Source organism: Tachyglossus aculeatus, assembly GCF_015852505.1.
Source record: "Tachyglossus aculeatus isolate mTacAcu1 chromosome 12 unlocalized genomic scaffold, mTacAcu1.pri SUPER_6_unloc_1, whole genome shotgun sequence".
NCBI classification, from domain to species: Eukaryota; Metazoa; Chordata; class Mammalia; order Monotremata; family Tachyglossidae; genus Tachyglossus; species Tachyglossus aculeatus.
In genome coordinates, this window is record NW_024044828.1 from 5,820,621 (window position 1) to 5,964,799 (window position 144,179).

General features: G+C 41.2%; 1 protein-coding gene across 1 annotated transcript; it reads left to right on the forward strand.

Annotated features, from left to right (window-relative positions):
• The first annotated feature begins 24,788 nt into the window (after window positions 1-24,788).
• Window positions 24,789-91,370, forward strand: GNAI1 (G protein subunit alpha i1). The gene is made up of 9 exons (XM_038741038.1): window positions 24,789-24,917; window positions 69,986-70,028; window positions 70,134-70,275; window positions 74,891-75,048; window positions 76,957-77,085; window positions 84,250-84,379; window positions 85,688-85,841; window positions 89,500-89,700; window positions 89,838-91,370. The coding sequence occupies exons 1-8, from the start codon at window positions 24,800-24,802 to the stop codon at window positions 89,688-89,690; spliced, it is 1,065 nt and encodes a 354-aa protein (XP_038596966.1). The 5' UTR covers window positions 24,789-24,799; the 3' UTR covers window positions 89,691-89,700; window positions 89,838-91,370.
• Window positions 91,371-144,179: the final 52,809 nt, after the last annotated feature.

Consider the following 144,179-nt stretch of genomic DNA (forward strand, 5'->3'; position numbering starts at 1 on the left):
AGCTCCTTAACCAGAGGCCTGCAAGATGACGTAATTGTTCATACAAATATTGACGTGAATATTCAAATCTGAGACTAAAGAGGAAACAATATACGGCCTTGCAGATGTGAGACTTGGGTCTTTGCCTTAGTCTCTCCTTTTGTGTGATCCTGGCTGATCCCATCTCTATCTCTGAATCCCAGAGGCATCTCAGAGTGCAGACCTCCCTCCCATTCCCACCTCCCCCTCCCCCAGAAGAACAGTTAGCCCACTTGTAGGATGAATTCACCAGAATCTGGTAACTGGGGGCTACAACGTGTTGGGGTGGTTGCTTGTTTATCTGCCAGAGTAAGGAAAACACAAGCTGCATTCATCTTCCTGTTTATTTTTCGCATACTTCATTGCCCTGCCAAGTAACTTATTTCTGGATGGCTGTTAAGTTTTGTAGATGATGTTATAGAGCTGAGCTCCAGGCGGCTACCAGAAAATGCAAAGCAGATGGCATATGCTGATGGAGGATCTTGCCAGATTCATGCATTAAGTTGCTCAGACAGATGAAAATCCCTTAATTAAAAATCAGATGGAACCATCAAGGATGAATTGCTGGAGGACAACTAGGAGTTCAATAAAGTGCTTAAAGAAAATGAGTAGGGCCATGCTAGAAATTTTTATTACACCCATTTCCACTTTTACTGCAGGGTGGGCGATAAGGGGGTGTAAATGTACTGAAGTGGCCTGCGAACTTACCACAGCAAATGTATCTTTTATATATGTAATTATCTTTTCAATAGAGTGTTTGTGCTAGATAGCTAAACAAGTCAAGCTCGTTATTCTTAAACAGAAGGAACAGTGTTCCTTTTCTGAATTCTTCAAACTTGTGCTTTTAAAAGTGAATTTCCTTCTGAATGCACTAATCAAGAAGGACTTTTGAACGTGCATTTTAAAAACGTCTCCCCAAAATGCTTCATTACAGTATTTCCAAAACAGCTGAAATGGTCTCACAATCCTCCAAACACTGCACCATTTGGACTATCGTTTTATAATATGTGACAGACTTTCCTGCAGAAAAGGTATGCATGACTCAGTATGTGGACTGGCTTATACATTGGCACTTGGCTGATGTAAGTTAAGCCTGGAGTCCAACATCATGCTTCAGGGTACAAATGCATCCCCTACTCATTAATGTTGCTATATCAAGGTGTGCCGAATTATTGAGCAATACATGAAATGATGAACTCCCAGACTTATTTTGAATTTAATTAAACACAGATTTAAAAAGAGCTGGTGCAGGATCCTGATAATGTGCTGATTTGACTTCGACCATTCTGTGCTAGTGAATTCTGAAGATAATGAGCCTTATCCTCCAGCCCAGACTTCTGAGGTGGTTAGAGATGCCGTGAGGCTCTTTGGAGGGCAAAATCCTTCCACCAACCCTCCTCTGTTCTGCATTTGAAGCTTATTTCAATTTGACTCCATTGGAGTAGTACCTCCAAGCAGCTCCATCACCACCAGCTCAGCAGAGCATCTAGAGGAAACACACTCTCTCTCTCTCTCTCTCTCTCTCTCTCTCTCTCTCTCTCTCTCTCTCTCCCCCCCCCCCCCCCCCCCCCAATCAGAAATAGTTAGCTGGAAATTTCAAGTAAAAGTAAATGAAAATGTAGGTGAGGTTCAGTAACAAAGATGGAAATAGATAGGAATGCAGTGTGTAGCTCAAGGCAATGAAGAAGTTTCAGAAGTAGTTTAAAGAAGACTTTCAGGAAAATAAGTTTGAGATTCAGCTCAGAATAACCTTCTAAAGAACTGAGGTAAGTCCAACCTTTGAGCAATTTAACACTGGTCTTATCTTACACCGTCAAGTCACCTCTGACCCGTAGAGATGCCATGGACACATCTCTCCCAGAATGCCCCACCTCCATCTGCAATCGTTCTGGTAGTTTATCCATTGAGTTTTCTTGGTAAAAATGTGGAAGTGGTTTGCCATTGTCTTCTTCTGAGCAGTAAACTAAAGTCCTCGCACTTGACTCTCTCCCATGCCGCTGCTGCCCAGCACAGGTGAGTTTGTAGCAGACTGCCTTCCACTAGATAGCCACTGGCCAAGGAAGGAATGGAATGGATAAGCCTCTACTTAACTCTCTCTCCTATAGTTCAGACTGGTAGAGTACTGGAAACTCTCCAGGTGCAACCCTGAGAGAGGAATTTAACGTAAGACTCAGTAAAACATTGGTAAGTATAATACTTGCAGAGACTTAGTAATGTGCTGCAACTGCCTATCTACATCTGGCAGGGATGAGACAGTCAATCATATTATCAAGTGCTTATTGTGTGGAGAGCACTGTACTAAGCGCTTGGGAGATTGTAATAACAATCAGACACATTCCTGTGGCACTGCACAAGCTACTTAGTACAAGAATTACAATAATGATGGTATTCGTTAAATGTTTACGAAGTGTCAAGCACTGTTCTAAGTGCTGGGGTAGATACAAGTTAATCAGGTTGGACAGAGTCCCTGTCCACCATGGGGCTCACAGTCTAAAATGGGGATTAAGACTGTGAACCCCAAGTGGGACAACCTGATCACCTTCTATCCCCCCCAGCGCTTAGAACAGTGCTTTGCACATAGTAAGTGCCTAACAAATACCACTATTATTATTATTATTAGGGAGAAGGGAGAAAAACTTTGTGCAGATTCTTGGTCCCTGAGTCTTCATGACTGTAAACAAAGCTTGTCTGGCATTTACTGGTGACATGACCAGTGTCATTTGCCATGTTTTCTTCAAAGCATCACAATGGTGCACTTGTCTTTGTTTGGAGCTGTAATGAGAATGGTGGTGGTGTCAAAACATTTTTTATACTCATATTACTTTACATTACGTATTGAGAATTAATTTGTAAAAACTAGAGAAAACTCCATTGCTATCAATTTTTCTGGGAGACAGATGAATCAATGAAGAACACACTAAATAGGAACCTTCCAGCAAAGACCTTAAAGAAAAAAAAAGATAACTTACAATTCCATTATCCATTAAACATAATGCATTATTCAAGCAAACAACCAGAATATTGGTATTCAATGCCCTATGGAAATTAAAAATTAATAATTTTGGATTCCTCCTGCTTTTTGGTAATATTGGTGGAAAAACTGGGTAACCATTAAGAAATACTGTCTGTGTATTGAGTATAGAGCATAGTATCCTTATGGAGTATGATTTGTCTGCTATTGCTTAATTTTCTTTTCACTTTTTAAAGGGACGAAGACTGAACAGTTAAACAGGGCAAAACAAAACTGACACTCTGTTATTTTAGGTGGTTAGTCATGTTTCATATTTAAGAACCCACTCACCAGCCTCATTACTATTATCAGTGTTTGCTGCACTGTGTTTTCAAACTGCTTCTTGTATCAACCTTTTCAATTATTACCCCATTACAGCTCATCAGGAAGCAGCTGTTTGGGAATTCTGCTGTCATCAGTTCTCCTTATATGAACAGACCCAGCAAGGGAGTGGATAGGACCAGCATTGCTTTGGTGCTGATAGACAAGACAGAGGAGATCAAACTGGTTCAGGATGCTCCATGATTGACAGCTCTTGGGTTGGCAACCCTACCTGGTCTCCTGCACAAGGATGCCTAAACTTTGGGGGTTGCCCTGAAACAGCCTGATGTCAGAGGGGTTGGCTAAGAAGGCCTACATATCTCCATCAATCAGGGCAACATGGATGAATCTCAGGTTTGGGAACTTGCTACTAGCCTGACTCAATTCCTTGCTGCGGTGGGAGAATATATGTTATATAGTTTACACTTGCTCTTTCATTTCCCTTTTGCTGCCTGAAGGATTTCCCAGACACTTTGAAAAAAGATGTGTGTCTCCCCATTGAGCCTTATCCTAGTTAATTTTGTATTTGTAATTAATCTTTACATGCTATAGGAAAAGATCAAGCTTTTCTGTTGGCACTGGTAAAACTCAAGTGGTTGCCCATTAACTTGAACAGCTGGAAAAAAAGTTTTTGTCTATCTGATCCTTTTGCTTTTTCTCTGGGTAAGTATTCTCATGAAAAATTATTTTAAAGGACTTTAGATTTTATGGAACAGGGGAGTCACTGCTTTCCAAATGAGCAAAATCAAATGTAATTCCCAGGCTTCCTAGTAAATAGTTAAATATTCACCCAAAAGTTACCCCCAAAACCTTGACAGTAGTCTTTTAATAGCCATTGGATGAACTGAACACAAAATTACATTTGGAGAGTTGGAAGAATGACTTCTTTAATCCACAAACAAGGTAATTTTCTAACTCTCTTATTTCATACTGTTTCTAAAAATGACCCTCTAAGAGTTCCTTCACCACACAGTAAATCATCACCAAGGCAACGGTCTGCTACTAGGGAAGAGAGCTTTGAAAATACTTGAAAATCCATTAACACCTCATTGATTAAGCTCTATAAACACTGATAAACTATTACCTAAAATTGAGGTATTTCTAGTACTTACCAAGCAGTGGAAAATGAAGCAGATGATGACACTTTGGATTTTCATTTTAGTGCCAGCTTACAATTTTCACGGACATCTGTTTATGGAATAGCATTCATCATGAGGAAATATAGAATTTCCCACGAGGTATACAGGATGTGAATCTGTCCCCATGCTTCTAAATAAGACAACATAAGTTTTAGTAAGATTGTTGTGCTTCACCAAATTTTCCTTCCGTAACTGAAAAGGGATACAAATACCGTGACATACTTTCTTGGAGAAGAAACTGCTTCCTTAGAAAAGCAGCATGACCTAAAGGAAAGAGCATAGGAATTGGGCATCAGGACACTTGAGTTCTAATTCTGGGACCTAGGGCAAGTCATTTAACCTATATGGGCTTCAGTATCCTCATCTTGTACTTCCCAAGTGCTTAGTACAGTGCTCTGCATGCAGTAAGTGCTCAATAAATATGACTGAATGAATGAATCTATAAAAAGAGAATTAAATACTTATTCTCTAATCCCCACCATATACTGTGAGCTCCATGTGAAGAAGGACTGTGTCTGAGTGGATTGTACTGTAGGTACGCCAGTGCTTAACAAAATAGCAGTATTATGGTACTAAAGGGTTAGGATTATTCCCCAATTATCAGAGAAATACAAGAAGTTCTTCTAGGGCATTATACTGCTAGGGACATTTTTATCAGGTTGCAAGTATTTGAAGGCCACAGGCATACAATTTCTTTAGTCTGCATTGAAAAATATTGTATGCTATCAATCAATCAATGGTATTTATTGAGTGCTAACTATTTGAAGAGCACTGAACTAAGCACTTTAGAGAGCACAGTACAATCACCTCCCAGTGCTCCCTTGAACTACACTGAAGCCTGGAACATTTAGTGTTGGGTAAGGAGGGGTAATTGCTGGCATTTTTCCAGTCTAAAACCCAAAGCAATCATGGGTCAAATGATAAGACATACCTCAGTCAGGAAGATCGTGATTTCTGGGAGACAGCGCACTACCCAGAAGGCCCGGGAGGCATCTTCTCTCCTCTTCATCTCCTCTCCTCTCCTCTCTCCATCTCCATCTTCTTTCCTCTATTCTCCATCTCCTCTCCTCTCTTTTTCTCTTTCCCTCTCTTTCCCTATCTTCCTCTTTTCTTCTCTCCATCTCGATTTCCTTTCCTCTCCATCTCTTCTATCTCATCTCCATCTCGATCTCCTCTCCATTTCCTTTCCATCTCCATCTCCTCTCCATCTGCTCTCCCCTCCTTCCCCATCTATTCTCCATCTCCTCTCTTCTGTCTGCTTTTTCTTTTTCTCCACTCTTTCTTCACCTTCCTCCTTTCTTCCTCTCCTGTGTCCCTCTCCCCTCTCTCCCTACTCTCTTTCCTCCCATCTTACTCTCTTTCTCTTTCTGCCCTATCTTTACCCTGATGCCTAAAGATCTAATCCTTCCCCTATCCCAAATTTACACTTGCCTTAAACATAAAGTTGATTAATGGAATGCCAGGTATAATTTATGGGGAAACAAGTGGGCAAGGGAGGGTTTTAAGTGGTGTGGTAGTCCTGGGAGAGGGAGGAGAAAAAAAAGAACACCTTGGGTTACTGAATCTGGGTGTGTGGAAGTGAATTATCCGAAGCCAATTCTAACTTCCTTATCCTTTTTCTCCTCCAATTCTCCTTCCCAGTCTCTAATCCACCACTACCCTCCCACTGGGGCCCTGAATCCAAACAACAAAGGTTTTCTGGAAGACTTTAATTTATTGGGAGAGTTTTAGGTTGGTTGGTAAGCCATAGACTTATGGTGTATCCCTCCCTTCTCTTTTCCAGGCCCTGGCTTGTATCTTCGCTAGAAGAGGGCAGTTTAGTTTGGATAATGGAGCCCAAGAAGTGGAAGATTTTGAAAGGAAAACTGGGATCAGTGGAGTGCAAGTCCCTGCCTAAGTATGGTAAAGAATGTGATACTGAGGAAATTAGGTCTAAGTAGCTGGCAATCAACAGCCCTGCTAGCTACCCCAGAAGCTGGTTTGTGTTTTATAGCCCCAAAATAAACTAAATTCAAATCAAGTTCTTTTGTGGGTTATGTTGGCTGAATTCCTTGTATCTGTAGCTTTCTGGATGTCATCTTGAAGGTTGCCTTCACTGAGATAATATATTAGTGGTTTCCAAATTGGGATTGTAGATATTTTAGTGAAGCATGGAGGAGCATTTAGCAAAGCATGACTTTTTTCCCCAAATGTTACAGTCCTGAAGCTTAAAGTTGTCATAATAACAGCATTAAATTAAAAATGCAAAGTCCCTCTGGTAGTAAAAATAAACTCCACTTACTAAAAAAAAAATAAATTGCAAACTGAAGTCCTTGCAGCTGTGCTTGCACAGAGTTTATGGAAAAACAATTAAGTAACTCTGGGAAATTTTGGCCGGAGAAAAATGTCCACTTTGCATACTGTTCTCATTTCAGTCATTTCCAAGGACTCATCAGTGTGTATAATGTTCTCTCCCTGTTTCAGAAAGGCACAAGGAAAGTCTGTCAAAGGATTTGGATTAATTTATGCACTTGTCACCTTCCACCTCTGCCACAGTCATCTTGGAATGCCACCATAATCTCCTTCAAGAAAGATTAAAAAATTCCATGTTATGTTATTTGCCTGAAATACCCTAAACCCTTTGATCCAGAAATTCTGGACTGCATTACCATTTTTTTTTCTACAATTTTGGGGTCTAGTTATCCCATGAATGATCCCAAATGCTCCTTCTATTTATCCTGCATTAGAATCTACCCAATTAACTTATTTCCTTTGGGGTAAATAGTTCCCAGTTGTTTTAACAGACAAACTTATTTTACTGAATATCACCATTGATCTATAAAATTATGAATTAGAATTCTCGAGTCTGCTTTATATTTCTTGGTGGTGACATTAATCATTTATGGGGCTGTAACTTACTAATTTAACCCCAGGAATTTCCAGTACGAAAATGGTTTCTTTCAATGTGCATTATCTAATTTTACTTCACTTATGGTTCAGAATGCTCACCTTTAATGATAGAACGTTAAAGACATAACACTGCACATTAGGTGAAAAGCTAATGATTTTAAGCACCTGTCCACTTCAAAGAAAGAAAAATCCATTCTGGGGAGGTTATTTGCACAGATATTTAAAGTCCAATCAAGGTCATAAGAACGGAAGAAGAAATACGCCCGAGTTGCAGATGTTTATATTAAACAGCTGGAAGAACTTTTTGGATTTCTGGATTGCTAACTTCTCCAGTGAGTTAAAAAAGAGATTGGGCAAATTAAGTCCAGAATATTCACACATCTGTATGGAATAGTCACCCACCTATAGGACTGAAGGCAAAGACATTCATTCATTCGCAAGCCTAACAAGAAAATAAAAGACTATCCTCGTCCTCCCTAAATAAGGTTGGCATTATGCCACTTTACTAAAGGGCCTTGAGCAGAGTAGCAACTGGTATCGTGGGAGGAGCTACAGTACTCAAGTCCTTATGGCAAAGTGTCATAATGCCAGCCTTAGGGAGGACCAGGGTAATTTAAATTTTTTTTTCTCTCTGGGTCACTTTGATCTAAAGAGATTGTTTGCTGTTCATGTTTACTGTGCCCTTTAAAGCATTCTTTAATTTTCCATTCTGGGCCTATGAGCTGATGTCCCTGTTGGAATGGGATGGGGGCAAGAATGAAATGAATATTTGCGTAATCTATACTTGCCTAATTTATTTGAAAACATTTATCTTTTTGATCATCTGTACAGACTTTTTTGTTGTCCTCAAGGTGATTACAGTCTACTAGGTTATGTAAATCATAGTTTGATAACGTGTAGTCATAGTAAATATTTAATATTTTGAACTCCCTTTTTCTGAGGGTCTGAATAACCTCTCCTTGCCACATTATTAAACTACGTCCTTCCTCTCTGCCCAAAACCCCCCTCTTCATGAGAAGAAGCATGGCCTAGTGGAAAGAACACAGGTCTCTGACCTGGGTTCTAATCCTATCTTTACCCCTTGCTTGCTGTGGAACTCTGGGCAAGCCACTTATTTTTGCTTCAGTTTCCTCATCCGTAAAATGGGGATTAAATATCTGTTCTCCCTCCCCAATCGACTGTGAGCCCCATGAGGGACAAAGACTGTATCTGATCTGCATATATTGTACTTAGTGCAGTGCGTAGCACTAGTAAATGCTTAACAAATACCATTCTTATCATGATGGTGATGAAGACTTTTTCTGATGACAGCATTTCCCATAATATCCATAATAAGGTGGGTGGGGGTCTTCCCTCTTATTTTCTCCCTGATACCAGTGGTCATGAAAAACACAGCTCTCATATATGTTTCTTAGCAACACAAACGTGTGCCATCAGTGGGGACAGAGAGTAGTTGTTAGCCCATTCACAAATGGAATGGTACCATGATCCTCTACTCTGAAAACTCCTTGTGGGCAGAGACATTGTCTTCCAACTCTGTTATACTGTACTTTCCCAAGCACTTTGTAAAGTGTTCTGCATACTGTAAGAGGTCAATAATTGCCACTGATTGATTGATTGAAATCTGACTGGACCATGCTCTGGGATTTATGCTATTGAACAGAGATACAACAGAGCATAAAACAGGGAAGGATTTTTTTATGGTGTTTGTTAAGTGCTTACTATGTCGCAGGCATTGTACTAAGCATGGGGGTAGGTACAAGCTAATCAAGTTGGACAAAGTCCATGTTCCACATGGTTTTCACAGTTTTAATCCCCATTTTACAGATGAGGTAACCAAGGCCCAGAGAAGAGAAGTGACTTGCCAAGGTCACACAGCAGGTAAGTGGGGGAGCCAGGATTAGAACCTAGGTCCTTCTGATTCCCAGGCTTATGCTCTAGCCACTAGGCAATACTGCCTAAACAGGTTCAAAAACAGCCCTCCACAATACCCAACTAGAGAATCAGATGTTTAAGTTTAATTTTCCCACCCCTTCTACCATTTCACTCTAGGCATGTGGTTTAAGAGTGAGCAGTGCATAGTTACCATCTGTTACATTGAGATGATATTTTACAATTAGAGTTTTTTGTGGGTAAGTTGGACAAAAGGACCAGTTCGCTATTCATAACTCACCTTTCTAACTGTCACATGATGAAAAGGAATTCTGGAAGCAGTAAAAATTTCCAAAAAACCCCTCCAAAACCATAAGAGATTTCTGCAAGCCTGCAGGGTTGAATTTGTAATGACAGTGGTGCTTGGGACTGTAGTGATTATGTGATTTCATATTTAAAGTTTGTACCAGCAGGTCCTGGTAACACTGTCATTGCTACCAATAACAACAATATAACTGGTACTGTGAACCGGAAAAGTTTTTTATGCCAGGGCAGAGCCCGGTATTCTCAGACAAGATCACTGGGAGCAGGGAGAAGCTAGAAAAAGGAGCTCAATTTAAAAAAAAAACCCAAAACTACTTCTATATTGGATGAAAGAACCCCAAATTCAGAATACTAATTCCCCAAGACTTGGTGCTAATGCAAACATCAGTATGATATAAGGTATTCCAGAAATGTTACATTGGCATGAAGAAAATAAGAGAGCTCTGTACTCTGAAATAATTTAAGGATACCAGTCCTCTTTTTGCCACTTTCACTGTGTGTAGTTCAGTGTTTTAAGAGAACAGTTCATCCATCCACTAGTCAATCAATGGTTTTTACTGAGTGTTTCCTGTGTGCCCAAAACTGTACTAGGCACTTGGGCAAGAATGTTAGTGTAGAGTTGGCAAACACAGTATCTGCCCACAAGGAGCTCACAGTTTAGAGGAGGCAGCTGAATTAAGTGGGTTTTTTTTTGGTCTCTTAGGAATAAGTCTGGATCAGTGAATAAAATTTTGTTAAGAACAATTCTGAAACATTAGCTTTGAAATGAACTTCATTAGAAGCATTAGTTCAGTTCCTAGGCTAGGGAGGTATCTCTCCATCCTCAAAAATCTCCAGTGGCTACCAATCAATCAATCTGCACATCAGGCAGAAACTCCTCACCCTGGGCTTCAAGGCTGTCCATCACCTCTCCCCCTCCTACCTCACCTCCCTTCTCTCCTTCTACAGCCCACCCCGCACCCTCCGCTCCTCTGCTGCTAATCTCCTCACCGTACTTCGTTCTCGCCTGTCCCGCCATCGACCCCTGGCCCACGTCATCCCCCGGGCCTGGAATGCCCTCCCTCTGCCCATCCGCCAAGCTAGCACTCTTCCTACCTTCAAAGCCCTACTGAGAGCTCACCTCCTTCAGGAGGCCTTCCCAGACTGAGCTCCTTCCTTCCTTTCCCCCTCGTCCCCCTCTCCATCCCCCCATCTTACCTCCTTCCCTTCCCCACAGCACCTGCATATATGTATATATGTTTGTACATATTTATTACTCTATTTATTTATTTATTTATTTTACTTGTACGTATCTATTCTATTTATTTTATTTTGTTAGTATGTTTGGTTTTGTTTTCTGTCTCCCCCTTTTAGACTGTGAGCCCACTATTGGGTAGGGATTGTCTCTGTATGTTGCCAACTTGTACTTCCCAAGAGCTTAGTACAGTGCTCTGCACACAGTAAGCGCTCAATAAATATGATTGATGATGATGATGATGATGATGATGAGGTACTCAGGGGACTATTTTTTTTATGGTATGTGTAAATCCCTTACTATGTGCCAGGCCCTGTTCTAAGAACTGGGGAATATACAAGTTGATTAGGTTGTATACAGTCCATGTCTCACATGGGGATCATAGTCTTAATCCCCATTTTACAGATGAGGTAGCTGAGGCAAAGAGAAGTGAAGTGACTTGCCCAAGGGCACACAGCAGAGAAGTGGCAGGGCCGGGATTAGAACCCAGGTCCTTCTGATTCCCAGGCCCAAGGTTTATCCATTAGGCCATGCTGTTTCAAAAAAGAATGTAAGACATAATCTCTTTTCTCAAAAATCTTATTAGGGGATTGCCATCCGATTCAATCTTAGACTGCGAACCTCCATGACCAGGGCCTGCCTTCTACTTCTATTTGTATGCTACCAAACACTCAATAAAAAATGGTGATGATAACTATTACACCTTCTGTAAATAATAATGATGATGTGATTTTTTTTTTCTCTTTTCGTCTACTTTTAGTAAATTTTCAATGTCATCTCTCCGGCTGAAGGAATAACATAAATTTATCTTGTACTTCAAAAGCATTTAAGATTGTGGATTAAAAATGCATCTCAAATTCTGCAAAACCGCTTCAGGAAAGTATAAAAATGCATACCAAATTAAAATATATAAAATGGAAATTGTGGTGCATATTAAAACAGCAGTCAACCCCTGGTGAATTGGACAGTGCAATAAAGCTAGGTTTTGGAACTCATACAGAAATATTGAAAATCTACTAATCTACTTTTGCTGGGCTCATCTACATTAGGAAAATAGATGTTTTAATTATAACTATGTAGAACTCTCTATTTGGCAATCATCTAGATGGCCCTGTTTCTTGAAAAGAAAAAGTTGCATTTCACCCCAACTCTGAAACAAAATGAAAATACCAAGTATGTGGAAATACACCTCAATTAAGCAGCCACAGAATTTTTAACTTTCTCTTCAGTGTATTAAGAAGTCTTTTTGAAGGACCTCAACTCCATTTCACCTTCCTGCAATTCCTAGAACAATGAATGAACAATCAAACAAAAAAGATTTTTTAATCAGGGAACAAATCATTTAACACCACACTGAAAAATGGCTTCTTAACAAACTGTAGGCAAAATTTGGGCCAAGTGGATCATTTTAATAGTTTAAAAAATACTACATATCAGCTGGAGAGGGAGGAAAAGATAGAAATGAGTGACATGAGCTCCTCTTTCCATATCCTCCTGTTTCTCACCTTCTCAACTTTCTCTCACCCCATGCCAAACTTCTTGCAATTTTCCAACTCCGTGCCAATAGGAATAGACTCAAGGCAGTAGTGAAGGGGAGGGGAGAGAATTGAGGCCTTTTAATAGTCATGAAAAGTCTTAAACTGGGCCTATCTGATGTCCATCAACACCCCAGTCCAACTCCTAGACTAGGAGATTATATTTTAATGGTATTTTTTAGTGTTTAGTATGTGCCAGGCACTGTACTATAAGCTAGTTAGGTTGGACACAGGCCTTGTACCACCTGGGGCTCACGGTCTTAGTCCCCCTTTTACAGATGAGGTAACTGAGGCACAGAGAAGTGAAGTGACTTGCCCAAGGTCACACAGCAGACGTGGTGGAGCCGGGTTGTTTTACTAGGAGAGGAGATCCTTGCCATTTCATCGTTCCTTTGGGATTCCAAGTAGCCTTGGCAATGATCAGAAATCAGTACAAAGTGAAAGTTAGAGGGTATCAATTTCAGTGCCTTTTCTGATTGTCCACCCACTTTGCATCTGCATGCTGTTGAAATGGAGAGCTTGGAAATGGGGTGATTGAGTGTGGTCATGTCCAAACTGTGCATGCAAACAGCCAAATTTATCTGCAAACTGAACCACTTTCTCAAATTATCTCATAATTAGCTCCAGCATCTCGTTGCCCAAAATGTTCTCCTCCTGGGAGACTATGGCTAATATCCGTAATGATTCCTAATGATTCTTAGAAATAATGTGGTCATTGTCTTCAAGATTCCCTCTGGCTTGATCCCCCATTCTGCCTTCAGCACTTCTTCGGGGACTTGGATGTTGCTGGTCTCAGAGCTGATGAACATGTCAGTATTACAGCATTACTAAGTGAACCACAATAGCAGGGGGAGGAACAGAAGCTTGGCCCGCGGGGAGCAGAAATAGAGGGGGAAGTGACCATTTCTTGGATTTGAGCCAGTTAGATGATTTTTCCGCAGCTGCTGTGCTGACCAAGAACTCCTTGGCTGTCCTATATTTCCGGCAGGTGAGCAGAAGTGATTATCAGGCCTGCTGTCAAAATCATGACATTTTGGCCCAGGCAGAAATGTTCTTTCCCCTTCGCAGGCAGTGTGAAAAAATGAATATTCATGAAGTCATCAGGAGGCATGTATTTGTGTTTCCCCTACCAATTTTTTATTTTAATGTCTGCCTTCCCCACTGAGCTCCTTGTATTATCCTAAGCACTAAGTACAATGCTGTGCACACTGTAAGCACTCAATAAATATGATTAATTGATTGATTGAGAAGGGCAAAATTTGTAGAAACATACATAGCTAGGGTAATCCATTGGTATGTTAACAAGTTATAGAGATAGTTGTGTGTCTTCAGTGGGAAGTGGTATGGCCTAGTGGATAAAGTACAGCCCTAGGAGCCAGAGGACCTGGGTTCTAATCCCACATCTGCCATTTACCTACTATGTGATCTCGGGTAAGTCACTTAACTTTTCTATGCCTCAGTTTCCTCAACTGTAAAATGGAAATTCATTACCTATTTTCCCTGCTACTTGCCTGTGAGCCCCATATGGGACAGGGACCATGTCCTACCTGATTAATTTGTATCTAGGCCAGTGGTTAGAACAGTGCTTGACACATAGTAAGCACTTTATAAATATCATAAAAGAACAAGAAACAAATAACTAAGTTATTGTTTTATAAAGAATTTATTTGTAGGATTTTACTATCAACAAGAGAACCTATTTTCAGCTGCTTCTGCTGACTCTATGCCTTCTTGCCTGTTTTTTGCTACATTTCCTCTCTTAAAGGTTCATTTCTCAGCAGAAGATAAAATAAGAATAAAAGACTATGAACCAAAGCAAAACGTGCATTGGGATGGGTCTTGGATGCAAATACAGAAAGTTGGTGGATTTGAAAGAGGTGAAGTTTATACAAAAGAAAAGGGGGTCTCAGTGTGGATGAAGACAAATTTATCCAGATAGGTCATTAAAAATCTGCTTTCCCTCTACGTTCCCTTATCCTCCCTCCTGTCCAAATCTCTGAAGCATATTCAGATTCCAGCATCACTTTCAGCAACCTTAGTATAATATTTCATTAGAGCAACTAAGGAACAGCATGGCCTCATGGAAAGAGCATGGGCTTAGTAGGCAGAAGATTGATTCAATCGTATTTATTGAGGGCTTACTGTGTGCAGAGCACTGTACTAAGTGCTTAATCTGAGCTCTAATCCTGGCTCTGTCACTAAAGTCACTTAACTTCTTTCTACCTCAGTTTCTTCATCTGAAAAATGGGGATTCAATACCTGTCCTTCCTCTCATATGACTGTGAATCCCATTTGAGACAAGGACTGGGTCCAATCTGCTTATAGTGTATCTACTCCAGCACTTAGAACAGTGCTTCTTAATACATAGTAAGGGCTTCATTCATTCATTCATTCATTCAATCATATTTATTGAGTGCTTACTATATAGAAAGCATTGTGCTCAACAAATGCCATAATAATACCAGAGAGTAGCATGGCCTAGTGGATAGCAGCATGGCCTGATGGATAAAGCACAGGCCTGGGAATCAGAAGGATCTGGGTTCTATTTCCAGCTCCACCACTTGTCTGCTGTATGGTTAGTTGCTTCACTACTCTGTGCCTCAGTTACCTTGTTTGTAAAATGTGAGTTAAGACCGTGAGCCCCGTGCCAGGCGGGGACTTTGTCCAACCTGTCAACCTTGTATCTACCCCGGTGCTTAGTATAGTTCCTGGTATGTAATAATAATAATGATGATGATGACGGCATTTATTAAGCGCTTACTATGTGCAAAGCACTGTTAAAGCTCTTAGTAAATACCATAAAAAATGACAATAGAGGACCCAGAAGACAGAAAACAGCCTACTGGTTCAGACCGAAGGTATTTCAGCTCTGGCACTTGGGTGGCAGGCCTAGGGGGAAGAGGTGTCCAGTCTTTATCCATAGGAAAGGCTGCCAAACTCTCAACTTGGCCATTCCCCCTCCCCTCCCTGCACCCAGCCTATTCATCCATTCAGTTGTATTTACTGAGCACCTACTGTTTGCAAAGCACTGTACTAAGTGCTTGGGAGAGCACACTATGACAATAGACATATTCCCTGCTCTCAAGTATAGTCTAGAGGGGGAGACATACATTGATATGAATAAATAAATAAATTGCAGATTACGAATACGTACATATGTACCTACTGTCTTAATCATTGCCTTCAAGTGTATGTATAATAATGAAACTGGTGCCAGCAGATCTCTATCTTCCACAAGATAGAAAAAATAGGAAATGGGCTTCGTTGCTTTTCAGGAGGCACCAGTTTGCCAAACTCTTTGTATGTTCATTTACTTAGAGCTGTCGCTACCTCCTTCTCCCCTCCCCTGCATCATCTCCGTACTTGGCTGGGTAACCTTTAAACACTTTGATATTCACCCTAGACTTACAGTGCTAAGTCAGCCAATCATATTTATTGAGCATTTACTGCAGAGTACTGTTTTAAGTGCTGGGGAGGGTGCAATATAATAATAAACAGATATATTCCCTGCCCACGGCAAGCTAACAGTCTAAAGGGGGAGAAAGACATTAATTTGAATAAAGGTCATCTATAACATATAATTTAAAGGTAAGTGCACTATGTACATAATCTTCTACTCTACTATTTCCTCTGTCTGTAATTTATTTTAATGTCTGTCTTCCCCTGTAGACTCTAAGCTCCTTGTTGGCAAGGATCACCTCTACAAACTCTGTTATATGTACTTTCCCAAGAGCCTAGTACAGTGCTGTACATGCAGTAAGTACTCAATGAATGCCATTAATTCATTGCTTGAGTCCAAAAGACCCACATTCTTTGAGGAAGAAATATCTCTGATGGGAAATGCTTGGGAAATTTTTTTTTTGTTTTATATCACTGGAAATGATTTGAATTATGTTATCAGCTTTCTTGATGTTAATTCCTCCACATGTAGTTAGAAAAATGTCCAGTGCATCTTTCCTACAAAAATAAGCCTCCAAGGCATTGACTTCTGGTTCTGACCAGTATGACCTAGTGGAAAGAAAACGGGCCTGGGGTCAGAAGGACCTGCGTTCTAATCCAAGCTCCACCATGTTTGCTGTGTGACCTTGGGAAAATCACTTCACTTCTCTGAAGTGAAGCAGCATGGCTCAGTGTAAAGAGCATGGGCTTTGGAGTCAGAGGTCATGGGTTCAAATCCCGGCTCTGCTAATTATCAGCTGTGTGACTTTGGGCAAGTCACTTAACTTCTCTGGGCCTCAGTTACCTCATCTGTAAAATGGGGATTAAGACTGTGAGCCCCCCTCCATGGGACAACTGGATCACCTTGTAACCTCCCCAGCGCTTAGAACAGTGCTTTGCACATAGTAAGCACTTAATAAATGCCATTATTATTATTATTATTATTATTATTATTATTCTCTGGGCCTCAGTTACCTCATCTGTAAAATGGGGATGAAGACTGTGAGCTCTATGTGGGACCGGGGCTGTGTCTGACCCAATTATCTTATATCTACTCCAGCGCTTAGAACAGTGCCTGACACATAGTAAGTACTTAACAAATAGCATCATCATTATTACTATTATTCTGATGTCCATGTGACTTTGTAAATGACATGTTAGTATCTTAAAATAATTGGTCCCCTAGTTGAAAACTTGCTGTGGGGAGGGAGGGTGGTTCTGAACAGTGTTTGGTGTTGAGAGGGGAATGATGACTCCCTTTAGCTTTTTAAGCCCAAGAGTTGGCCCTCCTACACTGGACCGCTTTTTGAGTGCCTTGTGCATACTTATCTTCTTCATCATTCCTGCAGAAAAATAAAAGCTTTGACAGAAGGATAGAACTGGTTGAGGGCAAAATTTCCAATATCTTAGAAATGTGGAAAGATGGGCAACTAGTCAACAATATTTATTAAAAGCCACCTGAGGACAGGGACTGTATTGGTACTTGGCCCCTGAAACTTTCAGGGAGGGTTACCAATTATTGGCTTTGTTTGAACTACAGTTTAGCATTTGTAACTAAAGTTGCCTCCTTGTGTCAATATTGTCAGAGACTTTTCCTGGCTTGTAGGTAAGCATGGTGTGATAAGAATTTACTAGCTATCACCGCATTTATACCAAAACAGATGGTGTTGACTTGTCTTTGGAGAGAATTCCCGCAAGTCCTTTGTGTTAGTATGACCTCAGTAGCTTTACCATTGAATAGAACCGTGGAAACTTCCGACAGGGAATTTTTCCCAAATCTTCTCTAGTCCCTTTTGTAGTACAAAGGCTAGTTGCAAGGCAGAGAGGAGAGCAAGACCAGAGATAGAAAAATGAACAGGGAGAATGAGGAGGGAAGGTCAAAAGGGGTCAGAAGGACTGGAGCACTCCAAGAAAGCGTGGGAGTCTAGGGGATTGGACAGAGGCAGAAGCAGAAGATAGAGAAAGGAGAAATAGATGCTGCTAGGACATCTGAGGCTAGCTGAGATTCCTGTGGTCAGCTGAGATTTGTATATGATCCTGGGGTAAGCTTGAAGTGACCATGCTTAACAAAAATCCTGGTATTTGTTAAGCGCTTACTGTGTGCTGGCCACTGTACTAAGCACTGGGGTGGTTACAAGCAAATGGCATTGGACACAATCCCTATCCTATATGGGGCTCACAATCTTTATCCCCATTTTATAGATGAGGAAACTCAATCACAGAGAAGTGAAGTGACTTGCCCAAGGTCTCACAGCAGACAAGCGGCAGAGGCGGAATTAGAACCCACGGCTTTCTGACTCTCAGGCCTGTGCTAGAGATCCACTACTCCAGGCTTAAATCCATACGACCTTGGAATAAGGACCTTTGAATAAGCAGTCTTGATGATTTTAGCTCCCTGCTGCACTGAACTCCAGGTGGGAGGTGGACTAATTGTTCAGTCTAGACCTGCAGGGGAGCGGGAGTGGTCAGACTGTATCTAATTTGTAAACTCCTTGCGGGCAAGGAATGTGTCGATTGTTATATTGTACTCCCCCAAGCACTGAGTACAGTGCTCTGCACACAGTAAGCACTAAATAAATGATTGAATGAATGAATTGAATGAACCAGGGTAAGTTCAAGGATTTCTTCTTGGTGCATTACATTTCTTAATGAATATATTTCCTTGATCACTTGTGCTCTTCTGTATGCGTACAACTTTCTTAGGCATCCTTTTTTGAGAAAAAAAGATAAGCGATTCAGGATCTCTCCTCTTGAGGTGGAAAAGCACCTGCAGTTAGAAGCGGAGAGTCACGCTCTAACAGTTCTTGATGGGATTTGGTCTGAGAAGTAGCATTGTATACCTTTTTCTTCCAGAAAGCCTGCTGTGGTCTCAGTCTTCATCAGTATTTTGTCCTCCTCATCAAAAAGTCAGAGTGTACTGTTTGGGTGATTTGAAACGTGTGCAAATATGAAGTTGGCAGCAAGAGAACCCTTCTTTTAACGGAAACTGCAAAACAGGAACTACTCAAATTGCAGGCGAGAGTGAGAGCTGGTAAGGTTCTATTCACTTTTCACTAAACTACTTCCCCTGCGTCCAACTGCATATGCAACAAACTGAATATGTCCACACAGGATGATATTACCTTAGCGCTTAGAACAGTGCTTTGCGGATAGTAAGCGCTTAATAAATGCTATCATTATTATTATTATATTACCAGCACAGATACTACCCCTAGAAGGTTTCGAGATAAATTCGAGATAAATTCGAGATAATAGGTTTCGGCCTGGAATGCCCTCCCTCTGCCCATCCGCCAAGCTAGCTCTCTTCCTCCCTTCAAGGCCCTATTGAGAGCTCACCTCCTCCAGGAGGCCTTCCCAGACTGAGCCCCTTCCTTCCTCTCCCCCTCATCCCCCTCTCCATCCCCCCTTCTTACCTCCTTCCCTTCCCCACAGCACCTGTATATATGTATATATGTTTGTACATATTTATTACTCTATTTATTTATTTATTTATTTATTTTACTTGTACATATCTATTCTATTTATTTTATTTTGTTAGTATGTTTGGTTTTGTTCTCTGTCTTCCCCTTTTAGACTGTGAGCCCACTGTTGGGTAGGGACTGTCTCTATATGTTGCCAATTTGTACTTCCTAAGCGCTTAGTACAGTGCTCTGCACATAGTAAGCGCTCAATAAATACGATTGATGATGACGATGATGATGATGATAAATTCATTGAATTCATGAGAAACAGTATGGTCTAGTGGAAAGAACACAGACCTGGGACTCAGAGGATGTGGGTTCTAATTGCAGCTCTGCCGCTTGTCTCCTGTGTGCCCTTGGTCAAGTCACTTCACTTCTCTGTGCCTCAGTTTCCTTAACTGCAAAATGGGGTTTCAATACCTGTTCTCGCTCCTACTTAGACTGTGATCTCCAGGTGGGGCAGGGACTGTGTCTGACCTGATTAACTTGCATCTACCCCAGCGCTTAGAACAGTGCTTGACACATAGTAAGTACATAGCAAGGACTGTAATCAGTAATTAATGATTGATGAGCAATCCATAATGGGTTTCTGGAAGGAAAGTGAGTGATGTTGAGGGAAAAGTTGGGGTTGGTAGATGGCCCATACCAAAGCATGAGAGTGGATATTTAAAAGGGCAACCATAATAAAATTCCTCCAGAATCCTGGGTTGGATGAATCATTATTCCGGCCCAATAATGGTAGTTTCATTTATCTAGCTCTGCCATGGGGGCAAGTTACTGTTTGGGGATCAGTTAATGGACACAGAGGTGTTAACTCAGAGCATTGAGGGGCATTTAGACACTAGCAGGATGAATTTTTATTATTACTATTATTATTAGTAGTAGTAGTAGTAGTAATAGTATCATTGTACTAAGCACTATGTGTCCAGTGCTGTTCTAAACCCTGGGGTAGATACAAGTTGATAAGTTTGAACACAGTTTCTGTCCTGCACGGGGCTTGCAATCTAAGTAGGAGGAAGAACAGGTATAGGAACCCCATCTTCCAGTTGAGGAAACTGAGGCACAGAGAAAGTCACAAAGCAAGCAATTAGCAGAGAAGCAGCATGGCTCAGTGGAAAGAGCACGGGCTTTGGAGTCAGGGTCGTGGGTTCGAATCCCGGCTCCACCATATGTCTGCTGTGTGATCTTGGGCAAGTCACTTAACTTCTCGGAGCCTCAGTTACCTCATCTGTAAAATGGGGATGATGACTGAGCCCCACGCGGGACAACCTGATCACCTTGTATCCGCCCAGTGCTTAGAACAGTGCTTTGCACATAGTAAGCGCTTAACAAATGCCATTATTGTTATTTATTATTATTAATGGGACAAAGTTTAGCATAATTGAAGTCTGCCCAGGGGCATCAGAGGAAACCCCAAAATAAAAATTCAGAGAAGCAAGGTGCTTAGGGAATGGAGCACAGGCCTGGGAGTCAGAAAGTCATGGGTTCTAATGCCGGCTCTTCCACATATTTGCTGTGTGTCCTTGGGCAAGTCACTTCACTTCTCTGGGCCTCAGTTACCTCATCTGGAAAATGGGGATTAAGAGTGTGAGCCCTATGTGGGACAGGAACTGTGTCCATCCTGACTAACTTGAACCTACCCCACTGCTTAGAGTAGTGCTTGGCACATAGTAAGCACTTAACAAGTACCATCATTATTATTATTCCATCTTCACCTCCTTGGATGCTTACTGCCCCCTCAACACCGCATGGTTTCTACTGCAATGCTCCAAATTGAAGAGCTGGGCTGGGCAGGCTGAAGCGGGAAGGAAAAAGGAAGCAGTGTGGTGTAGCAGATAGAGCACGGGTCTGGGAAGCAGAAGGACCTGGGTTCTAATCCCAGCTCCACCACTTGTCTGCAGTGTGACCTTGGGCAAGTCACTGTATCCCAGTTCCCTCATCTGTAAGCACGCAGTACAGTGCTCTGCACACAGTAAGCACTCAATAAATACGATTAAATGAATGAATGAATGAATAAATGAATGATGGAGACTGTGTCCAACCTGATTAGCTTAGTACGGCCCATGGCTTATAGTTAAGAACTTAACAAATATCACACACATACACAAAAAAGGTGGATACCAGAACTGAAGAGAAGCAGCGTGGCTAAGTGGAAAGAGCACGGGCTTGGGAGCCAGAGGTCATGGGTTCTAATCCTTGCAATGCTACTTGTCAGCTGTGTGACTTTGGGCAAGTCACTTAAATTCTCTGTGCCTCAGTTCCCTCATCTGTAAAATGGGGATTAAGACTGTGAGCCCCCTCTGGGACAATCTGATCACCCTGTAACCTCCCCAGTGCTTAGAACAGTGCTTTGCACATAGTAAGCGCTTAATAAATGCCATCATTATTATATGGAGCATTGCAGCTGCACTCAGAGGCCAGTGTTGCATAGGTATACCCATGACCCGAGGACAGCAAGAGGGGGGCAGAATTTTGTGCCATCCCCAGAGGCCTTCTCTGTCCCAGGCCGTGCCAGCTTCCTCCTGAAAACCTTATAGGATGTAAGAGAAGCAGTATAGCCTAATGGATAGAGCGTGGACCCAGGAGTCAAATTGTCATTGTTTATTGTTGTATTGTTCTTTCCCAACAGCTTAGTACATTGCTCTACACACAATAAGCACTTAATAAATGCGATTGAATGAACTGAATGAATTGAAGGACCTGGGTTCTAATCCTGATCTGCCATACGTCTGCTGTGTGATCTTAGGCAGGTCACTTCACTTCTCTGTGCCTCAGTTCTCTCATTTGCAAAATGTGGGATTGAGACTGGGAGCCCTATGGGGGCCAGGGACTGTGTCCAATCCAATCATCTCATCACTACGCCAGTGCTTAGTACAGAGCCGGGCACACAGGAAGAATTTAACAAAGACTCCAATTATTATTTGCTATTTGTTGGTCAGGGACAAGGCTTGTCGGAATTAGGGCCGGTGTAATGGTAGCCCTTTCGTCCTGTCCTCTGGGGAAGCGGCATGGTGCAGTGGCTGGAGCCCAGGCCTGGAAGTGAGAATAATAATAATAATAATAATAGCATTTATTAAGTGCTTACTCTGTGCAAAGCACTGTTCTAAGTGCTGGGGAGGTTACAAGGTGATTAGATTGTCCCACAGAGGCTCACAGTCTTAATCCCCATTTTACAGATGAAGGAACTGAGGCACAGAGAACTTGAGTGACTTGCCCAAAATCACACAGCTGATGAGTGGCAGAGCCAGGATTTGAACCCATGACCTCTGACTCCAGAGCCCAGGCTCTTTCCACTGAGCCACGCTGCTTCTCGGTCCTGAGTTCCAATCCCAGCTCCGCCACTTGTCTGCTGTGTGGCCTTGGGCAAGTCACTTCACTTCCCTGGGCCTCAGTTTCCCCATCTGTACAGTGGGGATTAAAACTGTGAGCCCCAGGGGGGACAGGGACTGGATCCAACCCGGTTTGCCTGGATCCACCCCAGCGCTTAGTACAGCGCTGAGAAGCAGCGTGGCTCAGTGGAAAGAGCACGGGCTTGGGAGTCAGAGGTCATGGGTTCAAATCCTGACTCTGCTAACTGTCAGCTGTGTGACTTTGGGCAAGTCACTTGACTTCTCTGTGCCTCAGTTCCCTCATCTGTAAAATGGGGATGAAGACTGTGAGCCCCAAGTGGGGCAACCTGATAATAATAATAATCATAATGGCATTTATTAAGCGCTTACTATGTGCAAAGCACTGTTCCAAGCGCTGGGGAGGTTACAAAGTGATCAGGTTGTCCCACGTGGGGCTCACAGTCCTAAGCAGCAGCGTGGCTCAGTGGAAAGAGCACGGGCTTTGGAGTCAGTGGTCATGGGTTCAAATCCCCGCCCCGCCAATTGTCAGCTGTGTGACTTTGGGCAAGTCATTTAATCTCCTCCAGGAGGCCTTCCCAGACTGAGCCCCTTCCTTCCTCTCCCCCTCGTCCCCCTCTCCATCCCCCCCATCTTACCCCCTTCCCTTCCCCACAGCACCTGTATGTCATCATCAATCGTATTTATTGAGCGCTTACTATGTGCAGAGCACTGTACTAAGCGCTTGGGAAGTACAAATTTGCAACATATAGAGACAGTCCCTACCCAACAGTGGGCTCACAGTCTAAAAGGGGGAGACAGAGAACAAAACCAAACATACTAACAAAATAAAATAAATAGAATAGATATGTACAAATAAAATAGAGTAAAAAATATGTACAAACATATATACATATATATATATTTATTTTACTTGTACCTATCTATTCTATTTATTTTATTTTGTTAGTATGTTTGGTTTTGTTCTCTTTCTCCCCCTTCTAGACTGTGAGCCCAGTGGGTAGGGACTGTCTCTATATGTTGCCAGCTTGTACTTCCCATGCGTTTAGTACAGTGCTCTGCACACAGTAAGCGCTCAATAAATACGATTGATGATGATGATGTATATATGTTTGTACATATTTATTACTCTGTTTATTTATTTTACTTGTACCTATCCATTCTATTTATTTTATTTTGTTGGTATGTTTGGTTCTGTTCTCTGTCTCCCCCTTTTAGACTGTGAGCCCACTGTTGGGTAGGGACTGTCTCTATACGTTGCCAACCTGTACTTCCCAAGCGCTTAGTACAGTGCTCTGCACACAGTAAGCGCTCAATAAATATGATTGATTGATTGATTGCCCAAAGTCACACAGCTGATCGCCTTGTATCCTCCCCAGCGCTTAGAACAGTGCTTCGCACATAGTAAGCGCTTAACAAATGCCATCATTATTATTATTATTACTACTGCAGTGTCTGGCCCAGAGTGAGCGCTGAAGAAATACAATTATTGCTATTATTATCATCTCCGTTGCTCGCTCTGGGCGCGCGCCTCGGCCACAGAGAGCGCGCGCACGCGCTCGCGGAGCCTGCGCGTGCGTGTGTGGGGGGGGGGGCCGCGAGCGAGGAGCGGAGCCTGCGCACTGCGGTCAGGGCGCGCGGCCCGGCAGGGGGCGTGGTCGCGGGCACGCGCGGGTCGGGGGGCGTGGCCTTGAAGGGGGTGGTAGCCGGGAGTGAGCGAGGCCCGGCGCCTGCGCACTGCCCCGGGGGCGAGGAGCGGAGCCTGCGCTCTGCGGTCAGGGCGCGCGGCCCGGCAGGGGGCGGGGTCGCGGGCACGCGCGCGCCTGGGGGCGTGGCCTCGGAGGGGGTGGGAGCCGGGAGCGAGCGAGGCCCTGCGCCTGCGCACTACAGCGGGGCGGGGGCGAGGAGCGGAGCCGGCGCGCTGCCCGGCAGGGGGCGGGGTCGCGGGTACGCGCGGGTCGGGGGGGCGTGGCCTTGAAGGGGGTGGGAGCGGGAGCGAGCGAGGCCCGGCCGAGGGGGCGTGGCCTCCGGGTCCGCGCGCGCGCGCGCGCGCGCCCGGGCGGCGGGGGCCGGAGCAGTCGTCCGAGCGGCGGCGGCGCGCGCGTGGGGTCCCCGCCGCTGCGGTGTGCGGAGCCCGACGGCCGGGCGGGTCCGTGTGTGCGGGTGGTGGAGGGGGTGGGGGGGGTCCTGCGGGGGTCCGCGCGGCCCAGGATGGGGTGCACGCTCAGCGCCGAGGACAAGGCGGCCGTGGAGCGCAGCAAGATGATCGACCGCAACCTGCGGGAGGACGGGGAGAAGGCCGCCAGGGAGGTCAAGCTGCTGCTGCTCGGTGAGGACCGGATCGGACCGGATCGGGGGGCCCCCGTTCGTTCGTTCGTTCATTCATTCATTCATGCGTTCGATCGCATTTATCGAGCGCCTCCTGTGTGCGGACCACCGGACGATGCGCTGGGAAAGGGCCGTTCATTCATTCAGTCGTACTTATTGAGCGCTCACTCATCATCATCATCAATCGTATTTATTGAGCGCTTACTATGTGCAGGGCACTGTACTAAGCGCTTGGGAAGTCCAAGTTGGCAACATATAGAGACGGTCCCTACCCAACAGTGGGCTCACAGTCTAAAAGGGGGAGACAGAGAACAGAACCGAACATACTAACAAAATAAAATAAATAGAATAGAGATGTACAAGTAAAATACAGTAATAAATATGTACAAACATACAGGTGACAGGGAGTCACAAGGTTTGCTGCCATTTGTCTGCCGCATGGGGATAGGGCACGGGCCTGGGAGTCACAATCAATCAATCAATCGTATTTATTGAGCGCTTACTGTGTGCAGAGCACTGTACTAAGCGCTTGGGAAGTCCAAGTTGGCAATATATAGAGACGGCCCCTACCCAACAGTGGGCTCACAGTCTAAAAGGGGGAGACAGAGAGCAAAACCAAACATACTAACAAAATAAAATAAATAGAATAGAGAGGTACAAGTAAAATAAGTAAATAAATAGAGTAATAAATATGTACAAACATATACAGGTGACAGGGAGTCACAAGGTTTGCTGCCATTTGTCTGCCGCATGGGGATAGGGCACGGGTCTGGGAGTCACAATCAATCGTATTTATTGAGCGCTTACTGTGTGCAGAGCACTGTACTAAGCGCTTGGGAAGTCCAAGTTGGCAACATATAGAGACAGTCCCTACCCAACAGTGGGCTCACAGTCTAAAAGGGGGAGACAGAGAACAGAACCAAACATACTAACAAAATAAAATAAATAGAATAGATAGGTACAAGTAAAATAAATAAATAGAGTAATAAATATGTACAAACATATGTATGTACGTAATATGTCCTGTGCGCGGAGCACAGCCCCGGACTACGAGCTTGGGGAGGACCGTCCGTTCATTTATTCAATCGTATTTACTGAGCGCTTTCTGTGTGCGGAGCACTGGACGAAGCGCTTGGAAAGGACAGTTCATTCATTCATTCAGTCGTACTTATTGAACGCTTACTATGTGCGGTGTACTGGACTGAGCGCTTGGGAAGGACCGTCCGTTCATTTATTCAGTCGTACTTAATTGAGCGCTTACTGTGTGCGGAGCACCGGACTACGAGCTTGGGAAGGACCGTCCGTTCATTTATTCAGTCGCATGTACTGAGCGCTTCCTGTGTGCGGAGCACTGGGCTAAGCGCTTGGGAAGGACAGTCCGTTCATTTATTCAGTTGTATTGAGCGCTTGCTGTGTGCGGAGCACTGGACTAAGCGCTTGGAAAGGACAGTTCATTTATTCAGTCGTACTTATTGAACGCTTACTATGTGTGGAGCACTGGACTGAGCGCTTGGGAGGGACCGTCTGTTCATTTATTCAGTCGTACTTATTGAGCGCCCACTGTGTGTGGAGCACTGGACTGAGCGCTTGGGAAGGACCGTCCGTTCATTTATTCAATCGTATTTATTGAGCGCTTACTGTGTGCGGAGCACTGGACGAAGCGCTTGGAAAGAACACTTCATTCATTTATTCAATCGTACTTATTGAACGCTTACTATGTGCGGAGTACTGGACTAAGCGCTTCGGAAGGACCGTCCAGTCATTTATTCAGTCGTATTTATTGATCGCTTACTGTGTGCGGAGCACTGGATGAAGCGCTTGGAAAGGACCGTTCATTCATTCAGTCGTACTTATTGAGCGCTTACTGTGTGCGGAGCATAGCACCGGACTAAGCGCTTGGGAAGGACCGTCCCTTCATTTATTCAATCGTATTTACTGAGCGCTTACTGTGTGCGAAGCACTGGGCTAAGCGCTTGGGAAGGCCCGTCCGTTCATTTATTCAATCGTATTTATTGAGCGTTTACTGTGTGCGGAGCAGTGGACGAAGCGCTTTGGAAGGGCCGTCCATTCATTTATTCAATCGTATTTATTGAGCCCTTACTGTGTGCGGAGCACTGGACTAAGCGCTTGGGAAGGACCGTCCGTTCATTTATTCAATCATATTTATTGAGCGCTTACTGTGTGCGGAGCACAGCACTGGACTAAGCGCTTGGGAAGGACAGTTCATTCATTTATTCAGTAGTACTTATTGAGCGCTTACTGTGTGCGAAGCACTGGACTAAGCTCTTGGAAAGGACCGTTCATTCATTTATTCAATCGTATTTATTGAGCGCTTACTGTGCGCAGAGCCCTGGATTAACAGCTTGGAAAGGACCATTCATTCATTCAGTCGTACTTATTGAGCGCTTACTGTGTGCAGAGCACTGGACTAAGCGCTTGGAAAGTATCATTCATTCACCCAGTCGTATTTATTGAGCGCTTACTGTGTGCAGAGCACTGGACTAAGCGCTTGGGAAGTACAGCTCAGCAACAGAGACGATCCCTACCCCAGCCCCACACTCCCAGGCTGTCCGGGGCGGATTTCCAAACCGAAAAGTCTCCATCACCGGCGAGAAAACGTTTTCCCCCACGACTTGTTTGGACCCTCCCACTCATTCCAGTGTTTTGCACATAGTAAGCGCTTAATAAATACCATCATTATTATTATTATTCCCAGGCAACCCCCCCCCCATCTAAATCACTAATAATAATATTGATGGTATTGACTAAGCGCTGGCTGTACTAATCAGTCGATCATAGTGGTTGAACAGCATGGCTCAGTGACAAGAGCCTGGGCTTGGGAGTCACAGGGCGTGGGTTCTAATTCTGCCCCTGCCGCTTGTTAACAGGGTGACTTTGGGCAAGGCTCTTCACTTCTCCGGGCCTCAGTTGCCTCGTCCATAAAAATGGGGATGAAGACTGGGAGCCCCACGTGGGACAACCTGTTGACCTTATATCTCCCCCAGTGCTTAGAATAGTGCTTGGTGCACAGTAAGCGCTTAACAAATACCATTATATTATTATTATTATTATCATCAGAGTCCAGTGCTAAGCACCTGCCCCTAACGTGGTTTACAGGCCCTCCCCTCTCCCCCCACTTGGGTCAGCGCTTAGTACAGTGCCCGGCACATAGTAAGCGCTTAACAAATGCCCTCGTTATTATTATCATGATCTCTCCCCCCCCCCCCCCCGCCCCATCTCTCATTCATTCAATCGTATTTTTAGAGCGCTTACTGCGTGCAGAGCACCGTACTAAACGCCTGGGAGAGGACGGTACAGCAATAACGAGCTCGTTGTGGGAAGGGAACGTGTTTGATGTTATATTGTATTCTCCCAGGTGCTTAGTACAGTGCTTTGAAGTTCAGAGGTACTTGACTCAGCGGTAGCATTTCCTGGGTGGAGTTGTAGAACCTGCTGTTTTTAATTTGCTGACAATATTCAAGATGAAAGGATTCAACAAAAACAGAAACCCCCCAAACGAAGGCTTTATCAGTAGTGTAGGTTCCTCTTTTTGAGACCGTTAGAGCCAGATACAGGGACCGGCTCCTCCCTTGCATGCCCGCTGTGCAGATTCCTTTCTAATTGTTTGGTACTGCAATTGCTAAGCTTCAAAATAAATGTCTTATTGTACCTCCCTCTGCTGCAGATGTCTAGTGTCTGTTGGATTTTTTTCTTTTTTAATAAGGGAGACCTAGGTTGATTCCAGATACGTCAACTTTTGTGAAAGCCAGATGGAAAAATAAGGAAGATTTGGAAATGTCACATTGAAATGCAGAATATTATTCTTTATTAACCCTCTAAAACTGATTTTTAAGTGAGATTCCCTCCCACCTCTTCCTTGGGTTTTATTTTCTCTCTGGACAGTCAAATACTACCAGTTACTTATACAAATTTGCTTCCAGTCATTTAGTGGGGGAAAGACCACACCTATGAGTCAGGGGGTGTTAACTGGAAAAGGTACTGATTGTTTTGTCGTGGTATGTGTCTTCATGGTTTTTCCCTGAATGGGAACTACTGTAAAATGGGTGAGAGTAAATGCATTTCTCAGAATTTTCATCTTTGAAATCTGGAGATTAGCCTATTTCTGGAGAAGTGTCTTCACTCTGAGTACACAGCTAATGCTGCAGTGTAGAATGAGAATTGTCCATAAATATAATTCTTTAAAAGGTTAAGTTTACCCGTTTGCCCTTGGTTTCCTGGCCACAGCAATACACTTTTCTTCAGTAGGTTTGTAGAGGAAGCAAACTTGACGTGCCTAAAGGTAATGGTATCTGAGTCATTTAACCAGCAAGCTGTGAAATAACTTTGTGTTTCAAAGACATGGACACCCTTCTCTGCTTTCTCAGGCATGCTTATTCTGCAGGAGTGTACACAGCACGAAGTCGAGATGTAAAGATCGCTGACTAAATTATGCTTCATCGTTTGCTCAAAGGAGAAAAGTTTTCCACAGTAGGACTGCCTCCTGAGTATATTTCCTTTCCGAGTTAGTTTAAGGCTCTTGAGAACAGATGTGAAACTAGCCAAGGGATTTTCAGTTTCCTCCCCTGCACTTTCTCAGCTCATTTGTTCATTCCCTTGCAGGCCTTTGCCAACAGTTGGTATAAGCCAGTACTCTCATGGTAACTCATCCAAGATACTTCAACGCCTGCAGACTTTCGACCAATTTAGATGGCACTAAAGAAACTCTAGAAAAACTAAGCAACTGGTCCCTCTTATTCCATTGAGAACTTTCAAGTTTTCATTGATTTAAGGGAGAAGCTAAATTTGAGTTCTTTGACATTACAGCTGCTTCCTCGAAATCAGGTTTTTTGAGAAATGTAATAATAATGGTGGCATCCATTAAGCACTAACTATGTGACAAGTATTGTACTAAGCATAGGTTAATCAGGTCAGAGTCCCTGTTCACATGGGGCTGTTCTGGTGAACTGGAGGGCATTAGAAGTATGTTTGCTTTTCTCTTTGTTCAATTTAAATAGTATGTAAAGAGGAGCAACTAGTTAGATGACCTCCAAGCCAGCCTTATTAAAATCACATCTCCCCAAGAGGCCTTCCGTGGCTAAGCCCGTATTTCCCCTACTCCTTCTCCCTTGTGTGTCACCCTTGCACTTGGATTTGTACCCTTTATTTGCCCCAGCTCCATAGCACTTGTGTACATAGTCATAATTTACTTTTGTGTTGTCTGCCCCACTAGACTGTAAGCTCCTTGAGGACAATGAACATGTCTGATATATTGTACTCTCCTAATTGCTGTGCTCTGCACACATTATGTGTTGAATAAATATAATTGATGGGTTTGGGAATCAGAGGACCTGGGTTCTAATCCCAGTTCTGCCACTTGCCTGCTGTGGGACCTTGTGCAAATCATTTAACTTCTCTGTGCCTGTTTCTTAATCTCTAAAAATAGAGATGTATGAAACCTGTTCTCCTTCCTGATTCTGAATATGAGGCCCATATGATTATCATCATCATTATCATTATTATTACCTTTATCAAGTGCTATGTGCCAAGCACTGATTCATTCATTCATTCAATTGTATTTATTGAGTGCTTACCATAATGCAGAACATTGTGCAAAGCGCTTGGAAAGTGCACTTCAGCAAAAAATCCAAACAGTAGGGTAGATACAAATCAATCAGGCTAGACACAGTACCTGTGTAACTTGGGGCTCACTAAGTAGGAAGGAGAACAGTTATTAAATCCCCATTTTACAGATGAGGGAACTGAGGCACAGAGAAGTTAAGTGACTTGCCCAAGGTCACACAGCAGACAAGTGGCAGAGCTGGGATTAGAACACAGGTCTTTTGACTTGCAGGCCCATGCTCCTTCCATTAGACCATACTGCTCCGTAAGGTAGAATCTGTCTGACCCGATTATCTTGCATCTATCATGGCACTCAGAACAGTGCTTGGCATATAATAAGCACTTAACCCATGTCACTGTTGTTCTTATTCAAGATTCTGCTCAGGCAAATGATATGGAGGGAGAAGCTTTGGTGCAGGCTCAATCAATCATCTATTGAGTTTTTATTATGTGCTGAGCACTGTACTAAGCGCTTGGAAAGTACAGTTCAGCAACAGAGGCAATCTCTGCCCACAACGGGCTCACAGTCTAGAAGGGGAGAGACAGACATCAAAACAAGTAAACAGACATCAGCTGCATCAAAATAAATAAATAGAATTATAGATACATACACTTCAAAACAAGTAAACAGGCATTAATATGAATCAATAGAATTATAGCTACTTACATATATACACAAGTGCTATGGGGAGGAGAGGCAGGGTAGAGCAAAGGGAGCGAGTCAGGGCGATTGGTAGGGGGAGCTGAGGAAAAAGAGGGCTTAGTGTGGGAGTTGTTAGCTTCCCTGCCCACAACTGAGCTGATGCCTATTATTTCCCCTCCCCGCTACTTGCTTTCCGGAAATCCATCAGTTGCCATCAGTGGCCATCAGTTGTAATGATTGAGTGCAGTGTGTTGAGCACTGGGCTGAACACTTGAGAGGATACCATAGAGTTAGGAGGCATGATCCCTACCCCTGAAGAGTTTACAACCTCCTGGGAGAGGAGACTCTAAAATACTTTGCTTGAGCAGGTGGTTGTTTAGGTGAGGCTGTGTTAAGTAATGTGCACAAACATGCTTTATTGGTTGCATGTACATAAATGTCTGCAAGTTGGGATAAAACGGGACTGAATAAATTAACTGAGGACTCTAAAGACATGGAGAATTGTAGTCTGATGGATTTTAAATGGGGACGGGACTCCCCTGCCATGTGACCTTGGGCAAGTCACTTAACTATTCTGAGTTTTCTTGTCTGTAAAATGGGAATTCAACATCTGTTCTCCCTTTTACTTAGACTGGGAGCCCCACAGAGGACAGAGACTGTGTCCAACTTGATTAACTGGTATCTACTCCAATGCTTGATACGTAGTAAGCTCCTAACATACCACAATTGGAAAGAAGGACGAATGTGAGCAAGGAACATGAGAGAGGGGCACAGTGAGTAGGTTGACATCTTCACTGGATTTCGGGAGACAGTTTTAGGGAAGAATTTGTACTGAAATATCCTTATAAAATACCAGCATACTTAAAAATTTCTTCCCCATAGTAATTCTACCAGCCAAAGTAAATGTAAGTAAAGTGATCAAGGATTGACCGATGAACTGGGGGGCTGGGGGAGCAAAGGGAGTGTAAGTAATTCTAATTGTTCTTAATTATCAGATTAGGAATGCTCAGAGGCATGTTAGTTAAGGATTTTTATTGTGAGAAAGGGAAGTTCACCCATTCTTTTTCCTGTGCTTTGTCCTTATGTCCTTTCCATTCTTCTTCTTTTTTTTCTTTAATGGTATTTGCTAAGCACTTTGTGCCAGGCACTGTACTAAACCCTGGGGTAGATGCAACATAATCAGGCTGGACACAGTCCATGTCCCACATGAGACTCACACTCTTAATCCCATTTTACAGATGAAGTAGCTGAGGCACAGAAAAGTGACTTGCCCAGGGTCACACAGAAGACAAGTGGCAGAGCTGGGATTAGAACACAGGCCCTTCTGACTCCTAGGCCTGTGCTCTATCCATTAGACCACACTGCTTCTCTATTCTGCACTCTATGCTGTGTTCTGCTTTCTCTGCAGTATAATGTTCCTTTCCCTCTTGATTACCTTTTGCCCAGAGTTCCTGTCCCATTTTGCTAACGAGGGAGAGGGCTGGCTGTATTTCATAACTTTGAAACTTTCTTTTTTTCTGTGACTTTAGGGCAATGAAGCCTGCCCTCTGTTCCTTTCTCTTACATATGTAGAAGCATATGTGTAGACAGTTCAAATATAATGAACTGCCATCGACCCCCGGCCCACGTCATCCCCCAGGCCTGGAATGCCCTCCCTCTGCCCATCCGCCAAGCTAGCTCTCTTCCTCCCTTCAAGGCCCTGCTGAGAGCTCACCTCCTCCAGGAGGCCTTCCCAGACTGAGCCCCTTCCTTCCTCTCCCCCTCGTCCCCCTCTCCATCCCCCCATCTTACCTCCTTCCCTTCCCCACAGCACCTATATATATGTATATATGTTTGTACATATTTATTACTCTATTTATTTATTTATTTATTTTATTTGTGCATATCTATTCTATTTATTTTATTTTGTTAGTATGTTTGGTTTTGTTCTCTGTCTCCCCCTTTTAGACTGTGAGCCCACTGTTGGGTAGGGACTGCCTCTATATGTTGCCAATTTGTACTTCCCAAGCGCTTAGTACAGTGCTCTGCACATAGTAAGCGCTCAATAAGTACGATTGATGATGATGATGATGAAGTATCTCAGCTGGAAATACAAAGCGGCTTCTAAGAAACACATGTAGTCTGCCAATTCTGGTCAACTTCAAGGACACAGTCAAAATTCATTTAATATGAATATGGAATATTCTCATTTTAAGGGACTTGCATGGTAGTAAAGCTTATAGAAAAAGTACATCAACTCTTTTTCTGATTCTTTCCTTAATAATGGAGAATTTTGTTGAGAGGAAATGTGGAATCTTTTTCTTGTTTTGCAGTTTTAGTCTTTTGTTTATCTGTAAGTCTTGGCCATTTGTCAGATTTTACAGATGTGAACACAGTGAACTCCTGAGAAGTTTAAACTTAATTTCACTTAATGACTTATCACTCACACTGATTAAGATGAGTAACAAACACTGACCCAGTCATTTACGTAGAAGAAGCTAAGATTGCTAAATAGTGGCTTGGGCCTTTTTTTTTTTTTTTTTGGCCTAGATCTGTCATTTCAAATTAGGAAACTTTCTTTTGTTTAGCAATGGAAGAACACTGGGAATGATGTCTGAAAGGGTTCGGTGTTAACTTGGAAGTGTTTTGGGTCATATTATTTCCATCTTTGAAAAATAAGTCTCTTATTGTTATTTTCTGAAGGTTATTGCTGTTTTTTTTTAATGGTATTTAAGTGCTTAAAATGTGCCAGTCACTGTTCTATGCTGGGGTAGATGCAAGGTAATCAGGTTGGAAACAGTCCATGTCCCACATGGGGCTCACAGTCTTAGTCTCCCTTTTACAGAAGATGAAATTGAAGCACAGAGAAGTGAGGTGACTTTCCCAAGCTCACACAGCAAGCAAGAGGCAGAGCTGGGATTAGAACCTGGGCACATGCTTTACCCATTAGGCCATGCTGCGTCTCCATTGTTTCTCAATTGCTCTTCAATTGTTTTTTTTGTTCATACAACAAAAAAATACCATTTGAAATGCCATAATTTGTGATGGCTTATTTTACCTAGAAAATCATAAAAGTCCAGGCTAGTAGAATTCTGAAAATAGTATTCTGGATAAGAAATGGACTTCTAATACCGGGGTCTATGATAGTTTCTGGTGAGTGGCACTATGTCAATTATTTCCCCTTTAAAAATAAATGAATGGCTAGGTAGACTTTTGTCATGTGCTTTGCAGAATTTCCTTAACTAAACATACCAAAAATAACTTCATGCAAATAACTTTGCATATTTAAAATATTTATTTGATAAGAACAGGTGTCATCACTGAACAGTTCTCATCACTGTGTGATAAGGAACCAGAGATGGAGTCTTATTTCTTGATCACTTTCTGTTGTAATGCTCATTCAGTAGTACTTTTGAACTCTGAATGTGCTGAGAACTGTACCACTCATTTGGGTGAGTGCAGTAGAGCTAAAAGCCAAGGTTCCCTACTCTGAATGATCGTACAGTCTAATGAGGAAGATGTACAGTTATAAATATTTTGCTATTAGTGGGAGGAGGAGGCAAGATACAGATACAACTGGCATAACTAGACAGTAAGCTCTGTGAAGGTTAAGCCTCATATCTACTAAACTGTATTGTATTCTTCCAAGCACTTAGTAGAATGTTCTGCTCAGTAAATATTATTAGATTGGTAACAAGAGTAATTGTTATTTTAATAATATGATAAGCAGAGTGATTCAATTTGAAGCCAAATGAACAAGTTGCTATAAGCCGATGGTATCTAACAAAGAAAAAGCATGCAGTCTTAGTCAATTTTTCTACAATCCGCAGTGTACTGTATAATTTTATAATATAGACTGAGGGCTCTAATTATGATGTTGGGATAAGCATAATCTTTATTTCATTTTGTAAAATTTTCTTTATAATATGTTCAAATTGTTAGTAATTTAGTTTATTCACCATGTATTGAGGTGAATGGGATACTGAACTAATAGTGATACTAGAATTTCTGAAAAGAGATAAATCTGTTGCATATAAGCCTAAAATAGGATTTTTTTTGTTAACCAGATGACATCCTTTAATTTGATAATAGAAATGAAGTTTGGGACTATCCAGGTTATTAAGCCCCAAAGTATTCTTTCTGTTTTTCCTCCCCGTGTCCCCCTGCCCCCTTACCTCAGGTAAAATTTATCTTTTACACTCAAGAAGCCCCAAATCCAGTTAAAATTTTGCAGTCATGGCAACAAAACAGAACAGTTTCTGTATGGTGATCTGTTCAGTCACATACTTCTTTGAGATGGAAATTTGGATAGTAATCCCTCAGATGATGAGGGAGTAACCCTGTCTCTGCCTGGGGCTCTCTCCTTGTGTCTTCAACTGGAGGATTAATCATTACCCATTTCTGCCTTTTCCCATCCCTGATCCCGTGATTTGATTCCTGAAGATGCAGTAATGCAAGCAAGACTTGGCTTGACTGTGTACCTTACTCTCAGATAGAGAGTGAGATAACAGTGGAGTTGAAGCAGCAGTCAGTGGGATGGCCAGAGAATGCAGCTCAAGCCTTGGATTCTTCTCGTCAATTCCATCTGTAGTTTACAGGGTTCAGTATTTTCTATTAATAATAATAATAATAATTGTGGTATTCGTTAAGCACTTAAGCACTGTTCTAAGCACTGGGGAAGATACAAGATCATCAGGTCAGACTCATTTCTTGTCCCACACCTGGCTCTCAACCTTGAGATCTTGTTAAGTCCCAAACGAATGTCTTTTTGAAAGGAAACAGAAGGATTGCAGCCTTCCTGAGACCAGAATGTGATCAGTTTATGTTCTGAGGCATATAATTGATTTTTCACTCAGTTTACATAACTAATAGATGGATCATAAAGTCTGGAACCACTCCGTGGCATCGAGTGACAGAGATACTGCAGGAAACATCCTCTGAAGTCATAGCTCTCTTTATTTTTCCAGACTTTATTGGATATTAATTCATGGAGAGTTCTCCATTTTGGGGGGGGGGTGGTAGTTGAAAAGAATCCATCTGTTATCTTGGAACCTTATCTTGAGGGAATAATCCAATCACTATCTATTTTTAGGATGCCTTAGTTCAAGCATCTGAGAGCAGTAATAGAGAGCATGCAGACCACATTCTTTGATTTTCGGAGTTTCTTGGTTGATAGTTGTTGACCCGGCCCACCTTTGCCATTGTTGAACCACAGAGAGTCAGGCTACCTGTTGATCACAGAAAGGATGAGGTGTGACTGGAGGGTGTTGGGTCTTCTTGGGAAGTTGGATTTCTATGGCCCACAGTAGGCCTGGCCTTGGAAAAGGGACCTGGTCACAGGGTTTCCCCTACTCTCTGTTCCAAGTCAGAGCACCCTGACATTCCTGGCAAATTCTCTGTCTGTGTGGGAATTGTGTATGCTCAGAGATTCCTGTCATCATCCTCTGTAAGCAAGGAGAATCCCGGACTTTACAAGTCAAGGGCCACTCCAGCATATGCACTGCCCCTCTTTTTCTTTTTTAAACCGCCTTTGTGGTGAGTCCAGCTCATTTAAATGTTGACCAACCATCTCATTTCCTGAGGCCCAGCTTGATTCACACCACATACAGCAGCATGTGTGAGCCATTTGACTTCCCTCCCAAAGTTTCTTCGAAATTGAATTTCCCAGCACTAGAAAACTAGATCCTAGGGTCTTCATTGGCACCATGGGAACGAAGTTTATCACAGGATTCTGTTACCGAGGCAGCACACCACCCATCAGTGCAGCGATATACAAGGGATGTAGAAGATTGGATCGAGAAGGTCAAGTGTTAACAGAAAATCAAACCGATCTGAAGGTTCATAGAACTGTTTACTGGCCAGAGGGGTTTAAGGCCTGAAGCTACCACAGGCATTACATCAGCTAAAGCCTTACTCCACATCAAGGAAACAGAATCACAAACAAGTAAATCCTGGAACAAACTCAGTCTGATAGCATTGAGATCCAACACCACTCCACCTGGGAGAAGAATGGATAGAATGTAGTGTTCCCAAAACAGCTTCTCTAGACTGTAAACTCACTGAACTCACTGTGGGCAGGGAATGTGTCTGTTTATTGTTATATTGTACTCTCCCAAGCGTTCGGTACACTGCTGTGCACATACTAAGCACTCATTAAATATGATTGAGTGCTCTGTGATGAATTCAAGGGTGACCGCTGGAAGCCAAGGAGTCAGAGTAATGCTCAGCAAAAATACCTTCAGAAAACTTGGCATTACAGGAAATGGGTGGGGAGGGCAATTGGGAAAGAAAGAGTGCACATTGCAGTTGGGGGAGTGACTTTTGACAAGAAGAAGCTTCAAAAGGAGCGTAAAGAAGTGGCAAAAATGAAAGCAGCGGCAAGCCCTGCAAAAAGCCCACACACACCTCTACACAAGGGATTGTGCATGGTTTTATCAGGATTGTCTCATGCATTTGCCCGCTAAGTAACACTTAGAGCTGAAGGTAAGAATCCACTTGTGGTGTCCTCATTATCAGGTTTAACAAAAGTGTTCATTTTCACTGTCAGCTGTACTTACTGAGTACTGGGCAGAGTACTCAGCATTGTCCGGTTTTAGGAGTTTACAATTCACGTAGAAGGCAACTGAATGAAAGCACTCTACTAGACCACCTGAAGAATAATTCTATACAAGTTAAATTTAATTTCCTGTTTAAAGGAAGTCATAATACTTGATGATGAGTTTACACTTAGGCAAATGTTTTGCATTCTTTCATTAATTATCCTGTTAGGAGTTTCTCCAGAATTGCTCAGTGGTTTCCTGACAAACTTTCAGAATAGCCTTCAGTTCTTTGCCTATCACAAAGGTCATTTCTTTTTTAGATTAGGATTATCATGTCAAAATTTCCACTATGCATTTTCATTGAGAACCTAAACTTAAGTAGTATCCTGATGTGGTTGTATAGTTTCCACAAATGTTTTTCACTGCTGGGTTAGAAATTTTCCAAATCATACGAAGTCATTTTTTAAGTTGTACATTTTAGTTTAGGGAATGTGGTGGTAAGATTATGAAGGGAAATTAAGAGAAATTCACTGAAGCACTGCTGGAAGGTGTGACAAGAGACCCTCTTATCCAAAATCTTTAGACTGTAAACTCCCTGGGTACAGGGATCATGTTTACCAACCTTACTATATTGTACTCTTCAAAGAACCTAGTACATTACTCTGAGCTCAGTAAACACAAATTATTTTGAATTTTTTTCTTGTTCTCTTTTTTTTTCCTTATTTGCTAAGTGTTTACTATATGCCAGGCACAGTACTAAGCTAATTGATTCAGGCAGACCTGGCTGGGCCTAACCTCTCCATATAATGAACCCTTCTTACTTCAGATACAAGATTACCTATTTTTGAGGGAAAGCTTTCTGTAAAACAGTTTATCCATTCTTATTCTACCAAATTGGAAATGGATAGTAATTGCTCACCACCAAATGTTCCACTGACTTACACGTTACCTCCGCCTTCAACTCCTTTCTTAGCCAAAATACTTTTTTTCCAACCTTTCAGTCTTCGAGTTATGCCTTCTGTTTCCTTTAAGTGAAGCTTTGCATTTTTCGCTTAAGTTGAGGACTGAGCCTGGACAATTACTATATTATTATTACTACTAATAAAAATAATTACAATGCAGTTGCCATGGTACTGGCCCTTTTATTTCTCAAGGTTCATTTCTCAAGGTTCCATGAGGTATTCAGTTTGTTCTCACATCAACCATGAAGAGTAGAAAAGGGGAAGTGGTAATTCTCCAAGTCACCGATTAAAAAAAAACCTGAAGCTCAGCTAGGGTGAAGTGTCTTTCATGAAGCAATTTTGCAGGATAGCGGCAGAGTCGGGGATAGGCGCTGTATTTTCCCCCCATGTTGCCTCCTACATTATTATAGAATTTGGACAAATACAGACTGCCTTAGGAGGATTTCCTCATTGGTCCTATCTAGCGTATTGTATTCTTGGTTAGATGCCAGTGCTTCATTGCTTGTTGACGATGGTGATGGCCTCTCCCGTTGTCAGCGACGGATGAGCCCCAATTTAGTAGTGAAAACTTTGGCACCAAGAACTTGCACAAAGAAACTGACTAGAGTTTGTGCACATTCTCACACTGTTCTTCCTTGTAGTCAGATTCCTACTGGGGCAACGATGGAACACATAGATAGCTGGGGAGGGCTACAGCTTATTGCAAATGTGCAGTAATTTTACATCCGCAACCTACTTAAGACCAAAGAGACTGCAGTGTGTTGATACTATCCTGCCATGCTGTAGACCAGATGGTGAATGCCAGGATTACCACTTTGTTTGCCACTGTGATGTTCACCATCCTCGTTAGCTGGCCATTTTCAGAACTCTTGCTGAGTCTGTCCACTGGGCAAGATGCCTGAGATGGTCTTTGGGCCAGGAACCTTCCTCATCATTGTAAGAGTCTCTGACGGCACACCTTTACTTCTGGGCATTGTTTGACTTCCCCCTCTGTCTCTCCTATCCCCATCTGTTGTAAGGTTAGTCGGGCCTGGGTAGGGGTTATTTAAACACTATTCAAAACAGATTTGTTACAGTGTTGAGTCCATGTTTACATCTATTCCAACTAGAGCTGTTAGTTCATTGTGATTGTCGGGATCTTCCCAACAGACATAGCTGGTTTCAGTCATTCTTTCTGATGTCAGTCGTATATACTGAGTGGTTGGGAGAGTACAGTGTAACAGAATTGGTAGATATGTTCCCTGCCCACAATGAGATAGTAGTCTAGATGTTTCCAGAGTGTTACAGACTAGAGTGTCCTCAAGCAATGAGCGAGGTTGAGAAAGGGTTCTGCTTGGGTATTGGGAAGGAGGGATAAAAAGTGAGCCTCTCCCTCCTCATCCCTTCCTGTTGATCCTCTGGTTTCCCCTCATCCCCTCCCATTCTGTGGTCCTGAAGAACCGGTAAACCAAAGGGCTCTAGGCCTCACGTTGCTGAGGCTGGGGCTGCATTCCAGATTACTGCCCCAGGCATGGTCCTGGGTTACTGGCTCTACAGTCCTTTTCTCCCACCCCTTAGAATTCCCATACTGTGCCTTAGGGGAAAATGAGGTTGGCAACCCAGTCAGCTGTCATTGATGCTCTGCAAAAGATAACAGCAGATCCAGGGTCACACCTAGCAGCAGTAAATCCGAACCAGTAGCTAACGCTTTCTGTAGTCACACAAGTCCTTCTGATGAAGGGTAGTTGTGTGACTAGAATGCTAACAGGACCGTGAAAAGGTTGGGTGTGAGGTGCCGAACATTTTGCTTGTGATTTTCTAGGGTCTCTGGACAATTTTGCAACTGCCTAAAGATGATTGTCTTTTCTTGGTAATCCTTGTTTCATTTTGAAATTGGTACTATAATTAATTTTTTTGCTCATTCTTGAGAACATCTTCCTCCAAATTGAAATAAATCTGTGAACAGCAGTGAGCACTTGAATTTGCAAGTGTTGTTTCAGATAATGATGGTATTTGTTAAGCACTAACTATGTGCCCAGCACTGTTCTAAGCGCTGGGGTAGATACAAGGTAATCAGGTTGTCTCACGTGGGTCTCACAGTCTTAATCCCCATTTTCCAGATGAGATCACTGAGGCACAGAGAAGTCAAGTGACTTGCCCAAAGTCACACAGCTGATAAGTGGCGGAGCGGAGCTGGGATTAGAACCTACGACCTCTGACTCCCAAACCTGTTCTCTTTCCACTATGCCACACTGCTTTTCTACGAAAATATTTGTCTTTTGGGACCTTATTTTACCTTCTCATAGATGAAAAAATCTGGTTAATTCCACATATTCTTAAATCTTCAGAATTGCTCTCAATTCACAATTTTGAGTCATTTGGAGAAGTTGAACGTTTGACCCCAATGAGATCTTGCTTATGGCATCACCAGGATAATTCATTCAGGGACAATTTATTAAGTGCTGTTATAGGTTGAGATAACTAAAAGGATTTCAGTTCATTGATTGGGTCTATATTTAGCTTCTGGACTTCAGAATAACTTCATCAGCGGTATTTATTAAGAGTTTATTGGGTACAGCGGACTGTACTACCCACTTAAGCAGTGTGGAGTGGTGGAAAGAGCACAGGCCTGGGAGTCAGAGGAACTGGGTTCTAATTCTCACTCTTCCAGTTATCTGCTTTGTGATTTTGGGCAAGTCACTTTACTTCTCTATGTTTCAGTTTCCTTGACTGTAAAATGGGAATTCAATACCTGTTCTCCTTTCTTTTTAGATTGTGAGTCCCATGTGGGACAGAGACGGGATCCAACCTGATAAAACCTAGCTCTAAGAACAGTGGTTGACACACAGCAAGCACTTAACAACCTTCATAATAAATAACTAAAGGCAGTAGAGTTGGTAGACACAATCCCTGACCTTTAAGAGTTTACTATGTACTGAACTGAAACAATCTAGTGGTTAGGGTTTTTTTTTTTTTAAATAACAGCCTTCTCCTTTACTTTCTGGAGCCACTTTAAGAAATGTGCTCACCTAACTTGAAAATATGAAATGCAGTTAAATAAAGCAAACCAAAAAGAAAATATAAAATGCCATTATTACTCAAAGAGTAAGAGTGTGGATGTTCACAGACATCGAACAGAGGTCCACAGAGCGTAGTCCTCTTTTTTTTTTTAATTGTGAGTCTGGATCCAGGAAAAAGTCACATTTGACTCCATGAATAGTCTTGTCACTGTCACCTACAAATCTGCTCAGCACCAAGGGACAAGGCAGGAGCAAAAATAACACCATCAAGAACCAAGTCAGTCTGCCAGTGTTGAACCTGTCTTCACTTCAACACTTACGTAAGTGGAGAATTGATGATAATAGGTCACCAAACTCCTACTGATTTGAGGTGCCAGGGTGCATCAGATAGACCTTTTGGGAATCTCCAGATGTAGACCTTCCTTAACTGGTACTCCTAGTGGAAAGAGTATGGGCTTGGGAGTCAGAGAACTTGGGTCCTAATCATAGCTCCACCACGAACCTGCAGTGTGACACTGAGCAAGTCATTTCATGTTTTTCACTTTCCTCACCTATCAAATGGGGATTAAGACCATGAGTCCCAACGTGGAAATGGACTGTGCCCAACCTGATGATCTTATATCTACCCCAGTGCTTAGTTCACTGCCTGGCACATAGTAAGCACTTAACAATTACTATCAAAAAAAAAGACAAAAAAGCAGGCAGCTCCTGCCTGCATAGCAGAAGACTACCAGTCCCTGTGGCCTGTTGCCACTCCATTGTTTGTGGTTACTAATAATATACAATAGGAATAATTGTAGTATTTGTTAAGCTCTTACTTCTGCCAAGCACTATGCTAAGTGCTGGGTAGGTACAAGATAGGTTGGACACAGTCCTTGTCAGTTACAGTGTTGAGGGAGGGAGAAGAGGTATTTCATCCCAGTGTTACAGATGAGGAAACTGAAAAGAGAGAAGTTTAAGTGGCATGCTTAAGGTCATACTGTGGACAAGTAATTGGAGTGGGATTAGAACCCAACTCTTCTGACTCTCAAACTGGTGATCTTTCCGTTAGGCCCATCTTAATTTTGGCTGCAGTTGTGTGGTGGGAGACTTTTGGATCAATCAGTCAATCAATAATGTTTATTGAGCGCTTACTGTGTGCAGGACACTGTACTAAGCACTTGGAGGCATCAAACCATGACGACCTCTTTCAGGCCTGTGCATGCCCTGCTCACTTTCCCACTGTACAGCTTTTTCCTTCCCTCCCATCTCACCTGGCCGGTCTGGTAACTGAAAGTAATTGTCAATTTTGTCTTACAAGTTTTTTTGCTTATAATGTATCACATTTTCTTTTTCCTCTATGGAAAGTCTCTTTGAATCTCATGATCAGTTGCTTTATAAAGTGTGTGAAGGCCCTTTCTCTAATAACATATGCCAGCAGTCTTCTTTATAAGGTCTCCTCCACTACATATCTTTCCTTTTTTTCTTTGGCAGTTAGCTCTGTGGGACGGGACATGATATTTTAACTAGAGCACCTTACACCCTTGATTGTCTGAATAATTATAACAAATGAGTTTCCTACTTGAATTTCATGGTGGGTGAAAGCCCCTCAAATTCAAATTATTTATGAAGATGACTTTTTAGGTACCATATGCGAAACAAAAGGCCTCGGTTAAAATCTTATTATTTTATTCTTATACTTTTGGGGCAACTTGAAGATTATTACGTGTTTAATGATGGGCGTGTTTGAAAGCTGTCTTTCCATGATTAAATGAGTAACTTTATTGTTGAGGGAAAGTAGTGTATTTAATCATACTTAAATGACTTGGAGTGCTTTGGTATGGGGAGAGGACAAGTGAAAAATTATTTGGCCTTAACTTGGATTCAAATAGGCAAACTTTCACCTGAAGAGAGGGCCAGACTTCTGAGTATATTGGGACAAGACCCCTCCCTAGATGTTCCTTCAGTTTGAGTCCCTGAATTACACTCATTTCCAGTCCCATCATGTGCTGACCACCTTCCTAAAACCCATTTTGATCTCTGTCTCCCACTAAGTACAATAAATTGCAAGTGCTTAGAACAGTGCTCTGCACACAGTCAGCGCTCAATAAATTTAATTGAATGAATTGTTGATTATTATTTCAATAAAATAGCTTTCTAAGGAATGTTCCTTTAACTCTTACAGTGCTTCTTCTTTGCCTTTTCCTCCCACCTCCTACCCACCCTCCTTACATTGGCTTGGATGACATTTTGTTCAGCTGTTCCTGGGTTTGACTCTAGTTTTGGAATTTGAAAACTTGACTCCAGTTTGTGGATAAATCATAGCATTTCATCTGAATGCCCTCCTCCTTTTCTTTTTCCCCCTCAGTGAATGGAGTCTATGTGTTTAAAGTATTAATATTGCTACTATTCATATTCAGTCTAATGTCTTTGTCTTCAGGGCAAAACAGGGAAGTAGCATTACCTAGTGGTTAGACCATGGGCCTGGCGGTCAGAAGGACCTGGGTTCTAATTCCACTTTTGCCACTTATCTGCTGTGTGACCTTATCAGTCATATTTATTGATCGCTTACTACGTGCGGAGCTCTCTACTAAGCACTTGGGAAAGTACAATTCAGCAGAATCAGCAGACGCATTACCTGCCCATGAGCCTAGAGGGGGAGACAGACATTAATATGAGTAAATTGTACATATTGTACATATTTACTATTTTATTTATTTTATGTTGTTAATATGTTTTGTTTTGTTGTCTGTCTCCCCCTCCTAGACTGTGAGCCCGTTGTTGGGTAGGGACCGTCTCTATATGTTGCCAACTTGTACTTCCTAAGCGCTTAGTACAGTGCTCTGCACACAATAAGCGCTCAATAAATACGATTGAATGAATGAATGAATAAAGGATTCAGAGTGTGAGCCCCATGTGGGACATGAACTGTGTCCAACCTGATTATCTTGTATCTACCCCAGTGCATAGTATAGCGCTTGGCACATAGTAAATACTTAAGAAATGCCATTCAGAAAAAAACGCAAACGAAAAAAAACAGGAGAAGGGAACTTCGTTCAGTCGTGTTTATTGAATGCCTACTGTGAGTAGCGCACAGTACTAAGTAACTAGTACAATAACTAACAATATTTATTGTAACTAACAATAAATAGACACATTCCCTGCCCACAGTAAGCTTACAGCCTAGAGGGGGAGATGGACATTAATATATATTTAAATAAATTACAGGTATGTACATAAGTGCTGAGGGCCTGGGACCTGAGTCTTGTGAGTATGATATGACTGCTCATGAAAAAAGATGTGGCAGACAAAAGTTTAACAGTTGAAGTTTGCAAAATAAAAATACTAAGTATATCAAAACCATAACTGAACAAAGTAAAGGTATAAGAAAAAGCTTGTTTTTGAAATATGATTTTTGGACATTCATTTGCTGAAGTTTTGAATTCCTCCAGGCATAGTAGTTCTCCACCCATTGGGTCTCAGGCGGGTGAGCAGCAAGAAATAGAAGCCCTCATGTAGACCATGCTTTGTTTTATTGAACTATATCATTGTGTACATCATTGCTAATGTTGGCTCAGTAGCAGCCCTCACTCTGAGTTCAGTTTACCTCTGGCCTGGAATGCCCTCCCTCCTCACATCCACCCAACTAGCTCCGTTCCTCCCTTCAAAGCCCTACTGAAAGCTCACCTCCTCCAGGAGGCCTTCCCAGACTGAGCCCCCCCTTTTCCTCTGCTCCTCCTCCCCTCCCCATTGCCCCGACTCCTTCCCTCTGCTCTACCCACCTCCCTGCCCCACAGCACTTGTGTATATGTGTACATATTTATTATTCTATTAATTTTATTAATGCTGTGTATATATATATCTATAATTCTATTTATATTGGTGCTGTTGAGACCTGTCTACTTGCTTTGTTTTGTTGTCTGTGTCCCCCTTTCTAGACTGTGAGCCCATTTTTGGTAGGGATTGTTTTTATTTGTTGCCAAATTGTATTTTCCAAGGGTTTAGTACAGTGCTCTGCGCACAGTGAGTGCTCAATAAGTACGATTGAATGAATAAGAAAAACAGTTTCTGAAACCTGATCCAGCTGGTGGTAATTAATGAAAAACGTGGACCCAAACACTTTTTTTTTAATGAGTCTCCATGAAAAATTCAACATGTTCTCTGTGTCAGGAGTGAATAACTTAGGACACTGGCTCTAGTATTGACAGACTGTTGTTTTTGTAGTCCTAGAAACAATATATTGGTTTTTTTCAGTGGCTGGTAACCGTCGATTGATCAAAATTGCTTGATTTCTGATGGAATTGATGCTATTTAAATTTCCAAATTTTTTTTTCTACTTTTTCAACTTTCCCCTCCCCATATCATCTCCTTATCCTCATGCCCATATCTGGGAAGCATCATTGCATTTGTCTATGCCAGTGTGCAAATAATGTAGTTTTGATGTAGTCTTTGAAGTAGTTTCCAAAATCTCTGCACAAGTTGGACAGTGAGCACCAGAAGATATGTTTTATTCCTTTTCAGATAAGAAAAAAAATATTTTCTAATCTATTTTGGATGTGGTGGCATGTTCATTTAATTTTGTAGGATGTTTTGGGGGGCGTTCTGTCATGGGAATATTTTCAGGAATGTTCTAATAGAATTTGGAGATTCCAAGTTTAAAACTATGTGCAAGGCTGGTGGTACCAATTCTGCATTTTTGAAAGCTTATCATGAAGTCTTGTAGTAAACTGTGAAAATTGTCACCCATTCTTTGTCAATATACACATTCCTTAAGTTGTTAGATTTTAATTTTTAGAAGAAATAATGTGGTCTAATGGAAAGAGCATTGGCCTGCAAGTCAGAGGACCTGGGTTCTAATCTTGGCTCTGCCACTTGCTTTTTGCATGACCTTGGGCAAGTTATTTCACTTCTGTCCTTCACTTACCTCACTGGTACACTGGGGATTAAGACAGTTTGCCGTATATTGTTCAGGAATTGTGTCCAACCCATTTATCTTGTATCTACCCCAGTTCCTGGCAGTGTTGTTTATATTGGTCATTTTACACATCATAACTCTTGAGATGTGTAGCAATTTACAAAATTAAGTCAATTGATTTGCATTTATTAAGTGAGGAGGGTAAATAATATGAGCGATCTTTGGCTTCTGGGAGATTTAAATAGGAATGAAAGTGGTTTAAGCACCATTAAAATTGTTGTATTTAATAACCATATAAGTTCGTGATAAAGAATTATAATAAATAATAATAATGATGGCATTTGTTAAACACTTCCTATATGTGAAGCACTGTTCTAAGTGTGGGGGGGACACAAGGTGATCAGGTTGTCCCCTGTGGGGCTCACAGTCCTAATCCCCATTTTACAGATGAGGTAACTGAGGCTGAGAGAAGTTAAGTGACTTGCCCAAAGTCACACAGCTGACAAATGGCAGAGCCGGGATTAGAATCCATGACCTCTGACACCAAGCCCGGGCTCTTTCGACTGAGCCACGCAGCTCTCTCTCTCTTCTCTCTCTCTCTCTTCTCTCTTCTCTCTCTCTCTCTTCCTCTTCTCTCTTCTCTCTCTCTCTTTCTTCCTCTTCTCTCTTCTCTCTCTCTCTCTTCCTCTCTCCCCCTCCCTCCTTCCCTCCCTCCCTCCATCCCTCCATGCTCCTCAAGTGAAGCAGCTTGGCTTAGTGTAAAGAGCATGGGTTTGGGAGTCAGAGGATGTGGGTTCTCTTCCTGGCCCCGACACTTGTCTGCTGTGTGACCTTGGGCAAGCTACTTAATTTATCTGTGCCTCAGTTCCCTCATCTGTAAAATAGGGATTAAGACTGTGAGCCCCATGTGGGGCAACCTGATTACCTTGAATCTCCCCCAGTGCTTAGAACAGTGCTTGACACATAGTAAGTGCTTAACAAATACCATTATTATTAAGTGAAAGTTGGCCTGATGAAAATGAAAAATTTCAGTTTTTGTATGTACATAGATACCATCAATTTAAACCCACTGAGTACTTCTAAACTTGCCAGTCCACCAGAATATTCACTGTTTATTGTACTTTCCCAAGCACTTAGTACAGTGCTCTGCACACAGTAAGCACTCAGTAAATACAGTTGAATGAGTGAATATTCTCTGATGGAGCAAGTTAATGGCAGGGATGGGTGGAGTTTGGCCTCACAGGCTAGAGGTTTCAGTGCTGAGTAGAAGCTTTATGATGAGTCATTAGGCTAAAATAGAGGGAAACTTGTTCGGGTGTGTGGGAGTGGGATTGAGGCAAAAGAGGTATTTTGGAGCACAGAAAGTTATGGGAATGGGGATGGAAGGGGTGTTTGGAGAAGAAAACATTTGAGCCTATTGCAAAAGCAGCCAAGTTTATATACCAAGATAATTGTGCAATTATATGTGCCAAGAACTGTACTAAATCCTGTAGATACACGATAATTTGGTCCCACATTGGATCCACAGTCGAAGTAGGAGGAAGAACAATAGGTTTTGAATCTCCATTTTGAAGATGAGAGAACTAAGGCACAGAAGTTAAGTGACTTGTCCAAGGCCACACAGCAGGTACAGGGCAGAGTTGGGATTAGAATCCAGGTACCCTGACTCCCAGCTCCATGATCTTTCCAGGTAGGCCATGCTAGGGAGAGTGCCTCTCAAGTCAACAGCCAAGAACTTCAGTGACCATTTTGAGTCAGCCATTCAGTATCCAACAGTTGGTTGATGACCAGGTTGCCGAAACGTGTGTGTGAGCGTGCACACACGAGAGGATATTCGGATCTTTAGAAACCACCTCAGGAATTAATACAGAACTTGTACTTAAAATGTTCCCTGAAAACCCTGCCTGCATGTGGGAAACCCTTGACATAAAGATGTTCACTGGGAGGCCAGAAACTTAATCTAGATTCTTGAGTTTTATCAGCGTCACTTAAACTCCACACACTGTCTAATGGCAAGACAGGTTCAGTGATATTACTAATCTACGACAATGTCAATAAACCAGCCGTGTTGTCTGCCATAACGTTTCTCTGGGTGAGGTATCTGGGCAGACCAGAAAACAGCAGAACGCCTTAGCAGCTGCTCTACGGTGACTGAAAGGGGCATCCACAAGCAGGAAAGGCAGAACATACGTTTTTAAAGATATAGCGAAACACAACCCCAACAGTATGGTTAAGCTGCAGGCTGTTAGCTGTATTAGGCAGGCCAGCCTGAGTCATTGCAGTCAATCGATCAATCATTAATGGTATTTATTCAGCTGCTTATTTTGTGCAGAGTGCTGGACTAAATGTTTGGGAAAGTACAGTACAACAGAATTAGCAGACACACTCCCTGCCCACAACAGGCTTACAGCAAGCAGGAGAAGGGCTTTCTCTCTTAATCGGAAGCTGCAAGAAGATTGGGAAGCTGACGCAGATCCTACATAGAAGATAGGATGTCGGTGGCAAAGGAAACTCTATTCACGTACACCGTGTGGTATAAAATGCTGGTCTCCCCTCTTGTGCCTTTCCAGCTATAACCCACATATGCAAGTAGGATGTCCCTGTTGGCTGTCGTCTTCAAAAAATCCAATGCTCTGCCTGAAGCTGTCCGACTGTATATGTACCGTAATCCAGATGTAGAGTTTGCTGTTGGATTTCTTTTTTAGTTCTCTCAGGTATTTGTTTAATTGCACAAGTTAATCATATTTATTGAGTGCTTACTGTGTTTAGAACACTAAGTACCTGCCCATAAGATCATGGATTTTTGTCATAAAATTTTGATTTCTTTGCTTCATAGTTGGTGGGCTTTCCATTTCAAAGACATAATCTTCTTGAGGACAGTAGAATATTCCAAACAGAGACACTCATTAAATACTATGTTGACTTGACTGCCTTTCCAGTTTTCATCCTCCAAATCAACAACAAAAAAATACCCTGAAGTGAATTATGGTTCTTGAGTCAATTAATTTTCTTTTAATATGTTTGGATCCCCAGTCATATCTGTAATATAGTCATCAAGAATACTGATTTTTTGCTTTTGTTTTAAGAGTACTTTGTACATGCACATCAACAAAGATTTAGTTTTGTTCTCAAAATCTTGCAGTTGTTTCAAGGTAAACATAATTGAAAAAAGTGAATTCAGATGCTGCTCATAGAAATGTACTAAAGAATATGTAAAGATTTTCCAAGGTTACTTTCCTAGTTCTCATGTCTGCTGTGTGATCTTGGGCAAGTCTTATAACTTCTCTGAGCCTGTTACCTCATCTGTAAAATGGGGATTAAGACTGTGAGCCCCACGTGGGACAACCTGATCACCTTGTATCCCCCTCAGCACTTAGAACAGTGCTTTGCACATAGTAAGCACTTAACAAATGCCATTATTATTATTATTATGTAATAAATTTCATAGTCAAAACTATAGAATACTTCAATTGAATTTAATATTTGACTTTTCTGATCATGGGAACTTTTTGTCCTAATTTGTTTTGGTTCAGTGATGGCATTTTGGGCCATAGTCCAGAACTATTTGGAAAGAACATGGAACAGAATTCTTAAATAGAATTGCAACATTTTGCTATCTTTTACATTAGAGATACAAAGCAGTAGAGGATGGCATCATAGAATCTCTTGTTCATAAAGGGAAAAGTTGTAAAACAAACAGGTTTCAATTCAAATGAACAGCTACTTTAAAGATTCTCACAATTCATTCTCTTAACTGCTTTAATTGGGCATTTTTTTTTATCAGAATGAGCATATGATGCACTTATTTGTAGAAAAATCTAAATTAGGATCACTTTCCGTGTTTTTTGGGGCGGATAATAAATGTTTATTGCTTGTGGCTAACTGCAGTTTCTAGACTATTAGGGTTCTTTGTAAATGAAATTCCTGTAACTCTTAATTTTTGAGTAAAAGAAACATGATCAGTGTATTGTTATTGGTCACCGATTGAAAGAACAAAGAACTCGTGTTTCCGTAACTCGTTTCAGTGATTCCAAACACTGTACTTGTATTTGTTAGAAAATAATTTAATAAGAAATAAATAATAATTTAATTTAATAAGAAATTACTTTGGAGGGTATTGATCTTTGATCCTGAGATGTTAATTTCAACCTAACATTCCTAGTGTAACGTTCCCTATCTTTCTCTATGAGAAGGTACCTGAAAAATAGTGGATCCCCCTCTGTGGCAATCTGACCTAGAAAAAGTAGCTTATTAAATATTTAGCATTTCCTGACAGTAACTCAGCAACAGAAAAACAGAGGAGTAAAGCTTTAGCTTTCAGGACTAAGTGGACTACCTTTCCAGGACCACATTCTATGCTTCAGTGGAAAACAGCCTTCAAACTGCTTGAAAGGATGGACTACTTTTAGATAAAAATGATGAGAAGCATTTTAGTTTGTTTAGAGAAATTGGCTTTTGAGCAAATATTTTGACTGAACTGGGTGATTCTCAGGTGAACATAGGCCTCTCTGCTCCAGGTTGAATCCACTGCTGACTGGGATCTTACATTGAAATCATCCTAGTGGAGGTTCTTGGATATTCATTCATTCATTCAATCGTATTTATTGAGCACTCACTGTGTGCAGAGCACTGTACTAAGCGCTTGGGAAGTACAAGTCGGCAACATATAGGATATGTGCTATGGCTTCCAAGTTGAGATAGCTGATTGCCCCTGCTGTTTGTACTATGTACACCAGCCTCATCCCCACAGCAGTTATGTGCATGTCCACAAATTATTTATATTAATATGCCCCTCCTCACTGTGGGCAGGGAACATACCTACCAACTCTTTTATATTGTACTCCCAAGCGCTTAGCACAATGCTGTACACACAGTAAGTGCTCAATAAATACCACTGATTGATGGAATGAGTATAGTCAGAATTGTGTTGTTTTAATTTTAGAAATGCACAAAAGTTAGCTTTTTTACAGTTTGATTTAAGAAGGCAATTTTGTTTAGATTCCAGCTGAATCTGGTAATAATTGTGGTGTTAAGAGTTTACTGTGTGCCAAGCACTGTACTCAGTGCTGGGGTAGATACATGATAATCAGGTCCCACATGAGGCTCACAGTCTAAATAGGGGGGAATTGAAGCCCCATTTTGCAGATGAGAGACCTGAGGCACAGAGAAGTTAAGTAACTTGGCCAAAGTCACATAGCAGGCAAGTGTCAGAACTGGGATTAGAACCCAGGTCCTCTGACTCCCATTTCCCCCAGGCCAAGACACTGTTCTGTGTGAGGGCTGAGAACATTGTCATCTAAACCTAGCTCTGGGTACAGGAGGTTTACGTCAGAGATAGTGAGAAACGCCTTGTAAAAGTTCACATGTGATTATTCCAACCATAACAATAATACATTTTAATTCCAAAGTAACCCATTTAACCTTGGGCAAATATTTGTAATATGTAGGTAAAGTGGGTGCAAATATGCAGTAATCCCCCGTTCTTTTTTTAATGAGTGGCTTGATATTTTATCATTCCTCAAGAAACATGATAAGGCTTGATATTTGTGGCATTGGGCAAACCCTAGTAGATCCTTAAAGTGGTTTTCTAAGATACCAAGCTCCATGCAAAATCTGGAGCTTGATTGTTATGGATTGTGCCCCAAAGAGTTTGATTGAGTTCTTCTCTTTAACCCTCATTTAATTTTGATGTTCTGGGTATGTGTAATGCCCAAATGTTTCTGGAACAAGCACACATTTGTGAAAGTATTAGAACAAAATAGCATTAAAAATAGGAAATTATAAAATGTCCAATTAGGGAAAAGACTATTGATTTTTTTTTCTAAATAGCTATTTAAATTTAATCCAGTTAGTCAGTGGATTTCAGTAACTTCATTTAATTTTTCCTTGAAGCACATCAGCTCTGTAGAGATTCCTCTCCCGATGGCAGATCATGAAACAGAATTGATTTTCCCAAGGATTACGTCTTGTCCTGTCATGAATTGTTTCAACTTGGGAATTTAGTAAGACTTATTTTGTGGTTTTTACTTTTAGTTTACTATCCTTTTAGTCAGGGTAGCTTACTATGTTTGGAGATTAAAGAGAGGGATATTGTAAAGCACAGTGAAACATTGCCTTATTACTGTGGATTTATATTTGGACATATTTTCATTTTGAAACCATTATAACTCAGGCTAAAAGAGAGTGTAACCTTCCCCATTAAATGTATTCCATAGTGTGCCATCAAAGCACAAAAACGAGTTGTTGGGCCTCTTTCATTTTGCTTTTACCTCCATTTTTCAGGGGGCTATTAGCCAATTAATTTGTTATTCACACTCATACTGCCAGTTAGGCATTAGCACCTTATCAGAATCTCTATCTCATACTGCCAGTTAGGCATTAGCACCTTATCAGAATCTCTATATTGCCATACAGGAGTCAAGTCAAATTCATCATCTTTGATACTTAAGTGCTGTTGATATAAGCAACCCCAGAAGTAATCAGGTTAAAGATTGATTGAAGTTTTGGTGGGAGAGAAAGTTGAAAATAATTACTAAAAGATGCTTCTTGATTACAGTTTTGCCTGCTCTGTGTGTCACCTAGGTAGTTGAGAGTTGGCAGTCATTCTGTTCATGCTTTAGCAGTGGTTGGGAGAAGAAATAATACAGCAGGACTAACCCAAGGCAAGAAGTCTGGTAACTTCCATTATTATCCTCTATTTGTATTATGCTGTCGTTGTCTCCAACCATAGCAACTCCATGGACACATCTTTCCCAGAACGCCCCACCTCCATCTGCAAATGTTCTGGTAGTGTATCTGTAGAGTTTTCTTGGTAAAAATAAGGAAGTGGTTTACCATTGTCTTCTTCCATGCAGTAAACGTGAGCCTCTTCCCTTGACTCTCTCCCATGCTGCAGCTGCACATCATAGGTGAGCTTTGATTTGTTACAGATTGTGTTCCGCTCTCTAGCTACTGCCCAAGATAGGGGTGGAATGGGTATGCCTCTGCTTGACTCTTCGTCCTGTAGCCAAGACTGGTAGAGTAATGGAAACTCTCCAGGTGCGATCCCGCGAGGGGATTATCCTCTACTATTGATGTGAAATTATACCAGCTAAAGTTGTTTAAACAGCCTGCTTGTGTGAACTGAAAACTAGTAATGGTAAATTATTCAGCTGCTAATTATCAAATACTATCAGGTTGATTCCCTGGGATGGGTTCCTGAGTCCTGGCTTCCTCCCTCCTGGAGATTGGGCCATTTGACTATGGCCCCTTTCTAATCTTTTAGAAGCGCTTGGCCCTGCTGTCATCTTGTAGAAGAATCTGCGGTCTGGTGGAGGTATTGCTGCTCCAACTGCTGCCCAGATTCTCCGGTCCATTCAGAGAAAGCCACAGAGGAGCATTCCGGGAGGGCTGGGAAACATTGCCGGTACCCAACCTCCATTGCTGCCTTCTGGTGCCACCATAGGGCTTTTGGGCTCTAGGTGTAGGTGCCCTTCCAGGAGGTACCAGAAGGCAATACTGGGGTGGGCATTCAGGCCCTCTCCTGTTGCCATACTGCCCAGATGGCAGAATTCATGCATTTAGTTCATTCAATTTATTGAGCGCTTATTGTGTGCAGAGCACTGTACTAAGTTCTTGGGAGAGTACAGTGCAACAGTAATCACTGCCCAGGCCCACCAACTGCCCCACTCCCTTCCCTTCATTTTTCCCAAATGCCTGTCTGATGGGTTGGGGGAAGAGAGTTGACGTGATTGGTACAGGGAGACTGGAAAGCCTCTTTGAAAATGATAAAGCCTAAAGGACAGCATTTTCCCTGCGGTAACACTGGTGAAGGACAGCTGGCACTGCCAGGGACTGCCCCATGCCATTGTCAGTCTGTGGATCTCCTTATCACTGCTGCATTCCTGTCACAATACATAAGATTGAATGAATGAATGAATGAATGAATGAATGAATGAATGCCACATCCCTATCAGGGCTCCCCAGATTTTAGTGGAGGAAGAGTCCTGTAATATTAGTGAGACAACAAAATGGGCAGGTGTTGCAGACTCCCTCATTTTGACAAGTGGGTTGAATTCCTTGAAGATCTTTGCTTTCCATTTTGCCTATGTCATGTAACACAAAACAAGCAACCTCAGAAGAAAAAAACAAGATCCACAAGCAGTTAAGCAGCGAACCGGCAAGGTCTAACATATCTGGTACTAGATTTAGCAGGTAAAAATTTTACTGAAAAGATCTGTCTCCGATGACCACACTTAAGGATTGGAAGCCAACTTATTACAGAGATCTTGTTTGATTCATTCCAAAATCATTTGCTTGCTCTTATAGTAAGCAAAATTATCATATGTGCTTTCCACTTTGAAAGTTATTTTGTGTGATCTAGTCATGCTTTCCTGGTGATTTAAGTGGCAAAGCCAGTGATAAGGGACATGTCTTATTAAAGATCAGGAAGTATGATTAAGGTTTTGAATTGTGAAATGACAGCTTGATTACTGTTGACAGATTTGTTAGATGTTTCATTAAAAAAAGTTAATGGAGGGCACATAAGAAAGCTTAGGTACAAGCAGTGCTGCTTTATCGATTAAGTAAATGGGGTAAACTGGCCATTTGTGCCCAGGGCCACCAGAAGTCTGCGTAGGTCTCACAAACATTAGGGAATATCCTTCATTGCTACTTCTAGTTTCTTACATTATGAAGGGACTCTATGCTCTTATCCATACTTTCTCCTCATTATATCTACTATTTTTTAAGCATTTTGTGCAAAGAACTGAACCCTGGAGGAAGGTACGAGGATATAGAATTGGACTTACTCCCTGTTCCTTGAGGGGCTCACAGTCTAAAAGATGAGGAAGTGGTTCAGCCAACAGATTGAAAAAAATACATGGGAAAGCATTCAGTAAAGAGTAGCCACCAAAAAAGTAGCAGTAGGCTACCTTTCATCTTCCAGTAGAACTTCTGTGGCCTGAGCTACACAAGATTAAGCATAATTTCGATAATTGATAATCCAGATAATTTAAGGGGTATTTAAATGTGTTAAAGTGACCTTAAAACCCATAATCCAGCATTTGTGGGTTTCAGCCATGTTAGAGGATGTTTATATATGCAAGGAGCAGCACAGATCTCCTCCAAGAGGCCTTCACTGATTAAGCCCTTATTTCCTCTTCTCCCATTCCCTTCTGTGTTGCCCTGACTTGCTTCTCTTTATTCACCTCACTCCCAGCCCCATAGCACTTATTTACAGATCTGTAATTTATTTATATATTTATATTAATGTCTCTTTCCCCCTCCAGACTGTAAGCTTGTTGTGGGTAGGAAATGTGTCTATTGCTTTGTTGTACTTTACAGTGCTCTGCACACACTAAGCACCCTATAAATATGATTGGCTGACTGACTCTGATAGTTGAATCCAAGACAGAGAGAATGGTTTCAGTTCAGCTTGGGGGAGCAATAATAATCATTATGGCACTTCTTAATCGTTTACTATGTGTTGAGCGCTGTTCTAAACACTGGAGTAGATACAAGTTAATCAGGTTGGATACATTCCCTGTCCCAAATGGGGCTTACAGTCTAAGCAAACCATGCCACATGTTGTAACTGGGGGTGTGCATATGTGGCCTGGGTTGCCCCCCGGAGCTAAACCAGGGCCATTCCCCACGACTCCTAGAGTGACTACTACTCCTGCATCCATCCCAGTTAGGAATTTCTGAGAGCAGAAAGACATGGAAGAGGAAAAGGGAGTGGTTGGCACTATTTCAGGCTAGGAACTTGGCAATTCATTCATTCAGTCATATTTATTGAGCACTTACTGTGTGTAGAGCACTGTACTAAGCACTTGGAAAGTACAGTTCATCAATAGAGAGAGACAGTCCCTGCCCACCATGGGCTCCCAGTCTAGAAGGGGGGAGACAGACATCAAAACAAGTAAACATCCATCAATTTAAATAATTAGAACTATAGATATATATGCATCAAAAAGTAAACAGGCAGTAACATAAATAAATAGAATTATAGATCTATACAAATATATATGTATATATCTATGTACATATGTATGCGTACATTCGCAAACTGGTGATGAAAGCCCAGAGGGATTCAGGGGGTTTTTTTTGGCTTCCAAAGTATAAGTGGTGTCATCTGGTATGCCATTCCTGTAATAATAATAGTAGTAATAATGATAATTTAAAAATGGTATTTAACTGGTTATTATGTGTAAAGCACTCTTCTAAGTGCTGGGTTAGCTACAAGCTAATCAGGTGGGACACAGTTTCTCTGTCGCACATGGAGCTCACAGTCTAGTCCCCTTTTTACAGATGAGGTAACTGAGGCATTGAGAAGTGAAGTGACTTGCCCAAGGTCACAGACAAGTGGCAGAGCTGGGATTAGAACCCAGGTCCTTCTGACTCCCATTCACTAGGCCATGCTGCTTCCCTTTAAAATGAGAAATTCCGGGACTACGTCTTGGTATGGCTTCTTTGGAACTGGAACCTCATCCTTTTTATTCTGGGCGCTGAGCCCCACTCCTCCAACACCTCCTGGCGCCAGACGGGTGACTTGGGGAGGGACCTGGACCAGATGGACCGGGTCCTGTCATCGTTGGATTGGAGGCTTCGAGCTGGGGGGGTAGGCTGCCCCTCACTGGTTTGGGGAAGAATGGTTGTAGGTGTGAGGCCGCTGGCATCCAGGCCCGAGGCTAGGGAGCGCTGATCCCAGAGAAAGACAGCTTCCTTGTGCAGTTCAGCGGTGCCCCTGCTGGCACCTTGGGCGCCACCACTTGGGCCTTGGTACTGGCGCAGTTGATGATGATGATTTTGTTATTTAAGTGCATATATTATGTGCCAGGCTCTATATTAAGCACTGGGATGGTTATGAGCAAATCAGGTTGGACACAATTTCTGTCCCACGTGGGACTCACAGTCTTTATCCCCATTGTACAGATGAGGGAACTGAGGCCTAGAGAAGTGAAGTGACTTCCCCAAGGTTATTTAGGAGACAAGTGGCGGAGCTGGAATTAGATCCCCTGACCTTTTAACTCCCAGGCCCGTGCTCTCTCCATTTCACCAGTTCCACCATTGCCCAGCACTGGGTGGGTCTTACAGGCCCTGGGCAGGGTGGCAGGGGCCTCAAGCTGCAGCGTGCCATATGTCCAATCACCAGTAGTGTCACCTGCTCCGGGCCTAGGGTACAGGGACCACCCAGGGCTAGGGTCTGGAGGAAACCACCGGATCCTTGGTTTTCCCCTGTAAAGAGAGGAATAATGAGTGGGACTTTTACGTGTGGGAAGCTGGGGTTGGGAAGAGGTCTTGCTTAAGCACTTAGTACAGTACTTTGCACACAGTAAATGCTCAATAAATGTGATTAATATTATTAATAACAACAGTAATAATAAACACCTCAGGGCCCCACTTCTGATGTTTTGAATACCTGGACAGACTGGCAGGAAGAAAATAATCTAATGCCCCCAACCCCTGCCCTCCGAAAAGGATGGATTACCTGGAGATCTGGAGAAGTTAACTCCAGCCAGCCTACTCGCACTTCACATCACACTGGACACTTGGCTGAGAGACCTAATTTATATTTTTGTCTTATGTCATATTTATGTCTTTCCAGCGTCCCATGTGGTTTTTCACCCAGAGTAACCAATTCATACCATTAGTACTAAATCATTTTAAAAAAAGGATCAAATTGAACGTTATTTAAATAATTCAAATTAATGATTTAAAGAATAATATTTTAAGGATGATGAGGTGTTCAACTCTATTCTCCCCCACCCCCATTCTTTATCACATAGGGACTTTTCTGTCCATTGCTTCCACTTCCTGCCTTTGGTCCTCTTTCCCAATGTTTTTCTCAGTTTTACCCAATTGAAAGATAAACCGTTGCCTTCAGAACATTTTATAATTATTTTCCTCACCATGCTTGCCTTGGATTTGGTATTAATCTGGGTGTTTTTCTTTCTAGTATGGCTTTTTTCATTTAGGTAATTTTCCTTTGTTTTTCCATTCAGTTTGTACACTTGGACCATTTTAGTTGCTGCTCTTGATGTGGTTTATTATGCAAACATCGAAAGTGACCTCCATATGTGTACCTCCAAAGAACAAGCTAATTCCAGTCATGTTACTGATTGACTAGCCGTCAACAGTCACTTATTACAATGTCTGTACAATGTGCAGAGCACCAGAAAGTGCTGGATGAATATGTGGATTTGAATTCAGATTGGATCCCTGGCCCCTACAAGGCTCACAATCTTATGGGAGAAATGGGGGAGAATGGAAGCTGAGACAAAGGTAATTAAAAGTAACCAGAACAGAAAAAATCATAAAAATTAAACAGTTGAACAGATTTAAATAGCAAAAAGTAAAAAATTATTTTAAGATCCTTATTTTCCTCACTCCTCCTTGAAGCAGTGTAGCTTAATAGAAAGAATATGGGCCTGGGAATGAGAAGACCTGAAGTCTAGTCCCAGCTCTGTCTGCTGAGTGCCCTTGGGTGAGTCACCTAACTTCTGTGCCTCGGTTTCCTCATCTGTGTAATGAGGATTGAACAGGTGTTCTTCCTCCTACTTAGACTGTGAGCCCCATTTGGGACTTGATTATCTAGTATTTGCCCCAGCGCTTAATACAGTGTTTGGCATCTAGTACACACTTAAATACCATTCTTATTATTATTCAGTCATATGAAAATCAGGTGTAATTTTCCCAATTAGAAGGAGAACCCTTCGTAGAGCACAGATCTGGGAGGCAGAAGTCCTGGTTTTTAATTTACCTCTTCTAATTGGGCAAATTACTTAATGCCTTTTTGCCCCAGTTTTCTCACTTGTAAAATTGAGATTAATTGTCTGTTCTCCTTCCCCCATAGTCTGTGACCCCTATGTGGATAGAGATGGTGTCTGATCAGTTCATGTTTTATCTGCTCCACTACTTTGAATAGTGTTTGGCACATAGTAAAAATTTAACAAATATTCACTATTAGTATTACTATTAATAATAATGATAGTTATATTGGGAAATGGTAAAATTGCAAAGGGTAGTGGAAGAATGATAATTTCAATAACATGGCATCAGGATCAAAGTCCATCTGTAGGCTGTGCTATGAACATTGCTTGGGAGAACTTATTCAGCTGAATGGTTATACTATTGAAAAAGTGGGAAGCTACATGTACTTTGGCCAGGAAATAAATAATACCAAAACTTTGGATGGCGCTTTGCCTTCAGTGATAATTCACATCAAAATATTTGCTGACAGTACCTTGAGAGAGAAGATGGCTATGCTCCAAGAACTTTAGAGCCAGAGATGAATGTTGCATACTAGAAGGAATTGAAAATTGTATGTCCCATGTCTTGCATTTGTTGAGGAGCTAAGGAGATAGAGTCCAGTGAAAGGATTTGCATTATTGGCTATTGTTTGAGTGAATCCTTTTTATCTTTCTTTTTTTAATGGTATTCATTAAGCTCTTACCATGTGTCCAGCACTGTTCTAAGTGCTGGGGTAGATGCAAGTTAATCAATTTGGACACAGTCCTTGTCGTACATGGGACTTGCAGTTTAAGTAGTAGGGAGGGCAAGTATTGAAGCCCCATTTTACAACTGAAGAAACTGAGGCATAGAGAAGTGACTTGCCCAAGGTCACACAGCAGGCAACTAGCATAACCAATAGCATTTATTTCATCCTTTTGAGATTTCCTATTTATTATAATAATAACAATAATAATAATAATAATGGCATTTGTTAAGCGCTTACTAGGTGCAGAGCACTGTTCTAAGCGCTGGGGGGGCATACAAGGTGATCAAGTTGTCCCACGTGGGGCTCACGGTCTTCATCCCCATTTTACGGGTGAGGGAACTGAGGCTCAGAGAAGTGAAGTGACTTGCCCAAGATCACACAGCAGACATGTGGCGGAGCCGGGATTCGAACCCATAACCTCTGACTCCAAAGCCCGGGCTCTTTTCCATAGCCATTCTTGTCTTAAGGGTGTGTCCACATTTCACTTGATTAGAAAAACGGTTGTAAGTAATGAATCTACCTAGCAATGAATGTCCCTTTCAGAATGTCTATTATGTCTGAATCTTTAATTGATTTTCAAACCTTTTGTCCTTCAAATACCCCCAATTTTTCATCTTATCAATATAGGCAAGTAAGGTGTTTCCTGACTTTTTCCAACAAGTATTTTTGAAATCCTGATTCCAGATTCCTATTTCCCAGCAGAATTGCTGTGATAATCTATTTTTAACTCTCAGATCTGATGGAGGAGAACAGATGATTCCCAGGATATTTCTTTCATGTTTTCGTCCCCAGAGTTTGAATTTCACAATCATTAGGCACAACCCTATGTATACAAACTGTTTTACTTTAAAATGCCTAAATTCATTATCTGAAACACCACTGATCTTGCCATCCCTGTTAGAATGTAAGCCCCTTGTAAGGGAATGTGTTACTTCTCTGCTCTGTACTTCCCTGGCACCAATACACTGCATCAAGTGGGTGCTCAACAAACGCTACAACTACATGTTTGTTGCTCGTATGTTATTAGAAGGTGCACATTAACATGTTATTTGTCTTAATACTGAAGTCATTTCTTCAAGACCACAACATTTTTAAAGAGTTTTTTTTAATGAGAAATTTATCTTATTTACAGATTTGAGTACTTCTGAAGAAAATGATCCTGTCATAATTCATTCTTTGTATTTTATGATTCTGAAGTTTTCCCAGGGGAAAAAAGTATTTTAGCAAAGGCAGTACCTAGCTTTCCATCGCCTTGCCCCCTTTTACCTCACCTCCCTTCTCCTACATCCCAGCTCGCAGACTCCGCTCATGTGGTACTAACCTTCTCACTGTGCCTCATTATCTCCTGTCCCGCCATCGAGCCCTGGCCCACATCCTACCTCTGGCCTGGAATGCCCTCCCTCCTCCAATCCGCCAAACTACCACACTTTCCCTCCTTCAAAGCCCTACTGAAAGCTCACCTCCTCCAGGAGGCCTTCCCACACTGAGCCCCCCCTTTCCTCTTCTCCCCCTCCCCATCGCCCCAACTCGCTCCCTTTGCTCTACCCCTGTCCCCACCCCACAGCACTTGTGTATATATGTACATATTGATAATTCTATATTTTTTTTATTAAGGATGTGCATATATGTACTGTTTTGATATCTACTTGTTTTGATGTCTGTCTCCCCCCCTTCTAGATTATAAACCCGTTGTGGGCAGGAATAGTCTCTACTTGATGCTGAATTGTACTTCCCAAGTGCTTAGTACAGTGCTCTGCACACAGTAAGTGCTCAATAAATACAATGGAATGAATCTACTAATCCTTTTATACTCTTGCAGAGTACTTCTCTTGGAAGAGAGAAAAGTTGCAGAGGCAGCCCTGAGGGAGAAGACATTGTGGTTGTCTGGGTGGAGTTGCAGGGGTGGAGAAGTGAAAAGAAAAGGTGGAGACCTGCTTCAAGTGTTAGGGCACCCTTTGATGTTAGCAAGTGTTGATACTGCAGCTCATGTGGGTTAAACACCTGGGACCCAGGATTCCCTTTTATATTTTTGTCTCAACAACACACTGGCCCCCTTCAACCACCACCCTCGTATGTCTCCCACAACATCCCTGTGATTTTATATTCTTGGAGAGGGTTGTTTCAGGATGACTTGGGAGAATCAGATCCTGAAAATTGTCATTACACTGGTAGTTCTTATGATACTAAGAGTTGGTGAATTAATGCTTTTCACTAAATGATTCCTATATTCCAAAGCACGGAACATCACTGTAGACACAAGGGAATCAGCTGTCTACTAATAGAATATGCTGTGGCACTTTGAGTCAGCATCCAATCTTAACTCTGTGTCAAAGGCAACATTCCATGGGCCAGATTGAATCTTTCTACCACTTTGTTGTGTTGTATTCTTCCAAGCGCTTAGTACAGTGCTCTGCACACAGTAAGTGCTCAATAAGTATCATTGATTCTGCTGTCCATGAAAATGAAAACCTTATCCAGAAGTTTCATTGCTACCTGCAGTTGGTACATCAGTCAACATGGGGGTGGTTTCTGTTGACCTTGGTTGAAAATTGATAAGGCAGTCTTACGATTGAACCACCCTGAATTAGGCGCCAGGATCCCTGTTGAAATTTACCTCTGCATCCAGACATTTGACGCAGCCTGACATTCTATCCAAATGGATGGGTCTTGGAAGTAATGAGTTGTCGAAATAGGCCTGTGCCCGCCAACAACTGAGATTAGAAGTTTCACGCACCATGTATTCACTTCATATCTACAGTGGCCGACTTCAGAATGTAGTTCCTTAGTCTCTGCCAGTATCCGACTGCATTTCACGGTCAAAAGATTTCCCTTATAGAGGCTTTTCTTAATGAACTGTGAAGCACATTTTTTTTCCTAAAGATTTGAATAAAACTGCTAGGATATTCATGTCAAATACAATTCTGCAATGCTAAAATGCTTTCAAGAGGTAATTTTGGTATATACTTGGCATATATGTAATTATAATGAAAATTCTAAAAGCCTCCTTCTAAAATTTATAGAAAAACATATACAAAAACATTTTAAATGAAACTATTTGGTGACCATTTTCTTTGAGAACCATTTATCAAGAGTTTGGACCTGTGTTCTCAATGAGGAGAAAATTAGCTACTAAATGTCCAAAACTATATCATGAAGAAAGGTAATTTTTATCCAGGTGGCTTGTGGGCCTAGATTTTTATTCCCTTTTGATAGAAACCTTCAGAGCCTCTAAAGTTGTTTCTTCTAGCCCAATTGTATGGTAATTTATGTCTAATTAGTGGTCACCAGAATCCATTTCCAGTAAGCACTTCTGGTTGATTTTTTTTTTTTTTTTTGGTTTTTTTTTCACTTGATTTGATTAAAACTAATTCTACAGACTATTTGGTTTTGAGAAATTAAAAGGTGAGAAACCAACTCTGTTGTATTGCACTCTCCAAGTTCTTGATACAATGCTCTGCACGTAGCAGTCAATAAATATTATTGATTGAGAAAGGCTAAAAAAGATTCACAGATAAGGTATCCAAAATGCCTTGGGGATATTAGGTGGTAGATCCTTGGCCATGATGACTGATATTAAGGAAGGCATACGCTAGACTATTCCGCTAAGCACCTAGTGTCACAGACAAAGTCAGAATATCTAGCTTGTTCGACTGGGCATAACTTAGTTTGGGATTCATGGTCCTATGGTTTTTTGTTCCACTTCTGTCAGAAAAATGGAAGATTAATGTCAGAAAGATATGTGAGTGTCTTTGGCTGAAATTCACTTAAAAATTCCCTTATTACTTCAACGCCAATAAAACAACATCAGAGCGATTTGACTTCTGTAGAACAACATGATGATAAATGATTTTCAAGGTTCTCATTATATATACTTTTTTAGTCTTAATTTGTTTTCAGTGGAATAAACTAACTGGATCATGCCTGTGACTGAGATACAAAATAACTATAACCATGTTTTAAGTCTGTTAATTGGAAAAAGAAATGCATGCCTAATTTCCTGAGGAGTGTAACCATGAAAATGTAAAATTGTCCATAAGTTGCCTCTTCTCAGATTGGAAGCCAGTGTCCCAGACTTAGTGACTCCACACACGTTCACGGTGAAAGTTGGAAAGTAAGCCATCCCTATCCTTTGTGCTGAGGGGCAGCAGAATGGTCATCTTAGAATTGTTTAGTTTTCAAGGTCATTCTACTATGTAGTTTCAATGCTTTCCAAAAGTTTCAGTGATTTGAAGAGAGGAGTGCCATACCAGGCAGTAAAATGCTTCCCGCTATATGCAGGGGGCAGTTTAGCTCCATGGATATCAAGCAAGACAAATATCATGAAGTCCCTCCTAGGTAGCTTCTCCTACTGTGGAAGACATCATACTAGGTTAGATGGACCATTGGTTCAACCCAATGATGGCAGTGCTCGTGCTTTTTATAAACCTGACTCCTCCTCATGCCTGCTGTGTGATCTTGGGCAAGTCACTTAATTTATTTGTGCCCCAGTTACATCATCTGTAAAATGGGGATTCAGTTACCATCCTCCTTAGATTGGGAGCCCTATGTGGGACAGGGTGTCTGTCCGATTTGATTATCTTGTATCTTCACCAGCTCTTAGAATAGTGCTTGAGACATAATAAGCACTTAACAAATATCAGTATTATTGTTATTATTATTTAATGTGCTTACATTGAAACATTATTGTTGGCCCAACCTGAAGTCACCTGTGAAGGTAGCAAGTGCAGGAGGGGCTCCAAAGAGGTTTTAAGGCAAAACATCAAACAAACAAAAAAAAAGACAAACATTTTAAACAGGTAAAGTGGAGACAGCAGCAAAGTCAGACTATCAGGCAGTTTATTTTGACTGGCAAACAGCATTTATTGAGTTAGATTCTCCTTTCATCTGAGAATTATCAAAGGTGATAATTCAAATTAATAGAGATTCCCAAGAGGTTGAGATCTTTAGAGAAGAGGAGTTTAGGAATAGAACAAGGGTTTTGTCTCTCTGCCCACAGCTCTCCCCAGTGGGTCACATTTCCTTTCTTTGACTTTCATTTTATCCTTCTATACATAGTAAAGTCATTGACCAGTTTTTCTTCAAAGTCACAGAGATTATTTTTGGCATATTCTGTTCCAAGTCTAACACTATGCCTCACATATTGTAACAGTTGTACACTATCCAAATACTTATTTAACCAGTTTGTTGCAAAGCCATTTTGGCTCTAATAATAACAATGATTGTGGTGTTTAAGTGCTTTACTATGTGCCAGGAATTGTGCTAAGCACTGGTTTATATTCAAGATAATCAGGTCCCACATGGGGCTAAGTAGGAGGGAGAGCACTTCAAGGTAGGAGGGTGTACGTTTAAAGACAAGAACAGTAAAGACCACTTTCCAACAAGGAAATGTCTCAAGGGTTCACAAACATCCCCATGGCATATATGTGGCTTTGCAAGGAGAAAATATGGTTAATACAAACATAGTGTTCAAGACAAATCACAGCAGCCAATTCATTTTTGCCATTTTTGTTACTATTTTCTTTTCATTTCATTCTTAGAGGCAGATAAAGGTGTACCTTGAATAGGGGAGGTAGATTTGGGAGGAAGGAAGCTGAAAACCCACAGGGTGTGGCCACAGGTTTTGAAGGGTGGGGAACTGATTATAATCCCCAATGCTAGTTCTGGCAAGTTGTTTTATTCTGCTGTTTTTCCTGTTTGGTCTCAGAATAGGCCCATTTGTTGGTCCAACGAGTCATTTTTCACCCTCAAGTGTGATCATTATTTCAACTGAAATAATGCCAATGAACTGTGTGATCTACCCCTCTAGACTTTGAGCTTGTTGTGGGCAAGGAATTTGTCTACCAACACTGAGAAAGATGTTACCTTGTATGAAGCGTAGATTATTAATTTAATTCATTTCCCCAAGTAGAGATCTAGCTTTGAAGTTGTGTAGATTTCCTAACCATTTTTTTTTCTTTTCTATCTCTTCCTGGGCCTTAACTCTCATGATCTAAATTGTTGGAGGGTGGAGGTGATCCCTTAAAATCAATCAACAGTATTTATTGAGAACTTACTCTGGGCAAAGCACTATGCTAAGCCCTGTGCTAAGTAGTTAGAAGACATGATCCTTGCTTTGGAGGAGTAAAGCAATGTAGTGTTTTAGAGGCATCAACTTATCCTTTCATCAGCCCTTACATTCCATTCCAGAGGCAGCTATGTTTTAGTGGCAGTCAAAATGAAATTTATGGCTATGCTTTGTACCTCTCTGGGACTGTAAATCTTTTCATTTATGCAAATCATATTGATTTCTTTCAGAAGGACAAGATGGAGAGAATACAATTAATTTGTTATATATAAAATGTGATCGCATCCAGTCTTTGTATTTGCCACAGATCTTTAAAATCATTCTCCTTTCCTTTTTGCTTTTGAACATTCATTCATTCATTGTCATATTTATTGAGCTTTTACCGTGAGCACAGCACTGTACTAAGCACTTGGAAAGTACAATTCAGAAACAGAGACAATCCCTACCTGACAATGGGCTCACAGTCTAGAAGGGTTCACAGTCTTGTCCAGCCAACTATTTACCCCTCAAAGAGCTGAAAGATTAGAAATGGAGACAAATTTAATAAAGGGGGAGACAGACAACAAAACAAAACAAGTAGACAGGCAGCAATAGCATCATAATAGATAAATAGAATTATAGATATATACACATCATTAATACCCCTCTTCAGCTCACCATTTTAGCTTTCTGGTTGCTAACCTCTTGAGTCATTTCACTTGATCTGTTTTTCAGGAATTCTCACATCATCCGGATAGTAAACTTGAGGGTGGGGATTCATTCCATCATATTTATTGGGGATTGTGTTTGTTAATTCTACTGTACTCTCGCAAGACTTGTGGAGAGATAATGGGCCTGGGAGTCAGAGTACCTAGGTTCTAATTTGCTGTGGGACCTTGGACAAGTCACTGAACTAATCTTTGCCTCATTTACCTCATCTGCAAAATGGGGATTAAGACTGTGAGCACCACATGGACATGGACTGTGTGCAGGCTGATTAGCTTGTATCTACCCCAGCACTTACTACAAATATCATTTAAAAAAAAACCAAAAATGTACAGTACCTCTGCACACAGTAGAGGCTCAGGAAGTGCTCAACTAATATTATTGGTTGATGGATTGATAAATCTTCCGTCACGTAAGCAGTCTTGTAATAAACCACCTCTATGTTGGTAGATCAACTCTATCGTTGGAAATTTTGTTGTGAAACTTCTTTTAAACTGTTTAAAAGGGGAATATATCTGAACTAGGTTGAGGTCTGTTTATTGAAGATTAGACACTTCAGTATTTCACAGATTCACAACATGGGTTGAAGCTGGAATTACCTGGCCCCATTCTCTGTCCCAGAGGAATATTGGCCTTCTTGTTGTACTCTTTCTCCCTTTATTTTATTTGCCTGTCAAAGCATCATTTGACAATAAGGTGTTTAAAGAATACTGTTCATTGCAGAACTGAACTGTTCATTGCAGAGCTGTTCAGTTCTGTATTGCCTAACTAGAATTTTTTTAGGCGGGATGAGTAATATGCGGGTCAAGGTTGGTGTTCAGCTTAGTCATCTTTAGAATTATTGTGATCCACAGTGCTTCCTTGACTCTGCCAACTGGTTTAAAATGATCAGCGTCACTTCTTGGGAATATGCTTCCATAGTGAGATTGTCAGCATATAGTGATTGGAGCCGCAATTTGCACAGGAGGCATTTGTTTGGACTATGATGGTGCCTGGGTATGCTATCAGATAAAGCAGAATCTGTAGTAGAAGGGTTGAACTGTGACCCAACATGGTGCCGCCTCCCCGTCATTGACCTCCTCCTGTTTCATGACACAGTTTGACTCCAGCCTTGTGGTCCACGCCCTGTGCACTTCCTTGGCCAATGATCTGCTACCCTCCCAGAGCAGCCTCTCTGTTCCCTGAAGGGATAGCAGCCCCTGGGGCTGGGGGATGCAGAAGGAATGTCCTCGGTGGGCAGAATCCCTCCTGAGCAACCCAGATAGAGGTGTTTCATTTTTCTCCGCTTCCTCTCTGTTCAGGGTGGCCACAGCTGCCCAAACGTTAATTGTGACACAAGCGCGATCGAGGAAGCACCGGAGGCTCTCCCAACTTGGCTGGGAGAGCCCTGGCTATGGCAGCCCAGTTTGGGGTCTCCTTCTACCCCCTGCCATGGGGGTCAGCCCTGGGGGAGTGGTCCATAGCAGGACACATGCTCCCCGGTCCCCTTCCCACCCCTACAATCCAGTATCCCTGGACAGACTCCTTATCGATCCCCCACTGCCCATGCTTTGGGAGTCAACACTGAGGAAGAGATACATAGCAGGGCACACACTGTCTGGTCTGCTGCCCACTTCCACAATCCACATGCATCCCTGGACAGGCTTTGTGCTCACCCCCTTCACCCCACCCTGGTCCATGCCATTGGGTCAGCTCGGGGGAAGAGCCCAGGTAGTAAGGTACATGCTTGCCAGTCTTTTCCCCAGCCCCACAATCCAAGTGCTTGTTCCTTGTTCCCTGCCTTGGGGGTTAGCTCCAAAGAAAAATCCCACCTCACTCCTCCCCAGCACTGCCTCTTGGTTTCAAGAGCAGGCAAACTAGTAATTTAAACTAAGAAGACAATCATTCAGGAGCCATTACGAACCATGGCTTTATGGATCATCTTGAAGGATTTCACCCCAATGATGGTCCGTAGCACAGAAGGTGCCCATACATCATGCAACCATTCATTCATTCATTCAGTTGTATTTATTGAGCGCTTACTGTGTGCAGAGCACTGTACTAAGCGCTAAACCAGGAGTCCCTCTCCAGGACTTCATGATACCTGTAGGCTGTTGAACTGGAAGAATCTTCTAACTCAAAGCCTTAAACACGTGCTTATAGTTTCCATATCAGAAGTCAAGAAATTATTTCTATAAATCCAACTACAGTCTCTCCTGTTTTAAATATAATCCCATTCCCTCTCTTTTGGGCCCTCAATAGATATGGGGGAGGGTGTGTGTGTGTGTGTGTGTGTGTGTGTGTGTGTGTGTGTGTGTGTGTGTGTGTGTGTGTGTGTGTGTGTGTGTGTGTGTGTGTGTGTGTGTGTGTGTGTGTGTGTGTGTGTGTGTGTGTGTGTGTGTGTGTGTGTGTGTCCCCGTCCCATTTTCTCTAACTCATCCTCTCATACAACCTATTTTCTATTCCTTGAAGTCAATTTTTCTCATTCTTTTATGGCCTCTCTCCAGCTTCATATACTTTTAGATTGGTCATAAATGGACTCAGTACTCTAATAAAAGCCTGACAAGTTCTGAAGTTGTGGAAATATATCTTCCTGATTCTTCCAGTTTGATTCATTCTAGTATCATTTTAATTTTTAATGGCATTCCTACATTGCAAACGAGTAGTTTGTGGGCAACTATGAACACGTAGGTTGTTTTTTTTCCTGCTGTACTTCTGGCAAAGCAAGGGGACAAGCCAGGTGGTGCCGAAATATCATGTAGAAATATTCCAAATTAGGTTATATTATAAAGTTACATACAGTGAGACAGCATAATGTTGTCTAGGGGCCAAGCATTTAAGTGTAATGCAGGATTAGGAAAAAATAGTTTACATTGCTTTTAGCCATGCACTATTTTAAAACAATTCTTATTGAAAGGGAAGCTTGAAATGGAGGCTTATTAATAATAGGGTTGTGTGAATTTTTCTTTTCAAGTCCTTCATTTTCCAGTGAAGTGGAATGAGATCTCTTAAGATCTCTATAAAAAAAAAACCCACAAATTTTCCATTACAAGGCAGTTAAAAGTAGATTTGTTATTCTTTTTGGTCTTGTTTTTTTTTTTTTTTTTGAAGTTTGATTCAGAGTTTGCATTTCTAGACTGGGAAAAGAGAAAAATTGAGAAGAATCCCTTTACCTACTGTGTGTATTTTTTTGTTTTTGTTTTTTAGGAGCTGGTGAATCAGGAAAGAGCACAATTGTTAAACAAATGAAGTAAGTGCAAATGAAAACATTCAGAAATATATGGTCTGCAACATTGGGCTTTGCATGTGTGCTTTCAATCAAGGAAGTAAATGTTCTTTTTCTTTCCTTTCTCAGAATTATCCATGAGGCTGGTTATTCAGAAGAAGAATGTAAACAGTACAAAGCCGTGGTCTACAGTAACACAATTCAGTCCATAATTGCTATTATTAGGGCAATGGGAAGGTTGAAGATAGATTTCGGGGACTCGGCTAGGGCGGTAAGTATGGAAATTAATTTGGACAGTAATGAGGAGACTTTCAGTCAATCAGTGGTATTATTTGAGTGCTTACTATTTACATAGCATTGTTCTAAGCACTTGGGAGAGTACAGTACAAGAGAATTAGTAGACATTTCCCTGCTCACAATTTGCTGCAGTAACATTCTGCATTAAGTTGAGAGACTTCCATCATCTGTAAATCCTGGCTAGAAGCAGGGTTGGTCAGGTAGGAAGAGAATAAGATTTGGCGGTGAAAACTGGAAAGGGATGTGTGTTGGGTGAATTGATTTTTGTGCAGTCCGAGGCTTGGTAGCTTTGATGTAAGAGGGAAGTAGCTTATCCCACCACTGCATTTCCTTTGCTGTAGGTTCTGTGGTTTGGCATGATGACAGTCTGATAGTTCTGGAAGCTCCAGAATTATTTCACTGATCCACAGACTTCTTTGAACATCCTTGACAGTCGTCAGGAAGTTTCTAGATGCTGATGCTTGAAGAATGCCAGAAGATTACAGACCTCAGGGGAGGGGAGCCCAGCACAGTTCATAGATGATTGATCCGGGGGCGGGGGGAGAAAAACTAAAACTAAGGAACTGCACCAATCCATGTGCCCTCAAAAACATACAGAATCAAAAACAGTTCCTGAATGCCACTATCTACAACATACTTTTTTTTAGAAGAAAACCAAGGAGGCGTAGGTTTTTGGAGGCTACCAGGAGAGCAAGTGTCATCATTAAGCATTACGCATTTAAAGACTAAAAGTCTGCAGGGTAGAGACAGTGTCCAACCTTCTATGTGGCTTTGAGACTTAATCCTGAAATACCGTATTTAGTTTCCAAAAGCCACACTTCATATTTAAATGGCAAATTGAATTACAAATTATGAAGACCTGCAATTCTGGCCAGTTCCATCAAAGAAACAGTGAAGCAGCTTAAAGAAGCAGCGTGGTGTACTGGATGGAGCCTGGGCTTGGAAGTCAGAAAGACCTGGTTTCTAATCCCAGCTCTGCCACTTGTTTTCTCTGTAACCTTGGGCAACTCACTTCACTTCTCTGTAAAATGGGGATTAAAGCTGTGAGCCCCATGTGGGACAGGGACTGTGTCCAAAGTAATTAGCTCTTATCTACCCCAGTGATTAGTACAGTGCCTGGCACAAAATAAGCACTTAACAAATACCATTTAAAAAAAAAAGCAGTGCTAAGTGCCATATAGATATGGTCAGTTGGACATGTTCATTCAATCATATTTATTGAGTGCTTACTGTGTGCAGAACATTGTACTAAGCTTTTGGACAGTACAATTTGGCAACAGATGAGATAATCCTTACCCAACAACATGGTGATTTTCATTGTGGTGAGTGTAAGGTAGGCTGATGGATGAAGAGTATGTTAGCGTAGCTGTGGAGTACTTGCAGAAGACAGGTCATTGAGGTGGGAAAAAAATCACAGGTGGAGGGATCGAATTACTACAAAACATAAGTCTGCATATAACTACTTCAATTTTCATATATGTAAATCAAGGACAGATGTATTTTCCATCCCCAAATAGAAAATGAGTGCTAGTCATCACTACATAACAGGTTAAAAAATGAAATTTGTTTTCAGAGTTGAGTAGCCTCTCTGAACCATGTATCTATAATGTTAACCAGTGATATTTCTTGAAAATAATATTACAGTGGCCTGATGGTTAGGTTAAATACTTTTTTATGGTGTTTATTGAGCTTACTCTGCCAGGAACTGTTCTAATCTCTGGGAGGATACAAGCTAATCAGTTTGAACACAGTCCATGTCCCACATGGGGCTCAGTCTTAACCCGCATTTTACCGATAAGGGAACTGAGACACAAAGTGAAGTGATTTGCCCAAGGTCATAGAGAAGGTGAGTCTCTGAGATGGGATTAGAACCCAGCTCCTTTTGACTCCAAGGCCTGTGTTCTATCCATTAGGCCACACTGCTACTTTCCCTAAATCACCAAAAATTTTTGCACTAAAAATCCCTGAAAATGCTGGTTTTGGAGACATTTTGCTTGGCTGTACTTGAGACTCATTAAGCAGCTTCTTCAAAGTCACACCTGAAGCACATTGTATAGAAATCTCATAAACTTATTCATTTCCTGCTCATAGCTTTGAAGATAAAGTTCTTAATACAAAGTGTATTCTTGATGGTTGGAGCCTTGACTTCATTTTCAAAGTGAATGAATTAACCAAATATTTGTAAAAGGCACCTTTATGAAATCCATAGATATAAAGGCTCATTAAGGATAAGCTAAGCATAATGAAGTATGAATTTTACTGCAGTTGAACTCCAAATCAGAAGATTCCATATTTAAAGATGGACAGATCTTGTTTTACCTGGAGTGTGATCCAGAGGATTTTGATATAGTCTGCAATGTTTTGATTTAGACAGCTTGTAATTAATAAACCTTATTAATGATCAAAACCAAAGGGACTACTTGCAACTATTTGAAAACTTAGTAATGTTCCCCCAATTAGACTCAATTTTATGAGCTAGTTTAGAAGCATTAAAAAACTCATATTTAATGGATAATAATTTACCCTAAAGTTGGTGGGAATATCTGGAGTAGTGGGATTATTGTGGATTCTGAAGGAGATTTTGTTTTGGTTTCTTAAACCCAAGAACACAGCCCCAAGGGCATCTTATATTTTTACATGTCTAAGGACTTCTCCTTGGTGGTACTGGATTGCCAACAGTTGACTTGGGTTCACTAAAAAAGGAAAAGTATGCTTGAGTATATTTTCCCCATGCCAAAAGAGTTGATTTGCTTTCATAGACTATTGCTTCTGAGAAAATGTTGCTGAGTTTTACAACTGGAAGTGTTTTCTTACCATATTTTATAGATTTATTCTCTCATTGCCCTTTTCCCACACACCGTGTTTCTTTTCCTAAATACCAAAGAAAGTTTTTTCCACATGTCCCTATTTTGATTGATGTTTTAGACTTTCCACTTAACAGAAGTAATTAGGTACCAGTTTTTTCTGAGATTAGGAAGAGAACTACATCCTGCCTAAATTTTTTGATTTCTGGAACATGAGTGTGCCACTCACCATTTTTATTTGTCCTGTGCAAGTATGCTGTATTGATTTCAAGAAACTTCTAAATTACTTTAAATACACCCATCCCAATAGAATTTATATATGTAATTTTTTTTTACTGTCCTAATTGTCCCATTACGTTGTAAATTCTCTGAGGGCAGGGCTTCTATCTAGTAACTAAACTCTATTGTACTCTCCCAGTTAGTGCAGTGTTCTGCTCAGATTATGCGCCCAATGAATACTATTGATTGACTGAAACATCTATATTACGTTGCTGTGCACTGAATCATATTCGTATCCCTGTTCAGTTAAATGAAATCCAATAAGTTAATACAAACCAAAACTATCGATTGAGCTGATTTAGAAACTCTTGAGTGATTGTTATAAACTGAGGGATTAAATTGAATGACAGGAATTTGACAGACTGAACATGGTAATTTGAGTGAGGTGTTTAAGATTAAGTCTTTTTTGTGGCAGTGACAACCAAATTCATAAAATTACTCTTGGTAATTAAATTTTAGTAATGGTATAAGAGGAGCTGAAGGTTTTTGTAAACTTTTGTAACAAATGTATAGTTTTCATGTATGTAGCCTGCCTTCACTATCATATTTTTGATAGAAAATGTAATCATTTTATTTGGCTTCTTTTCCATGTGTAACATGATTTTCCCCAAGGATTGCAAACCAAGACAGAGCTAACATGATCTTCTTCATTAAAAGTGTAATTTCCTAAAAGTATAGGATAAAAGATTGTAAAATCATTAGAATGAGGCAAAGCTATTTTTTTTACAGACTCTTTTTTTTTAAAAAAAGGTTTAGAACCTGTACCATCCAGGTATTAGTTATATACGTAACTAAAGAGAAACCCGAGTGACCTAGTGGAAGGAGTATGGGGCCTGAGAGGATCTGGATTCTAATTGTGGTTCTGCCATTTCAATGCTGGATGACCTTGGGCAGTCACTTTATAATTTCATTTTTTTTAACGATATTTATTAAGTGCTTACTATGTGCCAGATAATTATCACAGGTTGGACACAGTCCATGTCCCATATGGGACTCACAGTCTTAATCCCCATTTTACAGATGAGGTACTGAGGCACAGAGAAATTAAGTGACTGCCCGAGATCACACAGCAGACAAGTGACAGAGCCGGGATTAGAACCCAGGTCCCTCTGATTCCTAAGCCTGTGCCCTATCCTCTAAGGCACATGGTTTCTTAAATTTTCTGTGCCTGGCACATGGAAAGCACTTTGACAAATACCATTAAAAGGGTGTAAGGGTACCAATGCATGTTCTAAGTACAGTGCTTTCTCCCATATACCAATTCCTAACTCTGTGTTGTAAGATCTTTAGTAGAAGGGACATTTCGCTGTAATTTACCTAAACATAATAGACTAGAATATGCTCTAATTTTCATGTTTTCTTTGGAGGGTTTTTGTTGATTTGAGGAAAGGAAAATGCTTCTATTTTCCATCACGGATAAATGGAGGACAATATGCATTTCTATTAGTTTTCTATATGATCATTTCCCTATTGTCATGTTTCCATTTCTGTGTTTTTTGTGAGCAGGACGATGCTCGACAACTCTTCGTCCTTGCAGGAGCGGCTGAGGAGGGTTTTATGACAGCTGAACTTGCAGGTGTCATCAAGAGGTTGTGGAAAGATAGTGGTGTTCAAGCATGTTTCAGTAGATCCCGGGAGTATCAGCTCAATGATTCTGCAGCCTAGTAAGTATTCCTGCCATCTGATTGAAAGCTTTATAAGTAATTAATGCGCAAGTCAGACGTGCTCCAAACTCAGCATTATATTGCTCGATAGACACAATCTCTTCTCTCAACATATTAAAGGCTATAGTGAATTTTAAGCCCAGTTATATATCTTCCTTATGCTGCATGCTCAATATTTCTTCCTGTGAACTAGGATGTGGCTGTAGAGATTGATTGAAAAAAATAAATGTGGATAGGTTCATTAGACATTTTCAACGACCTAGCCCCTGGGGGAAATATTGAACAAATCTAACACTTTCCGTAAAAAAATAGATGATATTTATCTGTGGTGTTATTTTTATAGTGCACCCAGTTTTCTTATAATGTGGGGATTGCATTCATGAAAATCCTGCATAAAGGAAAACTTATATTGTAAGTCCCCCTGGTGTCTGATGCTGCATCTGTGCATATAGTCATTTCTTCTAAAACGTGATTCACTGTGTCCAGACAGGCTCATTGTTGGAAGAATGTTCTCTAATTCTGCAGTCTCATTATTCTAGCCAAAACTCAGTGTGTAAACATATGTTATGACAGGAGTGAGGGTATTCATTTTCCATTTGGCTTATGATGTGGAGGTTTTAACATGACAGATTTAGATAGCTACTCAGCACTCAAGACCCAGAAATTCAGTTATAATAATGAGCCTGTTGTTGGCTAGGGACCATCTCTGTATGTTGCTGATTTGTACTTCCCAAGCGCTTAGTATAGTGCTCTGCATACAGTCAGCGCTCAATAAATATGATTGAATGAATGAATGATGGTATTTTTTAAGTGCTTGGAATTGGATGGGTAGGTGTAAAGGAACTTAATGATATTGAAGTCTTGATATATAGCTCTGTAATAATTCCTGTACATAAAAGCCTGAAACTCAATTTTTGTCTTTTTTCCACATGTGGTGGAATTTATTGAAAATAATAAGTTAGATTTTTATGATTTTCTATCTTTGAATTCAAAATATACACCATTATTAAACTTTGTTTCTAGCGGTTTTGATCTACAAAACATTTTTTGAAAGAGAACTTGGATAATCTGTTCTAAACCTCCATCTTAGTTTCATGACAAGTACTAAGGCTCTTATAAATGTACAACAACACTTTTTCTAAAGGGCTTCTTTAATGTGAGCACTTCTTTGCTTAGGAACCCATGAGCTTCATCACGAGAGCAATCAATCAGTGGTATTTGAGTGCTTACTGCAAGCAGAGCACTGTTCTAAGTGCTTGGGAGAGTAAAATACAACAGAGTTGATAGAAGGTGGAAAGAAGGCAGTGAAGCCTAAAGGAAAGCACACAGTAAATACTCAGTAAATGTGGTGATTAATTGAAGGCAAACAGAACTGGGATTAGGAGAACCAGATTCTAATCTCAGCTCTCCCATTGGCCTGCTGTAAGACTGTGGAATTGTCACTGGCCTGTCAGTTTCTTCCATCTATAAAATGGGGATAAAATGCCTGCTCTCCCTCCTTCTAGGATGAAGCAAGGAGTGTTTTGGATTTGATCATCTTATATGTCCCCAGGTTCTTAGTACATAGTATGAACTTAAAAATAACATGGGTAAACAATTTTAAAATCTTTATTTCTCATAGTTTTTATTTTTCCACGGTTGTATTTACTTTTTAGTTCACAGAGCTTGTATCAAATGAAGGCAGTGGGGAACCTTCCAGGGGCTTGCACCTGGACATCTGGATTTCTTCAATTCCTTGAAACTCTTTCTAATTAATTTTGTGGACTATCCTCATACTTGGACTGCCTTAGGTGTGACTCATCCTGAATAGAGTGTCCACAGTTAGGATTCCATCCTTCTGCAAAACCTTCTTATTTTGGTCCCCTTTGTGGGTTTGAGTAGTAAACATGCATTTTTTTTTAATTTCAGCTACTTGAATGACTTGGACAGGATAGCACAAAACAGTTATATTCCAACTCAGCAAGATGTTCTTAGAACTAGAGTGAAAACAACAGGAATCGTGGAAACACATTTTACTTTCAAGGATCTTCATTTTAAGTGAGTAATAAACTGTATTATGTAAAAGTATTGAATGCATGTTTTTTTTTGCCAAAGAGATAGAACTTTATATGAAGGACAGCAATGTAAGCTCCTTCAATCAATCAGTCACCTTTATTGAGTGCTTTACTGTGTGCAGAGCACTGTACTAAGCACTTGGGGAAGTACAATATAATGGACACGTCCCCTGCTCACAGTGAGGTTACAGTGTAGTTGGGGAGACAGACATTAATATAAATACATAAATTGTGGTTGTGTACTTAAGTGCTGTGGGATGGGGGTGAAAAAAGGGAGCAAGTCAGGGCAGCGCAGAAGGGAGTGGAAAATAAGAAAAAGACTGCTTAGGGAAGGCCTCCTGGAGGAGATGTGCTTCAATAAGACTTTGAAAGTGGGGAGAGTAATTGTCAGATGTGAAGAGGGAGGGCGTTCCAGGTCAGAGGCAGGATGTGGGCGAGAGGTTGTGGTAAGATAGACGAGGTCTAGGGTACAGTGAGTAGGTTGACATTATAGGAGCAAAGTGTGCGGGCTGGGTTATAGTAGGAGAGTAGCAAGGTGAGGTAGAAGGGAGCAAGGTGATGGAGTGCCTTAAAGCCAATGGTAAGGAGTTTCTGTTTAATGCGGAGGGAGATGAACAACCACTGGAGGTTCTTGACAAGTGGAGAAACATGGGCTGAATATTTTTGTAGAAAAAAGACCCAGGCAGCAGAGTGAAGTAAGGACTGGAGTGCAGAGAGAGACGAGGCAGGGAGGTCAGCAAGGAGGCAGATTGAGTAATGGGTTCTAATCCTGGCTCCCCCACTTATCTGCTGTGTGACCTTGGGCAAGTCACTGTGCCTCAGTTCCCTCATCTTTAAAATGGGGATTAAGACTGTGAGCCCTATGTGGGGCAGGGACTGTATTCAACCTTATTATCTTGAATATATCCCAGTGTTTAGTGCAGTGCCTGGCACATAGTAAGTGCTTAACAAATGCCATAAGTATTATTGTGGGCAGGAATACTCTCTACTAACTCTACTGCATTGTAGTCTTCCAAGCACTTAGTACGGTGATCTGCACAAGCACAGTAAATACCATTGATTGATGAGGATGTGTCAGCATCCAGTCCTTTCCATCACTCAGTAGTATTCATTGGCACTTAATTTTGTACAGGAGCACTGTACTAAGCACTTGGTAGAGTTCAGTAGAGTTAGTAGAAATTCTGTTGCATCTCTTCACTGTTCCATATGGTAAGGGAAAGAATGAGCAGGACAGTACAGTTAGGCCATCAGGCCCAGGTACTTTGAATCAATTTCAGGGAAGCAGATTTCAGGGAAGTAGTGTGACCAGGTGGAAACAGCATGGGCCTTAGGAGTTAGAGGACCTGGGTAATCCCAACTCTTGCAGCTTGTCTGCTGAGTAACCTCGGGTAAGTCATTTAATGTCTTGGTGCCTAGGTTCCGTCATCTGCAGAATGGGGATTCAGTACCTGTTCTTCCTCCTAGTTGGACTGTGAGCCCCATCTGGGACACGATTATCTTGTATCTGCCCCAGCACTTAGTATAGTGCTTGGTCCAAATTAAGCACTTAACAAATGCCATCATTATTATTATGATTTGTGCCTCAGGTACCTCATCTGTAAAATGGGGATTAAGACTGTGAGTCCCATGTGGGACATTGACTTTGTCCAACCTGATTATCTTGTATCTACCCCAGCGCTAAGTACAGTGCATGATACATAGTAAGTGCTTAGCAAATACCATAAAAATCAATCAATTGTATTTATTAATTGCTTACCGTATGCAGAGCACAATCCTAAACACTTGGGAGAGTATAGTGTAACAGAATTGATAGACATGTTACCTGCCACCAAGGAGATTCAGTCTAGAAGGGGAGACAGACATTAATGTAAATGGATAAATTGATCTTCCCAGTAGTTCTGTAGCAGTTAGGACAAGTGCCACATCTTTGCATGTTGGTTTTCTATATTTTGAGGGACCTCATTTTCAATAATGGAATATTAAAATGTTGCTGTCTATTCTTGGTTTTCTCCTTGCCTATGATGAAGATGGGGCCATCTTCAGTCTTTAGGGTTATATGGCTTGTACAAGGCTAAAAAATGTCACTAATAATGAGCAATGTTTTGCTTTCAAGGTGGCCTGGCTACTTGTGGTTCTCTTCTGCTTTACCCTCCCACCACCACTCTGCGTTGTGCGTGTCCCTTAACGTGATTTTGTATGTCCTTACAAAACTTTCTAAAAGCCTCACTTTTTTCAGTCACAAGGTAAATGCAGCAGGATGCAGTTCCGAGATTAGATATGGAGAAATTGCCTGATTCAGTCTTGTAATATAACTTGGTTTGATGACCAGATTTTTTTTTAGATATTATAAAATATGTTCAGAAAATAACTGTTGACATTCTCTAGACTAGGCTAAGATCCATTTTCAATACTTGATAGAAGGTCTTTAGGAGTTTCTGTTCAAGTCAGTGTGAAATTGAAGGTACTATTGTCATAAAATACTTTTTAATGGAGGATTAAAAAATTAACTCCCCCTCAAATCTCCAGGCATATTCAAATTTCTCCTTATGTCTGATCAGTACACCCTATAACTCCAAATAGATTCTAGTTGATAATCATCTCAATTTGAATTGTTGCAGAGATAGGTGAAGTGCCTTTTCTGTCTGCAAAAGTTGAATCTTTTGTCTTGTGACTGGTGTTTTTTTCCAATTGTGAAGTTGTAAGTATTTTATAGCTCAAGAAACCACTGCATCCTTTCTTTAAATAATGAGTAATTCAGTTTATAATAAATTGCTTGAGTTGCAGTTAGAAAAGGAGCTAGATTTAACTGCCTTAAAATCAATCTCTTAAGAAGTTCTTGTATATACAAAGTAGTATCTGCATTTGTTCTCCAGAAGTATCCCATCATTGTTTTTGTGTTTTTATTTTTCATCTGTTATCTTGATTAAAGGTTTAGATTTTTTGAAAAATTCACTGCGGAGAAGGCTTGCTACTTGTACTATTAGAGGCCATTTTTTGTAGAGGAAATCTCCTTTATTGCCAAGTGGAAATTTCCAGTGAAGGCTGAGTGGTTTCCCTGCAGGTCCTACAAATAGATAATATCAAGTTTCATGAAATTGTTTCACAAAAGATGATTTTCCCAAACGCTGACTCCAAGTGTGGGTTGCCATTAGTAGGGTATTAGAAGCTGTTTTATTAAGAACAATGAGGCAGTGTATATTTCTTTAGAGAAATAATTTTCACATAACCAAAATGAGCATGTTAAAAAGTAACATGTCTCTGCATCGTCATCAGTGGGCTGGAGCTTGACCTTTGCCACTGGTTCACAATATTTGGGTTTTCTAGAGTCCACACTGATAAGCTTCAAAGGTCTTAGGTGATGGCTACATTTAAGAATGACCTTTACAGACAATAATAGGACATTATTGGCCGTCATGATGGCCAATAATTCATTCCGGTCCCAAATTCTTTTTAGAACATTGGCACCAAAAGCATTTACTGAGAACCTACTGGTGATAGTTTAGGTATTTATTGAGTACCCACATTGTAGTGTATTAAGCCCATAAGAAAGTACAACAGAAGCCCAAGACCATGTTCCCTGGCTATAAGGAGTTTATGGTCTACTGCATACGTAGACATAATATGTACAAATAGGATGATCAGACTAAATCATTGATTGCATAACTGATTAGTCAGTCATATTTGAGTGCTTACTATGTGCAGAGCACATACTAAACACTTTGGAGAGTACAGTATAACAATGTAACAGACACATTCCCTGCCTACAACGAACTGACAGTGTAGAGGAGGAGACAGACATTGATATAAAAAAATAAAATTACAGATATTCATTCATTCATTTGATCATATTTATTGAGCACGTACTGTACTAAGCACTTGGAAAGTTCAATTCCGCAACAGAGACAATCCCTATCCAACAACGGACTCACAGTCTAGAGGGGAGAGAATGCTGTGAGGCTGGGAGGGGGGATGAATAAAGGGAACAAGTCAGGGTGACAAAGAAAGAAAAAGAGAGCTTAGTAAAGGAAAGCCTCTTGGAGGACATGTGCTTTCAAAAAGGCTTTGAAGGAGGGGAGAATAATTGGCTGTCGGATATGAAGGGGGTGGGCGTTCCAGACCAGAGATGGGAGGTAGAGGAGATCGAGGTACAGTGAGAAGATTAACATGAGGAGTGAAGTGTGCGGGCTGGGTTGTGGTAGGAGAGTTAGCGAGGTGAGCTAGGAGGGAGCTTTAAAGCCAATGGTGAGGAGTTTCTGTTGGTATACACAAATGCTATATGTACATATGTGTGGGTTGTCCTGAGCACACGGGACAGATGGGATCCCTGCTCTTGAGGAGCTTACTGCCACAAGCAGTTGAGTTTAACTGCAGTGGCCCGACAATTATGATAGTAAGCCCACGCTGCGCTACAATTACGGTGTGCTGCCTACTTCTGAGTGGATTTCAGGGAGTTGACTGTGGCCTAGGGATTTTCATTTCAACTCCCAAGTCATTTTTCTGTGACCTCCCTGGGAAATTCTTGGCCTATCTTGGATCAGCAAAGCCCTGGTCTATTGACTTCTGCTTAGGGTTTTCTAGGTCTTAATTGTACATTGTCCAATTTCACTAGCCCTTTTTAGTCTTTTGAGACGTATCAGGAGTATCAGTAAGTCTGATATATTGTACTCTCCCAAGCACTTAGTACAGTGCTCTGCACATAGTAAGCACTCAGTAAATACGATTGATTATCTGGGGCATCTTTGGAGCTGCACCCCAAAATTGCTCTATCATGAAGTGCAAAAGTTGAAATATTTAATAGAGTTGACAGTGTTTTCCATGTAAAACATTTATCAGTTAAACACTTGTGGGGAGCTTTCATACGTATATGCAAAAGATCATTCTTTCATACCCTATGGATTTTCCAGAGTTTTATCATGTCATCATTGGGCAAGTATTGTCCTGCTCTACAGTAGACTATGAGCAATAGTGCTTAACAGGAAGTGCATTGTAACACTTCATTCAATATGGGTGGGTGAGGCAGATTTCATAGTACATTTTAGTCATGATTCCCCTTGCCAATTTGAGGATAATTGTAGGCTAGTGTGTTTTTTAGTGTTTTATACCTCTTTATGAAATGTGGGCCCCTGCTTTTGGTTGCATATTGGCCTAGTTGGGGGTCGGGAGCTACTCCTTGGGTGCCTCCCATACTCTCCCTTCCCCTTTTCTCTCCTTCCTTTTTCCTTCCCTCTGGCTCTGAAGCTGTTGCACAGAGCAGTGACAGCATCACATGCACTAAGCCCACTGCTATGCCATGATGTCATGTGGGTAACCCACAACACTCAGCAGTCCTGGGGCCCAGGAGAGGGGATGAGGTTAATTCAGACCGGGGTATTGGTTGGGGGGACAAGTCATCACCACATAGGCTGGTGGATAAGGCACTTAAAACCACTAGATTCGTAGTGAAGCTATTTTAAACTGTGTTGAAACTGTCTGAGCGACTCTTTGAACTCCCCTGAAGTTTTATTTCCATGGGCGCTTTTGCACTAAAAGTTCACTTTACCAGAGATTGATACATAAGCATGGTGTAGTGGAAGAGCCCAGACCTGGGAGTCAGAAGGTCATGGGTTCTAATCTCGGCTCTGCCACCTTCTGCTGTGTGACCTTGGTCAAGTCACTTCACTGTGCCTCAGTTACCTCATCTGTAAAATGGGGATTGAGGCTGTGAGCCTCATTTGGAACAGGGACTGTGTCCAACCCGATTTGCTTGTATCTACCCCAGTGCTTAGTACTAGTTAGTACTAGAGCTTAGTGCCTGGCAGATAGTAAGCGCTTAACAAATACCATTATTTTTATAAGTGAGGTTCAGTTAGTTACATAGGCAAGCCCAAGTACCTGGAAGTCAGACATATCCATCAGAACCCAACTCCTTTTTCTCTCCCTAATGATTGAATATTTTGACAGAGTGTAACTACATACAGCATGTCCTTTCTTCATATAAACTGAGGACCTTTGAAATAAGTTTACCTAACTTTAAATGAGTTAATGAGGAGTACAGTGCTCTGCACACAATAAGCATTTAATAAATATTATTCTACTGCCAATTTGGTTTTGAAATTTACCACTTCCATGAAAGGGCATTTTGGCATTGGTTGCATAAGAACAGTTTTTCTCATGTCTACTGAGTTGTGTTGAAACTTTGCTGACATGGAAAATGAGATGGACCACTCCCTCAACTGTACTTGATATGTAAAATATCTTTATCAGGGTGTTCCTCCAATCCCTTGCTTAACCACTGAAGTTTTTTGTGTTCTGCAATTGTAGTACATTTTAGAAAGGAAACTGAAAAGTTCAGGGTCATTTCCACATGAGTAGTCAAGTCTCTAGCAACAGAACCCTAATAATAATAATTTTAATAGTAATATTTAAGTGCTTATGGTGTGCCAAGCACTGTACTAAGCACTGGGATAGGTACAAGATAATCAGTTGGACGCAGTCCCTGTCCCACATGGGGTTCACAGTCTGTCTAATTAGGAGGGAGTAGGATATAATCCCCATTTTACAGAAGAGGAAACTGAGGCCCAGAGAAGTTGTGACTTTCTCAAATTCACACAGCACTGAATTGGCAGAGGTGGAATTAGAACCTAGAACCTCCGAGTCCCACACTCTTTCCACTAGGCCTAACTGCTTCCATATACTTTTATTTTTATTATTAGGTGTGTAGTTCAGATAATTCAAATCAATATGATGATTGTGCTCTTCCTTTTTGGATAATTTTTCCATTAGTGTTGTGGGCAAAGGCTATGTCTACCAACTTTCCTAAGCACAGTAAATGCTCAGTAAATACTAATGATTGATTGAGAATGAATTGTTGCAGTTAGAATTTGAAAAAAACAACAATCCCATCTGTCAAGTAATTAACGAGGGAAATTTCAGACAATATCAAAATAACTTTACTTCCCTCTTCCCTCTCACTTCAAAGCTTTCTTTGTTTATAGTATGATATTTTTCATTCCATGCCCCTCTCCCCATCTCACTTCCTTTTACCCTCCCTTCTCTTTTCTGGCCTCTTTACCTCCAGTTCCAGCTGGTTTGTAGGCATTCACCTGATGGTATTATTCAGAGGGCTTATCTTTTATTGTTTTATACCGTGGTGTGTTTTCTTTTGTAGAATGTTTGACGTGGGAGGTCAGAGATCTGAAAGGAAGAAGTGGATCCATTGCTTTGAAGGAGTCACTGCGATAATTTTTTGTGTCGCTCTTAGTGACTATGACCTGGTTCTAGCTGAAGATGAAGAAATGGCAAGTGAAATATTATGTAAAGAATTGGGAAAGGGAGGAATAGTCCAGATGTTGCAAAGTGGTTTTCTCAAAACTGTACCATTTGAGGTCAGTGCCTACAGCTCAGTACTACCCTGGAGGAAGCACTGTTAGTTTGATTGCATCAGAGTTTGTCGCTCCCTTATCTTGCATTCAGACTTTTTGAAATGGACATGAAGACAGTTAAGTGTGCAGTTTGATTCTCCTATATTTTGAAGGTCACTTGTATTCAACCATTTAGTTTGGATGGCACAGAGGTGTTTTGAGCTCACTTGAGAAGCAGCGTGGCCTAGTGGAAAGAGCATAGTGCTGGACGTCAGAAGTCCTGGGTGCTAATCCTGGCCTTGCCACTTCTCTGCTGTGTGACCTTGGGCAAGTCAATTAACTTCTCGGTGGGGATGAAGACTGCGAGGTCTGTGTTGGGCAGGGACTGTGCCAACCTGGCAATCTTGTATCTACCCCACTTAGTACAGTACCTGGAACTTAATAAGTGCTTAACAAATACCATGCCTATCATCACTGCTTTCTACTTTGCCCCCTGTATCCCACAGGATTCTATAATGTTAAACTTTAATGTCTGAGTAAATGTGGGAGAATCAAACTCATTGTTTCTTGGAAACACTCTTTAGTTCAATTGAGGTTTAAAAATCCCATTAATTATGCATTTTCTGATGGGATTTCGAAGATATTTGCTATTCCTCGACAGGCCAGAGGTAATTTTTAAAGATAATTTCCCCAGGAAAGTGTAGCCTTTTGCCTGATTCAGCATGGGGCAAACCTAACATTCAGTATCAGCCAGAAGTTAGCTAGGATTGCATTGTGCAGAAGGGATTAACTTTTGGTAGTCCAACATCCACTAGGCCAACCTCCAGATTGCCCTGGTAACTCCTACATAAATCTGTCCACCTAATTGATAGGCTGCATTTCGGGTTTCTCATAAATCTTCCTTAATGCTGACTGAGAAATGATCAGGACTGCTAAGACAGCTGGATTGATGACATTCTTTTGGTCTGTCTGGGGCAGTTGTGAACTTCATGATTAATACAAATGTTATTTTCTCATCTGCATGCATTTAATGCTCTATGGCCTAACTTGTCCAGGCCTCATTCCCTCATCTGCAGAATGGGAATTCAATACTTGTTCTCCCTCATACTTACACTGTGAGCCCGCTGTGAGCCCCATGGGAGACCTGATTAACTTGTTTCTACCCCAGTGCTTAGTACAGTGCTTGGCACGTAGAAAGTGCTAAACAGATACCACAGTTTTTATTAAGACACTTTTCAATTGCAGAATCGGATGCACGAGAGCATGAAATTGTTTGACAGCATCTGCAACAACAAGTGGTTTACGGACACCTCAATTATTCTTTTCCTAAACAAGAAGGATCTCTTTGAAGAAAAAATCAAGAGGAGTCCTCTCACCATCTGCTATCCAGAATATGCAGGTATTTCACTTTCCTACCCTGTCACCTCTTCCTTCACAACATCACTGAAATCCCACCTTTCCTCTCCATCCAAACTACTACCATATTAATGCAAACATATATCCTATCCCGTCTTGATTATTGTATCAGCCTCCTTGCTGATCTCCCTGTCTCCTGTCTCTCCCCACTCCAGCCCGTGCTTCATTCTGCTGTCCGAATCATTTTCCTTTGGAAACATTCAGAACATGTTTCCCCACTCCTCAAGAAACTCCAGTGGTTGCTCATCCACCTCTACATCAAACAAAAACTCCTCACCATTGTCTTTAAAGCACACAATCACCTTGCTACTGTCCTACTAAAACCCAGCCTGCACACTTCGTTCCTCTAATGTTAACCTTCGTATTGTATCTCAATCTCATCTCTCTGCCAACATCTCGCCTGTATCCTACCTCTGGCCTGGAATGTCCTCCCTCCTTATATGGGACAGATAATTGCTCTGTCCTACTTCAGAGCCTTATTGAAGGCGCATCTCCTCCAAGAAGTCTTCCCTAACTAAGCCCTCTTCTCTTCTCCCACTCCTTTCTGCATCGCCATGACTTGCTCCTTTCATTCATCCTCCCTTTCATCCTCATAGCACATATGTATATATAGGTAATTTGTTTATTTATGTATATTAATGTCTTTCTCCCTCTCTAGACTGTAACCTCATTGTGGGCAGGGAATGTGTCAGTTTATTATTATATTGTACTCTCTCATATTCTTAGTACAGTGCTTTGCACACAGTAAGTGCCCAATAAATATGATTGAATGAATGAATGGATGAATGAATCTGATAGAAGGTTGGCAAATTAACTTGAATTTCCCTCCCTCAGTCCAGGAGATTTCACTTGTCGATTGACCACTTCAGAGAACAACGAGATTCCTCAGGCGAACCTGACTTGATTATTAAAATCACATCTCCTCCAAGAGGCCTTCCTGGGTTAACTCCTCTTTTCCCTTACTCCCTCTCCATTTGGCATCACCCCTCCCTCAGCCCCACAGCACTTAAGTCCATATCCATAATTTATTTTAACGTCTCTCTCCCCCTCTAGGGCAGGGAGCATTTTTACCAGTTCTCTTGTGGAGTACTCTCCCAAGTATTTAGTACAGTACTCTGCACACAGTAAGCACTGACAGGTAACACTGATTGATTGCTAAGGCATGCAATTAAATGGGAATGCGTCTGTTTTCTGTCTCCCCCCTCTAGGGCAGGGAGCATTTTTACCAATTCTCGTGTGGAGTACTCTCCCAAGTATTTAGTACAGTACTCTGCACACAGGAAGCACTGACAAGTAACACTGATTGATTGCTGAGGCATACAATTAAATGGAAATGTGTCTGTTTTCTGACTTGTCTGTGTTTAAATGATTTAGCGCACAGCAATCTCGTGGAAAAATCCCTGCCTGCATGCACTCATCCAAATATTTTGCACCTCTCCCGGGTGGTGGAATTTGGTTTCCTGAGTCATCTCTGTTTTAAAAGAAAGTGTTCGGAAAACATATAAAGCCACTGAACTTTATATGGTTGTGTGTAGAAGCCTACAAATCATTGAAAACTTTTAGTGACAACCTGATGGTTGGATCTGCCTGAATTGATGAGGTCTATAAGGCCAGCTTCAAGGTCTAATCAAGACAATTCTGTTATGCCCATAAATCTAAAACCCATAGCTTGACATTTATGACTTCAGCTGCTTAATGCCGCTCTTTGTTAGCAGTGTTTTTAATAAAATATACATTCTCATTAGAGAATGAGTGTTGAACGGACTTGCAGTGGGTTTCCAGCAATCACCAGCCGTCTAGAAGGGCTAAAAATTCATTGTGCTTTTCTCTGAAAGCAGAAGTCAACCAAAAGTGTGTCAGAGGCTGTAAAGATCAGTTTTCTACAGTATACCCCACCTATGCACTAAAACCTAGAACTGTTTATTCCAAAAGACAAAGTAAAGTGCCTTAATTACTGTGGAAAGCTAACATTCTTCACTGCACTGAGTAAAAAGCGTGACATGAAAAGTGAACTTTCACAGTTGTGGATGGCAGGCTTGTGGGCAGGGAAGTCTGGTGTATTGTATGCTCCCAAGTGCTTAGTACAGGACTTTGCACCCAGTAAGCACTCCATTCATTCATTCATTCATTCAGTCGTATTTATTGAGCGCTTACTGTGTGCAGAGCACTGTACTAAGCGCTTGGAAAGTACAATTCAGCAACAGAGACAATCCCTACCCAACAACGGGCTCACAGTCTAGAAGGGGGGAGACAGACAACAAAACAAAACAAGTAGACAGGCATTGATAGCATCAATAGAAATAAATAGAATTATATATACACATCATTAATAAATAGAATAATAGATATGCACATATATACACAAGGCAGTGGGGTGGGGAGGAGGGTAGAACAGAGGGAAGGACTGGGGAGATGGGGAGGGGAGGAGGAGCAGAGGAAAAGTGGGGCTCAGTCTGGGAAGGCCTCCTGGAGGAGGTGAGCTTGTCTGTCATAGTATACTCTCCCAAGTGCTTAGTACAGTGCTTTGCACACAGTAAGTGCAAAATAAATGTAATTTTTGGAGGTATTAAGTGCTTACTTTGTGCCAGGCACTGTATTAAGCACTGGGGTGGATACAAGCAAATCGGACTGGACACAGTTCCTGTCTCATGTGGGGCTCACAGTCTCAATCCCCATTTTACAGATGAGTGAACTGAGGCATAAAGAAGTGACTTACCCAAGGTCACACAGCAAAGTGGCAGAGCTGGGATTAGAACCTATAACCTCCTGACTTCCTGGCCCATGCTTTATCCAATACGCCATGCTGCTTCTCAATAAATACCCATCATCATGATGATGGTCACTTTTAACTTCTGTATGCTTCCATTATAATAATGGTGGTATTTGTTAAGTGCTTACTATATGTCAAGCACTGGGGTAGATACAAGATGATCGGGGTGGACATAGTCCCTGTCCCACATGGAGCTCCCAGTGTTAATCCCCATTTTACAGATGAAGTAACTGAGGCCCAGAGAAATGAAGCTACTTGCCCAAGGTCACACAGCCAAGTGGTAGAACTGGGATCAGAACCCAGGTCCTTCTGACTCCCAAGCCCATGCTCTATCCACTAAGCCATGCTGCTCCATTCATCTGTATGTGGGAATTAAGATTGTGAGTTCCATGTGAGATAGGGACTGTGTCCAAGCCGATCATCTTGTATCTACCCCAGTGCTTAGTACACTGCTTGGCATATAGTAAGTGCACAAAAATGGAATTAAAAAGTCCATTCAAGTTGCTTTGAAATCCATTGATGAAGAAACAAACAACTGAAACAATAGTTTCTTCTCTTGCTGCTGAAAACATGCATCTCAAAGTATTCAGTCTTTATAAGATGTGTTGGTGGGGAACACTTCTTGCTCTGCTTCAGGTGGATAAACAGCAGTAAAAATTATGGTTTTGCTTGTTGAGAGGGTCAGGATTCCATTAAGACTTCGACCTTTTGTTTTAAATTTCCTGGATCTAACATCAAGTAGTCACTGGATTTTCATTCTTCCCTTATATAAAAGGGGAAAAACAAATTGAACTGTCGTATGTGCTTATGTGATTTTAAATTTTTCAAATTAAGTGCCTTAATTTTACAGTTCATTGTTTTGCCTCCTCAGGCTCAAACACTTATGAAGAGGCTGCGGCATATATTCAGTGCCAATTTGAGGACCTCAACAAGAGAAAGGACACAAAGGAAATCTACACCCACTTCACTTGTGCCACAGATACTAAGAACGTGCAGTTTGTTTTTGATGCAGTCACAGATGTCATCATAAAAAATAATCTTAAAGATTGTGGCCTCTTCTAAAAGCATGCAGGTGATCATAAATCACATTCCTTTTGGAAAAGTGCACACTTATACTGGATTTGTGGATTACTGTTTTTTGATTGAGAGTAACTAAAGAAATTATTTTATGAATCCAAATAGAAACTAATTGTTTGATCTTCTTTTTAGGGTTGAAGAATGACTTCACAGGATTCTACCCTGATGCTTCTTGAAGTGAGAAAAATAGAGCAAGGTGGGCTGAGTAATAGCCCAGTATTGTATTTGGAGTTTTAAACAGCTTTATTTATGTTCATGTCCTGTAAATTTTTCAGTAAGGTAATTATTAGTAAGCATTGGAAAATTATCTTATATGTATACTTGTAGGAATGTTATTTGTAAAATAACGTCAAACAGAATATTTTAGTAACTTGATTTGTCCTCTAAATTTCCTGGGGTTTATTGAAATGCTCATACAGAGGATGAATATTTTGTCTTTGGATTGATTATTTAAACCAATCTTGTAAATTTTCATTTTGCTTTCCTTTCATATAAGCATGCTGCCTTATTCCCTCTTAAGTTTTGTTTGCAAAACTTGAAAGTAATATTATAGGGATCTTAAGATTCAAAAAATTCTTACACTTAATATTACACCACATTTCTATTCAGTTAAGCGCTTTCACTTTGGATTTTACTATGCCATTGATATGGGTGCATTGCCTTAAAGGTGGTGACAGAATTAATTTTTTATACATTTTAAATGAATAAGATTTTATTTGTAAATAAGTTGAGATGGGTGTTGAGCATTTTTGTTGGCTTAAATTGACTGCTCCATATTGAATTTAAAGACCTTCTTTTGTGAACCTGCTTTGCAAAACTCTGTGTACGCAGCCTCTGTAATAGTACTTTGCCAGATGAGTGTAAGAAGTAGAGCTACTGATTTCGATTTCACCAGAAGCTTTAAAAAGTCACATATATAACTGGGTTTGAACCTAGTTATTCTGCTAACTTCATTTGTGTGACGAGGGATTTGGGGATGGGATTTGTTTCTTTTTCCTTTCTTGGATATTCAAATTCCCTCTCATGAGGTCAGCATCATTTCATTCTTATAAAGTTCCATTATTTTTTGTGGAACATTATTGAACCAGTAGAATTTGTAAAATTTGATCAATTAGCGGTGACTAAAATAGCAGTGATAACGATAGTTTGTCAAAGGTTCGCATTATCACCTTCAGTATGCTTTGATAGAGCCATTATTTTTCCAGTGGATAAAGCACCCTTTTAATAAGCTTTGCTGGTAAGCAGTTAATACATTTGGGCTGTTTAAATGTGCAGTCTTTTTGGATTTGTTGATGTTTCTATGTAATGTTGAAGTACCTTATGTGTAACCAAAATCGTATTTGTATCCATTTCACTTTAGTTTTTGTACTGGTAACGTGAGAAGAAATTGGGAATGATCAGAAACATTTTTGTCATATTTGTCTAAATTCTTTTTGTGCCTTGCCTGGGGGATATATATATATTTTTTTCATTAAATCTACATATGGGAGTCTTGCTGCGTCCGGAGTGTGAAGAGGAGCAAAGGAAATGAAGTAGAATTGTGTTGTGAAGAATTCTGTTCAAGAAGCACACATTGGGGCCATCTCTGATTACTTCCTGAATTTTTTTTCCCATGTAATTGAGTTACTAATAAAGCCTAATAAATTTAAGATTTTTAAAATTTTATAATCTGTTTTGCTGATCATATGTATCACTTGCAAACTTTAACTGAGCCACCAGTATTTTTGAGATGTCTTCCCAAAACTTTGCATTCTTCTTTTGGCCCAAACAACTCCTCCCTGCTAAAGAAAAGCCACATGATTTTGGCTTTTGTCCAAGATGGAAAGCCACTTCCCTCATCCCCTTGTAGGAAAATCAAGCTTGGCACTGTGGGAAATTAGGTCTTCTTCCCCTACCCCACAATTCAATGCAGTGCATCTTAGATGGACTACTGGTACCTCAGTTTCCACTCCATTAGAAAGGTAGACAAAAATCGAACCCTTACCCCTTTCCTGGTTGTTCTCTGCTGTCCTCCAGAGGGTAGACCCTCTGGCTGCTTACGAAATAAGAATTGATTTCTTCCTTGGCACCAGTTTCCCAAAAGGTCAGAAGGAGCCTATTTAGGTCAGTCTGGCAGTATTTATTTGGGGTAATATTATTTAGTTAAACATTAGCCTGAAAGAGGATAAAGAAATGTTCTAGAGTTAACTGAAGGCTGCCTTTTGCTGAGCAGAAAGTTGGGGAAGTGAGTAGTGAATTGCGTCTCCCAGCAGGTCTGGGAAGATCAGCTTTGGTGATGCTGCCGTTTGGGGCATCCCTGGTCATGCCCACCACAAGGGCCACGGCAGTGTAAGCCCTGTGTGCTGTGCTTAGGTGTGCTGCTCTATCTATCTTGCCGTTGACCTCTCACCCACATCCTGCCTCTGGCCTAGAACGCCCTCCCTCCTCATATCTGTTAGACAATTATTCTCCCCTCCTTCAAAGCCTTACTAATAATAGCGAAGGCATATCTCCTCCAAGAGGCCTTCCCTGACTAAGCCCTCTTTCCCTTTTCTTCCACTCCCTTCTGTCACCCTGATTTGCCATCTTTATTCATCCCCCTTCCCAGCCCCATATCTGTATCTTATTTCCGTTAATGTGTGTCTCCCTCTCTCTAGGCTGTAAGCTCATTGTGGGTAGTGAATGTGTCTATTAAAGTGCTTAGTACAGTGCTCAAAGAATATGATTGACTCAGCTAGTGACAACTGTTGCTCCTTTTCAGGGGCAGAATTGAGCCAGGCTCCACATTTGCACTGAGCATTAGCCCTTGTCTTCGCTCAAATGCCAGATTGGCTGCACCGGTGGCCTTTCCCACAATACCTTTCCCTCAGCAGGATGTTCTCACAGGGGAGTGAAAGTTTCAGGCGTCGCTTACGTGGGAGAGATTTGGGCAGGTTAGATAATACAAGATCTGATTTTCTTATGGTGTGCCTTAAAGATAGCCATCAGTTATGGTTTGTCGGACTGCAAAAGTGTAATATAAGCATTAAGGAAATTTTGAACTAAGATGAAAAATTAAAAGCATTTTAATACTAAGACCTTATGGCTATATAAGTGCTTAGTACAGTGCTCTGCACACAGTAAGCACTAAATAAATACGATTGAATGAATATATAATGTGAGTCCATCTGAATTCCAGTAGAGGGATGTAGGTATGAATTAAACTGTTTCTAATATTTTTTGATGGATCAATCAGTGATATTTTTTATGGTATTTGTTAACCTCTTACTATGTATCGGGCACTGTATTAAGAGCTGGAGGTTTATACAAGCAAATAAGGTTGGATACAGCCCTTGTCTGGCATAGGGCTCACAGTCTTGGACCACATTTTACAGGTGAGGTAACTGAGGCACAGAGAAGTGAAGTGACTTGCCCAAGGCCACACAACAGACAAGTGGCAGCGGCAGGATTAGAACCCATGACATCCTGGCTCCCAGGTCCATGCTTTACCCAATAGGCCATGTACAGAACACTGTACTACACACTTGAGAGTACAATACAACAGAATTAGCAGACACTTTCCCTGCCCAAGATGAGCTTACAGTATAGAGAATTATATGCAGGACTAATTTAGTCTCATGATGGCCATAAACACTTAGACATTTCTTGAAGAGTGTCATCCTATGCCATTCTATGATGCCAGCTAATGCTGCTTCTATATTATGAAGGAAAATAGGTCTCATTCTATAATGAGAAGATTTTGTTCTATAGTGGGTTTAACAAAATTCTCAGTAAACATTTTTCCACCCAATGGATGAAGGAAGACAATGAGCACCTTGGTGTTTGGTGAACAATTTACTAGTTTTCTATTAATTTAGAAACAAAGAGATGGGCCTCCAGGAAGCATCCGCCAAGCTAGCTCTCTTCCTCCCTTCAAGGCCCTACTGAGAGCTCACCTCCTCCAGGAGGCCTTCCCACACTGAGCCCCTTCCTTCCTCTCCCCCTCGTCCCCCTCTCCATCCCCCCCATCTTACCTCCTTCCCTTCCCCACAGCACCTGTATATACGTATATATGTTTGTACATATTTATTACTCTATCTTGTACATATCTATTCTATTTATTTTATTTTGTTAGTATGTTTGGTTTTGTTCTCTGTCTCCCCCTTCTAGACTGTGAGCCCACTGTTGGGTAGGGACTGTCTCTATATGGTGCCAACTTGTACTTCCCAAGCGCTTAGTACAGTGCTCTGCACACAGTAAGCACTCAATAAATACGATTGATTGACTATGCTATGGACCCATAGACATGTTCATGACTGTGCGCACAGATTCATTATGTCTTTATGCACATTTTACACAAAGGCTGAAAGGTAGACCAACAGAGGTACACAGGAGATACCTATAAATAATAGTTTTAAGTGAGTTCTCATCTGAAAATTAAAATGAGAAGCAGCTTGGCCTCGTGGATAGAACACGGGCCTGGGAGTCAGAAGGAATTGGGTTCTCCCAGATCTGCCACTTATCTGCTTTGTGACCTTGGGCAGGTCACTTTACTTCTCTGGACCTCAGGTACCTCATCTGTAAAATGAGGATTAAGACTGAGACCCATGTGGGACATGGACTGAGTCCAACCTGATTACCTTGTGTCTACCCCAGTGCTTAGAACAGTGCTTGGCACCTAATAAGTGCTTAACAAATACCATAAAAAATTATGATAATGGGAATTGCAAGACCACAGCTATCTTTCAGTCAACGTCCTTTAATCCTGTGTATTACTTTTCAGGGTCTATCCAGATTGGGTCTCTGGAAGTCTTTTGTCTCCTCTTGTTCCATTACTTGTGCTTGGTACTGCCATGCTGCTAATTTGCTTGACATTCAGGTTTTAGAGCATATCATATCTAGGAAAATATTAAGCTAAAATAACAGAGACAAGTTAGTTTGCATTTATTCATCTGTATATTTTTTTCCTTTAGATTTTGTTGCAGTCTTCTTAAAAAGTTTAATAGTCATTGAAGGCCTGACTGACATAAGCAGTTAATGCCATTTTGATTGCTGTATTCCCTCAGGGTGGCATGAACTCTCAGATCTTCAAAATTCTAAAAAACATCCATGCTGTTCATCTTTCTGAACCGTAGCAGTAGCAGTGATTGATTAGGTTTAAATTCTAATGTTAAAATCCTTTTAATTTGAAGGCTTCCCTGAAGCACAACCAATTTTGACACCCAACCTGTCAGTAATTGAGATAGGAGAAATTATGTTCAGGTGATCAAAATTATATCGTTACTCAGTTTTGCAACTCCAAAAATTTAAAAATCTACATGTATATAAAGAGCTATTCCTTGGGATAAATATGGTGAGGTTTTTTATTAATGTGTGTGGAGTGGTCAGTCAAATGTCTGCCTGAATCTGGTTCAACAAAGATTCATGAAAGAAGTGTCATGAGTAAGCTTTTGTAGCAAACCAATCATAATAATAAGAGTATTTGTGGTATTTGTTACGTATTTACTCTGTGTCATGCCCTGTCCTAAACACTGAAGCAGATACAAGATGAAAGATACAAGAGTCTCACGTGCAATAGGGACTGTGTCTATTCAAAACATGAAAATTTTCCAACACATGTGCAATCCATTTATACAGGATCTGCCTGTTCAGCTTTTAATGCATTTTTTTCTGTCCAACACCTCAGGATAAACCGTTCATTTATGATAGCAGAAATGGGTCATGTCTGTAAATTCTATTTGAAACCAGCACTGTTATATTTTATAGGTTGAAAGACTACAGGCATGGGACTTGGATTTGTTTTAACACTGCAAAACTTCAAGATTCACTATTGGTTAACTGTACTACTTTGGATGGTGATACCACATTTCAATTCCCTTTTTTTAAAATTTGGGTTTAAACTTTCCATGTGTGTGAATTTTGTAATCTGATTGTTTCTTTATCTCATGTCATCAAAATGGTTTTTGTGTCCACATTGAAGTTCAATCTCTTTCCAAGGAGACAGGCTGAATGGATACTACTGTTTGAGTTGAGGAAGAATTATCTGATGGTGAAAAGTGGTGGGAACCCTTTCAGGGACCAATAGCACAGCTTTTTTTTTGAAGTGCTGACAAAATTTTGGATAATATCATTTTCAATTATTTCTGCATTTAATGTGTTGACTGAAACTAGCTATGCTATCCACTTTTAGACATCTGTGGAATAACATCTATAGTGCTAACTATCAAGGACCTCAGAAATCCTACCAAATTATTGGGAGACGATACAGTTTCAGGACTAAAAGTTTCATCTTCTATTCTGAGATTCTGATGGCTGGAAATTATTATCCAGTAAGAATGTATATCCTCAAGACCACTGACAATTTTGTCAGTAAATATATTTTTCTTGGCCGTTCCTCAGCTTTTGACCATCTCTTCGTATCCTAATCTTCCTGTATCTTCTTCCTCCTTGCATGTGTCCCCTTTCAAAGGATGATCTAAACATGCACACCCTGCAGTTATTCTTACTAATAAGTGTGATACATGCTAAACTCTGTACTAACCATTGGGGTAAATAAAAGATAATCAGGTTAGACACAGGCCCGGTTTTTCATGGAGTTCACAGTCTAAGGGGGAGGGAGAACTAGCATTTCATCTCCATTTTACAGATGAAAGAAGTTTTGGCACTGTTACATGATTGCCCAAGACCACACAGTAGAGTAGTGGAAGAGCTGGGATTAGAACCAGGTCTTCTGATTCCCAGGTCCATCCTCTTTGCATTAGGCCTTGCTGCTTCTTAATAACAGAATTAGTATTGGATTAGACTCTTTGGAGCTGAGCACTGTAATTGCTGGGATAGATTCAAGATAAGCAATTGAGACACAGTCCTGGTCGAAAATCATTTAATCAATCAGTCAATCAATCAGTCTCACTTAGCTAGTGACAAGGAACTCACTACCTAAGTGGAGAAGAACAGTCACATAGAAAATAGGAGTTTATGGCCTAATGGAAAACACAGACCTTGGAGTCAGGAGATCCAGGGGCTAATCCTGACTCTGCCCACATATGACTATGGCCAAATTAATTCATTTCTCTGTGTCTCAGTTTCCTGATCTGTGCAATCAATTAATCAACTGTATTGAGTGCTTACTGTGTGCAGAGCACTATGCTAAGCGCTTGAGAGAGTACAATGAAACACTATAACAGATACCTTCCCTTCCCACTGAGGTTTAAATATTGATTCTCTTTCCCCCCTGGGCTGTGAATTTCAGGATAAGGACCATATCCTAAAGGATAGGGACCATATCCAATCTAATTTTCTAGTTTCTACCCCAGAGCTTTGCACAATGCTTGACATATAACAAGCACTTAAATATACATATTATTTTTTATCTTTACTATTAATTACATGCTTTACAATTCAACCATTAAAATATTAAGAATATTAAACTAAAGAGCTAGGTCAGTACCTGGAGAAGGTAGTTCCCAGCTTCTAAGTACTTCAGGTTTTGGTCCCCTAGGTCATTTTACCTAGGTCTTTCACCTGCAATTTATTGGTATGTATAAATCCATATTTAGCCACATGCATCCAACCTCATTCGCTCCCACGGCTTCAACTATCATCTCTACGCTGATGACACCCAGATCTACATCTCTGCCCCTGCTCTCTCCCCCTCCCTCCAGGCTCGCATCTCCTCCTGCCTTCAGGACATCTCCATCTGGATGTCCGCCCGCCACCTAAAGCTCAACATGTTGAAGACTGAGCTCCTTGTCTTCCCTCCCAAACCTTGTCCTCTCCCTGACTTTCCCATCTCTGTTGACGGCACTACCATCCTTCCCGTCTCACAAGCCCGCAACCTTGGTGTCATCCTCGACTCCGCTCTCTCATTCACCCCTCACATCCAAGCCGTCACCAAAACCTGCCGGTCTCAGCTCCGCAACATTGCCAAGATCCGCCCTTTCCTCTCCATCCAAACTGCTACCCTGCTCATTCAAGCTCTCATCCTATCCCGTCTGGACTACTGCACCAGCCTTCTCTCTGATCTCCCATCCTCGTGTCTCTCTCCACTTCAATCCATACTTCATGCTGCTGCCCGGATTATCTTTGTCCAGAAACGCTCTGGGCATATTACTCCCCTCCTCAAAAATCTCCAGTGGCTACCAATCAATCTGCGCATCAGGCAGAAACTCCTCACCCTGGGCTTCAAGGCTGTCCATCACCTCGCCCACTCCTACCTCACCTCCCTTCTCTCCTTCTACTGCCCAGCCCGCAACCTCCGCTCCTCCACTGCTAATCTCCTCACTGTACCTCGTTCTCGCCTGTCCCGCCGTCGACCCCCGGCCCACGTCATCCCCCGGGCCTGGAATGCCCTCCCTCTGCCCCTCCGCCAAGCTAGCTCTCTTCCTCCCTTCAAGGCCCTGCTGAGAGCTCACCTCCTCCAGGAGGCCTTCCCAGACTGAGCCCCTTCCTTCCTCTCCCCCTCGTCCCCCTCTCCATCCCCCCATCTTACCTCCTTCCCTTCCCCACAGCACCTGTATTTATGTATATGTGGTTGAACATATTTATTACTCTATTTATTTATTTATTTTACTTGTACATTTCTATCCTATTTATTTTATTTTGTTGGTATGTTTGGTTCTGTTCTCTGTCTCCCCCTTTTAGACTGTGAGCCCACTGTTGGGTAGGGACTGTCTCTATGTGTTGCCAATTTGTACTTCCCAAGCGCTTAGTACAATGCTCTGCACATAGTAAGCGCTCAATAAATACGATTGATTGATTGATTGATTGGTTGATATGCACTGTACCAAAACTGCCATGTGACAACTCTAACAGTATTAATCATCCTTGTTTTTCATCTGGAATATTGGAAGGTGGATAAGCCAACCTACCTACCAGGAAAGATTCTGGAGTTATTCATCAGGAAAATAAATTTCCTGGTATCCTGTGGATAACTGGCTTTTATAGAACAGTAGCTTGGGTTTGCAGAGAACTCCAGCAAACCCTAATTTCCTTGTTGACTGATGAAGACAGTAAATTCCTGACCTAGCCTTGCCTTAAAAACAGAGACAATCCTTGAATGGTATAAGTGTCCCAACTAAGAACTGTAGAGAAGCAGAAACTTAGAGAAGCAGCGTGGCTTAGTGGAAAGAGCCCGGGCTTGGGAGTCAGAGGTCATGGGTTCGATAGCCGACTCTGCCACTTGTCTGCTGTGTGACTTTGGGTAAATCAACTTCTCTGGTAGATCAACTTCTCTGGTCCTCAGTTACCTCATCTGTAAAATGGGCACTAAGACTGTGAGCCCCATGTGGGACAACCTTGTATGTACCCCAGCGCTTAGAACAGTGCTTGGCACAGAGTAAGCACTTAACAAATACCATCATTATTATTATAGAGAAGCAGCTTGGCTCAGTGGAAAGAGCACAGGCTTTGGAGTCAGAGGTCATGGATTCAAACCTCCTGCTCTGCCAACTGTCAGCTGTGTGACTTTGGGCAAGTCACTTAACTTCTTTGTGCCTCAGTTACCTCATCTGTAAAATGGGGATTCAGACTGTGAGCCCCACGTGGGACAATCTGATCACCTTGTAACCTCCCGAGCACTTAGAACAGTACTTTGCACGTAGTAAGTGCTTAATAAATGCCATTTAAAAAAATAGAGGTAGTTCATATCTTTCTCTTTTCAGGCACATGCAATTGATACAATTAATAGTATCATCTTTGAGTACTAGCGACTACTAGATAAATTAACTAATGGCATTTATTGAGTGCTTACTACATGCAGAGCACTGTACTATGTCTGTACTATGTTCTCTGCACACAGTAAATGCTCAAATACCAGTGATTGATTGATTTTACTGAATGCTTGAGAAAGTGCAGTGTGAAGGAATTAGCAGCCATGTTTCTTACCCATAAGTTTACATATATATCCTCTACAGATTGGCACTTGTTCAAATCATTTTGGGGGTCTAATCCTGCCTCGGCCTCTTGGTTGCTTTGTTATCTTGGTCAGTTCACTTACTTTCTCTGTTCCTCGGTTTTTACATCTGTAGATTGGAGATAAAATACCTGTTTTTCCTCCCCCTTTGACTGTGAGCCCAATGTGGGACAGGAACTGTGTCTGATCTACCTCAAACACTTTATTGAAGTGCTTGGTTTACGTATACACTTACCTAACACCACAGATAGTATTATCAATTATGGTTATTATTTCAAATTGTAGGGAAGTTATGAAATTTCATAATGTGTGCATGTCAAAGGAGAATACTTAAAATGATTACAGGAGATAGCATGTTTGGTAATCATATTTAGTAACCATCAGTACATAATAGGTAATCTGATGCGATTCCTGAGTAAGAAATATGAGAGGAAATAATTCTAAGAACACTCTTGGTAGAAACAGACAACATGCAATACAGATTCTTTGGCTAAAATATCACAGGCATTATACCCACCAAAAAACAATAAAGTACATAAACTCCAGGACCACAATAAGGCTGAACATCAGACAAATTCTATGGTTAAAATCTCACACACTGAAGATTGGCTAGGTGTCTCAGATGTGATGTGGGTGATGTGAGTGCATGACAATTGTGTTCTCACTGTTCATCTCTCTCTCCCTAGGTGCTCCTCTCTCCTTTCCAGTCTTGCATCTCCAGGACATTTCATGGATGCAGAGGTGGATGGGCAACCATTGGAGGCTGTAAGCTTGCTGTGGGCAGGGAATGTGTCTGTTGTTTTATTGTACTCTCCCAAATGTTTAATACAATGCTCTGCACACAGTAAATGCTCAATAAATGTGATTGAATGCATAAATGAATGAAAACAGATGAGGAAACTATTCACTGACAGAATTTAAGTCGGAAGGAAGAATATGGAACTTGATAGATCTTCTACCTTGCATCAAAGGTGACAGGGATGTTCCCAATCTAGAGAAAAGTTGGAAATGATGAAAAGCAAGGGGAGATAAAACACCTTCCTCAATTAATTTCTAACATCCCACTCTGTATCTCCCCAACTGTTGTTTCAACACTTTTAAGCCACCTAAGTACTTATGTACTCACAATCTCTGTAGCATTTATGTACATAACTAACATCCCCCTATCACTTAAGTAATAACTAATGTAAATATCCCTTTTTATGTATTTCTCCTATGTGAAAAGCATTTTAATGGGTTTCCCCGCAGGGTTATAAGTTCCCTGAGGGCATGGATCATGCCTATTACCTCTACTGTATTCTTCTACGTGCTTAGTGCGGTGTTCTGCACACAATAAGTACTCAGTCAATAGTACCGATTGATTGACTAATTTTGGAATTTAGTACAGAGCTAATGACATTCGTGGTGCTGTTCTAAATCTCTAAAAGTTGCAAATAAAGAAAAAACTTTACTTTCCCTTATATTACATACACCTCTGATACCAAATTTCTGAAGTGATGAGTCTTCTATCTCTCCCGAATGTTATGTTATGGTGATTTCCAAACTCAGCTTGAGCTCTCTAAGCAGTTTCTCCTCCAAATGTTGCCATATTGAAGCCAAGTAACCCCAGGAAGAGGCTGTTTAAACTGAGCATATTTTAGGGCCTACTTTTTTTTTCCACTTTAAAATATTTTTTTTTAACTGGCTTAGTCACCACTGACTTCCTAACATTCAATTTGTTGAGTCAGGGCTCAGACTTTGCAAACCTTTTCTTGACTATTTCTGGGGCTTAGTACAAGTCACCCAGCTTTTTATTTTGTTAAAGTCTATGACAGTTGTAAGCATTCTTTAAAATCTCAAGATGGCAGTTCCTGAATTTTTCACCCACTTTCTGCCCTTAAAAGTTCAACAGAATCAGTACTGCTAAACCTCACCAATCTCACTTCTTTTCAGCACTTTTCTATGTCCTTTCATCATTTCCAACCTTTCTGTAGATTGGGAAAATCCCTGTCACCTTAGATGCAAGGTAGAAGATCTATCAAGTTCCATATTCTTCCTTCCATCTTGAATTCTGTCAGTGAATACAGTTTCCTCATTTGCATGATGGGGATTACACCTGTTCTCATTCATTCATTCAATCATTTATTAAGCACTTACTGTGTGCAAAGTATTGTACTAAGCATTTAGCACTGTAATAAACATTCAATACCTTGGTTTGCTAAAGCACTTTTATTACCAAAACACTATCACATTAATTTGTTGAAAAACACTGTGAGGTAGGGTCACAAAGCAGGTATTATTATCCCCATTTTACAGATGGGGAAACTGAAGTACAGGAAAGGTAAGTGACTCACCCAAGGTCACACAGGAGGCTATCAGCACAGCTCAGACTTGAACCTGGGTCCTCTGGCTTCTAGACCACGACTCTGCCACTTCACCACACCGCTTCCCTTCACCACACCGCTTCTCCTGATCTCTTAGATTATGAGGGACAAGGATTGGATTGAACAGGGTTTGTGTCTGATCTGATTATTTCATATCCACCCCTGACTACAGTGCTATGTAAATCTTTAATCATTTTTATTTATCACTATCATCAACAGTATTATCATTTATTAAGTAAGCACTTACCTGGAGTCAAAGGTACAGAATAATAATTCTGACATAGAGGCTTTACAGTCTAAAATTGTAAATGGTGAGGAGAAGCCAGGCACGTGAGGAAAGAAACAACATGATAAAGTGAGTTGAACCAATGAATTAACAGCTCTGAGCTAAGGATGAGAAGGACTTTTAGCTAATCTGCTTGAAGTCCAGAGCTGCAGAGGAACCACATAGCCAGATGTGATCTAGAGGAATCCTGTACTAAGTGCAAAAAGTAGAAGACACTGCCTCTTCCCTCAAGGAGCCTACAGTCAACTAGAACCCATTTCACGGACTGAATTAGAGCCAGGCATCTCAGGTTAAACAGAAACCCTGATCTTTTTTTCCTTTTTGGAAGTCAAATTACAGGATGTATATTTAATGTGACACTAAACCACCCAAGTTGCTTTCACCAAATAAATCCTACTAGCTAATTCTCCTTCACTAATCCTGTTTTGAAGGAAGCAAAATCTTCATCTAAATCTCAAGGACAAGTTGACAATTTGGTTTCCTCAATATCAAGTCAGTTTCTTTAATGGTCTTCAGCCAAAATACAACACTGAATTTGTTTCAGTCTTCCCAAGCCAAATTCTTCTTTTCCTTCATAACTCCTCCAGACACTCTAGAGCTGGTTATCTACTGAGGCCAGTTCTACATTTAGAGCTACAGAGGAGGGCAGAAATGTAATTTGCTGTAGAGCAGAACAACTCAGATGCTCAAATCTATTACTTGTCTTTTATGGTGTGCAAGGAATAAGAGGATGGAAGGGGTTTTCTTGGTAGGTACAGATATAGCCCTGCACATATAATAATAATTATGGTATTTATTAAGCACTTACTACGTGCCTGGCACTGTACTATTAAGCATTGGGATGGATACGAGCTAATCGGGTTGGACATGGTCCCTGTCCCACGTGGGGCTCACAGTCTCAATCCCCATTTTACACTTGCCATCTGCTTTTAAAATCTACCTCCTCCACCAACCTCTTTGACCCCATCTCTTTGCATCATCCTTCCTGACTTCAACTGCTCACTCTCCATTGGATCCTGTCCGATTACTTTCAAACATGCCTGTGTACCCTCCCTTTATTAACCCCATGACATCCTCCCGTTATCACCTCATGTCCTTCCTATCATTCCTTTCCAAACTCCTGGAGGAAGTTTATGTCCTCTGCCTCCCCTTCCTCTCCTTCACTTCTCTCCTTGACCCCCTTCAACCTGGTTTGTGCCTCACAGAAACTACTCACCCACTTCAAATTCAGCAGACCACTGCTTTCTCCATCTTCAAAAACCCTACCAAAGTCACATCTCACTCCCTAACTAATCTCTCATCTCCCTCCCTGCATCACTTATGTACTTGAATTCTCACCAGCTAACCACTTAAATACTCATCAAGCACCATCCCGACCCCACCATGTTATGTGGATTTCTTTAAACTCAGATGCTTCCTCCTAAGTGTAATTTATTTTAGTGTCTACCTCCTCTGCTAGATTGTAAACTCATCTGTTTATTCAGGCTTTTCTGGCAGGGGTGGATAGTGAAGGCCCTTGAGTCAGTGTGGAGAGGGAAGGGCAGTTGTGAATTGGACAGCATTTGAAATTTTATTGATTTGTATTGTTGTCTATCTCTACTCCCCGCTGGCCCCACCCCCAGACTGTGAGCTTGTTGTGGGCAGGGTATGTCACTGTTTATTGTACTTTCCCAAGAGTTTAGCACAGTACTCTGTATAGCGCTTAATAAATACAATTGAATGAATGGAAGATACTTTTTAAATAATAATAATAACTGTGGTACTTGTTAAGTGTTTACTATGTTCCAAGCACTGTATTAAGCACAGGGATAGATACAAGATAATTGTTTGGACACAATCCCTGTCCCACAAAGGGCTCACAGTCTTAATCTCCAGTTTATAGATGAGGTAGTGAAGTGACTTGCCCAAGGTCACACAGCTGACAAGTGGCAAAGCCGGGATTAGAACTCAGGTCCTTCTGACTCCCAGGCCTATGCTCTTTCCACTTGGCCACGATTTACAAACTGACCTAGTCTCCTGCGCCCATTGCATGATGGCATCCTCTGTAGGCATAGACTTTTTTTTTTTTTTACAAATCCCCAAGGTTATAAGAGCTAGTAACAGCAGAATCTGGCTCCCAGGGCAGAAGGAGCAGACGGGACTGTTCAGCCTGGCCCGGAGAGCAGAGTCTCCACTTCTCCCTGGCTCTGGGGCTCCTCACACCCTTTGCTCCCCTCTTGAGGTCCCTAATGCCCCCATCCCACCATCTGCCTCGTCCTCCCCTCTGTATCTCTGCACTTTGAACTCTGCACAAGATAATCAGAACAGCTTTGGAGTCAGGAACTGTAATGTATTTATATACCTGTAATTGATTTATATTAATACCTGTCACCCCCTCTAGACTGTAATCTCGGTGTGGGCAGGGATTGTGCCAGTTTATTGTTATATTGTACTCTCCCAAGCACTTAGTACAGTGCTCTGCACATAGTAAGCACTAAATAAATATGATTGACTGAAGAGAGAGAGAGAGGCATAGAAAGGAGCAGGTCCATTGCAGAAACCACAAATTTATAGAGGGGAAAAAAGGCTTTTTCTCCATAGAGAAAACAAGCTCTGTCCCCTTCCCTTGCAATAGTTACGCATCTATATATAATTTAAATTTATTTAAATATTATTCATACATTCATCTGAACATTCAACCATTTGTTCAGCTGTTTCATCCTCCTGTGTTTGTACTGCTTTCTGCATTAGCCTTGTTCTTCTTCAGCTTTCACTAGCTGTAAATAATTTTTGTCTGCCTCTACCGTAAGATTATAAAGTTCTTGGAGGCAGGAAGCAGATTGGGTTACTACTGCTGTATCCTTCCAAGCTCTTAATAAGGTGCCTCATATTTGGTAGTCATTCAATAAATACGGTTCATTGATTGCTTGTGATAACCCTCTTCAGCATACTAAGGTTTGGGATTTCAGCATCCTGTTAGAGGAATTGAGTGAGCCGATTAGGAGGGGGTGTTCTAAACATTTCGTAGTACGTCTGATTGAAATGATTCGTACTATTGCACCATACTTTGTTCTGATTAAAAAACCCTCATCTTTTCCCTTTGCCTTTGAAGGGTATGTCTGAAGCATTGTGGTCTAGTGGAAAGAGCACAGGATCACATGCTCCACCTGCTGTGTAACCCTGGGTAAGTCACTTAACTTCTCTGTGTTTCAGTTTTCTCTCTGAGAAATGGGGGTTAAATACCTGTTTGTCATCCCCATTACACTGTGAGCCCCATTTGGAATAGGGACCATATTTGATCTGATTATCAGGTTTCCACCCCAGTGCTTAGTAAGTTGCTTGGCCTCTAGTAAGCACTTAGCAAATACTACAGTGACTATTATGGCCCACCTTTCCATTCCTCTTGGAATAGTCAATGCCACAGAGGGAGGCTAAAACCTTATGTATGCTCTCTACATTGTTTCAGCACATTGAGGAATAGATAAATCTTTCACTCCATCTTTTCCCCAAATACCCACTTGTTGCATCATAGTAAGAAGATGATTAAAAAAATGTCCAAGGAATGTCCAGAGGGATTTAGTTTTTCCTGACATAGACTGGTATCTTGTTGGGTGCAGAGATAAGAGTTGGGCACAGGAACACTGAAAGGGAAATTGATGATACATTGTGCAAACCCGTGAGAAATGTAGAGGTGAAAACCTCTTGGGGAATCATGGAAGCTGGATGTCCTCTGGCTATTGTTTGACAGTTCAATCAATCATTTGTATTAAGTGAGCACTTACTGTGTGCAGGAAACTGTACTAAGCTCTTGGGAGATCACTACACAACAATGTAACAGACACATTCCCTGCCCATTTTCTTTACCCAACTTGCCCTCCTTGATAATAATAATAATAATAATAATCACAACAACAATAATAATGTTACTTGTTAAATGCTTACTATGTCCCAAGCACTGTAGGTACTGTGCTTGGGACTATGGTAGGTACTACAGTAGTACTGTAAGTACAACTCTGGGGTAGGTACAAAATAATCAGGGCCCACAGAGGCTTTCAGTCTAACTAGGAGGGAGAACAGGTTCCCACTTTGCCGATGAAGGAACTGAGGCACAGAGAAGTTAAGAGACTTGCCCAAGGTCACACAGCAGGTAAATGTCAGAACATGGATTAGAACCCAGGTCCTCTGATTCCCAGGCCCATGCCCTTTCCACTAGGCCGTGCTGCTTGCTTAGCATGGAGGGTTCCATCGCGTTGGCCCCTTGAGGACAGGAATCATGACGACTCTCCGAGGTACTGGGTTCTAATCATGACTCTACACTTGCCTGCTGTGTATCTTGAGCAAGTCACTTAACTTCTCTGTGCCTCAGTTTCCTCAAGTGTAAAATATGGGTTGCTCAGAGGTCTCTGAGTTGAGCCACTTGTGTCCAGCCAATTGAAAAATTAAAGGCGAAGGCAGCCAATCACTTGCCAGCTCAGCAGTTGGAGGTGGGGGAGGACCAGTAAAGGGCCCTTTTAAGGCTTGTAAGGCAGCTCTTTCCCCAACTGAAATCTACTGCTTTAACTGGCATTCTCCAAGCACCACAAATACCAGCTGCTCTTGCTTTCCCCAGGCCTCATATGCATATCTTCATCATCAACAGTATTTATTGAGTGCTTACAGTGTGAAGAGCACTGTATTAAGTGCTTGGTAGAGTACCAGGACCAACTGAGGAGAGAAACCATGAATAGGACAATGAATACTTTGGCCTGGGCTTCAGGAAACAGGAAAGGAAGAAGATGTTGAAGCCTTTCTCAAAAGCACTTTCCACAGTGTCCTTCCACATTCATTCTTTTAGATGCTTCTGGCTCTGTCAGGTTGGAGATCTTGGGGATTAGGGTTTAATGAATCAACAATTTAGAAAGTCATGACTATTTACCGTCCAAGTTCACTATCCAGTCTCAGCAAATGCCTTCTCCAAGAGTGTCATCCAAGAGTGAAGACTCAAGAGAGACTCACGGTAAACCCTGTAGGTAATTAGCAAACACATCAGTAGTTCTTGAGAAAATGCATCCAATTAAGGCAAGGAGATTATCCAAATTCAGCACACAGATAAAGGCAGTGAATATCTGATTAGTGGTTTCTTTCTTCAACTGGTGAACTGAATAAAAGGCCTATTAGGAGAAATGCCTCTTCAATTCTTTTGGAGGAAATTATTTCCATAAATATACAACTAATTGAATGAAAGTATACCCAGGTCTAAGGGGTTACTTTGAGTGGAAAGAGCAGAAAACTGGGAGTCAGAGAACCTGGGCTCTATTATTGCTTTGACCACTTGCCTGCTGCTATATGTGACCTTGGGCAAGTCACTGTACCTTTCTATGCCTCTGTTTCTTCATCTGAAAAATGGGGATTCAATACCTGTTCTCCCTCTTGCCGTGAGCCCTGTATGTGAAAGAGACTGTTTGACCTGATTATCTTGACACACAGTAGTTGCTTAACAAATGTTACTATTAATGCTATTATTGTTATTATTACTTCTAATGAGTACAATAAGGTGCTGGTGTATTCTTGAATGCTTGTGCCGTCTATTAACCTTCATATTATTTTGGTACTTTACTGTTGTTTTCTCTTGAGTTTTTCCTCTTAAGCCAAAAGTTATCCAGGCAAAGAAACCTGTGTTGGTATAATAAATAATCTCCATCTATTCTTCTCTCTCTCTCTCTCTCTCTCTCTTACTCCCACCCCCACATTCAGCCTCCCCACAGACAGATTTGAATACAAGCATAGATTTATTACTGAATACAAAACTTTACATGAAAAGGCAATTTTCTTATTTTATTTTAGTGGCATTTTATGAAAATTGAATTGTTACTGATGGAATTATTTGATTTCTTAAAGCTCCACAATCTCAAAATCTTTAATTCCTTTTTTTTTGTCATTTTTTTGAACAGAGATGGGTAATTTTTGCCTTAGTTCACTGATGAATTTTTGTGTGATTTAGTATATTTTAATAGTCTGGTTAGTAATTCTGGTCAGTAATAACAAACAACAGATATGCAGCAAATGACAGATCTATCCATTTATGAAAACATTCCCAACGGAGGAGTTTTAGAACCTATCCACTAAAACAATCAAAATCAAATGGTTATAGCCTTAAAGGGAGGGAGGACCAGAAGACTCTCATCAATTAGGAATAAAGTCTGTCTAAACAGATGGACTTTGCTTACGGCTCTGAAGGCCAGAAGGCTTTATCGAAGCATGTCTATTATTGATGACCGTGTGTGCCCTTTCCTTATCATTGGCTCATCACCCATCATTGGGAAAGAATGTTTAGAGAGATGTTGAAGTTTAGTTTGCCCCTAAGCCTTGACAAATGGTAGGATTAATTAACCTTTTCATTAGTTTACAGTTGGAAATGAGACCTCTAAAGAGAATAGACCAGCTGGGCCAATGGACTGTCTCTTTAGCTATTTCTCTCTCATCTGAGTTGCTTCCCCCTACCTGAAATTTGTTTTAGAGACTCCTTGAAGGCAGGGATCCTGTCTCAAGTCAGGGATCCTGTCTCAAGTCTATTACACTCTCTCACGTGCCATTGTTTAAAGCCAGAAGTTTGTTAGGTGCCAACTCCAAGGTGACCAGAGCTTAGGCATACTCTGTTAATGGTGTGCTGCAATTTAGATTGCTTTGTTTTAGGAGTGCCTACTGAGTGCCAACTTTGTACAGAGCACTGTACTCAGTAGTTGGGAATGTACAAGGAGTTAGAAGACAAAATCCCTTTCTCAAGGACTTCACAACCTAATGGTGATTGGGGTGTTGTTCACAGTGTCAAAAGTGGCTGAGATGTCAAGGAAGTTCTATTTATCTATAAATTGTATATTTTAAATGATTTGTTTATAGTATTGTCTGTCTTTCCCCTCTAGACTGTAAGCTTATTGTAGGCAGAGAACATCTACCAACTCTATTATATTATACTCACCCAAGTGCTTAGTACAGTCTCTGCAGCTTAGTGGGAAGAGCACAGGTTTGGGAGTCAGAGGATGTGGGTTCTAATCCCAGCTCCACCACCTGTCTGCTGTGTGACCTTGGGCAAGCCACTTCACTTCTCTGTGCCTCAGTTACCTCATTTGTAAAGTGAGGATTGAGACTGTGAGCCCCATGTGGGACAACCTGATTACCTTGTATCTACCCCAGTGCTTAGAACAGTGTTTGGCACATAGTAAGTGTTTAACAAATGCCGTCATCATAGTAAGTGCTCAATAAACATCATTGCTTAATTACTTGTGAAAGGAATAGTAATATCAAACCTTAGCAGTATGGTTGGTAATATTAGTAGTAGTTGTAGTCATAGTTCTAGAAGTCAACAGTATTTACTGAGCACTTGGGATTGGCCAGGAGACTTGGTCCTTCAAGAAGCAGGGGTCAGACCGAAAGCTCGTTATGGGCAAGGAACATGTCCGCTAATTCTATTGCATTATACTCGCTCAAGCACTTAGTACCGTGCTCTTCACATAGTAAACACACAATAAATGCCACTGATTGACTGAAGAGATGGAGTCTCATTTTATTCCCCTCATCTGAGTAGCTTACTTGAGGTAAGCCTGATAGTCAAGTTTACCCACTGGCAGGCTCTCAAACCAAATCCTGTAAGACTATAAGCTCCTTATGGGCAGGGAACTACTCTATCAACTCTGTTGTATTGTTCTTATCCAAGGACTTAGGTGATCAGCAGGCAATAAGTGCTAAATTCATTCATTCAATCATATTTATTGAACGCTTACTGTGGGCAGAACACTGTACTAAGCGCTTGGAAAGTACAACTGGACAACAGAGACAGTTCCTACCTAACAATGGGCTCACAGTCTATGAAACCATTGATTAACAGTAAGATTTGGTTGTTACAAACTTCCTTATTCTACTTGCTACTATTCTAAATATGTCATGAAAGACAGGTTGTGAATTTCTTTTCAGAATAACACAGTTCATAGCTAGGGTCCACAGAGACTGTATCTGTATAATATTATCCAGGATATCAAGGAGGCAACATTGCCTTGTGGCATGAATATGGGGCCAGGAGTCAGGAGACAAGCAACAAGCAGTGTGGCTTAGTGGATAGAACATGGGCCTGGGAGTCAGAAGGACCTGGGTTCTAATCCTGGATCTACCACATGTCTGCTGTGTGTTTTGAGAACTGCGGGGGCTACAAGGTGATCAGGTTGTCCCACGTGGGGCTCACAGTCTTAATCCCCATTTTACAGATGAGGTAACTGAGGCTCAGAGAAGTTAAGTGACTTGCCCAAAGTCACACAGCTGACATGTGGCGGAGTAGAGCCAGGACCTCTGACTCCCAAGCCCGTGGTCTTTCCACTGAGCCACAGGTACAAGATAATCAGATCCCACATAGGGCTCAGAGTCTAAGTAGGAGAGAGAACAGGTATCAAATCCCATTTTGCAGATGAGGGTAGAGACAATCCCTCCCCAACAGTGGACTCACAGTCTATGAAGACCAGAAAAGTTAAATGACTTGCTCAAGGTCATATGCAGTCATGTGACAGATTACTTATTTCACAGCATTTCTATGAAAATAAAATGAGAGTTGATGTGAAAGCAGTTTGGAGAGAAAAGTGATTTATGAAGTCAAGGTGTTAGTAGTCCTATCAAATAATAGTTGTTTCCCTGGAAAGTGAAATATTCTTCCTCTGCCCTGTTTGACATATATTAATCACTTTCTAATGAAAAACTGGAATGGTGCTGAGAACATAATTTGATGTTCAGAAACTGTGTTAGGTGCACATGCCATTAATCTACCCAAATAGGTTAAGTAAGTCTCTGGAAAGGAGGACATATCCTGATAAATGTGCCATTCCTGTGAGCTAGGATTTGAGTCTTGTAGTTTTCACAACTTTTTCTCCTAATGGAGGAATATTGGGTTTCAGATGATCCACAACTTGAAATCTAGGGTATATATTTCATTTGTAATATTTTATTAGGCCTATTCACTTCAGTACTTGCTGCACGGAAGATAAAACTGAAAAGCAGCATGGTGGGTAGACGGGCCTGGGAGTCAGAAGGACTTAGATTCTAGTCCTGGCTCTGCCACTTGTCTGCTGTGTGACCTTGGGCAAGTGCTTCACTTCTCTGTGCCTCAGTTACCTCATCTGGAAAACGGGGATTAAGACTATGAGCCTCAGGTGGGGCAGGGACTGTGTCTAACCAGTTTACCTTGTTTCTACCTCAGTGCTTAGAACAGTTTCTGGCATGTAGTATGTGCTTAACAAATCCAACATGGTGAGTTTTTTGTGTGTGTTTGTTTTTAAATAACACCAGAAAGTTTGGTGGTCAGGGCCAAATAGGGAAATTATTTTGAAATGTGATGACTGCTTATCTTTTTTTAAATTGACAGAATGGAAAGTAGTGAGGAAAAAAGTTAGTGGAGTCATTAAGATAGAAAATAAAATAAAATTGCATATATGTTAATATCACTGACTATTCTTAAATGTTGGAGAAATCAGTTTTCTAGATACTGCATTAATTAACATTGAATTGTTGCTTGATTTAATCATGATTGTCTATACTCAAAAAAAAAAATTCTGGTGTTTGTCAGAGTTTCTGCCTGGAGACTAAACTGGTAACCAAGTAGTCAATTTATAATACAGTCACCAACCAAGTTTATGGGTCAAGTGAATGAGCATGGTCAGTTTCTAGGTGACTGTCAGTGCAGGTTAATCTCAACTATGGTAGTATTAATATTATTTATTGAATGCCTTCAGAATGCAATGCATTGCAGCCAACATTTGGGGAAGTATAATATTAGAACAGGACATATCCTAGACCACAAAGAGTTCTCATTTTAGTGGAGAAGGGACGTAAAAATATTTACCAGTAGTGGAATCAGAATGTACAACTGCATACATATTTATGCATAATTGCTGAAGATGGTCTAAATATATCCATAAAGACAGGAGTGACTGTTAGGCTGAAAGATCCTAGGAGAGATAGGAACAAATTGAGAAAGGCTGTTTGGGATTTGTGTGTTGCGGGGGGCTTTTGAGTTGGGGGAGACTGTGGATTGGAAGATTTGGGCAGGAAAGGGAAATCCAGGCCAGGAGAACAGTGAGAACAAAAGGGTCAGAGATGAAAGTTAGAATAGGTGAGTTAACTTTTCAGCTTCAATTATGCATTCTTTTAAAATCATGTTAAGCCCTTCTACTCAAAGAAGTAATGATTTCCAAAGCAACTGTTTAAACCTTTTTCTTTTCCTTACCCGAAAATATTTTTGTAAACCTTACCCCTTGTATCTTCAATTAGAAAAAGGAAATTATCATTCGTTCAGGTCAATGACAACATTGAAATATTTCTCTTGTTTTCATCTCTTTTTTAATATCTAAAAACACACTTGAAATGGTGAAAATGACTAATGGAACTAGAACCAAGCAGAGTTTCCCAAGTGATTTTTCAAAACCTGTCAGCTGGATCAGTGGATTTATTCTTTGATCACAGAAAGGATTTGAACTGGTAATTGGAGCAATAGCACTGTTTGCCTCCAGATATAAGCAAGTTCAAAGTTGTGCTATTAATAGGACACCCTTTTCCTGTCTAGCTGTGAACATGAGCTAAAAAATGGATCTTTAGAGGGCTGGTTTGTGAAGTGCAGGAAATTTGACTAGCCCTTGGGTTGCATCCCTGATATTGAATGTGTCCTGGGCAGGCAAATGATTGACATCTGGGAGGGTAGGTGGAGAGAGAAAGAAAAGGAGCTTTAACACTCTCTCTGATCACATCTGAGACAGATGTGAGCCTAGCTTCTTGTAATTCCTCAGGGATGCCCTACCCTGTCTTCCTGGAGTCCCCTGATGTGTTTGGAGGAACCTCCAGCCTGCCTTTGGTTTTGGAAATCTGGGAGCTCCTAAAATGAGGTTGGAATATTCAGGATTACAGAGAGGGGGCAAGGTAGGAATCTCCAGGCAGGAATCAAAGTGAGGAGTGGAATCTCCACCTCCAACCCACTAGTGTTTTTTCTTTTTTCTGGAAAGGTTGATGGGTCTCTCAGCACATTTTGCAATCATGGTGTGTGGGAGAAGTCCAGTTAAAATCTGGTTGGATTATTCAAGTTAAACAGGAATGAATCCAAAATCCAGACCCAATTTAGGTTAGCTATCTCAGAGAAGCCCACGTCCTGTCTTGTTTGGTGGAGAGCCCAAGTCACGGGTTGCCTGCACCTCTGGATGATTTTTGTACCATAGAAACAGCGTGGCTTAGTGGAAAGAGCACGGTCTTGGGAGTCAGAGGATGTGGGTTCTAATCCCGGCTCTGCCACTTGTCTACTGTGTGACCTTGGGCAAGCCACTTAACTTCTCTAAACCTCAGCTACCTCATCTATAAAATGGGGATTAAGTAAAATGGGGATTAAGATTGTGAGCCCCACGTGGGACAACCTGATTACCTTATATTTACCCCAGTGCTTAGAACAGTGCTTGGCACATAGTAAGTGCTTAAAAAATGCCATAATTATTATTATTATTATTATACAACTCAGGAAGAAAGAAACCCATAACAAAAGTCACACATTTAATCAACAGTTATCTAAGCAAGTGAAAAATACCATCCTAGGAAAAGTCACATGGAGGCTGGCTTTTAGAATGAAAATAAAATACCCCAAAAGGAAGTTGGAGGAGTTGTTCATGTAAAGTGACAAGGCTTTGGTCAAGAAGCCTTAAAAGTAATTAGGGGTGGATTATTTATTAGAGGCAAGCCATGAAAGAGGCAGAGGAGGATTAAGGGAAGTAATAAAAGATATGCAATTGGTCCCCCTGCCATTTAAATGGAAGACCATGGACCTTTCCTGTCTCTGCTCCACTCATGCAAGGCCAGAAGGATTCACTGTTACTTCTCATTCATTCAATTCATTCAAACATATTTACTGAGTGCTTACTGTGTGCAAAGAACTGTACTAAGCACTTTGCACACAGTAAGCACTCAACCAATGAGTGGAATGAATGAATGAATAAGTCAGAGGATGTGGGTTCTAATCCCAGCTCTGCCAGTTGCCGCTGTGTGATCTTGTGCAAATCATTTAACTTCCCTGTGCCTCAGTTTTGTCATCAGTAAAATGGGGATTTAATATCTATTATCCCTCCCTTTTAGACTGTGAGCCCCTGTGTGGGACAGAGACTATATCCTATACCTTTATATCTACCTCAGTGTTTAGTACAGTGCTTGGCAAAGAGTAAGTGCTTAAGGAATACTGCAATTATTGTCATTAATGATAATAATAATGAATACAAAGGGAATCTGGATTTTATTTGGAGGGTTCACATTCAATATACCAAAGTCAACCCTGTCCATAAATGTAGGTGGACGCAATAAACTCTGCAGATTCTACATTTAAGAGGTACAGTATACTATTCCTGAACACAAGAGGTACACTGAGAAGTAGAGCTTAGTGATCAAGCACGTAGTACAGTGCTTTGCACACAGTAAGTACTCAATAAATATGTTTGAATGAATGAAAAGTAATAGTGAATCCTTCTGGCCTTGCATGAGTGGAGCAATGAACAACAAAACTCCAGCTTTGACCTGGATTTGTGTCTAGGTTGTGGCTTACCACATCTACACTCTAACCCTACATTTGGTTAGTAGCTGAATGAATCTTTCAGTAATTCCTCTTATAAATCTGTCTTGAAAGGCTCAGTAGAGAGATGCATGAGCTTGAAAATATTGCTTTCTATTCATCCTAACTGAGCCTTAGATGAGCCAAGATGATGATGCTAGTGAGATTTGCTTAGTTTGCATTTTAGGATAGAAGGAAATTTAAATGTTATGGGTTTTGAAAGGGTTTCTCAATCTGGGAGATATGGAGCCTACGGTATAACAACTGGTCCAACCTTCTCTGGGTAACAAACTCATACTCAACTCTCAAGTAGAGCTAATGTCAGTTTTGAAATTTAAAAGTTTGAAAGACATTGGCTCAGGAATGACCACTGTGATATAGCAAAACTAGATAAAAGCAATCTTCTCTACCTCTGGTCATTTCCTTATTCAGTCTGGGCAATAAGAGCTCTTGCATATCTGTGAATATAGGTCTTTGAGAGAAGCAGCATGGCCTAGTGGAAAGAGCACTAAGGACCTGGGCTCTAATCCCAGATCTGTCTGTGGCTTGCTGTGTGCCCTCATGCAAATAATTTAACTTCTCTGTGCCTCAGTTCTCCTGTTCTCCTTCTGACTTAGACTGTGAACCCCATGTGGGACAGGGACTGTGTCTAACCTAATTGTTTTGTATCTACCTCAGTGCTTAGAACAGTGTATGACACATAATAAGTGCTTAACAAATATCACCAAAAATGAGAAAGTTCTGGAGTTGCTTGGGTCTATCCCATTCAGAGAATTCTGGGTAATAACGATTATACTGTGTCTGGCATCTTTGTGGAGGTTTTAAGACTTTATTCTGAAACCTATTCTTGCCTCTGAGATTGTTATCATTAAGCATTCTTTTTTCCTGGATAGCAGATGAAATTATCTCCATTTTATGGGTGATTAGACTCTAAAGCAGCAGATTTGGGAATCCAGTCCTCCTTATTTTCTTTCAGAAGAAGATAATGACTGAAGTCCACATCTTACACTGGATGATTTCCAAAACTGCAGCAAGGACATGAATACATATGCTTTGATTTATATATAGTCCCTGAAGTTTTCCCTTTAGATGTAGTTCTAAGTAGTGTGTCTAAAAATAATGCAACTGAAAAAAAAAGAAAAAGAAATGAGGGAGAATATAACACTGTCACTGAATTCTGCTATTGAGGCAACACACTATTCAGTGACAAAGAAATGGAAGCTATGCAAAGCCAACATGTCCTTTGAAAGACTATAAAGAAGGGCTTGGTACCATTTTGTGCTATCAAGCTTCAGACCAAAATGAAGATCTATGAAGAAATTATCATGTCAAACCTCTATAAGTGTGAAAGATGGCAGTTTTAAATCAGTTCAATTAATAATAATAATAATAATTGTGGCACACAGTAAGTACTTGGTAAATACTGACATATTTGGCATTTGTTAAGCGCTTACTATGTGCCAGGCACTGTATTAAGTCCTGGGGTGGATACAAGCTAATTGGGTTGAACACAGTCCCTGTCCCACACGGGGCTCACAGTCTTAATCCCCATTTTACAGATGAGGTCACTGAGGCACAGAGAGTGAAGTGACTCTCCCAAGGCCACACAGCAAACAACTGGTGGAGTGGGGATTAGAACTCATGACCTTCTGACTCCCAGGCCTGTGCTCTACCCACTAAGCCATTCATTCATTCAATCGTATTTATTGAGCGCTTACTGTGTGCAGAGCACTGTACTAAGCACTTGGGAAGTACAAGTTGGCAACAAATAGAGACGGTCCCTACCCAATAGTGGGCTCACAGTCTAGAAATGCCGCCAAAGTACCATACTTAATATTGAATGATCAGAATCATCAAAAATGAGGGATGTGATCAGTGAACCAGTACTAGAAACAGTGTGACCTAGTGGGAAGGACACAGGCCTGGGTGTCAGAGGACCTGGGTTCTAATCCTGGTTCCACCACTGGCCTGCTGGGTGACCTTGGGCTAGTTACTTAACTTCTCTGTGCCTCAGTTCCCTCATCTATAAAATGAGGATTAAATCCTCCTCCCCCTGACTTAGACTGTGAGCCTAATGTGGGACAGGGACTGTGTTTAACCTGATTATCTGTATCCACCCCAGTGCTTAGAACAGTGCTTGTCACATAGCAATTCATTCATTCATTTAATCATATTTGCTGAGCACTTACTGTGTGCACAGCACTGTACTAAATTCTCAGGAGAGTACACCATAACAATTTACAGACATATTCCCTGCCCACATTGAACTTGCAGTCTAGAGGGGGAGACAGACTTTAATAAAAATAAATTACAGAAATGTATATTAATAATAATAATAATAATGTTGGCATTTATTAAGTGCTTACTATGTGCAAAGCACTGTTCTAAGTGCTGGGGAGGTTACAAGGTGATCAGGTTGTCCCACAGGGGGCTCACAGTCTTAATCCCCGTATTACAGATGAGGTAACTGAGGCACAGAGAAGTTAAGTGACTTGCCCAAAGTCACACAGCTGACAATTGGTGGAGTTGGGACATGAACCCATGACCTCTGACTCCAAAGCCCGTGCTCTTTCCACTGAGCCACACTGCTTCCCTATTAGTATAGTGGGGCTGGGAGGGGTATGAATAAAGGGAGCAAGTAAGGGCAACATTGACAGTAGTGGGAGAAGAGAAAATGAGGGCTTAGTCAGAGAAGGCCTCTTGGAGATGTGCCTTCAATAACGCTTTGAAAAGGGGGAGAGTAATTGTTGGATTTGAGGAGGGAGGGCATTCCAAACCAGAGGTAGGACATGGGTGAGGGGTTGGTGGCGAAATAGATGAGATTGAGGTACAGGGAAAAGATTGGCATTAGAGGAGTGAAGTGTGTGGGCTAGGTTGTTGTAGCAGAGTAGTGAGGTGAGGCAGGAGAGGTCAAGGTGATTGAGTGCTTTTAAACCAGTGGCAGGAGTTTTTGTTTGATGCAGAGGTGGATGGGCAACTGTTGGAGTTTCTTGGGGAGTGAGGAAACATGTCCTGATCATTTTAACCATTACCATTAAAACAAAAATCAAATCAGTTTTCATTGCCACACTGAACTGTGATACTATAGACAATACTAATACATTTAGATTGATTATTCAAGGAATAATGGGTGAAGACAAAGATAGGCAAAATGGTGGAGAACCTTGAAGTCAATTACGAGTTTTTGTTCTATATAGAGAGACACAGGGAGACAGAGGAAGGTTTTGAGGAGCAAAGGGATGTGGGCTGAGCAGTGGATGACATAGGGCTGTGAGCCCTATGTCTAGACTGTGAGCCCACTGTTGGGTAGGGACTGTCTCTATATGTTGCCAACTTGTACTTCCCAAGCGCTTAGAACAGTGCTCTGCACAGAGTAAGCGCTCAATAAATACGATTGATGATGATGATGAAAGGAAGAGGGAAATAATAATAATAATAACACATGTAGTGTTTTTTAAGAATTTACTTTGTGCCAAGCACTGAGGTAGATGAAAGTTAGTCAGACCCAGTTTCTGTCCCAGATGGAGCTCACTGTCTAGTAGCATGAGAACAGATATTGCACCCCTATTTTACAGATGAGGAAACTGAGGCACAGAAATGGTAAGTGACTTGTCCTAAGTCACACAGCAGATTGTGTCAGAAACAGGATTCGAACCCAGGTCTGCTACCCCCAGGCCTGTGCTCTGCTCACTGGGCTGTGCTAGCCAAGTCAGAAGGAGTGAGAAGGGATGATGAAGAGATGAGAAAGGAGAGAGGAATATTAATAACTAAAAAGAGCATTCAGTTTAATAGTATTTCAGTTTTTCTTTTGTTTTTAGTAATATCAACCTTCGGCTTTTGCACTTTGCAGCTTCATACAGCTGCTATTTACTGACTTTTTTTTTTCATTTAGAGCACTGACCGCAGTGAGTTATAAACAAACCCAATGCCATAATAAGTTCTCTTTCCTACAGTCCTGTGGTCTCATTTGATAAACTGAACACCTCTTCAGAGAAACCATTTTCTTTTTAACTGGCTGCTAAAAAGCCAATTTTAATCTTTCACAGTTCAGAGTTTGTTCTTGGGCAAGGCTTAGGGCTCCAAGTAAACCTGCTGTGATTTTCCTTTCTTCTGTGTCAACTTCACAAAATTCGTGTGTGGGCAGGGAATGTGCCAGTTTATTGTTATATTGTACTCTCCCAATTGCTTAGTACAGTACTTTGCAAACAGTAAGTGCTCAATAAATACGAATGAATGAATAAATAAATACCATATACAGCAATGCCTTTAATTCCTTTGATAAATCATGACTCATTTACTCCCTTCTAGATGAAATGCAGTGAACATCAGCATTAATTATAGTTTCAATTAGAGAACACAGAGTTTTTATTTCTTCATTGGATAGCTACAAATATTTCCCTGCTTAATGATCTCTTTCTAAATACATTAATAAGAGCCAGGGTGATAGAGACTCACTGTATTTAATGCTAATTTTTCTTTCATTTTCTTTGAAAAGGAGGCTCACTGGGAAATAGTATGATGGGGAGTGTGGGAAACACTGACCAGGAAAAATTTCAGGCTCAAAGGACAAAAATCAGATTAGAGTTGGGATCATGTGCCAGACAGTCCTTTCAATATGAGGGTCAGTGAGATCAATCGATGCTATTTGTTGAGCGCTTTCTGTGTGCAGAGCACTGAGCTAAGCACTCTATTTATTTATTTAACTTGTACATATCTATTCTATTTATTTTATTTTGTTAGTATGTTTGGTTTTGTTCTCTGTCTCCCCCTTTTAGACTGTGAGCCCACTGTTGGGTAGGGACTGTCTCTATATGTTGCCAACTTGTACTTCCCAAGCGCTTAGTACAGTGCTCTGCACACAGTAAGCACTCAATAAATATGATTGATTGATTGATTGATAGTAGAGCAGAGTAAGTAGATATGATCCCTGCCCTCAAAAAACTTTGTGGGAGAGAGCAGGAAGAAGATCAAGAAGTTTATCAACGGTAATCTAAACCACCTCTTCCTGTATACTCTGGGTTTCCAGACCTTCTCAAAATAGTAAACACACTGTTTTTGAAGACAGATTTTATTTTGGCAGGATCAAATCCCGGCCTGTTTGTGGAACAGAAGACAAAACTCCATTTCTTGATATCTAGGACATTACATGATTTTCTACATGAGTTTCCCAAACTGGGCCAAATTCTGCAGGTTTTTGCAGTTTCGGTAAAGGAAATCAGCCATGGAATTTTTGATAGCATTGACTTCTGGGAGCATTTGAGTTAGGGTATTCTGATCAGTGATTTTTTTTCTCTTAAAAAAAGTTTGCAACCATCATCTTTGGAGGTGGATGGGAACACAAATTGCATTTGTCCTGGAGAATGGATCTGGGAATTATGCCAGCTCTTCTGTGGAGGCAGGGAAAAAAAACCACTTCACTGTAATTATCCTCCCTCCATTTCATTCCCCCTAACCTAGGTACCTGCTTTCCTGTTGTGACAAATGACATTTAATGAACTCCTACTCTGTGTCACCTCTCCCATTCACTAATGTATTTATGCTACATTCTAGAAAAATAGGCTCGGTGCTGACGGTATTTAACTCCAACTTTTGAGAGAGTTTTTTAAATCTCAGCCATAATTTTCCAAATGTCCAGTTAAAAGATGATAATTTGAATAATTGAACAAAAGTTAGGCCTGAATTAGATAACCCAAATCATGTCTGACCTTTTGATTATATGGGCTGGCCTCAGTTCCACTCAATTTGGTTAATTGACTTTCTACTGAATTTGATCTTTACCTAGAAAGTTTAAGGGAGGGAGAATCATTAGAAGTGGCAAAGCCTCATCTGATGCGTGCTGAACCAAGCACACAGTCTAAGATAATGAAAGAAAGGGTGAAGACTTATAGAACTATCTAAAAGAAAAGAAAATTTACAAAGGAATGGATACAGCTCTGGGGCAGCTTTTCCCCCATTTTTTTTTTGGTATTTACTAACTGCTCATTATCATCATCAATGGTATTTACTGAACACTCATCTGATTATCCTGACTCTGTCCCAGTGCTTAGTATAGTGCTTGGCACAGAGTAAGCACATAACAAAAAATCATTATTGTTAGTATTATGATTGCCATTATTATCATTTAAAGCCAAAACAACCACAGCATATGGCCCATGTTATGCCATGGGGCCAAAGGGCATTTATTTTGGTAGCTTCGGCTGCCACTACCTACATTAGCCAGCTACTTTTCTTGTTTCCTGCTGGATTCATCTACCTCAGAGGATGTCCTTTGGTCAGAAGTATTTACATGTGTAGTCTTGCAAAATTGATACATATAGGCATTGCTAGTTCATCACATATCTATATTCCTTGACATTTTTAATTGTTTTAAACAATATTAACATGTTTTGGACATATTAGTGACACTTGGTCATACGTGAATGTGCTTTACATTATTTTCCAAGGGAAATGATACTTCATTTTCCCCTCTTTCTCTAGATGGTCTTTCCACAGAATCAATTAAGAGAGCTAACTGGGGGGAATAGCACTGTCAGAACCAGGACTTTCAGGGTAAAACTACTGATTCCAGATTCCTGGAGGCACGGGCCTGGAAATCAAAAAGACCTGGTTTCTAATCCCAGCTCCACCATTTGTCTGCTGTGTGACCTTCACTTTGCCTCAGTTACCTCTAACTATAAAATGGGAATTAAGACTGAGCTCCCCACATGGGACAGGGACTGTGTCCAACCTGATTTGCTTGTATCTGCCCCAGCACTCAGTTCAGTGCCTTGGCATATAATAAGTCTTTAACAAATATCACAATTAAGTTTATTACTATTATTATTATTCCCCTTACTCTTTTCCCCAGATTTCCTTGATGATTCTCCTCAGGTCCAGCTGAAACCAGTGAAAGGTAGAAAACAAAGAAAACCTTATGAAGAATATTATGTCTTTTCTATGGGCAAAAGCCCCATTGTCTTCCAAGTGAGTTTGGGGAAGAGAAGGAAGAGTACAACTGGTTAGCTTCTACTAACTAGGATCATATGTCTGCCACAGTATGAGGGGTCTGAGCTTAATCTACAAATAATCATAGTAATAATAATAATGGCATTTATTAAGCGCTTACTATGTGCAAAGCACTGTTCTAAGTGCTGGGGAGGTTACAAGGTGATCAGGTTGTCCCACGGGAGGCTCACAGTCTTAATCCCCATTTTACAGATGAGGTAACTGAGGCACAGAGAAGTTAAGTGATTTGCCCAAAGTCACACAGCTGACAATTGGTGGAGCTGGGATTTGAACCCCTAACCTCTGACTCCAAAGCCTGTGCTCTTTCCACTGAGCCACGCTGCTTCTCCATGAATCAATCAATCAATCAATCAATTCATGTTATTCACTGAGTCCTTAATTTGTATGGTCCCAAGCACTTAATACAGTGTTCTGCACATAATAAGCACTCAATGAATACTATTGATTGATTGATTTGTACGGGCCTCATCAGGAGATTACAACACAATTGAAAGAAGGAATCCCTGCTTTCAAGGAGATTGCAGTCTAATGGGTGTTTACAGTCTGCCAATCAAATAGCATAACTCCACAGGAAGAATGAGGACAAGCGTTGGTATTTCTCTACAATCCAGGGAATTTTACAATGGGATAATGCGGGTTCAGGTATTAATAAAAACCTGGGTGAGTGAAAACAGAAGAGCCAGTTTAAGAATAGGTCGACAGCCTGAAGGTGGTGATTTTTCATGTCTCTCACTCAACCCATTCCACAAAAATAGCTGTCAATCCCATTCTTAAAATTCTTCAGAAGAAATTCCTTGCAGTCACAGGCTTCACAGCTTGTGCACCGAGAAGTTGTTCCAAATATGTAATCAGAATTCCTGCTGCTAAAATTCAAGCTCCATTCTCTGTCTTAGGTCAATGAAAGCAGAGAAAAGCAACTCACCATGAGTAAGATAATAGCTATTCATTTTCAAGGGGCTGCATTGGAATGCATCATTTTTCTTTTGTTTTCTGTGTTTGATAAATCTACTTCCTTTGCTTTTGTGAAAAGAGACTCTTTCCCAAGCCCCAAACATTTTGGTTGTTTTCTTCTTTGTCCATTTAGTAATTATTATTATTAGAGCACTGTACTCAGCATTGGGCTGGATACAAGATAATCAGGTTGGAAACAATCCTTCTTCTACATGAGACTCACAGTTTGTCAGCGGGAGAACACATATTTAATCCCCATTTTACAGACGAGGGAACTGAGGCACAGAGAAATTACAATCAGCATGATGTGGGACAGGGACTGTATCCTACTTGATAATCTTGTATGTACCCCAGTGCTTGGGACATAGTAGGCACTTAAAACAAACCACATTTATTATCATTATTATTATTACTAAGTGACATGCCCAAGGTCACACAGCAAGCCAGTGGAGAAGCCAGGACTAGAACCCAGGTCCTTTGACTACGGGGATCATACTCTTTCCACTAGGCCACACTGCTTCACTTCTTTCTACCAGGTCCTCTTCCTGGAAGAGAACACCAACTGTTTATTTCTTGGGAGATCTTGGCTCTCTGCTTGGTAATGAGAGCCATTATTTTTTTCTTGTGGCACTACCTCTCAAGAGCAGGAATGGCCAAGAGAAAATTCCAAATGGAAAGACAAATGACATTTTCAAAGGGCAGTGCAAGAAAGGAAATGAATTGAAGCCATTCAGCTGTTAGATTCCAACCAGCACCATGGACTGCCTAATGTCTGAGCTTGCCTCAAATTTGGAGAAGGAAAGCCCAAGGTGAAGGGTGTTTTCTATTCTGCACTTAAGGGAAATTGGCCTCTGGGCTCTGGGCATTTCCTTACTAGGCAGAGGTCTTTGTCCAAGTGTAAGGTATTGGTGATAGTGATTGAACACGAAGATGAAATATTTATTTATCATTATTACTGCTATTATTTTTTGCAATGTAAACCTAAGCCTTCAATACCTAAAATCAAGGATTCAGTATGTCTTGGTAGGGAAATCCCAATGAAAGAATGACAAAATCATCACAAACAAGCCCTCATCTCCTTTCTCATTAAAATCCTTGTTATAAAAATGATAACCTGGCCAGTTCTGTCCCATGGCATATTGCAACCTTTGTAACAAGGATGAGTTGTTCATCGGAATGCTTAATGTATTCAGCAGTTAGACCAGTGGGTTTACAGTGTGGCTTTGACATTTGTACCAGCCTGCAATTTGATTAGTTTTTGCCTACGTACAAACACACAGACAAGCCCATAGGGAAGGCATAGAATATACAGGCCATCTACCAGTGGGAAAGTTGAAACACTAAGTCTGTGCTGGCCTTTGAAAGAGTGGGTTTGTGAGACACATTCTTGACCTTTGTCCTCCCGATGGCACAGTGAGCTGGAGAGCTGGGCGTAGTAGAAATCTGAAGTATTTGGCTCCAAAATAACAGTGAGAAGAAAGACAAATTTGTTTTTCTATTTCCAATGTGCCTTAACTGGGGATGTAGCTTTGTTCACCCTCATGAAGAGGCAATGTGGTCTAGTGGTAAGGACTTGGAACTGTGAGGGTCTGAGTTTGAGTTCCAGTTCCTCAACAGAACGGTTGTGTGAGCCTCACTTTCTTCATCCATAAAGTGGGAATAATAATAATCCTTAACTCTCTGTAACCCATAGGAATGTCATGAGGATAAAATCAAATATGTTATGTAATAGTACTGTAGGCAGGGAACTTGTCTACCAACTCTGTTATAGATGTATCCCAAGTGCTTACTACAGTGACTTGCACACAGGAAGCACTCAGTCAGTGTCACCAGTTGATTGATTATTGATCATGGGGTGACCCCAGCCCAGGGCTTTGGATTTAATTCCATAATACCCTCCTTGTTTCATCACACCATCTCCTATTGTGACTTACTTTTCCTCTCATCTGGCAAATAAGAACCTAAGAGAAATGGGAAGCAACATGCGTAGTGATAAAAGCAAGGGCCTGGGAGTCCGAGGATCTGTTTTTTTAATTCTGGTTTCTCACAGCTTGTCTGCTGTGTGACCTTGGGAAAGTCATTCTAACTTCTCTGTGCCTCAGTTATCTCATCTATACAATGGGGAGTAAGACTGTGAGCCCCATGTGGGACATACACTGTGTCCAATCTATATTGTATCTACCACAGCACTTAGTACAGTGCCTGGGACATCAATCAATCATATTTATTGAGTGCTTACTGCCTGTGGAGAACTGAACTAAGAATTTGGGAGAGTACAATATGACAGAGTTGGTCGACACGTTCTCTGCCCACAAGGAGCTACAGTCTAGAGGGCTCATGATGAGCACTTAGCAAATAATAATAATAATAATAATAATAATAATAATAATGGTGGTATTTGTTAAGCACTTACTATGTGCCAAGCACTATTCTAAGTGCTGGGGTAGATACAAGGTAATCAGGTTGTCCCACGTGGGGCTCACAGTCTTAATCCCCATTTTACAGATGAGGGAACTGAGGCACAGAGAAGTTAAGTGACTTGCCCAAGGTCACACAGCAGACAAATGGCGGAGTCGGGATTAGAACACATGACCTCCGACTCCCAAGCCCACACTCTTTCCACTGAGCCATGCTGCTTCAGTACAATAAAAAAAGAAGAAAAAAAAAGAGAGCATGAGCAAGGCCATTAAATGGTTCAGATCAATGACTCAGACCAGGAATCTGTCTCCGAATGTGGAGTCTTAATGTTTATAGATGGTCCATCTTACCTCCCTTACTTTCACCCAATTTGAATTAACCTGGTTAATAGACATAGCTCTTCAAGCCATAGTAGTAGAAAATAGTAGAATGCAGATGCAAATAGTAGAAAATGGAAAGAATGTGATTATTTGGATTTTTAGTTGCTCTCTCCTGGGTCCAAATATGTTGGCTTAATAGATGTATTGGACACAGATACCTTATGTATTGCCTTTGGACTCAAAGTTAACTACCGTGTGTGGTCAAGAGAAAGCACTGTATTAGTCACTTGTGGTGGAGACACACACAAAAAAGATGTAATCCCTTTGCCCAAGAGTTTTAAAATATCTTGGGAAAGACAGTAGATTTAAACTGATGGATTTGTTTTTCTGGTATTTAAGTGCTTACTGTGTGCCAGACACTGAACTAAACACTGGGGCAAATTCAAGGTAACTGAGTTGGACACAGTCCACATAGGGTAAACAGTCTTAATCCCCATTTTACAGATGAGGTAACTGAGGCACAGGGAAGGTCAGTGATCTATCCAGTGTTATACAGCAGACAAGTGATGGAGCTGAGATTAGAACTCAGGTCCTCTATCTCCCAGGCCCATGCTCTTTCCACTAGGCCATGCTGCTTGAAGTTCAGTAATCTATCCACTGTTATACAGCAGACAAGTGACAGAACTGAAATTAGAACTCAGGTCCACTGTCTCCCAGGCCCATGCTCTTTCCACTAGGCCATGCTGCTTAAGTGAATAAATGAACAAATGAACAGATTTTTTCTTATTTGCTGAGATAACTGATGGTATGGCTGGGTCAGAAAGGAAGGGGAATTAATCAGGGAATCCAGGAGATGATTTTTTTCCAGGATTTTTAAGGAATAGATTTTAGAAAATGGAGGAAGGTCTCTTACTTCTGACAACCTGTTATTTTGAGGAGGTAAATTGACTCAGCTTGAAATTGAATGCCTAAAGTTTTTTTTTTTTTAGTGATCCTCTGTGATGCCCTGCATACATCAGACATCTTTGATGTTGCTCTGGTGAACTCCATCTCTGTTGTGGAGAGAATAAGACCAAATAGATCTATTGCAGCATGTGATTTAGTTTAGTCCAAAAGGGGGCTATTTCCACAGGTAGAATTATTAAATAGCAGAGAAGGTTACATTAAGTAACCTTCTTTACATTAACAAATCTCTTTCCTCAGGGACAGTTGCTCTGATGGATACAGCCCCGGCCTGGGAGTTGGAAGGACCTGGATTCTAATCCTAGCTCTGCCACTTGTCTGCTGTGTGCCCTTGAGGAAGTCACTTAACTTCTCTGTGCCTCAGTTCCCTCAGATGTAAAATGAGGATTAAGATTGTAAACCCCATGTAGAACATGGACTGTGTCCAACCTAATTAGTCTGTATCTTCCCAGTACTTAGTATACTGCCTGGCTTAACAAAACCATAGAAAAAGAGGCTAGACAGGCATCACTATGCCTAGCTTAGGTATAATCTCCTCTGAAAGCAGGAGATTGAATTTAGGGTCTCTGCCAGCAACCTGATTGTATTGGCTGGGTGAACATAACCTCATTCTACATGGGGCAATTTGCAGCAGTATTTGCAAGATTTATTTTTAGTTCATCCAGTTTTACCTGGAGTCAAGTTCTGTCCATTGCTAATTTTCTTCATAGCTTCTCAACAGTCACAATTTTAGGCAAGTGCTTTTGATGGATCCTCATCAAGGACTTTGAAAACTTAGATTGGGAAAGTTTGGTCCATTGGAAAGTGCTTCTGCTGTAATAAAATCATTTGCTGCATTTGGTAGAATGGATTACCACATTGGACTAGCAAGAGGCCAATATTAACTGCCCTCTGCCTTCATCAATCTCCTCTCTCTTCCTAAAACAATAACCTGCTTCTAACTGAATAAACAAGAAGTCAGCTTGAAGCATCAAACAGGAAAAGGCCCATACTGGTGATTAAAGCTGTGTGAAATTGAGCACTTACTGAATCCATCATTCTGAAGTGAGCAATCTTTGTTTCCAGTATGGCCCTTGAGTTTTTCTTAATGTAAATTTATTGAGGATGAGCTGATGAGTTTTTTTAATTATGAAAAAAATAAAATAACAAGCCCACTCAAATAGATAAATTCCTGAGCATTCAGTCTCACGTATCAATGTTAGATAGTGTTCAGGTGGAGAAACGTTTCATTAGGCTGGATTTTTCCAAACAGGTGTAGGTGTGTTTATCTTTAAGTAGGCTCTTGTAGCTGAAAAGGTACCTCATGATGTCATGGTTGCTAGGGAAACTGCATTAGTACCACAAGTGCGTATAGTCATGCACAAGCTGTCAGTGTGTCAGACGTTGCTGCCCAGTGGGTCCGCTTACTCATCCTTTCTTTGAAAATCGTTTCAGTGTTTTGAACACAAATATGCACATCGTGTCTATAATCTATGAACTTTCATCTTGACATGATTCATTCTTCCAGGGTATATTCAGTGATAGAGGAGAAAGGGACTTGTGTCTAGCAGAAATGCACAGGTGCTGGACATCCAATCACCCAGAGGGGGTGGAAGGATTTAGATGAAAGGTAGCTGGTGGTGGTGTCATACCTTCAGGTAAATGCTTCTCTATTTACTCCTTGTCACAGTGGTTGTGTATAATTGGAGGAAAGGGCAATAAAAAGCCATAGTTACTCTCAGCTTTGGGGAATAAAAAACCATAGTTACTCTCAGCTTCTCTTCTTAAAAACAACTGCTTTGGGTTTAGGAGTTTTAAGACAAAAATACATAAATCTGGCTGTGCCAACTTTTAGATGTTCTCTAACTCAGGGTTCCTGCTTTTTGTTTCCGAAATGGGCACTAAGGGGATAATGGGACACGTCGTTCTTGATGGATTATTTGCCAAGGTTAGCAGACTTTTGTCTCGGCCTCACGTGATTTTGTTCTTGTGTCTCTAATGAGGCTTTTTCTTTTGCTGTCATGTGAAACGTTCAGGGTCTAAAAAAAGGAGCTTTCTAATCAATAGTCTGCTATCAAATAAAGGGGAAAGATTTTCACAGTTAGGAAGTGAGAACATTTGGAGGGTAAAAGCCTAATCCTTGTATTAGTGCTGGGCCACTCTCTGTAAAGGTCAGCTCATACTGTGATCCAAATCCTCAATCACTGGAGCAACAATATATTTGGTTTTTATTCAAAATACAGTACATTCATTCGCACCCCCAAATCCACTGTACTTCACTCCTTGGAAAATAAACTCACCACTTCTCTCATGGGATATTTTTCAAATTACCTAGAACCCTCTGTGGCTCACTATTTTCTTTTGGATTTTTTCCACAAAGAGTCACAGGTCTGGAATAGGAAGGATTTTATTAAAATGAATGCAGTCTTCCATGGTTCATCTGTATAACTAATACCTTAGATTCCCTTGGCAAAAATTGTGCCATCAGCTTTGCCTGATGAAAATGCCAGTAAATTCCAGAGGAAGTTTGGATGTATTCATGGATGAGAAATCCATAATGGATTACTACAGAAAAATACTGTGATACTAAGTGGCCTATCTCCAGTGGTATGGATGTTGGTGTAGGAATGCATCATCTTGTTCTCCCAAGCATCCCATTGTTATTTTTGTAGAGTGGTAATGGATGGAACATTGATTTGACCCATTTGTTTGCATATTTTATTATCAAAGGCTCTAGAAGAGAGGGATCATACCTCCATGAACTGTCCATAATGGATGTATAGCTCTGGATCTCGGTATGGAACTCTGGTTTTTTTTTGTTTGTTGTTTATTTTTTGGTCAGACTTTTAGAAGGGAGGCCCATAAAAGATCTCTATAGATCTTTGTAGATCACCACTGATGGTCACCGATTTATCTTCACATCACTTGGAAATTCTACCCTTACTTAACCACTCTGTTCTCCTACTACAGCTCAACTCTTTCTCTTCATTTCTTTCAAGCTTTCCCATGCACTGTGCCTCAAATTTGAGGCACCCAACTCTGACCTCTGCCTCAAATCCTGCCTCTCTCCCTGGAGTGCCCTCCCTTTTCAAATCCAACAGACCACAGTTCTCCCCAAATTCAAAAACCAACCCCTCTTAAATCCTACCTGCTCTAGGAGTTTTTCCCTGATTAATTTTTCTTTCCCCAGTGTCACATCCTCCCTGTTATTTTCTCCACACTTTCGTACATTTACATTTTTGCACTCACCACTTCTCATTGTGTGGCAATATTCTATGCATCATTTTGTGTGCTCTTTTTTGACCCCTCCTTCCTCCTCTTTGTAAACTGTGGTTTGTCTGTCTCCACCAGGTAGATTGAAGCTGCTTCCAGGGAGGCATTATGTCTTCTTCTCTTGTATTCTTTCAAATATCAACTTTATTATAGTGTACTCTCCTAACAACTTAATACAGTGCTCTGCACACAGTAAGTGCTCAATAAATATGATTGATCGGTAAGTGCTTAGTAGAGTGCTCTGCCCCATAAATATAATACTAATAATAGTAATTATGATATTTAAGCATTTACTATGTGTCAGACAGTATACTAAAGAGCACAGGCTTTGGAGTCTGAGGTCGTGGGTTCAAACCCCGCCTCTGCCACTTGTCAGCTGTGTGACTTTGGGCAAGTCACTTAACTTCTCTGTGCCTCAGTTCCCTCATCTGTAAAATGGGGATTAAGACTGTGAGCCCCCCGTGGGACAACCTGATCACCTTGTAACCTCCCCAGTGCTTAGAACAGTGCTTTGCACATAGTAAGCGCTTAATAAATGCCATTAAAAATGCTGTTGATTAATTGATTAATTTTAATCTCCTATAAAGGCTTTTCTCTAAGTGATTCATACTTCCCTTCAATGGATCCTTGCATATTGCTGACCCTCAATTAGGATTTTCAGATGATGATCATTAGTGATGCAGGCTGCACTTGGATTATGCCCTAAAAATTGAGGCTCATCATCCTGCAAAGGAAAAAAAAGGTGGTTTTTGTTAAGCACTTCCTATGTGCCAGACACTGTACTAAATGCTGATAGGGAATACAGGTAAATACATGAATGGATGAATGAAGAAGCAGCGTGGCCTAGTGGAAAGAGCACAGTTCTGAAAGTCAGAGGACCTGGGTTCTATTCCCATCTCTGCCACTTACCTGCTGAGTGAACTTGGACAAGTCACTTAATTTATTTGTGCCTCAGTTACTTCATCTCTAAAATGGGGATTAAGAGTGTGAGCCTTGTGGAAGCACAATGGTCAAGGTCCTGCATTTGTCCACCTTTCTCTCTGACCATTCCCTCTACCTAGGCCAGCTTGGCTGCTCTGGGTGTGCCTGATGGGTTGATTAACTCAAACTACCTGGTTACTTCATTAACTCAAGGCCAAATCCGGTCATTTGATTGACTCTACTTGCTTTCATGATTGACTCAAATTAAGTAGCCAAGCTCGGCCTGAGTCAAGTACATTACAACATGGTAAAAACCCTCCCTTCAACTAATCAAGCTCCTAGCCCTTATCAAAGCAGGTCCAGGGCTAAATAGAAAATGTCCCAGGACTCACTGTTTTCTATCCTAAAGTATTTCTCTTATTGTATTCTTCTAATCATTATGAATACTGTACCAACAGTGTATAAAGTAACTGTATTACTGTATGGATAGCTGTCCTTGACTAGCACTGGGAGTCTTTGCTGCTCAACACCTTTCCCTACTAATGCTGGAGGAAGCGCTAGTGGTAATAAAGTTGTCTCTGACATATCCTTTTAAACACAATGTGGAGTTTGTGAAGTTTTTCTTCCACAGCCTCATATGGGACATGGATTGTGTCCAAACTGATTACCTTGTATCTTAGTGGTTAGATCACAGGCCTGGGAGTCAGAAGGTCCTGGATTCTAGTCCCAGCTCTTCTGTTTGTCAGCTTTGTGACCTTGGGCAAGGTTACTTTCCAGTCCTCTAGACTATAAATTCACTGTGAGCAGGGAATGTGTCTATTTATTGTTGTATTGTACTCTCTCAAGTGCTTACTACAGTGCTTGGCACATAGTAAGCGCTTAACAGCTACCATAATTATTATTATTAGTTCAGTGCTCTGCACACAGTAAATGCTCAATGAATGCGATTTGAATGAATGATTGCATGAAATCAGGTTGGACACAGTCTCTGTCCCACATTGGGATCATAGTCTTAATCCCCATTTTACAGATGCGGTAACTGAAGCACAGAGAAATTAAGTCCAAGGTCACACTGCAGACGTGTGGCAGAGCAAGGATTAGAACCCATGACCTTCTTACTCCCTGGCTCATGATGTATCCACTAGGCCATGTTGCTTCTTGCTCAACCATTCTTCAAGAAGATCAGACAGTGGAACAGTGGTGTTGCACGGAGACACATCATAAAGACTGAATAGGCCCTCTGGGAACACTTAAATAAATCCCAGAGGTCTGCTGACAGTGCTTTTCTGAATTCATAGCAGCAAGCTTTCTCACTGCATTTGGCAATCCATACCCCTATTAATATCTGTAACCACTTTCTCTCCACATGACTCTCAGGGATCTGCTAAAGTGCAGAAAACTGAGAGAACAAATCATGTGGGTTCCTTGCTGCATAGGTTGGTGGTTCTGGGATGGTGTTTAGTCCCCAGGAAATCTGCATGGAAAACTTTTAGTAAGGATAGTCAATCTCAAACCCATTATTTTTACTACTCTCCACGAAGTGTACAAGGGATTAACATAGACATGCAGACTTACACTTAACTCCAGTTTCCAAACTTTCATTTAAAAGAAGAAGCAGTGTTGTCTAATGGAAAGAGCAAGGGTTTGGGAGTCAGAAGATCTGGGTTCTATCCCGCCTCCACCACATTTCTGCTCTGTGACCAAGGCACTTCTCTGTGTCTCAGTTCCCTCATCTGTAAAATGGGGTTCCAATGTCTGTTCTCCCGCCTATTTAGACTGTGAGCCCCATGTGTTATCAGTTCATCTTGTGTCTACTACAGTGCTTTATTATTATTAATTATAATAATAATGATAACAGGAAGTATGCTGGGCAATCCCAATGGAAGATCACTTTAAATGGAAGTAAATAGTGATTAAGAAAAAAAGATAAAAACAACCTCAATACCTGTGCAACAATGGAGTCCTGCCATTGTTAACCTCAGTAAAAGTGGGAGTGATGTCATTATTTATTGGGTAGGTAGAGCACTGTATTTGCTCTAAGTAAGCAGTTTACTGATGTTGCGGCCTTAAACCCTTAAAGCTTCTGAAGCATAAGCCTGTTGATTACGTACAATGGCCCATTCTCCCTTTCCTGTGCATTTTGGAACAATTTTGAAATGCAAACCATAGAAAAATGGCAGCCTCAGGAATCAGGTTTGACAGGTAAATCCAAATATCCAAAAATTTGAATTTTAAGTGGCTTGAAGAATAAAGCAAAAAGGTAAAATGGAAAAATGTTCTCTCCATTTTGTCCATATTTGGGACTTTCTGACTGGGCTCTCAAGTAATGAAGAAGCTTCTTTAGTAATTTTCCACCTTTGAATTCCATGTCATCCCTGCATCATTGTTGAAAACATAGAGCTTGAAGAAAATTCAAAGGGATGTCAGGGTTGGTCCAGGCTGGTTAATCAATTAAGCATTTGGTAAAGAAGCTTAATTTAGCCATAAATGTTACATGAAGCTAATGCAGCTTTATAGACAGTCCTCTCCTTATTTGACAAATTCCTCAAAGATGGGCCATCTGTTATACCCCCATAAGGCAGATTTAAGTTTAATAATATTGGTATCAGTCTGCTGCTCCCAAATCTCCTGCTGTACCCCAGGACAAAATCCAAAGGAATGGATTTTAAAGGTGACCTAGAAAGTAGTCATTACATTTCTGCTAAAGTTGACAGGGAACGTTCTGTATCTCAATTATTTCCTGAAGTCCAGGAGGATCCTGAATATCAGCAGATCAATCAGTCAACCAATATTGTTTCCTGAATATCTACTGTGTGCAGAGCACTGTACTTAGTGTTCTGGAGAGTACAAAGGAAAATACACACTTCCTGACCTTGAATCTACCAATCAGTGGTCTTCTTTGAGCACTTTAGTGTGCAGAGCACTGTACTAATCACTTGGGAAACTACAATAGAATAAATAGGCACAACCCTGCCCTTGAGGAGTTTACCATCTAATGTGGAAAACAGACTTTAAAATAAGTTAAAGGAGTAGTAAATAGAATATAATTAAGGAGTTTGCCATTAAAATGGGGGAAAACAGCAAAGATTATTTGCAAATACTGGGAGCAGGAGGAAAAACAACAGTATGACAGGTAGTAGTACAACAACAACAAAGAAATAGCCAAATAAATAATCGAACATACAAGTAATTATGCATCTGTATATAAGATGAGTGAATTAATTCATTCAGTCATATTTATTGAGCACTTACTGTGCCAAGGGTAGCATTTTTGCTGCCTTTCAATCAGTGGAATTTACTGAGCATTTACTGTGTTAAGCTCTTGGGGAAGTACAGTACAACAGAATCGGTAGACACCATCCCTGCCCATAAGTAGCTTACAGTCTTTACACTACATGAACAGTAGTCTGAGTTCCTGATGAATGCTGCATTTTTTTCCTCTTATAAAATGCAATCTCCAGGGTATTAGAGAGCAGTAGGACACAATCAGATCCTGCCAAGAACAAATTGTTATGTAATTGTACTTGTTACTAAGATGTTGTTTTAATTTGGCAAAATATGACTCTCCAGCCAAAAACGTACTTCCTCAGTTAATAAGAGAACAACCAATACATAATTCTTTGAAGATTTTTTCCTTTTCTGCTATCCCTGTTCTGCTTTGAGAGAGAAGGGAATCCTGGAGGAAATTTTTGTTGAATATGTAGCTTTCATTAACAATGAGGTGGAAAGGGCATTTGTTGAGGGGATTTTTGCAATTCTGACAGGCACGGAATTAATGATAGGGGAAGTTATCCTACAGTGACAAAGCTAATATTTCCACAGGCATAGCTGAATGTGACAGGACAAAATATAGCTATTGCCCTTGCAACAGTGGCGGGAGTAACTGTGTTGGCAGTGGTTGGGATACTAGGATACTGGCATAAGTGGGGAAGAGAGGCTGGGGAGGACAGGGATCAGCAAAGAGTAAGAGCTCAATAAATACAATTGATGATGATAATGGTGATGACAGTGCCTTATGATGATGATGATGGTATTTGTTAAGTGCTTACTATGTGCCAAACACTGCTCTAAGTGCTGGGGTAGATGCAAGGCAATCAGGTTGCCCCACATGGAGCTCACAGTCTTAATCCCCATTTTAAAGATGAGGTAATTGAAGCACAGAGAAGTTAAGTGACTATACCAAAGTCACACAGCTGATAAGTGGTGGAGCCAGGATTAGAACCCACAACCTCTTACTCCCAAGCCCGGGCTCTTTCCACTAAGTCACGCTGCTTCTCTCTCTTATGGGCAGTGATCATGTCTACCAACTCTATTGGGAAGCAGCATGGCATAGTGGATAGAGCATGGGCCTAGAAGTCAGAAGGTTATGGGTTCTAATCCCAGCTCTGCCACGTGTCTGCTTGTAAGGCCTTGGACAAGTCACTTAACTTCTCTGTGTTTCAGTTACCTCACCTGCAAAAAATGGGGAATAAAATTTTGAACCCAAAGCGGGACAGAGACTATGTCCAACCTGATTAACTTATACCACTCTAGTAATAATAATAATAATAATAATAATAATAATAATAATAATAATAATGGCATTTGTTAAGCGCTTACTATGTGCAAAGCACTGTTCTAAGCACTGTGGGTGGGGGAATGCAAGGTGATCAGGTTGTCCCACGTGGGGCTTACAGTCTTAATCCCCACTTCACTACTTCACAGATGAGGGAACTGAGGCTCAGAGAAGTTAAGTGACTTGCCCAGAGTCACACAGCTGACAAGCGGTGGAGCCGGGATTAGAACCCATGACCTCTGACTCCCAAGCCCGGGCTCTTTCCACTGAGCCATGGTGCTTCCCTAGTACTTAGAACAGTGCTTGGCACATAGTAAGCACTTAACAAGTACCATAATTGCTACTACTATTACTATTATTGTATCATACTTTGCCAAATGCTTAGCACAGAACTTGACACACAATAAACTCTTGGTAAATACCATCGATTGATTGGTTGGAGAGCAAAGTACAGCCACCTTTACCTCTACCCACTTGATTCCTCTCCAACTTTTGCTGTCCCTTCTTCATGCTGCTTTAGGCTATCACATACCTCCTTGGAAGATGCGTCCTTTAAACTGTAAAGTCCTTTAGGGCAGGGGTTATGTCCACCAAGTATATTGCACCCTCCCAGGTGCTTAGTACAGAGCTCAGCACAGAATAAGCGCTCAATAAATATCTTGGTTGCTAGATGGATCTCTGGCTGCAGCCTGGGTGACATTGGTGAAGGGGGGGGTCACATCGCAGCAGCAGTTGTTTCCTCCATGGGGTGGGTAGGTGTTGAACAGATCTGCTGTACTGGCTGATGCATCTCCAGTTCTTTCTCTCTCTTTCTAGATTCTGTTCTTCTTACCTTTTTCTCCTTTTATGGTATTTCTTAAGCACTGTACTAGGTGCTGGGTTAGAGACAAAATAACCAAATGGACACAGTCCATGACCCACGTAGGTTTCACAGTCTTAAACCTAATTTGGCAGATGAGGGAATTGAGGCACAGAGAAATGAAGTGATTTGCCCAAGGTTACACAGGAGACAAGTGCTACAGTTGGAGTTAGATTTTAGGTTCTCTGACTCCCAGGCCCCATGGTCTTTCCACTAGGCCACACCACTTTCTCCTTTAATATATTTGGTCAGTGGACCCCTTCTAGACTGTGAACCCGTTGTTGGGTAGGGTTAGACACTTTGTTGCAGAATTGTACTTTCCAAGTGCTTAGAACAGTGCTCTGCACACAGTAAGTGTTTAATAAATACTATTGAATGAGTGAATGAATGGTCAAGTCTCTTGTTCTTTGAGCTGTGGGATAGATCATTCACCTTTCTTTCTAATAATCTACCATGGACCTGTTATCCAGGAATCAAAATTTTTCTGGAACATTCCTTCCTATCATTGACACTAAAATCCCCAGCCTTTTTCCCCTGGGTTCATATTATTGACCTGACCACAGTGAATTTAGACAAACCTTCTGGAAACAGTCAATATTTTCACTTTGCCTTAACCACAGCCATCATGATTTTACAAACTTCAATTGTGTTTCCTCTTAGGCTTTGTCTTTCAATCCACCAACCAATCAATAGTAAGTCCTGAGTCCTTATTCTGTGCAGAGCACTGTTCTAAGCACTTGGGAGAGTACAGTGGAGTTAGTAAACATGCTCTATGCAATTCTCATGGTGTAGCATTTTGACCAAGCTGTAAATCTGTTAATGTTCTCTTACCTAATCTACTTAAATTGAATCGGTTGATCTCCTAAATGCCACTTTCAAGTGTCTCTCTATAAAACATCTCATACGCAATGCACCGAACTTCATATGTGCAAAATATAGGTCTGAAATGATCATAATGCATATCAATCCTGTTCTAGCAGAATCCACTTTACCTGGAAATGCCATTTCCTTTCTGTCCATCCTCATTGCCAAGAATAACTGGCAGCTTGCTGAGATGAATGTTGAATCACTTGAAGTGAAGCATTAGCAATCAGAGGAGAGGAAATTTCTGACTCCTCTAAAGGCCTATAAATAGGGAAACTGCCTTATTGTGGCTCAGTGGAAACTGCGCGGGCTTGGGAGTCAGAGATCATGAGTTCTTATCCCAGCTCCGCCACTTATCAGCTGTGTGACTTTGGGCAAGTCACTTAACTTCTCTGTGCCTCAGTTACCTCATCTGTAAAATTGGGATTAAGACTGTGACCCCCATGTGGGACAACCTGATTACCTTGCATCTTCCCCAGTGCTTAGAACAGTGCATGGCACATAGTAAGTGCTTAACAAATAAGAAAATTATTATTATTACTAATTTCTCTAATTCTTCATTCTGTCTGTCCCTGTTGTTACTCTCATTCATACCCACACCCAAACTCTCCCTCTCCTCCTTAATCAATCAATTATATTTATTGAGTGCTTTCTGTGTGCAGAGCACTGTACTAAGCACTTGGGAGAGTACAGCACAACAATAGAGCAGACACATTTTCTGCTCACAACAAGCTTACAGTCTAGAGAGGGAGGCAGACCTTAATATAAATAAATAAATTATGGATATGTACATAAGTACTGTGGGGTTGGGGATGAATAAAGGGAGCAAGTCAGGGTGAAGGAGGGGGAGGTCATTCGCTCCCATGGTTTCAACTACCACCTCTATGCATATGGTTCTCAAATTTATATTGTTAACTCTGATTTCTCCCCTCTGAAGTCTCACACTTCACCCAGCCTAACCAGGACATCTTTACATGGATGCCCTGCTGACCCCTCAAACTTAATGTGTCCAAAATGGAATTCCTCGTTTTCCCTTCCAAATTATTTTCCTCTACCTAAGTTTCCCATCAGAGCTGGCAACACCATGAGCTCTCCTGTCTCTCAACCCTATACCTTGGCCTTATCCTTGACTCCTCCCTCTGTCACCTCACATATTGAGTCTATTGCTGAATGCTCTTAGTTCTCCCTCCACAGCATTTCTAGAATTTGCCTTTACTCTCCATTTCATCAGCCGATATGATGATCCTGAACTTATACTCATTCTGGCATGACTGCTGTATTATCCTTCTTGCTGATTTTTTTGTGGTGTTTGTTAAGTGCTTACTATGTGTCAAGCACTGTTCTAAGCGCTGGAGTAGCTATAAGTTATTTAGGTTGGTCTAAGTTCCAGCCTGCCATGGGACTCACAATCTAAATGGTCTCTCCTTGATCTTCCTGCCTTCAGTTTCTCTCATCACTAGGCCATATTTTTTATGGTATTTGTTTAGCGCTCACTATGCGTCAGGCACTGTTCTAAGTGCTTGACACTGTTGCCCAGGTCATTTTTCTAAAATGTCACTATGCACTATTTTCCCCACACAGAAGCCTGTAATGGTTGTTCAGTCCTTTCTGCATCACGTACACTAACTCAGCTGTGGTAAAATTCTCTTTAAAATGTTTCATATAAAGCATCTTGACTGAGGAAAATTTAAAAAAATCGATTTAAACAATTTGCTATTGTTTTGCTCCTTTGAGATATATATATATATATATATATATATATATATATATATGTACATAAGAAATATACCAAGAAAAGAAAACCTCAATGTGAAATCTAACGCTAGCACATAGATTATTTCTACTAAACCTTTGCTTGAATTTTTTTCCACAGATAGAGTGTTTTTCCATGATCTAAGTTCTCTTTTTAGAATAAAGCCTTTTTAACAAGGTAGCCAATGTCTCTAGTGGATGACAAGCTCACTCATAGGTGAATTTCACTGTTCATGGTGTTTTCCTCAAATATGAAAAATCAATTTTATAAATATCAAATGAGTCTCTCTGCCAATTATAGTTGAACAAGCTTTGACTGATGTATGTGAAATGTGATTGCATTCATTGCTCTCTGTGATGGCAAAATGGAGGCACATTGCCTTTCACCTAAGACAAATGTTACCATGGGTACTGTCTAACTCACTTATTTCATTTCTGAAAAGAAAAGAGAGCATGAAAGGGAAGTAGAGAGAGATAGGGGGAATGAGATAAAGAGAGTCGGGAGAGGGAAAGAAAGTTATTTATACATGGCATTTCATCTAAGTTGATTGTTACCATGGGTACTGTCAACTCGGTTCATTTTAAAAAGAGAAAGACTGAAAGGGAGGGAGAGAGAGAAAGAAGTTGGGGAGGGATGAAGAGGATGGGGATAAGCAGAGAGAGAGAGGGAGAGAGGGAGAGAGAGAGAGAGAGAAAGAGAGAGAAGGAGAGAAGCAGCATGGCCTAGTGGATAGAGCATGGGCTTGGGAGTCAGAAGGATCTGAATTCTAACCCCGGCTCTGCCTCTTGTCTGCTCTGTGTAAACACACTGTGGGCAGGGAATGTGTCTGCTTACTGTTATATTATACTCTCCCAAGTGCTTAGTACAGTGCTTTGCACACAGTAAGTGCTCAATAAATACGATCGAAAGAATGAATGAACTTTACTTCTCTGTGCTTGCCTGTTACCTCATCTGTAAAATGGGGATTAAGACAGTGAACTCCATGTGGGACATGGACAGTGTGCAACCCGATTTGTTGGTGTCTGCCCTGGTACTTAGTACAGTACCTGGCACATTGTTAGTGCTAAAAAAAAAAAAATTAAAAAAATGGAGAGATGGTGGGCAGAGGGCAAGATCACAAGCAAGTGTAACCTAAACCAATCCACTGCATGTTTGCCTTTTCTTCAACTGTGTCCTTTCAACCTGTTGACTCACCAGTCTTTTCACATACTTTTCACAATATCATTGATATTATCCCTTCAGGTCCCATCATTGTAATAACAGCAGTACCTAACATTTTTAAAATGACTTTTCTCCTAAAATCTCAGAATGCTGTCCTAATGAAGACCTCATTTATCTCACTCCAATTCTTATTTAGTAGCTAGATGAAGCAGAGATGAAGCTCGTTGTGGGCCGGGAATATGTCAGTTTATTGTTAAATTGTACTCTCCCAAGCGTTTAGTACAGTGCCTTGCACATAGTAAGCACAAAGTAAATAGGATTGAATGAATAATAGGTACTCTAATGTTTGGAGCTGTGTCTCATGGGACATCTAGTATGTGTGAACAATCAACTTTAATAATAACAATGGTATTTAAGCACTTTAGGTGAAGTACTGTTCCGTGCACTGGGGTAGATACAAGCTAATCAGGTTAGACACAGTCCCTGTCCCACATGGGGCTCACTGTCTTAATCCCCATTTTACAGATGAGGTAACTGAGGCACAGAGAAGTGAAATGGTTTGTCCAAGATCACACAGCAGAAAAGCAGCAGAGCAGGCAGGTAGACAGCCCTATGGCTACTCATGAGCCTCACGTAGGGTGGAAATTGTGTTGGATCTGATTACTTTATATCTACCCCAGTGTTTAGTTCAGTGTTTGGCACATATTTCTTGACCCATCCAAGACTCTTGCAGCTCTATTATTCTTTTTTTTTAATTATTTTATGGTATTTGTTAAGCAATTACTATGTACCAGGCACTGTTCTAAGCACTGGGGTAGATACAAAGTAATCAGGTTGGATACAGTCCATGTCCCACATGGGGCTCACACTCTTAATCCCCATTTCACAGATGCAGTAGCTGAGGTAAAGAGAAGTTAAGTGACTTGTCCAAGGTCATCCAGCAGATAAATGGCAGGGTCAGGATTAGAACCCATGTCCTTCTGATTCTCTATTCCCTAGGGCCATGCTGATTCTCTGATTCTCTTTATACCAGGAAGCTAGAGGTTGACCTAGACATCTAATCCCTTGTTTGTTTGGAGGGAATGTTTCCAAACTATCTCTAATCCTGGAGAAATGGGTTGCAACAAACTGTCATATCCAGACTTGGGTTGAGCATAGTTCAGTTATCTTCACTCCACTTGTGATAGTCACTTAAGGAGAAAATAAGTCAAATCCAGCCTCAGTACGCAATCCTGAGAGACTGGGAAATTTATGGTTATTGAAGCTTTTTTCAGCAAGTACTAGAGCTAAATTATAAGGTGGCTTGAGGCATTCTTTTTTTATATAAATAAGAGGCTCAAAAGACATCTGCTGTTGATTGTGGGTGTGGAAGCTATTTGGAGAGGGATGTGCTACAGGCACAAAATAAACTTGCCTCTGTTGGAAGGGGTCCAGAGCACCAGCCATTTCCAGCAGTTACAACCCCTGTGCTCAGAGACTTGATCTGCATTGAGTCAGAGGACTAGAGTGATTCACCCAGGCTCCATCTCTACTTGTCTTTGAAGGAGTTCCAATCTTGGCCTGAGGAAACTGTTGGGGAAAGAATTCAGAGACCTGCATGGCTAAACGTTGTGTTCAAGGGATGTGTCTCTCTCAAGTGCTTAGTGCAGTGCTCTGCACACAGGGCTCAATAAATATGATGGGGTGACCAACTAATTGCCCAGAGCCCTGTTCAAACCCTTCAGATCTTGGCCTGCAGTGTGGTCCAGTGGCAAGAGCACGGCCTGGGACACAGAAGACCTGGGTTCTAATTTCAGCTCTGCTGACTTCAATCAATCAATCAATCATATTTATTGAGCACTTACTGTGTGCAGCACACTTTACTAAGTGCTTGGGAGAATACAACACAACAATATGACAGTGAGTTTATAGTCTTGCCTGCAGCATGAAGTTGGGCCCATTACTTAACTTCATGGTGTAGTGGATAGAGCATGGGACTGGGTGTCAGAAGGTCATGGGTTCTAATCCCGGCTCCACCACATATCTGCAATCTGACTTTGGCAAGTCACTTCACTTCTCTCTGCTTCAGTTCCCTCGTCTGTAAAATGGGGATTGAGACTGTGAGCCCTACCTGGGACAGGGACTGTTTCCAACCTGATTTGGTTATATCCACTCCAATGCTTAGAACAGTGCTTGGCATATAATAAACTCTTAAGGAATACCACAATTATTATTATTATCATTTGAGTTTCATTAAAAGCCCATTCCCCCTCCCCCTTAGACCGTGAGCTTCATGTGGGGGCATGTCTGACTTGATTATCTTGTAGCCATGCCAGTATTTGGCAAATAGTAAGTGCTTAGCAAATACCATTATTATTATAGCTTCAAGTCCAGTGCTTGAGGGTGCAGTCTCGACTGGGGCAATTCTAATGATTGGGTCAGTGCTAAGGTGAGCCTTAGGTTTCTGGATTGATCGAAATCCTTAACCTTTCCTCGTGGAACGACTTAAAGCAACAGATGGCACAGTCTGGTTTATTTATGACAAAAGTGATTTTGGCAGCTGAAATTAGAAGAGTCTGAAGATAGGGTAAAGGCATGGAAATCAGTGGCAGTAATCCAGGCAGATGAAACTGGTTTTTGTACAGAGCCAGGGGCATTATGAGTAAAGGAAAATGCAGGATCTGGGGAATGTAACTTAAGGCCATTGTGGTCTTGTGCTGTTAATGGGGTCAGACCATTGGACTATCCTGCTGGAGCATTTTGTCAAAGGATAATTTGATTTTTCTTTGAACAAATGGTATTTATTGAGCACTTACTTTGTGCAGGGCCCTGTACTAAGCACTTGGGAGAGTATAAAAAAATGTAGTTGCATGAAAATACATTAGAGAAGCAGTGTGGCGCTGTGGAAAGAGCCCGGGCTTTGGAGTCAGAGGTCAAGGGTTCAAATCCCGGGCTGCCACTTGTCAGCTGTGTGACTTTGGGCAAGTCACTTCACTTCTCTGTTCCTCAGTTACCTCATCTATAAAATGGGGATGAAGACTGTGAGCCCCCCATGGGACAACCTGATCACCTTGTAACCTCCCAAGCGCTTAGAACAGTGCTTTGCACATAGTAAGTGCTTAAAAATGTCATTATTATTATTATTATTATTGTTATTTCAGGTAAGGAAAGCAAACCAGTATAAAGGTATCTACATGAATACTGTGGAAGGGGGTGGTGAGTAAACACCTAAGCCCTTTAGGGGTATGAACTCAAGTGTATAGCTGTGGCAGGAGGGAGGGTATCTATAGGGAGTGGTGATGAGGGTTTGGTTTGGGAAGGCTTCCTGGAGGAGACATGATTTATATAGGGCTTTGAAGATGGGGAGAATGACTGTCTGTTAGATTTGAAGGGGGAGGAAGTTCCAGACCAGAGGGAGGACATGGGTAAGGGGTAGGCAGAGAGATAGACGAGATCGAGGTATAGTGAGTAGGTTGGTGTTAGAGTGGAGTGTGCATGCTGTGTGTAGTGGGAGAGGAGTGAGGATAAGTAAGGGGGAAAGAGCTGATTGGGTGCCTTTGTTTGCCTTGAAGCAGATGGTGAGGAGTTTCTACTTGATGAGGCAATGAATGGGAAACCAGTGGAGGCACTTGAAGAATGGGGAGACGTTTGCAGAATGATTTTTTTAGGAAAAATGATCGGGCAGAAGTGTTGTGGAATTGAACAGATGGGTGTCCTTGTATATACGTGTTTTAGTGTGTTGTGAGGAGCGAGAAGATTCAGAATGGTGTCAGATTTTCCCAACTATCAACCTGGGCTATCAATCAATCAATCAGTGGTGTATATCGAGCTCTTACTGTGTGCAGAGCACTGTACTAAGCACTTGGGAAAATCAAATTGAGTTGGTAAACACTTTTCCCTGCCCACAAAAAGCTTACAGTCCATAATTAAAATTAGTTATTTAGTATTAATTGCCTTAGAGTCATTTCTGATTCATAGCGACTCCATGGATATACTTTCTCCAGAACGTCCTGTCCTCTGCCATAATCCACAGCCTTTTAAATGGTTCTTCCATTATCATCAGTCTTGTTGGTATTGTATCATTAGTTATGGTCTCTAACCATCTATCCATCTGCCTCTTCCATGTTTTCCCTGGACTTTTCCTAGCGTTAGTGTCTTCTCCAGAGAATTAGTCCTCCTGATTATGTGTACAAAATATGCTAATCTAAGTCGAGTCATTTGGCCCTCCAAAGACCACTTCGGTTAATTTGCTCTAAAAGTCATTTATTTATTTGTCTTTTGGGCAGTCCATGGTATTCACAAAAGCCTTCTCCAACACCATATTTCATACATTTCAAAAAAATAGACATTCTTTCTACCCTGTTTTTTCACTGTCCAGCTTTCAGATCTGT

What these genes read in the sequence shown, in the direction of transcription:
- GNAI1 (XM_038741038.1), top strand. Translation starts at nt 24,800, where the DNA reads ATGGGGTGCACGCTCAGCGCCGAGGACAAGGCGGCCGTGGAGCGCAGC. An exon ending in ACAATTGTTAAACAAATGAA is followed by an intron (nt 70,029 to 70,133) that starts GTAAGTGCAAAT and finishes TTCCTTTCTCAG; the next exon opens with AATTATCCATGAGGCTGGTT. An exon ending in CTGCTATCCAGAATATGCAG is followed by an intron (nt 85,842 to 89,499) that starts GTATTTCACTTT and finishes TTGCCTCCTCAG; the next exon opens with GCTCAAACACTTATGAAGAG.